The following is a 144,179-nucleotide window of genomic DNA, read 5'->3' on the forward strand; positions in this document are numbered from 1 at the left end:
CTTAAGGGGCAAATCATCTTCAAATCATCTACAAAATCTGATCTTTCGCGAAAATATTTTAACATAAGAATACATTTCAAATTTTGAAATGGAAATATAAAGAAAAAACTGCACTAAAATGCAAATAATGTAACACAGATTTAGAATTCCTAAATGGTCACAAGGAATGAGATATTTATATATATTATATATACCAATATATACCATATAAAGCTTAAGACTCTACTGCAAGATAAAGGGGCTTTGAAAATAAACTCATCAGGCATAACACATTATAGAAGTTAACCTGCGTACATCACAAACGTAACTAATCTCTGAAATCAACAAAATTCATTTAATTCAAGCTGGTTTCTTCAAAAGAAGAAGGGTTTATAAAGGATCTATATTTATAAACATTTGTTGTCGTAATAACAGCGAATGAAGTTAACAAATTTAGATTCGATATCAGTTATTCCATACACACACACGTTTACAATTTTAATTAACTTTCAAATTTAAATGGTGGAAAAACATATTAAGTGGTAAAGAAATGCTAGTATGCAATGTTAAGGTTTAATTTATCTTTTTCTACATGAACAGAACGTTTGGATAAGGTATATTTGGAAGAGGAAAAAATCTCAGCATGGAAGACCATATCCAACAATGTGAGACTCAGTCGGATGCATTGAATCAAAAGAGAAAAGTTAGACTTTTACATTCGGCGCCTTGTAACCATAAGGGAAACAGAAAACGCGAGACTAGATCAAATAGCATTATTAACAGAGATCCGAGAGTTGACAGATATCTGAGATCATACACCCCTACTGTAGCGCCGACGCTGAAAGAAACTAGAAAAGAAACCGCCCATAGCAGACCCCACAGTGTTATGTCGGGCAAAACTTCATCATCCGATGTTTGGTCGTCAAACAATGATTCCGTTTCTCTGTATATCAGTAAACCTGGATTGGCTAAACTTACAACTGTTCCAAATCATTACGGACTTTCTAGATCACTGACATGCAATTCAAAAGATTGTTGTCATTGGGGAAGTACTACAGTGACAGAACAACTGAGAGAAAAATATCATCAGAGAAAACTGAAGAAAAGAGATCAACCAGGATCAGAACGACAGAGATCCAAAGGCGGAGTTTTCACACCTCTGGAAGACGAGAAGGAGACAAAACAGATTGAAGTACCGGGGCAGGTGAATATACGTATAGAAAAACATTTAAGTTTAGAACATATTCCTGAATTCTTAAATCCTCATCCTATATACACAAAAACTTGATACGCAAAAAAATAACTAGAGATACACAATTCGAGACGAACATAAGACGTTTGATATATATCATCGAGACAGCAGCCCAACGGCGAAAGTAACATAATTATATCTTATGAGCAACATATTTATACAGCTTTCAAACATTGACAGGTTTCAAGATGAAAATCGCACAGATTCTGAAGAAATAATAAATGAATACATACATACAGGTTTTTTTCTGCCCTTTTTGTCGGGTTGTAGTCTCTTTGACACATTCCCCATTTCCATTCTCAATTTCACAGACGTAAAAGCGCTGCTCATTCACGATAGGTGAAGTTAATCTAAAAAATTATATTTTTAGGCTATAAAAAGTTACATTTTTAGGCTTTAAAAAAACGTTATATTTTTACGTTATATTTTTAGGCTATAAAACGTTTCCGAACGGCTGTGATTGTAGTTAAACTTGTAATAAGATGGTTTGAGGCGATTACAGAAAACAGCTATACAAAGACACCACGAACGGCAGCAGAACACCAATATTATACTTTATATACAAGTTTGGAGGCTCAAAAACTAGCATTTAACAAGAACTTGTTTGTTCGTGAACAAGTAAGTTGTTGCTTACATTAAATTAGAATTTCTCGTAAATTATCAAACAAACAGTAATACTCCCAAGCTTCAACCCTGCCTCTTACCCGGTACAGTGGATACCAGTACATTATAAGAACACACAGATCGATACAAAGCATAAAAAAAAACCTTAACAAAAACACAAAATACCTAGGGGTATAGAGTTTATTGTCTTTTAGACTACTATTTCATTTTTTGCCATTGCGTTGTCAGTTTATTTTTGACTAATAATAATGAATGCCCTCTTTGCATTGGTAATCTTTAAGAACAAGTTTCATTTAAGGGATAAGTTTACCCGGATCTTCTCATAAGTTAAGGACTCAATAAACAACATCGCCGTCCTTTACAATTTCCGTTTTTTAAGGGGGGGTAGGGACAAACCAATTTTCTTCTATTAAAAATCAATAAAGTTGAAATCAACAAATATAAGACAAGATCACCGTTAACCAGATCAAACCTTTTTATGTTCATTTGATAACACAGTCCTACCTACCGTAAACATTATTATCGTCTATAAGATTTCACTATTTAACAGGCATAACCGTGTATTTTCCCGCTACCATTTATGTATGGGTTAAGCTTCTACTTTTACTACATGAATGCAACTATGTTTCATTATAATTTATTGAAATATGTTAAAGGCGTTTGCGCGAGTACCAAAATGGGCGTCACACATCCTAGGAACAGAACCACAGGAGAGGTCAGATAGTGATTGTCGACGTATCCATGCTTTGCTTCGTGGATTAAAGAGCTTCGACAAATTCACAGAACAAATTCAACTGTCGATGTGCAAGAGCTTCAGCTACCAAAGGTAAGGTGGTCAAACAGAACAAATTCAACTGTCGATGTGCAAGAGCTTCAGCTACCAAAGGTAAGGTGGACAAACGGAACAAATTCAATTGTCGATGTGCAAGAGCTTCAGCTACCAAAGGTAATGTGATCAAACGGAACAAATTCAACTGTCTATGTGCAAGAGTTTCAGCTACCAAAGGTAAGGTGGTCAAACAGAACAAATCCAACTGTCTATGTGCAAGAGCTTCAGCTACCAAAGGTAAGGTGGTCAAACAGAACAAATCCAACTGTCTATGTGCAAGAGTTTCAGCTACCAAAGATAAGGTGGTCAAACGGAACAAATCCAACTGTCGATGTGCAAGAGTTTCAGCTACCAAAGGTAAGGTGGTCAAACGGAACAAATTCAACTGTCGATGTGCAAGAGTTTCAGTTACCAAAGGTAAGGTGGTCAAATAGAACAAATCCAACTGTCTATGTGCAAGAGTTTCAGCTACCAAAGGTAAGGTGGTCAAACGGAACAAATCCAACTGTCGATGTGCAAGAGTTTCAGCTACCAAAGGTAAGGTGGTCAAACGGAACAAATCCAACTGTCTATGTGCAAGAGTTTCAGCTACCAAAGGTAAGGTGGTCAAACGGAACAAATTCAACTGTCGATGTGCAAGAGTTTCAGCTACCAAAGGTAAGGTAGTCAAACAGAACAAATCCAACTGTCGATATGCAAGAGTTTCAGCTACCAAAGATAAGGTGGTCAAACGGAACAAATCCAACTGTCTATGTGCAAGAGCTTCAGCTACCAAAGGTAAGGTGGTCAAACAGAACAAATCAAACTGTCTATGTGCAAAAGTTTCAGCTACCAAAGGTAAGGTGATCAAACGGAACAAATCCAACTGTTTATGTGCAAGAGCTTCAGCTACCAAAGGTTAGGTGGTCAAACGGAACAAATCCAACTGTCGATGTGCAAGAGCTTCAGTTACCAAAGGTAAGGTGGTCAAATAGAACAAATCCAACTGTCTATGTGCAAGAGTTTCAGCTACCAAAGGTAAGGTGGTCAAACGGAACAAATCCAACTGTCGATGTGCAAGAGTTTCAGCTACCAAAGGTAAGGTGGTCAAACGGAACAAATCCAACTGTCTATGTGCAAGAGTTTCAGCTACCAAAGGTAAGGTGGTCAAACGGAACAAATTCAACTGTCGATGTGCAAGAGTTTCAGCTACCAAAGGTAAGGTGGTCAAACAGAACAAATCCAACTGTCGATATGCAAGAGTTTCAGCTACCAAAGATAAGGTGGTCAAACGGAACAAATCCAACTGTCTATGTGCAAGAGTTTCAGCTACCAAAGGTAAGGTGATCAAACGGAACAAATTCAACTGTCTATGTGCAAGAGTTTCAGCTACCAATGGTAAGGTGGTCAAACAGAACAAATCCAACTGTCTATGTGCAAGAGTTTCAGCTACCAAAGGTAAGGTGGTCAAACGGAACAAATTCAACTGTCTATGTGCAAGAGCTTCAGCTACCGAAGGTAAGGTAGTCAAACAAAACAAATTCAACTGTCTATGTGCAAGAGTTTCAGCTACCAAAGGTAAGGTGATCAAACGGAACAAATTCAACTGTCGATGTGCAAGAGTTTCAGTTACCAAAGGTAAGGTGGTCAAACGGAACAAATTCAACTGTCTATGTGCAAGAGTTTCAGCTACCAAAGGTAAGGTGATCAAACGGAACAAATTCAACTGTCTATGTGCAAGAGTTTCAGCTACCAATGGTAAGGTGGTCAAACAGAACAAATCCAACTGTCTATGTGCAAGAGTTTCAGCTACCAAAGGTAAGGTGGTCAAACGGAACAAATTCAACTGTCTATGTGCAAGAGTTTCAGCTACCGAAGGTAAGGTAGTCAAACAAAACAAATTCAACTGTCTATGTGCAAGAGTTTCAGCTACCAAAGGTAAGATGGTCAAACGGAACAAATCAAACTGTCTATGTGCAAAAGTTTCAGCTACCAAAGGTAAGGTGATCAAACGGAACAAATCCAACTGTTTATGTACAAGAGCTTCAGCTACAAAAGGTAAGGTGGTCAAACGGAACAAATCCAACTGTCGATATGCAAGAGTTTCAGCTACCAAAGATAAGGTGGTCAAACGGAACAAATCCAACTGTCTATGTGCAAGAGCTTCAGCTACCAAAGGTAAGGTGGTCAAACAGAACAAATCAAACTGTCTATGTGCAAAAGTTTCAGCTACCAAAGGTAAGGTGATCAAACGGAACAAATCCAACTGTTTATGTGCAAGAGCTTCAGCTACCAAAGGTTAGGTGGTCAAACGGAACAAATCCAACTGTCGATGTGCAAGAGCTTCAGTTACCAAAGGTAAGGTGGTCAAATAGAACAAATCCAACTGTCTATGTGCAAGAGTTTCAGCTACCAAAGGTAAGGTGGTCAAACGGAACAAATCCAACTGTCGATGTGCAAGAGTTTCAGCTACCAAAGGTAAGGTGGTCAAACGGAACAAATCCAACTGTCTATGTGCAAGAGTTTCAGCTACCAAAGGTAAGGTGGTCAAACGGAACAAATTCAACTGTCGATGTGCAAGAGTTTCAGCTACCAAAGGTAAGGTGGTCAAACAGAACAAATCCAACTGTCGATATGCAAGAGTTTCAGCTACCAAAGATAAGGTGGTCAAACGGAACAAATCCAACTGTCTATGTGCAAGAGTTTCAGCTACCAAAGGTAAGGTGATCAAACGGAACAAATTCAACTGTCTATGTGCAAGAGTTTCAGCTACCAATGGTAAGGTGGTCAAACAGAACAAATCCAACTGTCTATGTGCAAGAGTTTCAGCTACCAAAGGTAAGGTGGTCAAACGGAACAAATTCAACTGTCTATGTGCAAGAGTTTCAGCTACCGAAGGTAAGGTAGTCAAACAAAACAAATTCAACTGTCTATGTGCAAGAGTTTCAGCTACCAAAGGTAAGGTGATCAAACGGAACAAATTCAACTGTCTATGTGCAAGAGTTTCAGCTACCAAAGGTAAGGTGATCAAACGGAACAAATTCAACTGTCTATGTGCAAGAGTTTCAGCTACCAATGGTAAGGTGGTCAAACAGAACAAATCCAACTGTCTATGTGCAAGAGTTTCAGCTACCAAAGGTAAGGTGGTCAAACGGAACAAATTCAACTGTCTATGTGCAAGAGTTTCAGCTACCGAAGGTAAGGTAGTCAAACAAAACAAATTCAACTGTCTATGTGCAAGAGTTTCAGCTACCAAAGGTAAGATGGTCAAACGGAACAAATCAAACTGTCTATGTGCAAAAGTTTCAGCTACCAAAGGTAAGGTGATCAAACGGAACAAATCCAACTGTTTATGTACAAGAGCTTCAGCTACAAAAGGTAAGGTGGTCAAACGGAACAAATCCAACTGTCGATGTGCAAGAGTTTCAGCTACCAAAGGTAAGGTGGTCAAACGGAACAAATTCAACTGTCGATGTGCAAGAGTTTCAGTTACCAAAGGTAAGGTGGTCAAACGGAACAAATTCAACTGTCTATGTGCAAGAGTTTCAGCTACCAAAGGTAAGGTGGTCAAACGGAACAAATTCAACTTTCTATGTGCAAGAGTTTCAGCTACCAAAGGTAAGGTAGTCAAACGGAACAAATTCAACTGTCTATGTGCAAGAGTTTTAGCTACCAAAAGTAAGGTGGTCAAACGGAACAAATTAAACTGTCTATGTGCAAAAGTTTCAGCTACCAAAGGTAAGGTGATCAAACGGAACAAATCCAACTGTTTATGTGCAAGAGCTTCAGCTACCAAAGGTTAGGTGGTCAAACGGAACAAATCCAACTGTCGATGTGCAAGAGCTTCAGTTACCAAAGGTAAGGTGGTCAAATAGAACAAATCCAACTGTCTATGTGCAAGAGTTTCAGCTACCAAAGGTAAGGTGGTCAAACGGAACAAATCCAACTGTCGATGTGCAAGAGTTTCAGCTACCAAAGGTAAGGTGGTCAAACGGAACAAATCCAACTGTCTATGTGCAAGAGTTTCAGCTACCAAAGGTAAGGTGGTCAAACGGAACAAATTCAACTGTCGATGTGCAAGAGTTTCAGCTACCAAAGGTAAGGTGGTCAAACAGAACAAATCCAACTGTCGATATGCAAGAGTTTCAGCTACCAAAGATAAGGTGGTCAAACGGAACAAATCCAACTGTCTATGTGCAAGAGTTTCAGCTACCAAAGGTAAGGTGATCAAACGGAACAAATTCAACTGTCTATGTGCAAGAGTTTCAGCTACCAATGGTAAGGTGGTCAAACAGAACAAATCCAACTGTCTATGTGCAAGAGTTTCAGCTACCAAAGGTAGGGTGGTCAAACGGAACAAATTCAACTGTCTATGTGCAAGAGTTTCAGCTACCGAAGGTAAGGTAGTCAAACAAAACAAATTCAACTGTCTATGTGCAAGAGTTTCAGCTACCAAAGGTAAGGTGATCAAACGGAACAAATTCAACTGTCTATGTGCAAGAGTTTCAGCTACCAAAGGTAAGGTGATCAAACGGAACAAATTCAACTGTCTATGTGCAAGAGTTTCAGCTACCAATGGTAAGGTGGTCAAACAGAACAAATCCAACTGTCTATGTGCAAGAGTTTCAGCTACCAAAGGTAAGGTGGTCAAACGGAACAAATTCAACTGTCTATGTGCAAGAGTTTCAGCTACCGAAGGTAAGGTAGTCAAACAAAACAAATTCAACTGTCTATGTGCAAGAGTTTCAGCTACCAAAGGTAAGATGGTCAAACGGAACAAATCAAACTGTCTATGTGCAAAAGTTTCAGCTACCAAAGGTAAGGTGATCAAACGGAACAAATCCAACTGTTTATGTACAAGAGCTTCAGCTACAAAAGGTAAGTTGGTCAAACGGAACAAATCCAACTGTCGATGTGCAAGAGTTTCAGCTTCCAAAGGTAAGGTGGTCAAACGGAACAAATTCAATTGTCGATGTGCAAGAGTTTCAGTTACCAAAGGTAAGGTGGTCAAACGGAACAAATTCAACTGTCTATGTGCAAGAGTTTCAGCTACCAAAGGTAAGGTGGTCAAACGGAACAAATTCAACTGTCTATGTGCAAGAGTTTCAGCTACCAAAGGTAAGGTAGTCAAACGGAACAAATTCAACTGTCTATGTGCAAGAGTTTTAGCTACCAAAAGTAAGGTGGTCAAACGGAACAAATTAAACTGTCTATGTGCAAAAGTTTCAGCTACCAAAGGTAAGGTGATCAAACGGAACAAATCCAACTGTTTATGTGCAAGAGCTTCAGCTACCAAAGGTAAGGTGGTCAAACGGAACAAATCCAACTGTCGATGTGCAAGAGTTTCAGCTACCAAAGGTAAGGTGGTCAAACGGAACAAATCCAACTGTCTATGTGCAAGAGTTTCAGCTACCAAAGGTAAGGTGGTCAAACGGAACAAATCCAACTGTCGATTTGCAAGAGTTTCAGCTACCAAAGGTAGGGTGGTAAAACGGAACAAATTCAACTGTCAATGTGCACGAGCTTCAGCTACCAAAGGTAAGGTGGTCAAACGGAACAAATTCAACTGCCTATGTGCAAGAGTTTCAACTACCAAAGGTAAGGTGGTCAAACGGAACAAATCCAACTGTCGATGTGCAAGAGCTTCAGCTACCAAAGGTAAGGTGGTCAAACGGAACAAATCCAACTGTCTATGTGCAAGAGTTTCAGCTACCAAAGGTAAGGTGATCAAACGGAACAAATTCAACTGTCGATGTGCAAGAGCTTCAGCTACCAAAGGTAAGGTGGTCAAACGGAACAAATTCAACTGTCTATGTGCAAGAGTTTCATCTACCAAAGGTAAGGTGGTCAAACGGAACAAATCCAACTGTCGATGTGCAAGAGCTTTAGTTATCAAAGGTAAGGTGGTCAAACGGAACAAATCCAACTGTCTATGTGCAAGAGTTTCAGTTACCAAAGGTAAGGTGGTCAAACGGAACAAATCCAACTGTCTATGTGCAAGAGTTTCAGTTACCAAAGGTAAGGTGGTCAAACGGAACAAATCCAACTGTCGATGTGCAAGAGCTTCAGTTACCAAAGGTAAGGTGGTCAAACGGAACAAATCCAACTGTCGATGTGCAAGAGCTTCAGCTACCAAAGGTAAGGTGGTCAAACGGAACAAATTCAACTGTCAATGTGCAAGAGCTTCAGTTACCAAAGGTAAGGTGGTCAAACGGAACAAATTCAACTGTCTATGTGCAAGAGTTTCAGCTACCAAAAGTAAGGTGGTCAAACGGAACAAATTCAACTGTCTATGTGCAAGAGCTTCAGCTACCAAAGATAAGGTGGTCAAACGGAACAAATCCAACTGTCTATGTGCAAGAGCTTCAGCTACCAAAGGTAAGGTGGTCAAACAGAACAAATCAAACTGTCTATGTGCAAGAGCTTCAGCTACCAAAGGTAAGGTGGTCAAACGGAACAAATTCAACTGTCAATGTGCAAGAGCTTCAGTTACCAAAGGTAAGGTGGTCAAACGGAACAAATTCAACTGTCGATGTGCAAGAGTTTCAGCTACCAAAGGTAAGGTAGTCAAACAGAACAAATCCAACTGTCGATATGCAAGAGTTTCAGCTACCAAAGATAAGGTGGTCAAACGGAACAAATCCAACTGTCTATGTGCAAGAGCTTCAGCTACCAAAGGTAAGGTGGTCAAACAGAACAAATCAAACTGTCTATGTGCAAAAGTTTCAGCTACCAAAGGTAAGGTGATCAAACGGAACAAATCCAACTGTTTATGTGCAAGAGCTTCAGCTACCAAAGATTAGGTGGTCAAACGGAACAAATCCAACTGTCGATGTGCAAGAGCTTCAGTTACCAAAGGTAAGGTGGTCAAATAGAACAAATCCAACTGTCGATGTGCAAGAGTTTCAGCTACCAAAGGTAAGGTGGTCAAACGGAACAAATCCAACTGTCGATGTGCAAGAGTTTCAGCTACCAAAGGTAAGGTGGTCAAACGGAACAAATCCAACTGTCTATGTGCAAGAGTTTCAGCTACCAAAGGTAAGGTGGTCAAACGGAACAAATTCAACTGTCGATGTGCAAGAGTTTCAGCTACCAAAGGTAAGGTGGTCAAACAGAACAAATCCAACTGTCGATATGCAAGAGTTTCAGCTACCAAAGATAAGGTGGTCAAACGGAACAAATCCAACTGTCTATGTGCAAGAGTTTCAGCTACCAAAGGTAAGGTGGTCAAACGGAACAAATTCAACTGTCGATGTGCAAGAGTTTCAGCTACCAAAGGTAAGGTGGTCAAACGGAACAAATTCAACTGTCGATGTGCAAGAGTTTCAGTTACCAAAGGTAAGGTGGTCAAACGGAACAAATTCAACTGTCTATGTGCAAGAGTTTCAGCTACCAAAGGTAAGGTGATCAAACGGAACAAATTCAACTGTCTATGTGCAAGAGTTTCAGCTACCAATGGTAAGGTGGTCAAACAGAACAAATCCAACTGTCTATGTGCAAGAGTTTCAGCTACCAAAGGTAAGGTGGTCAAACGGAACAAATTCAAATGTCTATGTGCAAGAGTTTCAGCTACCGAAGGTAAGGTAGTCAAACAAAACAAATTCAACTGTCTATGTGCAAGAGTTTCAGCTACCAAAGGTAAGATGGTCAAACGGAACAAATCAAACTGTCTATGTGCAAAAGTTTCAGCTACCAAAGGTAAGGTGATCAAACGGAACAAATCCAACTGTTTATGTGCAAGAGCTTCAGCTACAAAAGGTAAGGTGGTCAAACGGAACAAATCCAACTGTCGATGTGCAAGAGTTTCAGCTACCAAAGGTAAGGTGGTCAAACGGAACAAATTCAACTGTCGATGTGCAAGAGTTTCAGTTACCAAAGGTAAGGTGGTCAAACGGAACAAATTCAACTGTCTATGTGCAAGAGTTTCAGCTACCAAAGGTAAGGTGGTCAAACGGAACAAATTCAACTGTCCATGTGCAAGAGTTTCAGCTACCAAAGGTAAGGTGGTCAAACGGAACAAATTCAACTGTCTATGTGCAAGAGTTTCAACTACCAAAGGTAGGGTGGTCAAACGGAACAAATTCAACTGTCAATGTGCACGAGCTTCAGCTACCAAAGGTAAGGTGGTCAAACGGAACAAATTCAACTGTCTATGTGCAAGAGTATCAACTACCAAAGGTAAGGTGGTCAAACGGAACAAATCCAACTGTCGATGTGCAAGAGCTTCAGCTACCAAAGGTAAGGTGGTCAAACGGAACAAATCCAACTGTCTATGTGCAAGAGTTTCAGCTACCAAAGGTAAGGTGATCAAACGGAACAAATTCAACTGTCGATGTGCAAGAGCTTCAGCTACCAAAGGTAAGGTGGTCAAACGGAACAAATTCAACTGTCTATGTGCAAGAGCTTCATCTACCAAAGGTAAGGTGGTCAAACGGAACAAATCCAACTGTCGATGTGCAAGAGCTTTAGTTATCAAAGGTAAGGTGGTCAAATGGATCAAATCCAACTGTCTATGTGCAAGAGTTTCAGTTACCAAAGGTAAGGTGGTCAAACGGAACAAATCCAACTGTCTATGTGCAAGAGTTTCAGTTACCAAAGGTAAGGTGGTCAAACGGAACAAATCCAACTGTCGATGTGCAAGAGCTTCAGTTACCAAAGGTAAGGTGGTCAAACGGAACAAATCCAACTGTCGATGTGCAAGAGCTTCAGCTACCAAAGGTAAGGTGGTCAAACGGAACAAATTCAACTGTCAATGTGCAAGAGCTTCAGTTACCAAAGGTAAGGTGGTCAAACGGAACAAATTCAACTGTCTATGTGCAAGAGTTTCAGCTACCAAAAGTAAGGTGGTCAAACGGAACAAATTCAACTGTCTATGTGCAAGAGCTTCAGCTACCAAAGATAAGGTGGTCAAACGGAACAAATTCAACTGCCGATGTGCAAGAGCTTCAGCTACCAAAGGTAAGGTGGTCAAACGGAACAAATCCAACTGTCTATGTGCAAGAGTTTCAGCTACCAAAAGTAAGGTGGTCAAACGGAACAAATTCAACTGTCGATGTGCAAGAGTTTCAGTTACCAAAGGTAAGGTGATCAAACGGAACAAATTCAACTGTCGATGTGCAAGAACTTCAGTTACCAAAGGTAAGGTGGTCAAACGGAACAAATTCAACTGTCTATGTGCAAGAGTTTCAGCTACCAACGGTAAGGTGGTCAAACGGAACAAATTCAACTGTCGATGTGCAAGAGTTTCAGCTACCAAAGGTAAGGTGGTCAAACGGAACAAATTCAACTGTCTATGTGCAAGAGTTTCAGCTACCAAAGGTAAGGTGATCAAACGGAACAAATCTAACTATCTATGTGCAAGAGCTTCAGCTACCAAAGGTAAGGTGGTCAAACGGAACAAATTCAACTGTCGATGTGCAAGAGTTTCAGCTACCAAAGGTAAGGTGGTCAAACGGAACAAATTCAACTGTCGATGTGCAAGAGCTTCAGCTACCAAAGGTAAGGTGGTCAAACAGAACAAATCCAACTGTCTATGTGCAAGAGTTTCAGTTACCAAAGGTAAGGTGGTCAAACGGAACAAATTCAACTGTCGATGTGGAAGAGCTTCAGTTACCAAAGGTAAGGTGATAAAACGGAACAAATTCAACTGTCGATGTGCAAGAGCTTCAGCTACCGAAGGTAAGGTGATAAAACGGAACAAATTCAACTGCCAATGTGCACGAGCTTCAGCTACCAAAGGTAAAGTGGTCAAACGGAACAAATTCAACTGTCAGTGTGCAAGAATTTCAGATACCAAAGGTAAGGTGATCAAGTGCAATCAAAATTCAGAAAAATATGCCACCAGTGGCTAAGGAAAAATAATAAGCATTTCAACTTCATATAATCGATGCGTTGTGAAATTAAAAATAATAGATTATTGCAAAACCATGTTGTTCACGAATGAAAATAAATTCTGTTCTCAAATAATATCTAGACTTTATCCATTTTATTTCCAGGGTAAAATCCGGTCGAGTGATACTTCGCCGAGGACATGTCGGGTTTAATTATTACTTTATCTATTCTGGATCTGTGTTTGTCAACATAGAAGACGTAAACATAGATGGAAATAAGTTTGACAGGACAGTATCGGTTCTTGTCAGAGGAGATGCTTTTGGTGTGAGTGTAATTACTTGTGTCAGTTATATTTGTATAATAAGTGAATATATGCAGATTAATTTAAAGTCTAAATATATAAATATAAACAAGTCCATATTGAAAACAAAGTACGATCAGACCTATGATTGTGTTAGATAAAACCGCAATTTTTATACGTGTGCTTATAAAACAAATGTTATTGTTTCCAAAAGACCAAAAACAGTTTAAAAAAAAGTATATTTTAACAATATGCATTTGACTAACAGGTCGAACAACTGGTGTTCTTAAAACCTGCTGACTGCTGACTGCCATTGACGATTGCCAAATAAAGTTGATCACACGATGTAACAAAATGAATCTTTATATTCATTTGATACCAAACAGAAAGCAATAAATTTGCGGCTCAAGTCTCAAGTCTATGATTAAGTTGGATAAGAACCGCAATTTTTATACGTGTGCATGTATTTTTTTTTTATTGTAGAGGGGTCTAATACAGCATATAAATGCAAAAATATATAGTAAAATGTGTTTCAAAAAATCTTAACTGGGATAAAGACAAGTATGGTTAATTTGTTGAATTTGGCGGTAGACTTTTGATCTAATTGTCGGCAGTCCTATTGAAACGAACAGTGCGCCTCTCATTGTCAATCTCTTCTTATTTTCATGTGAATCGGAGTTCCTCCATACACGTGCCAAAAAACAAGAAGATCCAAGAAGCCATTAAGAGATATTGATAATGTTCTTTACATTACAAACTTGAATATATTCTGATTTGGTTCTCTTGATATATCCTCCAGAACTAGAATTTAAAGAAACAACTGACTCGGCTTCATCCGCCTCATTTTAAGACATTTTTCTCGAATTCGACATGCGCGGTCATATCAGAATCTTTGACAAACGAGCCCATTTTTATTTTGAAATTATCAATGTCCCAGTCGTTGTAACAATAAACCAACTTCACCTGCATCTTCGATATACATTTCCCAACTCATTCGGTAGTCAAGAACTTGAAACTGCTACTCCGACTTTATAAAATGTCATCAGTTTCGAGCAGTAAGTTGACGAACCATAGTTATACCAAAGAACGTCTTTTTCTAAAACTCGACAGCACAAGGTATCGTGAATTCACAATTTGTAGAGGTTAACTGTTGAAATTTATATTACAGGAACTGGCTCTGTTGCAGAATATAAGGAGAACAGCATCAATAACATGTCGGGAAAACTGTGAATTGCTGTATGTTGACAAGGAAACATTTGCCAAAGTTTGTCCGCAAATATTTGAAAAAGAAATGGAAGAAAAAGAACAATTTCTGATGTATGCTATTGATATTTAGATTTTGATTTAGTAACTAAGTTTTGCCAGTTGATATAATATTTCAGAGCTTTCTTATTGAAAATTTGGTATTCTTGCCAAATTTTGTCAATATAACGATCCTATTCACTACTGTCAAACAAGGTTGAGCTAGCTATAAAACCACGCTCAACCCACCATTTCTTCTTGATTGCTAGCGTTTGATTTTGTCAATTATATTTCACAGATATATTCAAAATCCAATCATCTCCTCCACGAATGTGACCCACCGACGTAGATTAATCACCGGATTTGTACTTACATGAGCAACATAATGGGTAGAGCAGAATCTGCTTACCATTCTCAGAAGCACATGAAATCACCACGAGTTTTGGTTTTGATTGTGTTGCTCATAGTCTAGTTTTCTATGTTGTATTTTGTGTAATACTTTTTTCGTTTTTATCCATGATATTGTTAATTTGTTTTCAACTTATAAGTTTGAATATACATTTGAAAAATTTCGGCTATTTTTATACTGAGTAGTTAATATTTTTGGTATGTTTATATGCTTGTATGCATACTCTTAGTGTTCCATAAGACTTCTTGGCTGACTGATTTAGTATACTATTGCTGATGTATTGAAATGTAATTTTAATGATATATTATGTCATCACTGAGAAAGAAATTTTAGACCAGTTAAAAATTTTGAATGTTAATAAACCAGCTGGACGTGATGGTATCAGTCCTAGAATTTTAAAAGAGGTTGCTAGCTTTATTTCTAAACCATTGACTAAGTTATTTAATATGTCTCTATCAGTTAAACAGGTTCCACTGTTATGGAAAATTGCACATGTTAATCCTATCTTTAAAGGAAAAGGTAGTCCACATTCAGCTCTAAACTATCGTCCAATATCTGTTACTAGTATTGTTTGTAAGATTATGGAAAAAGTTTTATTTAAACATTTGTATAATTATATGAGGAGTAATAACCTTTTGTCAAAGTTTCAATCTGGTTTCCAACCAGGTGATTCTACTGTTAATCAGTTAATCGAAATATATCATAAGATTATTAGTAATATGGATAGTGGTAGGGATGTAAGGTTTGTATTTTGTGATGTATCTAGAGCTTTCGATAAAGTTTGGCATAAAGGACTTTTATTTAAACTGAAACAATCTGGCTTAAATGACCAGCTCTTATCTTGGATAGAAAGTTATCTTTCGGATCGTCAACAAAAGGTAGTTTCAGAAGGCTTTTCGTCAACTCTAAGAAGTGTACATGCAGGTGTCCTCCAGGGATCAGTTTTGGGACCCTTTCTGTTTCTTATTTATATAAATGATATAGTAAATGACATTGCTAATGATATTAGACTTTTTGCAGATGACACCTCTTTATTTGTCATAGTAGATGATGATCATGATGTAGCAGCCGCTTCTTTAACTAATGACTTAGATGTTATCTCAAATTGGGCAACATCATGGACTGTTCAATTTAACTCTAAGAAAACTAAAAATATTGTATTTACTAGAAGGGAAAGGGAGCATCCACCTGTATTTTTTGGGATAAATGGTGAAGAGGTTGAGAAAACAAATATTCACTGTCATCTTGGGATAACATTTCAGTCATCAGCTTCATGGCATACACATATTGATATTGTTTATAAAAAAGCATGCTCTCGTCTTTCTGTGCTTCGCCAAGTTAAGCACTTATTAGATAGGTGTTCACTTATCCGTATTTATTATGCTTTTATTAGACCTATATTAGAATATGGTGATGTTATTTGGGACAATTGTTCCCAGCATGAGACCGAGCTCCTTGAAAATATTCAGATAGAAGCTGCTAGAATTATTACAGGATTACGACGTAATTCCTCCAGACAAAAACTATATATTGAATTAGGTTTAGAAACTCTGGAGAATAGACGTAATAAACATAAGCTTATACTATTCTATAAAATATTAAATGGGATGACACCTGCATACTTATATGAGTTAATCCAGCCATATCTTCCCAGACAAACCCCTTATACTTTGAGAAATGAAAATAACACTCTTCACCCGCCTCTTGCTAGAACTAACTCTTATTTTAATAGTTTCATTCCTTCCACTATAAGACTTTGTAATAGTCTTCCTTTGAGTTTACAAAAGTCACCAAGTTTGGGTATATTTAGAAGTGGGCTGGATAAGTTTTATAGGACTGATGATATATTTAAACCTTTCAACTATGGGATAAGGAAACTTAATATAAGTCATTGTCAACTCAGAAATAATGCTAGCAACCTTAAATCTCATTTATTTAATCAGTTCTTAGGTGAGAACACTTTTTGCACAAACTGTTACCATCCTGTTGAGGATAACAAACATTTCTTTTTTATTTGCCCTAAGTATAATGATGTAAGACAGATCCTTCTTGATTCCATTTACTCCATTGTTGATAATGTTGACATAAATATTGAATTACTACTTTTTGGAAACAGATTATTATCATATGATATGAATATTGCTATTTTTAAATCTGTTCAGAAATATATTAGTGACACTCAACGTTTTGTTTGAAACTTACTTAATTTTTGTTTCATCTAGTTTTATTTTTCATTTTTTTTTCTACACTCCAACGTTAATTCATTTATTCCACTAAGCAAGCTTAGTATCTCATTCAAGCCATATATATATTTCTAATGACTTATAAAGGAATGTTTCAAGGTAATTTAAATAACTGATGATTAATTGCCTATATATTTATATATACTTTGCATTTATTAAGTAACACTGTTAACATATTTTGCTCGTGTGTGCTTACAAGTAGCATGCATGTTCCACTAAATTGCATTATTTTAAATACAGTTGTTGTAATTGAATCATACCTTGTACATGTATTATGGAGAGAGCTTTTATAGGCTGTGCCTGTTGCTCAATCCTTTCATATCTTAATGAATAAAGTATGTTTAAAATCAAAATATATTATGTATATTGTATCAGGATGAATTTAGATTTAATAAATGTTAATTGCCAGTTGATATAATTAAGTTTATATTTAATGCGTTTCCCTCGGTTTTAGTTAGTTACCCCGATTTTGTTTTTTGTCCATGGATTTATTTATGAGTTTTGAACAGCGGTATACTACTGTTGCCTTTGTTAAATCTAATCTGTATTTAAACAATTCTTGTAGGAGTTTACGTGTATTTAGGAACGAAATTTGGAATAAGGAAATGTTAAAAGGACTGTGTGCTGATGCTCAGATCCAACAAGTAAGTGCAGATAGTTTAAACAGTTTTATTTTGTATATATTAAACTGTGGGTTATTTCAAATTTTATCTAGTTACTAAGGTTTAAATTTAGTAAAAAAAAGTCTGAGTAAACCTCATCATTGATACAAGGTTTGAAATTTTGCATTTGCGCCAGACGTCCGTCGCGTCTACAAAGGACTCATCAATAACGCTCAAATCAAAATAAGTTAAAACGGCAAAATGAATACGAAGTTGAAGAGCATTGAGGACCCAAATGCTTTGCAAAATCCTGAAGTAGAAAAGCCTTAGTTTTAAAAAAAAAATCAAAGTTTTGTAAACAGTTAATTATTATTATGACCATATCATTGCTAGTTCATGTCAACACACAGAAGTACTAACTAATGTGCTAGTGATACACTCGCGGAATACAAATACTATAGTGATTACAGGTATGAATGACTAATTGTTTATATTTTATTCTGGTAACAGTACAAAACCAACAAAGTGGTATCAATAGACAGTGAAGATGAGGAATGGATTTACATCTGTATGGAGGTAGGATGTTTGAACATTACATTGGCCGTTAAGTGGCTGCGAACATCAAAACCACACATAACCAACCAGTTGTCCTTTTGGTTTAAAAAACAAACAAGAACGGGATACTTAAAAATTATTTTTAGTATCTTAATCATTGACGTCTTTTATTGAAGTTATTAAAGAATGACTGCAGAGTTGGGGAAACTATAAGCAGTATCATTTATGATGCTTGCGTATAAAGCTGAATAAAGGCAACAGTAGTATACCGCTGTTCAACAGTCTTAAATCAAATCCGGAAACACATCAACTATAAGAGGGAAACAACGAAACAACAGAAGCAATGAAGTGCAACAAAAAACAAATGAAAATGAAAATGAAAATGCAACATAAAAAGAAACGAACTATTAGATAACAACGGTCATATTCCTGATTTGGTACAGGACAGTTTACGAACAAAATAGTGGGTTATCAGTTCTTATCTGCACATGCAGCTACTGTACTCGTAAACACAAAAACAGATGTTTTTATCCTCATTGTTTTCGGCACTTAAAATAACCAAGTTTATAAATTTATGTGATTGACACCTTGTAATGGGTCCTCGACAACTCTTAACTGCAGCAAGATGGCAGATTATCAGCATGAGAGAAGCAGGGATTGCACTGTAACAACTGCACGTATTGTTGGTCATCACCATTCCACTATAAGTCGTTTTGAGAATACAAATCAGACAATAAACGATGTTAAAGACCTTTCGAGGCCAAGAAGACCCTCTATAACATCTGCTAGGGAAAACCAAGCATACTGAAGATTGGCTAGAAGGAAACCAATGGCAAACAATACAATCCTAAAAAGAGAGTGATAACCATACAGGAGCCTTTAAACAAGAACTGTTCGAGATCGGCTCATCGCTACTGGATATCGTGTGCGATAATACCATTTCGGTGACCTTTGCATACGAACAGAAACACATATGCCCGTATCCAATAGAGTGCAGTGCTCGCCAAAGAAGGAAATTAGCGTCGTGGAGGAAGATCCATTGTTCCCATGGACTTCGGTTTATCGTGCTTGGCCCAATTGTAGCCTGAATTTGAACCATATCGAGCATATATGGGACACTATTGGGAGTAAAAAGCCCGAAAGGACACCCAAGTTCAAACACGTCATGAAATAAACAATACTCTGCATCAAGAATGATTGCTGCTACCTTAGCAACAAATAAGTCGTCTTATGGCAGGATTCAAAAGACGTTAAGATGCGGTTATCCGTTTGAATGGAGGCTGCGCACAAATTACTTATTCTGTGGCGTATAACGATCAACCATGATGTGAACAATCATCTAAAGATTAAATTTTGAAATGACTGACATTGTTAAGTTCGACTACAGTGAAAGTTGTAAAATGCATTTTTTTTGTACAAAAAAGACTTCATTACCACTGTTATAAAATATCAAAAAATAACACAAAATGACAAATACCAAATAATATAGTAAGATACAGATATAAATGATAAAATAATGACAAGAATAAAAATACCATCTTATAGAAATAAGTATATATTATCATCATTTGATCAACAGGGTAAATGTTCAGTAATTAGACGATTGGAGTTAGATAAGACACATCATCACAGAAAGAAGGAAAGACATTCAACACCAGTTTTGTCAGATGAAATTATAAATATTATAACCAATATCAATAAAATCAACGAAGACGAAGGTTTGTATATGTCAAAAACTATGTGATGATATTTTTATTTGAAACTAAAGTAACGTGGGGGTGTATTTTGTAAGAGACAGCATCTTCTTTTATTCTTTTCAAAATGAACACTAGTACTCAAAATACGAGGACTTGTGATGGAAGTTTTTTTTATCCAAGATGGCGACTCCAACACCTTACTATCAGTTCAATAGAGTCTCACTTTGCCAAATGAACAGATGAAAATACCAAAAGCACAATAATAAGAATTTAAATGAAAAAAGACAAATATTAAACAACTCAGAAAATAACTCATCATAGATACCAGGATTAAAATTTTATATTTACGCCAGATGCGCGTTTCGTCTACAAAAGTCTCATCAGTGACGTTCGAATTAAAAAAAAACCTGTCAACATTGTACAAAGGTCTAATAATACTAAGAATTTAAACACAAATGACACAATGAAAAAGCTACCATTGAATATAAGGAGAGATGATTTTAAATGTGATAGATCAAATATTTGAATCTGAAATGACATATTTACTAAAAGATGCTTTTAAGTATTCCCCTTTTTATATTATACGGACTGATGATTCTGTATGTTTCATAAGAAGAAGAGGAAGAAGAGGAGGACTCATCTGATGAAGAGGCAACAAAAGAAAGAATGTTAGAATCAATGGCATTAGACTACAGGCGTGATGGAAAGGTGACTTATTATGTATATGCCAATTGTCTGACTTCGGGAATTTTAAACTACAAGTATAAGTAAACATTAATATACAAAAACGAAAAAAAAATGATGTGTCGTATAAAAATGTAAACTCTCCAAAATAGACTACAAAAATGAGCAAAACCCATATCGTATGAACTACAAAAAGCAAAGAAATGATAAATATGAAATAATTCTAACAAGAAAACTTGCTGCCTCATTGTTTATAAAACGACAAACGAAGAACAAAATGATATACAGCAGGAAATAAATCCAATGAATATCAGGCGTTTGAGTTTGTACTGTATTACTGTCACGTAATGTGGTCAATTTAGCGGTATTATTTTTACATTGCCATATTAGCAGGTGGTTTGGCTAGCCACAAAACCAGGTTTGATATTTTTTTTTATTTAAAAAAATGTCCTATACCAAGACAGAAAAACGGCAGTTTTATCAAATAGTCTGTTTCTCTATGTATATTGCATTGTTTGGTACAGGCACATGCATAATGCTGTTATGCTACATATTTAGTGATTTTTGTAATAGGTTATTATTCAATTTCAATAAATATATTAAAATAATATATCTATATTTCGTTTTTCATTTTGTAACACCATGTTTTGTCACTTCCAGCGTAAAAAAATGGAAGAAAAAGCTGACGACAATAAAGAAGTAGAAAAGAAGAAGTTGATGTCCTTGACAGGTCCTACAACTCTGACATCATTAATGACACAAGATAAGAAAAGCAAGGATGGAAAGGATTATATTTATGTTCATATAGGTGAACTAAAGAAAAAAGAAATATTTGTAAGTTATTCCATAAAGCTCATTTTCTTAGAAAACGACGTTATGAAAAACGCAATATTTGTAAGTTATCTGATGAAGCTCATTTTATAAGAACACGACGTTATGAAAATTATACAATCAATAATTTTGAAAGCAACAACAAATTGTGTCTTCAGTTTTCTTTATTGTGTTTTGTTTTCAATTGTTTGTCTGTTTTTTTTCTTTCTTCATTTTTATGAGTTTGAATGTCACTCTTGTATATTTCGCCTCCCTATTATACTAAGAAACAACAGATGTTTAGCTCATAATTTAATTTAAGAAGATATAAATCAAATTAAAAAAAACATCAAATGTGGAAATTGATATGTAAGCATCAAATGCTTTGCTAATCGACACTCAGTCAAAATGTCACAATGGACAATCCACACTCAGTCAAAATGTCACAATGGACAATCCACACTCAGTCAAAATGTCACAATGGATAATATGACATAATCGCTAATTTACAGATTATACAAGCAATTCGTAAAATGGACTGAAAATTATATGTAATGTCGGTTTCATTCGTTTTTCCCAATTACTCCTGTCGAAAGAGTGTGTTGTATCAGTAACACAACCCTATTATAAAGTCCGTATAGTACTTACAAGATCGAAACGTATTAATCATATCACCTTGCGATAGGGCAAGGATACTGATGCAAAAGGTGAGATCGTATGTCATAAATTCTGCTCACTGAAATGTCCATTTCTTATCATAAAATCCAAGAAGCTATTTTGTAGTTGAGGTTCTGTATGCATTCTACTTCATAAAAGTCGGACATTAGGAATGCACCATTGCATCTCTTGAAATACCAACTACATGTTGAAATATCAAATGAAAAATATTTTATCATTAAATATCTAGCAATTTTATGGTATCATCTTCTTTGTATAACATGTCGGAATCAGTGTGGTTCTCAACAATGCAAGATTGAAAGAATATATGTTTTACACTGTTGATAAAACATAAAAAATTCCCTTCATACGAATACTGGAAAAATCCAGATTTGAACGACATTCTTAATGGTCTCATTGCCTCGTTTTAGAATATTTCCAACTATTATCACCAATTCAAATTTGTGTCTACATTAAATACCCCCACAAAAACGGGCGATATCTTTTTGCGCCATAATGAACTCATTCGCGCTACAATTATTTGCACCAATGCTACTTTTGCGCATCTCCATGCTACTGTGATATCGTGACAACAAATCGCCTGCACTGCAGCCGTCCCGCTAGACCACACGACCACCTGGGCTCTCGTGGTCGTGTGGTCTAGCGGGACGGCTGCAGTGCAGGCGATTTGGTGTCACGATATCACAGTAGCATGGGTTCGAATTCCGACGAGGGAAGAACCAAAAATTTGCGAAAGCAAATTTACAGATCTAACATTGTTGGGTTGATGTTTAGACGAGTTGTATATTTATTTTTAATTATACAGTTATATATACCAACTAAATAATTGATTCCCCCCTCGATCGCTCCAACTCTTTCTGTTATTATTTTTTTTAATGTTCTCCATCAAGTTTGAAGAGCTCTGAATTAATTTGTTTAGAAGGTATCTCAGATAACATATCAGTTGCTTTTCATTTGCAAGCTGCTCTTTAAATCTGTCTTTCTATTTTCTGAGTATTCTAATGAAATTTAAATGCCTACAATGAAGTACAATGTGACTTATTGTGCATCTCTATCTAATTTCTCCATTTCTCTCAAACAAAAGCCTTACATTATTTGTGTACTTCGACAACGATGACATGTTTTGCTTGATCCAACTCTATTTCTCCAACGATACATCACACATCTTTACATGTAAATTACTATTCTGTTAATGATATTTTTCTTACTTTTGATGAGCAGGATTCAGTCTTATCTAAAGTTGATAGGTCAATTATAGTACATGTAACATGAATGGTAAAAAATATACAGGTAATTGTGGCGCAATTTGATTCCATTTATTGGTGCAATTAATACCATCAAAAAATAAAGAGTGGCGCAATTAATCAGTTAATACCTTTTCAAAGCTTTAATTGGCGCAAATTCATTCTGACGCAAAATTCTTAGTCTGTTCGTTTTTAAAGTGATAAAGATTATAACTCAATGTTTCAATTTTTGACATTTTTACCTAGTGTGTCTGTTTGCCATCTTCACATATAATTGTCAATATATTGTTGTGGTTTTTTTTTCCCATATCAAAATTGTTCGTAAGAGTTGTCTTTCATTAATATTCTCAAATATGTTGTATAATACTTTCAGATTTATGTTTTATTTATATTTATATTTAAAACAAAAAAAAAGCGTTTCTGTGTGAGCTGCATTTGAAAATCCCTGTACCAAGTCAGGAATATAGCAGTTGTTGTCCATTCGTTTGATGTGTTTTATCATCTGATTTTGCCAATTGATTATGGACTTTCCGTTTTGAATTTTTCTCGGAGCTCAGTATTTTTGTGATTTTACTTTTTACATTGTCGTTTTTTTGTGTTGCACTTTAGTATTTCTGTTGTTTCGTTGTTTTCTTCTTATAGTCGATGTATTTCCCTCGGATTGAGTTTGTAACCTGTATTTATTTTTCTCTCAACCGATTAAAATGACTTTCGAACAGCGGTAAAATACTGTTGCATTTTTTCTTCAACTGAGTCGGTTCATATACATCACTACCTTCAAAAATTGAGCTTTGAACGTTCCTGCTATTCCAGAAAAACGCGACAGATGCATGACGTTTATCAAATGATGTTTTCGTACGACTGTCATACAAGTGAGAGGTAAAGCAAGATATAAAACGTTTTATGCACCATCAAGAAAACAATGCATGTACCAAGTCAGGAATATGAATATTGCAGTTGGTATCCATTCGTTTGATGGGTTTGAACTTTGATTTTGCCGTTTAATTAGGGCGTTTTGAATTTTCCTTAGAGTTTGTTTTTTGTTGGGGGAATTTACTATTCGGATACATATCTCTTCAACTGTGTCGGTTCATATACATAATTTGCCTTCAAAAGTAAGGCTTTGAACGTTCCTGCTGAAGGTTATTCCAGAAAAGCGCTTCGGATGCATGAAGTTTATCAAATGTTGTTTTATTGTTTTTAGTCGTATTGCAGTTTTGGAAAGAAAACATGATGCAAACACAGATATGCGAATAAGATGACATTTGACATCTTTGTGGGATATAAGTTATTTGGTTTATATTTTATATATTTCAGAACTTTTACGCTATTTTATATCCATCGAGAGCCCCTCCTCACAGCTCGGTGATTTTAGTCAGCACCGGCTCAACGTTAATGCGGATTAGGAGAAAAGTGTTCTTTAAAATTGCCACAAGAGAAGCTAAAGCGTTAGCCAACAATGTTGCAAAACTTGAAAGGTATTTTATAATTTACTACCTCAAGTTAGTTTATAAGAAGTTTGAAAATTCATACAATGATTAAAAGAAATTACAAATCAAGGTAACAAAATTTGAGGGAATGCACGAATTTCATAAATGAGCAAGATTGAAAACGTCTAAAAAGATTTAAAACATGTCGTCATAAGCAAATGCCTTTACCAAGTGAGGAATATGTCAGTTGTTATCCATTCGTTTGATGCGTGAAGCTTTTGATTTTGCCATTTGATTAGGAACTTTCCGGGTTTTTTTCTCTGAGTTCAGTTTTTTTTTATGTTACTTTTTCAGAAAGTTTCAGTTAACATCATTCCAAATATAATATCTTTTCAGTAAAGATAAGGTTAAAACCTAATGTACAGGTACTTTTTAGCTGGTTATAATTTCTGGATATTGCCTCTTTTGCAAATTTCCTGTATTTTACATAGACATCGTGAAAAAATATAATCTTTTAAAAAATTCAAATTCATATGATGAAGACATTATCTTTCAATCAGTTTAATTGAAGTCTGGAGCTGGCATGTTAGTTTATAACTGCTAGTAGTCTGATGGTATGTAAGGTTCATTGTCATTTTGTTTATTTTCTTTGGTTACATCTTCTGACATCAGACTCGGACTTCTCTTGAACTGAATTTTAATGTGCGTATTGTTATGCGTTTACCTTTCTGCATTGGCTAGTGATATAGGGGGAGGATTGAGATCTCATAAACATGTTCAAACCCGCCTCATTTTTGAGTCTGTCGCAAGTCAGGAGTCTCTGGCCTTTGTTAGTCTTGTATTATTTTTAATTTTAGTTTCATGAGTACAATTTGGAGTTTAGTATGGCGTTCATTATCACTAAACTAGTATATATATTTGTTTAGGGGTCAGCTGAAGGACGCCTCCGGGTGCGGGAATTTCTCACTTAATTTGAGACCTGTTGGTGACATTCTGCTGTTGTCTTCTCTATGGTCGGGTTGTTGTCTCTTTGACACATTCCCCATTTCCATTCTCAATTTTCAATTAAGATATTTGTATCATCTAGCTCAGTTTAAAAAATCTTGGGATCAAGATAAAAAAAAAGATGATCCACCAAAGACAATGAACGTACATTTAATAATTAATCATCAATATAAGAAGAGTGTTCTAATTTCAGAAGTACCCGTGTCTATTGATCAGTCCTTACCACGAGACCCTATATTTCAATTCATAAGTTTAACATTATTTGAATTACTTGATTCCCTTCCTGATACATTTGTTCCGTGTCACTTTTCATAATGTTCAATCGTCGTAAGAATGACAGATATTAGAAAATTTAGCCTTACACCTATTTTAACTAGCTTGATTTAAATTTATAGATTTGTGACTGACGAACAGCTACTTGAAGCATATAAAGAGATGGCCAGCTGGGATGAATTCAAGTATCGAGTTGTACAAGAATCTGTTGGTCCAAACAAAGAAAACTTGAGAAAGAAGTTAACCCATCATCAAATACGTTTAGTTCATGATCGACGGGAAAGGTCACACAAATTGTTAAAGACACTAGAGAAAAATAACAAAATCGCTAAAAAGATTGAAGAAACAGAAGATAGCGAAGAAAGAGAAAAAAGAAACAAAATGTTGGAAAATTTGAGACTAAAACAGAAGTCTGTGAGTGAACAACAGTTCCAACTGTGTAAAATTGTAAGGAAGGATAGAAACGACACTGTAATAGGGAGACGCACAGTGACGTCATCGATGACATCAGCACAACCGGTTAATCCAGTGTTACAAGAAATCCGTGACGTTCGTGATGCACCTACATTAGATTGTTTACCGAAAAGGAGAATGTCAAGGAGATATTCACAAACAACATCTTTAGGTGCATGTTTACCGCTTCCATCCGACAAACCAATACCAAGCAACTTAGCATTAGACTATAAATGACAAAACTTCTCACAAATAAACACACACATTCAGATTTATTAAGTTTCAATACCAACTGCAGATAGTATTTCATATGTTAAACAAATTCAATGATTTGACAGTTGATTCAATGTTAATGTTAATATGTTCATAGTATTTTTAATATCTGTAACAAACTGTGTGTAAGTTATCTGAAATAAATGTCCACTACGTTTCGTGCAAGATTACTTCATCTGATCTAGCATTTTCAAGCCTTTGCGTTTTTCGTTTCTCATAATATTGGCTTTTTCTCTTATATTCGTTCACTTGTTCTCTCTTTTTCCGTTTGAAGAATCCAACCTTTAGGAAAGAAAAAAAACCTATTTTGTAGATATACTTTCGGTCAAATTTTTAGTTTGAATCATGTATACATATCCATCATTAAAATCATACAAAGAAGTATTGAATTATTCTTTGAAAGAGACAAAAAGATCAGAAATACAAACAAAACTAAATATATAAGAAGATACGGCAATGACAGAGCATCCCAATGACCTGCACAAATCACTTAAAGTCAGAAGAAGTTAATGTAGATTTATATTATTAGTGATAATATTATAATATATAAAAAAGAAGATGTGGTATGATTGCCAATGAGACAACTATCCACAAAAGACCAAAATGACACAAACATTAACAATTATAGGTCACCGTACGGCCTTCAACAATGAGCAAAGCCCATACCGCATATAGTCCGCTCTAAAAGGCCCCGATCAGACAATGTAGAACAATTCAAGCGAGAAAACTAACGGCCTTATCTATGTAAAAAATGAACGAAAAACAAAAATGTAACACATAAACAAACGACAACCACTGAATTACAGGCTCTTGACTTGGGACAGGCACATACATAAATAATGTGGCGGAGTTAAACATGTATATATAATCACAATTAGGATTTTCAAATAAATTATTAAGTTGAAATTACAACACAAGCAGTTGCATTATCATATTCACATACACAAATAAAGAACAATATTTGATTAACCTTTAAATTTGTATCAACAACAATCCTTAAAAATGCGTAAACCAAAAGGAGCATATAACCAGATTCAGAAACAAAGTATAAAACTTGGGAAAAAATTTTGAAAGATTTTTTTTTCTTTGTTTCTGGAATATCAGCGTGAACAGTGATGAATAAACATCACCTAGTTTAAGTGATCGTATCAACACGAATAAAAATGAATGTACAAACCTTCCACATAACTAAGCCAATGACGAGAAGTAAGATTATACCAGCTAAAATACCTCCGACAATAATCCACAAGTTAATAGATTGTACTTCACGCTCAGTTTGTGCAGGATATAATATACTACTGACCTATAAGATAAAATATATTATTTGATTCTGAATAAGAATGTACTTTTTAGTTGCAACCTAAGTTTTTCTTTTTACAAACAATGTCGCATATATTTCGTTACAAAATTCTGAAACTTATATCAAATTTAAGAATGTATCTCCCTCATGCAAAGCTCTGATTCCTTTCCTGGTAAGCTCTTCACATTTTTGATAAGCGTTCCATGCAGGGCTTTTATAAAGATGAGGCAGTAATCACAACATAAACACGATGTATTTTGAATACGTGATTGTTGTCTCATTGACGTATACCTAACATTTACTTACATAATAGACAATTTATGTATAGCATATTTATCATTTTCTTGGTAAAACAAATTCGTTATTGAGTAAGTAAGAGATTGACATAAAAAAGTGTTGTACAGCATTTTACTATATCATATCTAACATTCAAATCCACAAAAAGGTTATTCTTCCTCACTAAAAGTTTGTTTATTGAGTTTAATGTGAAGTTTATTTGAATGTTCATTCGTTTATTTTCGTCAGTCAAGTTGTTGTTTGTCCTTTTTTATGCCCCCTTTTTACTTTAGCTGTATTTTGGCAAATTGTTAAGGTTTTTATGGTCCTATGCTCTTTATTTTCGTATTTCGTATTTTATTTGGACTTTTTAACCTTTTTTGATTCCAGCGTCACTGATGAGTCTTTTGTAGAAGAAACGCGTGTCTGGTGCAAATACAAATTTTCAATCCTGGTGTCTATTATGAGTTTATATGTCTCTTTATACTATTCTATAAAGCACTGAAATAAAATAAAAACTTTATTCCTGTACCACTTAATTCTTTTATAGATACAGAATTTGGTTTGGAAGTTTTGATTTAGTTTCAGTTAGTCCAAAAGCTAATCAAATACCTTAAAATCTTTCATGTTTGTGTTGATCGGTGTAAGCATATATTTTCTAATCAATAAATTCTAATGTGTTCTAATTTTAAGTTTTAGTCTTAGATTCTTGTTTTTGTGTAAGTTGTTAAGGGTTTTAAACTATGTGTACTCTCAGATCTGAACATTAACATTGTGTCTCTAGATTTTTGTTTGTTTTTGTTCTCATGTTTTGCTGTTGAACTTCCTGTTCCATGTACGGGCAGGATTTTGCGCCCAAACGTGTTTGAATCCCACCACATTCTTGATGTGTCTGTCCTAATTTAGAAGTCTGTAATTCAATTCAATGGTTGTCGTTTGTTGATGTAAACCATATTTGTTTTATTCGTTTGTTGATATACACCATTTATTGTCGCTTATATCGTGTACATGAATCTGATTGTTAGTTTTCCCCTTTTAATTGTTTCACATTTGTTATATCAGGATCTTTGATAACTAGCTATGCAGTATTGGAATTGTTGAAGGACATACGGTGATCTACTGTTGCTTAATATATCATTTGTCATTCCATTTTCATAAACTTACATAGATATATACTGCACAGCTTTGATTGTTCCCTTTTAAATTTTCGTAGAACTAAAGACAAAACAATTAAAATAGATTCCATTTCGTCTCGCTATAAAACAAACCGTTCTGTCTATTAAAATGAATCACTTACCTTTGTTGTGTCATTACGGAGAAGTTCAAATGGAAAATCTGTTTCAGTCGGGAACACATATGCTGTTGTAGTGAAATACACAGATTTCTCCTTTAAAATTGTAATAAAAAAAATATACAGTAATAAATTTATTAAAAAAAAACTTCCAACATTCAACAGACTGAATTCTTTGTATTCTTTGTTCTATCTTCATTTCCGAACATTTTTTTTCTATTTCTGAAGGTTATATTATTAAAAGCTGAATATTAAAGCAACATTAAGCATATTGCAATGAATCAGAAAAAACACACAATGTTTGATACACATTATTTGCACAGTAAAACACGTTCCGTCTACACGACACATTAGTGGCACTGGATTCAAAACAGTTATAACATAAAATACAAAGTTAAACAGCATTGAAAACCAAAATATTCAAAAAAGTTTACCAGATAAAAGAGTTTGTATTTCTAATCATTAGTATACTTTGCTAATATGAAGATATTAAGATGAAAAACGCAAATAACCAATGAAGCCAGAAATCGGGAGCTGAGAGATTGGTTTTTGATTAGATTATTATTTGATTTACCTGTATAAAACTAAACTTAGTTGAATCTAATTCAAACGATACAGTTATTCTGGTAGATCTGTCTACAGCCAGCCGTTGTAAAAAACATCTGATAAGGAGACAACTCGTATCGTATATGTCATCACATACCTGTAGTGTAAATGATATCTCGTAAAAGTTGTGCTGACAATTAATATATACTATTATAGTGTGGTCTGATGTTGTTTATATCACACCAGTAGCATAATTTCTTTAACTTTACAAATGTGAAGTCAGCACAACTAAAGTGCCAATCTGCCAAAGAATCAGACAGCTGTGAAAAAATGGTAAGCAAAAAAATCGCTAAACTCTACAATGATTTAAATCCAGAATGTATACAGGTGCACGAATATGACATTTGTTTCTTGCCCCTTTTAGTATTTCAAGATGTTTTTGGTGAATTTGACAGTTTAGGGAAGTTAACTCCATAAAGTGTTCTTTAATTTTTTTTATGAAAGTTACCATTATCTGTCGAATTACCATATACGCACAAATCGTAGGTAGTCGTAACGCTTGGATATGATAGTAACGTATTGAGGTAATGCAATCATAACGATTCAACTTGAGCAAAAAATTGTGATACTAATGATCACAATCTGGAATATTACAATTTTCTTATAAAAACTATTAGTAGTGGAACTGCTTTTTAATGGACCTGGCAATTTTCATTGACTTATCGACCATTAAAAGTCATTCTATATGACCTAATAAGTTCATTTAATGAAAACAAATCAAATAATTTACTATATCCTTGACTGGTGTTACTGTAGAAGCTGTAGAACTAGGTGTTGTAATAACATTTCCACCATTCATATTTGGGTTTATTGTTGAGTTGTTTATCGACATAAGTGTACAGTCAGTGGTATTACTGCTAGTACCAACCTACAATATAACACAAGTTTAAAAAAAACTGGGAAATATAGAAAGAAAAAAGATTTGACCAATAACAACATATTTTGAAAAAATAACACCTTTTACTCCTCAAAATTTGCAGGTGTTAGAAATATTTTAATTTTTTGATTATTTTATCCAACAGCACAAAAACAAAATGTGTAACACATACCTTTAATATAAAAAAGAAGATGTGGTATGATTGCCAATGAGATAACTATCCACAAAAGACCAAAATGACACAAACATTAACAATTATAGGTCACCGTATGGCCTTCAACAATGAGCAAAGCCCATACCGGATATAGTCAGCTATAAAAGGCCCCGATAAGACAATGTAAAACAATTCAGGCGAGAAAACTAACGGCCTTATTTGTATAAAAAAAATGAACGAAAAACAAATATGTAACACATAAACAAACGACAACCACTGAATTACAGGCTCCTGACTTGGGACAGGCACATACATAAACAATGTGGAGGGGTTAAACATGTTAGCGGGATCACAAAACTCCCCCTAACCTGTGACAGTGGTATAACAGTACAACATAAGAACGAAGTTTACATGTTTAAGTTTACATGATTTTACAATGTTCATAAGTATATATTATTTTTACAATTTACCCTAGAAGATATGTTGTAAAACATGATATGGAGGATAATGAAAAATGATGAATTACAATGGCTATTTTGTAACTACTTCTCACTTTTATGGAGGATCCATACAAAACCCTCTCTTGGTTCTTGTATTGTGGTAGTGTTATAAAGACTTCTGATGAAATCATTGGGCTAGGTCCTGTATTATATACATCATAAGTATGAATGAACGGTAGATTTTTAGATGAAATGGAAACAAATCCTTGTTCTGGTTGACTTTTTCTGAAAATTTAAAAACAATATGAAGTTAAATTGTATAACATGCATAAAGGCAACTGTGGTATACCGCTGAGCAATAGTCACGAATCGATTACGCGAAATCGAATCAGAGTTACAAGTCAAAATAGTCATCAAAGGAAACAAGGTTTAAACCGAGGGAAACACATCAAATATAATAGAAAAACAACGGTACAACATAAACACTGAACTGCAACATAAACAAACACTAGTAAACATTGAAGCAGACTATTTTAAAATAACATCTGCTTTATTCCTGATTTGAACATTTTAAAAAACAAAATGGTGAGTTGAAGCAAGTTTTATGGCTTAGGACATAGAAGTACATAAATAGATAAAACAATTCACTACTTGACGTTAAAAATAAGGATATCAAAAGGAAGCAATTTAAACTTTACTTTTACGTAAAAGGACGGATGATAAAACTATCGTTACACGAGAAAAAAAATACCCAATCAAGTTTATATAGTTGGGCGTTTGGTTTTGTAATTTTGATTTATCTTTGCGTTCGATAATTATGTTTTTAAATCTAAGGGGTAATAATGTTTAGATATTTTTTAGGCCAATTTTTCCAATATTAATATAAAGATAAGATCGCAAATCAGACAACTTTCTACTGGAGACCAAATGACAAAGAAGTAAATAACTAAATTCAAAAGGGTACGTTATCCTTACCCTGTTACTTGTACTAATGAATGAAACTCGATGGGTACAATCAGCTGAGCTGCATTATTACCAATATTATTGTCCACGCCTGCAGGAACACGAGCTATAGCATTGAGTTCAACATTAAGAAGAATGTCTGTAGCATTTAAATCTCCTTGGTGCAAAGACTCAACCGAAACCTCAAATATGAGATGAAATATAGCTTTCTGTTGTTGAAATAAAACGTTTCCGCAGTCACAGCTGATAGTTGTATTATCCATGCCCTCCTCACAAACCACCGGCACAGATCCTCTTTGAAGTAGTGCTCGATGAGCAACATATTTAGTGTTATTACTATGTTTGACAACGACATTTGGAGCAAAAGCCGGTTCATCTCTGTTTTCTAATACAACTGTTATAACCAATTGTCTTGTTTGACCATGAACAATGTTATGCTGTTGTGTTTGTAGGTTGATAACCAAATCAGGATTACATTGCCCCTGGCAGCCAGTTTGAAAGTTTGCCTAAATCAAAGAAGATACCAGCGTAGTGTCACATGGAGAATTTAAAATACATTGCGTTAAATCTCTTATTATTATTCATGAGAAATAAATGCATGCTTGTATATTTGTCTGATGCGCATGCAATGTGTTTATCTAAATGATTTGACATTTCAAAGTATGTTGATGAGTACTTTTATGAATTATATCAGTTGAGCAGAACAGCGAAGGATAGAAAAACCTTAACCTAATATTTCGAAATAATAAAAGAAACCTTCAATAATAAATTGTTTTGAGTATTGAAATTATCAAATAAAAGATATATATACTGTTGAATTATTTATCCCTTCCACAAAAAAAAAAACCCAAAATTATTGTCATTTGAAACAATCATTAGAAATTTACCAACACAGATTTGTCCGAAAATTTTGTTTTCACTTGCCTTTTATTTGTGCACAAAGAATGTGCAAATTAATAATTTTAATAATTTTAAATTGTATAAACTGTACAATACAATTTTTAAACTGTATGTCTGAATCTGTTAGTAAAGAAGTCACGTTTAAACCAAATCATTTTTGATTTGTTTTTGAAGAGATGACTTAGATTTTATCGTTCAGACTAATTTTTCCAATAGTTTACCTTCTCATAAGCAGCCATAAATAATGAAAGAAATAACGCATCAAAAACGAAAACGCATAGAGTATCGCATCAACGATAGATATAAATGTGTTTAACAGTAAGATACCGTTACGTGTTTATACCTTGTCAGATACACTAGTTTTTGAAATAGGATTAAGGACTGGTAAAACTTGTCCAGATATTGAGTCTTCTTGTAAACTGTAGTTCATTTTGACCACCATGTCATCCTCTAAAGACGCAAAAAATTGTCTGTCAGCTGCCTACCAATCAGATGGAAAATAAACTATGTATAATTGGTTTAACATATAAAATAAATATAATTGACCGAAATGGTCATATTTATATAAATGTTCGAAAATATAAAGTCAGTGGATTTGTTTTTATCTTATTTCATTTTAGGTCATCGACTGAGAGTATTTTCTGATATAAACCATTTTGTTAACGTTAAAATGCGGTTCTATGCACATATTCTTTTATCAGCGATAACAATATTAACTTTAATATATTAACTTTTGCTTTTAGTTCGATTATTTTGATAAACGACTCAAAAATAAACTGTTCAATATAGATATGAGTACGTACTGTAACTCGAATATAAACTATATCACAAACTTGTCGACCTTTTGTGATGATTAATTTTTGTCTGTATAATTCTCTTACTGTCGTTGAGTTATAAACAATATGAACTCTGCTAGATTTCCTTTGTTTTGTTCTGTCTGTATCAGCATACAGATGGTAGTTTACTTCTGTAATTGTATATTAATAAATAACGATTAAATTAAGTATAAGCAGTCCATCTCCTCCAAGCACCTGCAACCATGACTACTGCGTATAATCCTTAATTTTCTTTATATAAAAGGCAATAGTTTACCTCATTCTTGAATTTTATCACCTAGCTTTAACTTGAACAAAATCTGTCTGACATAAATATATGTCTGTCATTTTTCATGATTTAATTAAATATTCTAGCACTGTGTCAATACTATTTTTATTGGATTAGAGGTCTCTAATGATGCCAATACTATTTCTACTGGACTATAAGTCTCTGATGATATCATCAGCCGAGTAGCCAGTGCTTTAGTACTGCCATGATTTGAACAATATTTCTTAGTTCTCCTGTGATATATTCAGAAATAATCTCAAACTTAAGGATCTAAATCCTGTATGTAAATTTGAATCATTTGACTATTATTTCAAGTCTCTTTCGGTACTTATTCATCTTTGGTTTATAATGTATTTGTTTTGAACGTTTCTGATTGAGGTACATCAAGAAAAATGCGCCGAACACCAAACATTTATAAATTATGACAATAGTACTTTGAGAATTTTTCAGAGCAAATAATGAGTTGTTCTTATTGCTTATATAATACGACAATTGAGGGTTAAATTTTTCGTTTTAGACCACACATATTCATCAATATACCTGTTTACTAAACAATTTATACCCTATGTATTAAGCTTACCTGTTAACTTCATAAATACATACATACCTATACTGTTAACCGAATCCAATTTATTTCCATTGAACGAAAAACATATGTTTACAGTTGTACACGGTTCCGTGCTACTCCCATCAGAACAATCGAGTGCACTAGAATTTAGAGGAATTGGAGAGGGTAATATCTGCATACGGGGCATGACCACTACAACTGGTCTAGACCGGAATAACATCATTTTATTGTCAATTGGTGAACCTATTGTAAAATCTGTTAATAAAATGACAAACAAAGTTACATTCGATAGTTACATCACCAAAATTGTAACCAGCCATAGGCAACACCACAGATGCCAGTAGTTAAGCATGAAATGCTTACCATTACTTCTATCCCCCCAAGTTTGGGTATTTTTGGAAGTATCAGCGCTGCTTAGTTTAACGTTTGTTTTCTATTCATTAATTTGTGAACTTGTTTGTCGGTTCTCGTTTTTTTTTTACCTGTCATAACTTTTGTATTCCGCCTTTTTTAAATTTTAATTTGATATTAATTTTAGATTGTCTGTCTGAAACTGTTTTACGTGTAAATTTGCAGTTAAGTTATTGAAACAGTTGGTTTCAACATATTTATTCATTATAGTGGATTGGGGAATAAGTTATTACAACTGCTACTAATCCCTTCCCACTTTGCAGTTGTTTCATTTATTTGTAAATATAATATAATAAGGTGTCAAGATATTATATCAAATATCACAACTTACCTGAATATAAATTTAAATCCATGTCATGAGATTGGCTTATAAACAAACCAAAATTCTTTATTCCGGAATCAATTTTTTGTCCATATATTTTCTGTGAATATTTCATGTTGACTTCACCAGATTTCCCGTTGTAAATGTAGACTACACCGGTACCCTCAAATGGAGCTGATATTGCTATGTCTGTTTAATACAAGAAAACAAATATACATAAAATATTCCTGTTTGAATTTTTAAAAGGCACTGCTTTCCTTCTATAAAGGTTTTTATTCTTTCAAGAGCGCTGTTTTTGAATTAAATTTTAATGAAGTTCACAATGCCCTTTTTTTTTGCTGGATTTCGTTGATTTGATTAGTTTCGGAATAGTAGTTTTCCAATGAATTATTGACAGGAAAAATTTCTTCTATTCAAGTCAAGTTTCATACGTTATACTCATCAATTGATTGCAGTAATCTTGTTGAATGTGATGTTTAAAACAGTAACCGAAGTAAAATGTTGTTTTTCAATCATAACCTACCATCCACACCATCTGCATTTATATCACCAAGATTGACCATGGAAGTTCCAAATCTACCACCAGGGCTATTGTCACCAGACAGTGTGGCATTTATTGGATTCAAAATGTCAATCTGAAAGTAATTCATTAAAATTTTCAATCATTTTGCATTTAGCTAATGCAGGTATTGACATTTACGGTATCAGCAAACAGCTAACATCTTAAATTCAGAAACAATCTTAACATTTCGATAGTCTTCTAAAAGAGAAGCCAACATTTAATCAAATAAAAACAATGATAGATTTAGGAACTTGGGACTAATGAAACCTCCTCTAAAATGACCATTTGTTCCTCCTGTTTAGTTTTAATATATGGCCATATCTAGGGTGTTCATATTATATCCTTGTAGTATTGTTTAAATCGCCTTCATTCTACTTCGTAATAATCGAAGATGTATGAAAGCAATTCCGTCTATATAATGAGTATACCCACTTACATTTCCAGTTCCAAGGAAGATATACACCGCTCCAGTGTCGGTAGTACCTACAGGATTCCGTTCTAAATACATGAATGGTGCTGCCACCATTATGTCATCCTTTCCATCTCCATTATAATCACAGACAATAACATTGTATCCAAACCCTGAACCAATCTGTCAATAAAAACCACATATAATAACATTGTATCCAAACCCTGAACCAATCTATCAATTATAATCACATATAATAACATTGTATCCAAACCCTGAACTAATTTGACAATTATAATCACAGACAATGACATTGTATCCAAACCCTGAACCAATCTGTCAATTATAATCACATATAATAACATTGCATCCAAAACCTGAACCAATATGTCAATCATAATCACAGGCAATAACATTGTATTCAAACCGACCTGTCAAATATAATCACACACAATAACTTTGTATCCAAACCCCGAACCAATCTGTGTATTATAATTACAGACAATAACATTGTATCCAAACCCTGAAGCGATCTGTCAATTATAAGCACAGACAATAACATTGTATCCAAACCAATCTGTTAATTATAATCACAGAAAATTATTCAAACCCAGATCAAAACTGTCAATAATAATCACCGAATGACCAATAAAAGAACAAAAATAGTGCAAATAGTTATCAAAGGTACCAGGATTATAAGTTAATAATATATTTATTAACTTATAATCCACTCATTACTTCGATTGTTTCATAACTTTTCTTATGGTTGATGTATTTATGAGATGGAAACCCCAAAGTTTACATATTTGTGAGTATGTGAGTATCTATATTCGTTTTATTTTTGGTCAGAAAAAGTCGCCACAACTAGCTGATTTACAAAGTAATTTAAACTAACAAAACTTCTTCTATATACAATGTATTGTTAAAACATATTTATTATAAAAATACAATAACAGCATGCACAAAAATAATTACGGTGTGCAATTATTTTGTTCAATCAGTACGTTGCACGGACATATATATTTTTTATGGCATTTAATACAATCTGCCCTCTATTTTTAACTTAAAGTTTACCTGGTTCCCAGAGAATTGCTTAGAAATGACCATGTTCTGGTTAAATCCACAAACTAACACTACCTGAAATGTTCAAACTTAATATTTGTAATTATCTTAATATTTTCCCTCTTTATTATTCTATTTGTGTTTGTTTGGTTTGTGTGCTTTGCGTTTATAATATTTTTGTGTTAATTTGTTGCATGTATGATTTTAGTTTTTCATTGATTAAGATTTTACCACAATGTTGACTTTTGTTCTCCTATTTTGACACTTTTACCTATTATGTGATGTTTTTTATGCAATTGTCATACAAATGAGAGGTTTAGCAAGCTTTGAAACCAGGTTTAATCGACCATTTTCTACGTAAGAAAACACCTGTAACAAGTCTAGAATATGACAGTTGGTATCGAATTGTTCGATGTGATAAAAAAATATCGTCATTTGATTAGGGATTTTCCGTTTTTTATTTTCCTCGGATTTCGTTATTAGGTGATTTTATTTGTTATATATGAGAAATTCCACATGTCTTTGAAACACCGAACTGTATAAAAAACATATTTTTTTTTATATGTAAATCATTTCGAGTTCTACAGTTGACGCAAACAGAGCAAACGTATTTTTTCACATGCTGATTGTTTTGCCGTAAACGATAAGTTTACATATAAAAGCAAACAATATAAAACAAATTCTTTCAGATCGTTGTCTTTTCAATTCGACATGTTGGAGTTGATATCTATCCGCTGATTGACAACATCATGTTTTCTGCTCTGTTTATGGTGAGTCTGTTATCATTTTCTTTTTCGGTATGGCATCTACTGGGACAGTTAACGATATTATAGTGTAGGTGGCATGGCTTCATTTCAGACTATCTACTTCTCTGTCTAGTGTAATGTCTATTCAATGCGTTGTAGGATTTGTTTATTTTTATGGTTTGTTGTAGCTGATTGACCTACCGTAATGTTACTGTAGTGGATGAGTTTAATTATGTCTATTTTAAAAAAAGGGAATTGTGATGTGCTAGTTTTACAATACATTTGAAACTATTTAAGTTATATCTGTAAGTGACTTTGTGGCCTTATATAAATATAAGAAGATGTGGTATAAGTGCAAATCAGACAACTATCCATCTAATTCACAATTTGTAAAAAAAAACCCGTATAGTCTTAAACACAGAGCATTGGCTCACATCGAACCATTCATACAGAAACCAACGGTTTAATCTCTATATAAAAAGAGAAACGAAAAACACTTAGGGACCACATTAACAAACGACAACCACAGAACATCAAGTTCCTGACTTAGGATAAAAGACACAAGATTAATGCGGAAGCTAGTTGTATTTATAATCATAACCTATCCTGGACAAGGCTTTCTAACAATTACCAACTCATCCTGCTCTTTGATATGATCAGCTTGTATCGACCGAACTCACATGACTATATGTACCACTGAAAAAACCTGGCATGATCATCAATAGATGCTACAATAATACCTACCGAGCCCACATGACCATCTCTACTTGCAAACCTTGGCATTCCCATCAATATGTGATCATTATTACAACTGAATCCAGAAAAATGACCTACAGCTATTGTATACCCTGAAATTATCATATTTATAATTGGACAAAAAAGCAATTTGTATTCACTTTAAAAAGAAACACAATTATTTTTCGTAAATACCATATTTAATTAACTATTAACCAATGAAACATAATAATGTATAACAGACTAAATTTTGGAACTTACGTTTTAAAAATAAGATTTTCATATTTAGAACTTTACTTTGTCTTGCAATTTAAATGCAAAAATACACAAAACTAACTTTGCCCATCATTGTCAATTGTGTAAAGCAGTTTACATAATAATGTTGTGTCATGTGTACTATTGTTTGTCAGTTTGTCTTATTCATATTTAGCCATGGTGTTGTCGGTTTATTTTCGATTTATGAATTTGACTATCCCTCTTGTATCTCTCGTACCTCTTTTACATTGATTGAAATAAGTTCGTTTATATATAAATACCCATATATGACTGGGGTTTGAAAAATTTGGTGTCTTCGCCATCCTCTGCTTTGTAGATGTGATACCCAAACTGGCTAACATTATAACTCACATATCCACCTTAAAAAAAAGTAACTGATAATACAAATATTTCATAGGATTTCATTTACCAAGATGAATTTTAAACAGAATTCAAATCAAAAGTATGTTAATTAGTAAGTTTAACAAAATGTCCGTTTGCCGCTTTAAACATGCAAATAGAAGACAAGGTTATATTTTTATAGAAATAACAAGAACACATGGTAACTCGAAATAAAAATTATAAATTTCACAGGATAATTTGTTTGTTTCAAGGAATTTCTTCTCTTATCTTCATTTTTTGTGCCCTAATGATAATTGTTTTAGTTATTTTTCTATAAAGGGTGTAACTGGAGTGGATGACATAAGAAGAAAATTATATTGTCTTCTTCGGAATATGGGTTTCAGTTTTCTGCGCTCTAACCGACTGAGTAATTGTAGTCCCTCCCTTTGCCAAATCGCTAACAGTTAGCCAGGTATTTAACACTGAAACAAGCAATCCCGTCACACTTCTCTCACATCAACAGTCATTATATCAGCATAACTCCAAAAACTATACATCCTAGTTAGAAATCCATTCTAAGTACCGTGGTTCTTTATGTTGGTTGTAGAATGTTATAGAAGAGGTTAGTAAACAATAAAATACCGAACTTCGAGAAATTCAAATTATCAAATGTCAAATCAAAAGCTCAAGCACATCAATCAAATGGAAAATAACTGTTCTAAGAGTTCCTTCGAAACCTGATGGATAGTTATCTTATGACAAGTATACCGCATCATATAAAGTTTATTTTTTACCCTTTTCACTTTTCTGTCAGTACAAAACTAACATTTAAATGAGCGCACGCATCTCATTTATAAAAGTGATTTTCAGATAGAGGATTCATTCAAAAAGAGCGGTCTGCTTCATATCTTTATGGTTCCACAATATCGAACAAATATGAACGACTTCAATCTCAATGTATAAATAATAAAGGCAACAGCAGTAAACCGGTGTTCAAAAGTCATAAATCGATTAAGAAAAAAAAATATGATAAGAGGAAAACAAAGAAACAACAGGGACAACAGGGACAGCGAAATTAAACAAAACCAAACGACAACACACATAGAAACGAGCTATTTGATAACATCTGCCATATCCCTGACATGATGCAGGACATTTTAAGAATAAATGATGGGTTGAACCTGGTTTATTGGAATGCCCAACCTCCAGCGCCATGTCAAGTTTGAAAAATATTGTTGAAACACTATTTAACAGAAATACAGTACAAACACACGCCAGAACATTTATAACAGAGAAAGTAAAACAAATAGTTTAATATTCGACATGCAAGCCGCAGAACAACGATGAACACATCAGAACAACGATGAACACCACAGAACAACGATGAACACCATAGAACAACGATGAACACATCAGAATTTCGAATACAGTGACGCGCTTATCGCAGGTATATATATATGTATTTTGCAGTTTTTGGCACATCTCTTTGAAATATTTGATTCTCAATGCTCTTCGACTTAGTATATGTTTGGAGATTTGATATTATTGAATTAAAATAGAAAGGTGATGATTAAGTGATAATCGGTTCGTAGCAACTAAATAATAGGAATTTCCCAAAAACCACAAGTTTATAAATATTCCAACATATAAGTGCCTATACTCTGGAAAGGTTTTATCAATAATGAAGCAATACATGTAATTGTTTTAATAAGGGTTCTTACCTTTTACATTCATTCCTGGAGCACCCAAGATAGCCACAGGACTATTCTGAAATATTCAATGAACTATGTTGTTTCATATCATTATTCACACTTGTGAGTATTAAATAGTTTCCTATATTATACAAGTATGTTATTTCTTGGCATATAATAACGCGTTCTTTCCATTTGAGCAATATACTGGAGTTTATCTAATTGCATTAAAAAATCGGAATGTTTATGATTGTACCAAGTAAAGAGCATGACGGTTTTTTTTCGTTTGATGTGTTTTTGCTTTTGATTTTCCCATTTCTTAAAGGACTTTCCGTTTTGAAGTTTTCATTGAGTTCGGTATTTTTGTTATTTTACTTTAGAGTAAACTCCTTGTATTACACGATTTTTGATTTTTTTTTACCGTAGTACGCCTTGCATTAGAAAAACCCTGCTTCAATGGTGAAACATTGATACAGACATACTAATTACTGTTATTTTTACAATTTCTGTCCTTATTACTAATAACTATGACTTGTCAAAAAGTCTATACATCGACTACACACGAGTTTTATTAACAATCGTTGAATACTTTTGCTCTGCTATCAATATAATAATGCATATGTATATATGATATAAAGTAATGTAAACTAACCTTAGATCTGGCAATACTGAATCCAATCATACCATATGCAGTTATAAAGCCATTTGAATCATATAAATCATCCGTAGTGAATGGGAATCTCCGATTGATATCCACGTTTGTTTTGGTGATCACGTGACAACGACCAACAGTATAATCGAAAAAGCCGGGAAATTTCCATAGATGAGCACATACCTGAAATATTGATTTTAAATATCAGTAATAATATCAATGTCTGTCGGATCGGGACGTCAAAACCGATGCACCGTGTTCAGAGAGTACAACCTTCTATGAATATTAAAGGTCATTCGCCATAAGCTTTTTTTTAGTGATCCATTACTGACCGGTTGTTTGGCAAAATAATTGCATACTGGTTTTGGCTTTGATATATTTTCTGTGGTTTATAATTTAACGATTTGGTGATTTAGTTTTCATGGTTTAAATTTTGTCTGTAAAAGAGGTACGAAAGATACCAAAGGGACAGTCAAACTGACAACTCCATGGCTAAAAAAGAAAAAGACAAACAGACAAACAAAAGTACACATGACACAACATAGAAAACCAAAGAATAAACAACACGAACCCCATCAAAAACTAGGGGTTATCTCAGGTGCTCCGGAAGGGTGAGTAGATCCTGTGGCACCTGTAAGTATTCATATTTTGGTGAGTTGAGAATTTAATTTTCATTCCCTTTTGGGGATTTTGGACCCTCAATGCTCTTCAACTTCGTACTTGTTTGGCTTTATAAATATTTTGATATGAGCGTCACTGATGAGTCTTATGTAGACGAAAAGCACGTCTGGTGTACTTAATTATAATCCTGGTACCTTTGATAACTATTTACACCACTGGGTCGATGCCACTGCTGGTGGACGTTTCGTCCCCGAGGGTATTACCACCCCAGTAGTCAGCACTTCGGTGTCACTGATGAGTCTTGTGTAGACGAAACGCGCGTCTGGCGTATAAAATTATAATCCTGGTACTTTTGATAACTTTTGACATGGATATCAATTATGTGGTCATTTTTATAAATTTCCTGTTTTCAAAACTTTTAATTTATCAAAAAACTAAGGATTTTCTTAACCCAGGAAAAATGACCTTAGCCGTATTGGCACAACTTTTTGGAATTGTGGACCCTCAGTACTCTTCAGCTTCGTCCTTGTTTGGCTTTATAAATATTTTCATATGAGCGTCACTGATGAGTCTTATGTAAACGAAACGCGCGTCTGGCGTACTAAATTATAATCCTGGTACCTTTGATAACTATTTAACAGTGTCTCCTTTAATTTTGTATTTTAACACAACTGTCTCAGGGTGCATGTTGGTGTCAGATAAAAAGTTCACATCAGCTGCATTTGTTTGCATCTGTCCTTAGTCAGGAAAGAGGGACGAAAGATACCAGAGGGACAGTCAAACTCATACATCGAAAATAAACTGACAAAGACATGGCTAAAAATGAAAAAGACAAACAAACAGGAACCTGATGTTCAGTGGTTGTCGTTTGCTGGTGTGGGTCGTAAGTGTTACTAGTTTCTTGTTTTCATATGTATTAGAGCTTTGGTTTTCCTGTTTGCATGGTTTTAAATTAGTAATTTTTGGGTCCCTTTATAGCTTGCTGTTCGGTGTGAGCAGGACTCCGTATTGAAGGCCGTATTTTGACCTTGTGAATTTGGTCGAGAGCTGTCTCATTGACACTCGCATCATATCTTCTTTATCTATGAAGAATTCATGCACATGTTTATCCTGGAATATTTTGTTAGGAAAGTATTTAAAATATCAAACAATGGGTTACTTTATAATAAGCTAAATAATTTGCCTGTAAAAATGATTTAAGTAAAAAAAAAATGTACATTATTATACGGTTTTAAAGTGAAGACTGTATCACTATGACACATGACTTATTTAGTTGATAACAACATCCAAGCAATTTCAAAAAAAATGTTCAATAGTCACCTCTTCAAATGATTGATATAGATACAGCATCAATTATCTAATTTAAATACCACTAACTACGCGTAACAAGTGTTCAATCTTAAATAAAACAGATATGACCGATGCTTTCACACATGTAATACAGTGGCGATGGTAGCAATCACAGCTGGTATTACCATCTGCGCATACAGATCGTACTTGATGCACTGCATGATGATATGGGCCATCCTGGCAAAGTTTAAACACAAAGTTTCCAGCCACAGAGTACATCCAATATCTTTGCGACGGATTTTCCTGTACCTGGCGCCAAAGAAAGTACAAGCAACACATGGGGCGAATTACGGTATGTTGCATCTGAAGTCATCCAAAAAATGATTCTTTTGGAGATGGAGTAAATCTGTATCTTTACTGTCATACCATCTTGATTTAACAGAATCTTCGAGTCTATTCCGTTGTTCGTCAGGAAAAAAAACCCGGGGAAGCTCTTCCATGATTTTTATTTATCGACCGTAGTAGATCACTCATACCATTCAAACCGATATAAAGTGCAATTTTCAATGCCATATGTCGCGTGGCTTGCACAAAAACAAAAATGTTTTACGGCAACACACTCTTGTTCTTTCATGATCGTTTGTCACTATATATATATCATCTATCGAACATGTATGGGATGAACTTGGAAAACTATCGCTAAAATCGTTTCTTTAGAAAAATGTAACAACATACCCAACTTTTATAATAAAATGAATAATTGGAACATGTAAAGCCGTAAATATAATGCGTCAAGAGGAGGTAATAAACACCCGATATCAGCTAGATACAACATAAGAAAATTACTTAATGGAAATTAATAAAATAAATAAACTCATCATTGATACCAGGATTAAATTATGTATTTACGCCAGACGGAACCGAAAGGTGCTTAGTACATCTTCAGATTTAAAACTTGTTTACATATGTTTTGGTTCTTACACGTCATTTGCTTTTAAAAATTTGGATTTGAGTGTTCTTGGTGAAGATAATTCCAGAAAGCGCTTCGTACGCCTCAAATGATATTTCAGTTCTCTTGTGTTTGTTAAATTGTTGGTGTTTATATTTTTTCTCAAGGTCGTTATATAGTTTGTTTTAACAAGTGTATATAAGGCAACTCGATTATGTCATTTCTGTTGATTTACAATGTTTTAAATGATAAAACTCACCACTATGTTTCCGTTAATATCAACCATACTTCCTCCGAGAAATTGATTGTCTTGAGAATGTGTTTCTGAATGAATAAAAACATCCTTAATAGCCTCTAATAGGCGAAAGATTGTATTTTTATGAAATTAGATGTGGTATGATTCCTTATTAGACGGTTATTCACCAGAAACCAAATGCCATATAGGTTATCAACTATAGGCCACCCTACGGCCTTCAACAATGATAAAGACTCATTGAAGATCAAATATGGACCTTAATCGCTGTCTGTGGTCTAGGAAAATGGTAACTATAAAATAGTTCAAACGAGAAGTCTATTAAAAGCCTAATTTATATACAAAACAACGAACAAAAAATAAATATGATACACAGCATCCAACGATAAAATCACAGAATTGCAGGCTACTGACATGAGACAGGAACATCCTGACTGTGGAGGGTTAAACGTGTTTGCGGACATCTAACCCTTCCCTAACATGTGACAGTAGTGTAACAGCACAACATATGAAAAACTTAAAAAATCAATTGAAAAGAGCTTTACTCGTTTGTCTTTACTCTTTGCATTTAATTGTGTGTTCAAATTAACCAACCAGATTGTGCAATGCATACATTTCAGTTTTTGGTGGGGTTCGTGTTGCTCAATCTTTAGTTTTCTATGTTGTGTCATGTGTACTATAATATTTCTGTTTGTCTATTTCTTTTTTAGACATGGTGTTTTCAGTTTATTTTCGAACTATGAGTTTTCATGTACCTCTGGTATCTTTCGACCCTCTTTTCAAAAATATATATGTTTCTCAAATTCAATTATCAGCAAACTATTTCCTTCTACTTCTTATCTTGGTTATATTATTTACATTTCAAAATGTCTGTTGTTATTTTTTGATGTTTTTGATGTTGTTTTTGTGGGTTTTTTTTAACCTGCTAGCATGATTATGTCTTTACCTTTTTAATGAAAAGTTGTTTTCTCAACCTTTTAGTTAAAATTGCCTGGTGAACTGGTAATAAGTACATTTGAAAACAGTGAGTACATTACCTGGTGTGCTAATGGGTAGTTGAGTACACTGTGGGACAGCGGATCCTTTAAAGTCGACAGGACATCTATACACGACTCCAGGAGAAACTAGGTTAGACGCACTGGTCAAATTATCTTTAGGGGCGCCAATTATCATCCTTCGACGAAAAAAAATGCTATATTACATTTTCATTTAATATAATTATGTTTTGGTATTAATTCATTTAAATGGTTGCACATGTTACTTTGAATCTTTGGATCGCGTGCATACAGAGTTCTCACAAGGTATTCAGACTGGAAGATATGAAGTTGGTTACATTGAGGGGTATTTGGGTTGTAGGTTATTTTTTTCTATTATTGTCTTTTGTCTTTTCTCAATGTTGTTATTCGACTTTATATACATATTTGTATATATTAGATAATTCATTTTGCATTTTTTGTTGTCCGTTCATCATATCATTTAAAAAAAAAAACATCTTTTTTAACAGAAAAATCATTTAGAAATTGGTTTCATATTTTTATGAATAATTAAGTAAGGGACAAAAGAAAAAAAAGTTGGTAATCATTAAATTGCATAAGGTATTTAACTTGATTTCAATTTTGTTTTTCCTTTAAAAACTATAGATTACCTTTCATCTTGATTTCTTAAAAACTGCACCTTTTTTTCTTTTGACGACTCACTTTATTTCAAAGTACACACATTGTTTAATCGAATTATATGTAATTTAGCCGTGTAGTATTTCTGACTATATAATTTTGAAAATTCCGACTTTGATCACCTATTATTCAAACATGTAAATGTACCCTTATATATCTTCTCTCTCGTGCTATCATTGCTATTATAACACTCAACACACGGTCAAGGAACAAAAGTAAAAAATGACAAAACTTTCCTCAATATTATCCTACAACTCACAAATTATCCTGTAATATTCCACTATATCCAAATAACTCACCAATTATCCTGTAATATTCCACTATATCCAAATAACTCACCAATTATCCTGTAATATTCCACTATATCCAAATAACTCACCAATTATCCTGTAATATTCCACTATATCCGAAATAAGACTTCTCAGGACCAGAAAATGTTAACGTATTTCGAACATCAACATTAAAACTATTTACAGCTGCAATTATAGAGAGCCAAAAGAGTCCTTCAATATTCATTTTTCTTCCCTGTTCTATGTAAGACGAGACGTTATAACCTTTTATGTATCACCATAAAACCTATCCGTGATGAAATCGTTTAGCACATATTGATTGATAGCACGATATATCGATTGGCAACTTGTCAAGTTGTGTCATTATTCATTGTTTTCTAATTTAATAATATGTTTTACTCATTTAAAAACTGCTTCCTTCAAAGTGACGATTTTCATCCGTAAAGAAATTCGTCCAAATCACGATAAAGGATATGGTTTTGCTCGTCCCAAACTTATACAATCTATATAATACAATATGTACATGGAGCATTTGCAATCTGCACACCATATGAGGATTATACCATCAATAGGGCAATACTCATACAAGTGTCTACGGTCCCCGTTAATCAGGGGTTTACATGATGGAAAAATAAACCAACTGTTATTCATATAGACAACTTATTTTATTTTATTTTATTTTGAATGCAAACATGTATTACTTGGTCAGGAATAAAATTGAAAGCTTTATTAAGAAATAGTACAAATTTTGAAAAATAATTATAAAAATCTATCAATATGTGGTAAGATAATCAAGCTGTTTTTTTTAATAAAAGAACAAACAATATCAAGATTTTACAACAAACTTGTAAAAATCGGACATGGTATCAAGTAAAAATTGGATTTAGTAGTGGTTTTATTATGAAAACCAAAATGGTAAATGTTATAAATTTGGTAAATTGCACCTCCTGTTGTTAGTGAAGCTCAAGAGTTTCATAATGGAATTCCTTTGATGAACATTATTCTATTATTTTGACCCGAAAAGCCTAATCGTGATATCAATAAAACTAATTTACAATAAGACATGACTAAAAATATTTTAGATCGATGACTTGATATGGTTATACTTTACGGAAATAAAATCTGATTCACTTGTTTTATGTTGACGTTTGTCATGTTTAACACCCGAATACTGTAATTTTATACACATTTGTCGTTTTAGTAAAGTGTATAAATTATATGGTCAAATCGATTTGATTGAACTGACTTCCCGTTCTGTACCTTTAATTTAATTATTCTCTAGAAACTGTCTGAAGGTTTTTGTCATTTTCGTGCTACACAATTCCAATATTTTTTTTTTTTTTAATTGATTGTTTGATTGCTGACTGCCATTCATAGCTTAAACTGTCATCTTATAATGGCGTTGTCAGTTTGTTTTAGATTTATGAGTTTGACTGTCCCTTTGGTATCTTTCGTCCCTCTCTTATAAATTAGTAGGTTCACTAACTAGAAAAAATGGCCCTACCCTTAAAATTGATTGTATAGTAAAATAATTGGTGTTCCTGATACCTGTGATACAAACACACATCATATTGCCTTATAAATCATCACATCTTCATTTGGGGTAACAAAATGAAGAAAAAACCAAGAAAAAAATACTGATTCCTGGAAAATATTTTTAATTGCTCTAAAAGAGGGGCGAAATATACCAGGCAGAGGGACAGTCAAACTCATAAATAAAGGCAACAGTAGTATACCGCTATTCAAAACTCATAAATCCATGGACAAAAAACAAAATCGGGGTAACAAACTAAAACCGAGGGAAACGCATTAAATATAAGAGGAGAACAACGACACAACACCGAAACGCAACACACACAGAAACGGAACAAGCAACAGACAAAACACCACGAGAATAACAAATATAACATCAAAACCAAATACATGAATTATGGATAGACAAGTACCGTGCCACGTCTTATCTCAATATCTCAAAAATAAGAGAAAACACAAACGACTCAAAAATCGGAAATAAACTGACAATGCAATGGCCAAACATGAAAAAGACCAACGGTAGTACACATAACATAACATAGAAAACTAGAGAATAAGCAATACGAACCCCACCAAAAACTGGGGTATTGAATCTATTGTTACTACTTTAAGTCAGCATTACCAAAATGTATCCTGCCCTCAGATAACAGTCTCACGAAAATGTTTTACATCTATTGTGTTGGATGTAAGGATTTTATGTTAAGTCAACATTACAACCAAATGCCAAACCTCAAGAAAAGAAGTATACATCACACATTTGGAAAATTGAAAATGAAAATGGAAAAATCAATAAAAATCCTTTAATTTTTTTTCAAATTTTTAATTTCTTTTGTATTGATAAAAACCTGAATAAATATAGTGGGTTTCCTTCAGTAAGACAAACAAGTGAAACTGCGAGCTACTGCTCACTGATGATACCCCCGCCGCAAGTGGATAATATTAATAGTGTAAAAATATGCAAGTGTTCGGTAAACAGGAAGTTGTCGAGTGAAGAATCTGAAAACGCATCACACGGTATAGCTGGCTTATATAAATCCTGAAACCAAATTTCAGAAATCCTTGTATTGTAGTTCCTGAGAAAAATGTGACGAAAATTTTCAACTTGGCTATCATGTGAAAAATCGTACAAGTGTTCGGTAAACAGGAAGTTGTCGAGTGAAGAATCTGAAAACGCATCACACGGTATAGCTGGCTTATATAAATCCTGAAACCAAATTTCAGAAGTCCTTGTATTGTAGTTCCTGAGAAAAATGTGACGAAAATTTTCAACTTGGCTATCATGTGTAAAATCATACAAGTGTTCGGTAAACAGGAAGTTGTCAAGTGATGAATCTGAAAACGCATCACACGTACGGTATGGCTGACATATATAAATGTTGATACCAAATTACAGAAAGGGTGGATGTGTAGTTCCTGAGAAAAATGTGACGAAAGTTTTGTGGGACGGACTGACTGACGGACGGACAGACAGAGGTAAAACAGTATACCCCCCTTTTTTAAAGCGGGGGTATAACAAAACAATAACACCATTGTGCTATTGAAACATGGTCTTATAAGCGTGAAGTTCAAACCCACCAATTCTTTTCTTAAAATTTCCTGTACCAAGTCTGAAATATGGTAGTTGTCTTCAAACTATCCGTTTCTATGAAGGTTGACGTTTGCCTTTGTCGCAGTTCAGTTTTTCTGTTGTTCCGTTGTTTTCACAGTTTATGTGTTTCTCTCAGTTTTTGGTTTTTGTCCCGAATGTTTTTAGTTATGATGTGTCTTTTGTAAGTTTGCTTGGACATTATATTATGTCGTTTGTAGTTTGTAGTTTGTATTCATTTTTTTTTATGAACATGAAATACCGACATGGTCAGAAAATAAATTACAAAAACACTTTCATTTTGATATATTTGTCATAGTTAGAAAAATACATAAAACAGTACCATTACAAATTTAATCCCAATTTGATATTCTATATTAAGAAAGGATATAATAAAACTTCACGTTTTGTGGCGTTGATACATTCGTGTGATGCACATTTTATAATTCTATTTTGGTAAAACGTTTTGATTCTGTGGTTTACATGTTGTAATGAACTATTTTATAATTCATTTATGTATTTCTCTATCCTGGGTTTTCTTTCGTTTATTTGTACGTTTGCGGTATTTTTATCATTGTCATATAAGCTCGATGTTTGGTTAGCGATAAAACAAGGTCCATCCCACCATATTTTTATAAAATTTCCTGTACCAATTCAGGAATATGGTAGATGTCATTAAATAAGCCGTTTCTATTCATATGTTGCCGTTTGTTTTTGTTGCCGTTCAGTTTTTCTGTTGTTTGTTTCACCCGGGTTTTGTGTGAGACTCGAATATTTTCGCTTAATCGATTTATGACTATTGAACAGCAGTATACTATTGTTGTCTTTATTTAAGGATTAAACCCTTTTAACTCATTTGAGTCTGCACAGAAAGTTGGTGAACGGGGTATGTCAAGGAACGTCTCGTTCTTTTTTTTTTAAAGAAATTCATTGGAAGATACCAGGACCTGTTGATAAATATTAAACTTCAAGCAAAGCAATGCATGTGCTTTTTAAAGTTGATAGATGATGTTTGTGCTTTTAGTTCTATATTTGTTTGATTTGTGACACAATGATGACTGCTGTGCCTATATTATGACTATTTTACCTATCATGTCTGTTTTGTTCACACATCGTTGTAAATATAATGGAATTTGATGCAACTGTCATACTAGGGGAGTTTTAGCGCTATAAATCAAGGTGTTGTTCACCATTTTCTACATTTGAAAATGCCTGTATTAGGTCGGGAACGTGAAAGTTGTTGTCAAGTTGTTTGATGTGTTTTATCGTTTGATTTTGGCGTTGATTAGGGACTTCCCGTTTTGAGTTTTCCTCGGAGTTTAGTATTTTAGTGATTTTACTTTTCACAAATAATACACGATGGTTTTGAAGTATAGCTTCTGGGTACTGATATTGTTAATCATCTTAATGACGTGTTATAGCATTATTTTACTACTCTTTATGAATATAACTTTCAACGATTAGATATAGGAAGATGTGGTGTGAGTGCCAATGAGACAACTCTCCATCCAAATAACAATTTAAAAAGTAAACCATTATAGGTTAAAGTACGGCCTTCAACACGGAGCCTTGGCTCACACCGAACAACAAGCTATAAAGGGCCCCAAAATTACTAGTGTAAAACCATTCAAACGGAAAACCAACGGTCTAATCTATATAAACAAAACGAGAAACGAGAAACACGTATATATTACACAAACAAACTACTGTACATCAGATTCCTGACTTAGGACAGAAGCAAACATTTGCAGCGGGATTAAACGTTTTAATGGATCCAAACCTTCTCCCTTTTTCTGAAACAATAGCAAAACATCACAACATAGAAAAACATACGATAAAATATCAATTGGCAGACTTAACTCAATAAAAAAACGTATGATTACACAATGAACGAATAAATTTGATCTGCGATATCTGAATACAAATGCACAGTTAATTAATTGATTGGTCTGTTTATGGTGGTATCCACTTGCCATAGCTCTGTTATTAAACATCATTTTTCAATAATTTTTGTATTCTTATCTTTCATTTTTGCTAATATGCTTTGTGTGAATGCCTTTTTGTGTTTCTTTGTTACATATGAAGTGGCACTTTACTTATGCATCGAGTCATCGTGTTTTGTTCTATTATATTTTTGTATTTTTGTATTTTTGTCTTTCATTTTTGCTACTAAATAATATTCTTTGTCACACATGACGTAACTCTGTTCTTATACGCCCCGACATTGTGTTATTGTACCAAGGTAAATGTGTGTTTACATGTTTGTTTATTTTATAGTGATTAAGATAATAACACAATATTGACTGCTGTATCCCTATTTAAGACATGTTTACGTATTATGCCTGTTTGTTTTGTACACACATTGTGTTCAATATAATGGAATTGTATGCGCCTGTCAAACAAGTGAGAGGTTAAGCCAGCTATAAAACCAGGTTTAACCCACCATTTACAAAAAAATCCTGTGCCAATTCCGTAATATGTCGGTTGTTTTCTTTTTGATTGATGTGTTTGGGCTTTTGAATTTGCCATTTGATTAGGAACTTTCCGTTTTTAATTTCTCTCGGAGATCTGTATAATGGTGATTTTACTTTTGGGGTTTGTTTTGTGGGATGAAAAGGTGATATCAGTCTTGTGCTGTAAGGGGTATATTTATACTGAGCAATGTCCAATCGGGAGTATATGTGTGCATTATTGTAAGTATTTCTTATAATAACAAAAAACACTGTTTGAGTGATTTATTCTTAAGCCTCGTATAACAAACACATACACATTCTTATGGTAAATAAGAATGACTTACAACATTGCACTACCCGGGTAATAGTTCAACAGCATATGTATTACATCACAACTCTTAATGGACATTTGAAAACTTAAAGCTTTAAAAGTCTGTGTTGTTTACTGGGTTCTTTGCACTACTACTTTGAATTAAAAAGATTCATATGTTCCAAACCATTGATAAGAAGGGTACATGTTAACATAATTGAACAGCAGCTATAGATTTAAAGAATGGTGCTTGTTTAATGCCCACCAATTATTATTTGGGGGATTTAAAAGAAATTACTAGTGATTTATTATTTTATGATAATTTAGAAGCTATTTGTTGGTTACTTTTATCAAAATTCAATTTGTTCATGTTGGTCAATTGGAAGGGTACATCATAAATATAAAGGAATGTAAATAAACATGTAATATAAGGTTACTTTGAAATTTCAGAGATTGATTGATTGTTGATCGCTTAACATCCAGTAGATTCAGGGAAGATGTTTGAATAAGTTTGCATAGAGAAACATAACATATGAACAACATATTACAAGGTATATATTAACACTGACTTTCTGAACGCTATTACATTCTACATTTTTCACCAGTTTTGTAGAATTAAAATTACATATATAAATTGCATGAAAGTTTACTAAGTTACAAATATGAATATACATTGGAATGTGAAAAAAAACTGGTTATATCCTATCAAATTATAAAACATCACAACAATACAGTCATCTATAGTTTGCCTATTTTTTGGCAACATAAGTTAAATCTCATTTCAAGTTCTAGTTTTGAATCATGTTATGTTTTATGTTAAATCTCTTATCAGCTAGAAAGGACAAAAACATAAGTATATTCTAATTTTTCTAGTAAAAGATATAAATTAATTACAAAAAAAATGTATACCAAAAACATTGATCATTACATAACATTCATTAATATTATAAAACATGATATTGTGAAATAATCATCAGCACGCTTAGAGCACATACACATTTATTGCAAGACATCATATAACATTTAAATATCTAAAAGTTTCTACTTTATCTATCCAATCTTATAGAAATTCAGTTCAATATTACACATATGTTTGAATATTTGTGACACTTTCTTACAGCTATTTTCATCAAAGTTTTGTAAGATTTCCATCATATCCTCAACACATTTATCTTCTAATTCTTTTAGATTTTGTGAAATCATTAATCCCATAGGATTCTCTGTAGTCAACAACTTGACAAAGTTTTCATGTCCTTTGTAAAGGGCATGTCTCCTATCAACAGTTTTACTAAAACGAGGCTGCATAATTAATGGGTCATCGGCACCAAACTTAGGAGAAACCGTTAGATCACCAAGGTCAACATCAGGACAGAAGATAAAAGGTTTGTAGATGCTTACATTGGGATTGGGTGTGGCTGTAAACCAATGTAGCGGTGGGGAAAGGGATGCAGCGGTTGGGATAACCGATATTTGACTTCCTGTTGACAGACTCAAACCTCCGCCACCGAGACGACATATTTCATTTTTCTCATCACGTAGAATCTTCGCCATATCTCTCATTCCAAATTTACCTGTAATACGTGAAGATGAAGAAGTTGTAGGGTAAGACTGTAATAAAGTTGATTTTAGTTCTTTAATTGTAAAACTTCAACTATAATGTCATATTTTTTAAATTTTGCTAATGTGACACAATGAAAAGAGGTGACCATTCCTGACGCCGATGGAATGTAGAAACCCTATGTCTCGCTTTTCCGACTAAAGTCGAAGGCTCAACAAAAAGAGACTAGTTAATCTTCACCACATATCAAACAGCTTTTCAAATGCAAGAAAACTTGGCAGCATTTATCGTTTTTTCAATCTTTGAAATTTCTTATAGTCTTAATATTCTTATATGAGGCCACGTTAAACCACTCACCTTCTTTAGAATATTCCTCTAAAAGTCTTTTACCATTAACAAATCTGTTGACAGGGGTAGTATCTTTAGCAAACACGACAGAGAAGTTAAAATCTCCATCAGATTCCTTGTACAGTCCCGATGATTTAGCCTCCTCTATAAGATTAGGTGACATCATGTCTATTTTTGTACCAATGGTCAGCTGGTTGGAAATATTTCTAACTCCCTCTGAATTGGAAATAAAAATGCAAATAAAAATTTCTGCATTTTCTTTTATTTTTATTCCCATAACAGTATACACTGTGAACCAAGTGATTATTGTAATATTTGTAATTTATATTTAAAATTTATTCGAAATAATGTCTTTGCAAGGTCTCACTTTCAACCCGTTTCTTGGAGTGGATCCTCAATGCTCTTCAACTTTTTGAGAAATTGTAAAGTTATCTTATATAGATGTCAACTAGACAATATGGAATATTTCAACTCAGTTTGGTTACATTGGTATCCTCTAATCCTCATTTGTGTCTTCAGTATTGTTGTAACAACAAAAATTAACTTGTAATCAATTAAATTAAGTCAACAGCAAGTGCACCATACTGATTCTTGAAAAAGATCTAATTTATTCATATAGAATCAGTTCCATACCCTATATAATGCAGCTAAAGGCAGAACATAAAATAGAAATAGGAAGTATTAAAATCTCAACTTCTCACAAAAATAAACCAAACATTATCTCATAATCTTCAAAACTGCATAAGTGGTCTGGTGGTTATGTGTGTTCTCCTGGAGTTCTAGTTATAGAGAGTGTGAGTTTGCTCTCTGGATTGTTCTAATAAAAGATTGAAAATTGGAATTACTACTCTGCAAATTACACAGCATTTTGGGGTCAAGATTGGTAAGCTCAGAATTCAGAGAATGTGTCTGGATAGGGTGACATGTATTCCTGCAAACTATAACGTTGTGAACTATCATGTTAAAAATCAAGCTCATTTGTCAACATAATACATATCAAGGTTCTCAAGTTTAAATCTCATTAACATTTTCTTGTTCAGGAATGCATGCAATAATTGCCACTACATGTTTCATACACCTAAAAATTGGTCAACCTAGAAAGAAACTCACGTTGATTTTTCATCAATCATCATGGAATTGTGAACTAGATATCTTGAACATCTCAGTTTTTGTTTTTATTGCTCAGTCTTTAGTTTTTCTGTTTAGCAGTTTGTGACTGTTGTCTGCTTTCCTTTTTTTGTCTGTCATGTTGTCTACCTTTCTTAAATTAACACTTTTTATTGCTTCCTTTGCATTAGTTTACCAGTACCTTGCAAATTCACAAATGAAACAATGATGGGGTGATGTAAGGTTCCTATGCCTCACAATGAATCTCTTAACATCTAAAAAGACAGAACACTAAGCACGCTCAGAAGGGACTGGCAATTTCAATGTTATATATTGATCTCTCTCTGTCAACAGACGACCCAGGCAAATAAAAAAAACCCGGTTAAAAATGAGAGCCATCTAGGACTTATATATCTTATCAATATGGCAACAGCTTACAGTGTCCCCTGAGCCAGGTGAGGTTAAATGAAATCTGAGTCAATTACTATATTAGTAAAAACAATTTCTCGTTTTAAATTTTTAATGATGAATCAAAATATATTTCCAAAGAAAAATAAACAACTTTAACCATTAAATGGTAAACATAAATTATATTACAACTTAAACAATCAACATCAAGAACAATAGTATCATTTTCATATTGTAACAAATTACACTGAAATTTGATAAAAGTTTAATTTTGATGTATATTTCTTTACATCTGAAACAAAATTAATGCATCATATCATCAATCATATGCATATAAGAAAAATACCATGTCCACAGCATTGGGCTGGTCTACAGCATTCACAACTAACTAGTTGGCCGAATTAAAAGAGAAATTTTATAAAAAAAAAAAATAACAATAGGTTGTAATTTACTCATTTTGTCTTCTAAATATAAAATATTGTCTTACAGAAATGTTCTGGATTTTGCTAATTATATTTTCCATTTAAGTGTTGACATTGGATCAGGTCATAGAAGTATTGTTTAACACAATAAATCTTATAAGGACTTCATAACTTAAACATATTTTTAGACTAAATAGCTAGTATATATGTTTATGTAATTGTGTAAGTCAAGTTAGATAAAGTTCATATAAATAATATTCATGATTATGTCAGTAGGTTATTAGATAATACATCATGAATATGAATGATGGATGTTATATTATGCAGAAATATTTTTATACAATGTATGGTATTATATACAATTTGAAAAAAAAAATGCATTTGACTAAACTATATTGAACAAGAATGTGTCCCAAGTACATAGATGCCCCACTCAAACTATCTTTTTCTATGTTCAGTGGATCGTGAAATTGGGATAAAAACTCTAATTTGGCATTAAATTAGAAAGATCATATCATGGGGGACATGTGTACTAAGCTTCAAGTTGATTGGACTTCATCTTCTTTATAAACTACCTTGACCAAAAACTTTAACCTGAAGAGGGAATAAGGATGGACGGACGAACAAACAGACGGACAGACCCACAAACCAGAAAACATAATGCCCCTCTACTATCATAGGTGGGGCATAAAGATGTACATGTATACATAAACCACCATGACAAAATTTTGTGTAAAAAATGCACTTCTTAAAATTTCAATTAAATCCGTAGTACAGGTCACCAACACACCAAAGGTACAATCAACAAATTGGAAGTTCTCATAGAAAAGTCAAGCTTGATTTCAGTATTTACATCCATAGCCATTTTCTAACATGATTCCAAAACAGTGGACAATAACGTTTTGCTAAAAAAAACTATGATCAGCATAAAGTGAAAAAGAAAACAAAATTTTTGTGCACAACATATCTACCCAATTTCTCTGTAGAAATCTAATTCACAAGTACACATATGTTTAAAGATTTCTGAAGATTTTTTCTTTTTTTCGTCATTATAATTCTCCATTATTTCTGTCACATCCTGAATGAATTTCTTCTCCAGATCTTTCAATTTTGTTGCCACAGATTGTTTTCTAGAGGCCACAAAACTACCGTGTGCTTTATATAGTTTATGCCTTCTATCCACTTCTTTGCTGAATCTAGGTTTCATCTTAATTGGATCATCTGCACCATATTTTGGTGAGACAGTGAGGTCATCAATGTCTACCCCAGTACAGAAGAAAAATGGTTTATATATACTGAGCTTAGGGTTAGGTGTAGCAGTGAACCAGTGTACTGCTGGCTTGTTGGAGGCACCAGTGGGGATCACAGATATCTGACTTCCTGTTGATGTATAGCCACCAGTCATACATATGCCACTGCTTTCATCTCGTAAAATATTGGCCATATCCGTCATTCCAAATTTGCCTGAAAAAGTAAAATTTAAGTACAATTTAATCAATTTCAATAACTAGTTATATAGTTCCATCTTTTTCCATTGCTTTTACCTTATTATATCAATATCTGGTCTGTTTAAACAAATCTACAGTATATATCAATCTATAATCTTATGGATTCTAAATGCTGTAACTCCAAAGTTTTTTAAATTGTTTTATTTTCTTTCTAATTAACACTTTATGTACATAATAAAAACAATTATTGGTTGTTTTTCATAATAACAATTCATGTTCAATAAAATGTCAAAACAAAAGTAAAAGAAATGGTTAACCTCTTATCATGTACCATTCTAAAAGTATTAGTTATTATATAAATAGTCTTAAAAAAATATCCATGTGTAAATTTCTTATTGAATTGTAATTTCTTTGCTATATTATGTTTGCTTTTGTCACATTCTCATTATGTTTATATGACAATAACATTTTGATTCATAATTTTCAATTCATTGTTGATGTGTCAATGAATTAACTATCCAACAAAGTCCAAATGACATAAATTTATGAAATTTACAACCTTTAACAATGAGAAAATCACCATCCTATAGTCAGCTGTAAAAGTGTCCCAAACACAAAAAATTGAGAAACAGTTCTAACAAAAAACCAACTTCCTGACAGCTAAATTTGGGAATGTATAATCCATGGTCTTTTACTTCAAAAATTACCAGGCTGGAGTGCTGATTTACTGAAAGCAAGCTATAACAGGTCCCAAAAAATTAATAGTGTAAAACCATTCAAAAGAGAAAACCAATGGTCTAATCTTTATAAAAACAAGAATCTGTCCATAGTACACATATGCCCCACTCACACCATCATTTGCTATATTCAGTGGACTGCGAAATTGGGGTAATTTTTTTTATTTGGCATTGAAATTAGAAAATTCATATCAGAGGGAACATGTGTACTAAGTTTCAAGTTGATTGGACTTCAACCTCATTAAAAACTACCTTGATAAAAAAAAAATTAACCTGAAGGGGGACAGATGTACACGAACAAACAGACTAACAGATGCACAGACCAGAAAACATAATGCCCATAAATTTGGCATAAAAACAAGAATGAGAAACACTTATGAACCACACCAACAAAAGAAATCTACTGAACATCAGATTCCCGACTTAGGACAGGTGCAAACAATTGCAGCAGGTCTAAACAGTTTTATGGTACCAAACCTTCACCCTTATATGAAACAATAGTGTAACATCACAACATAGAAAGACACACTATTAAATATCAATTGGAATGACTTAACTCAAAAGACGTATGAATATACACATGTTTGTGAGTGCTGAACCATCCCTTAACCTGGGAAAGATCTGATGACTTAAATACCTTCTTTAGAATATTCTTGTAACATTCGTCTTCCATGTTTGTATCTCCCTTCAAGACAGTAGTCATCAGAGAAAACTTTACTAAAATGAAAGGCGCCTTTTTCTTTACTGTAAAACCCCAGCGCTGTTGCTTCCTGTATAAGATCAGGTGACATCATGTCTATTTGTGTACCAATAGTCAGCTGATTAGAAATATTTCTTACTCCTTCTGTAAATAAATAAATAAAAAATAGCATAATAGATTGTACTGTCATACAGTACAGGATAGTGCTCATGACATCATGGACATACTTATAACTATTGTCAAGAAAATATATAAAAGGTATGTAAGGTAATACATTATTTATCCAAGATAAAATGCCATAGAAATCTACTTCAAAGTACAACTATTGAAAATCACTTGCACGATAATAAGGAGATATGTGAATTGTTTATGCTGAAGTATTGTTTTCATATCTTTTACATTTGTATTACCAAATAACAATGTGTATAAACTTTTTTGTTGAACTCACCTTTCCTGAGTCTTTTGTGTGTTAGGATTCCAGAAATTCCATGATGTCTTTAAACACTGCCATACTATTTGTTTACTTCATGCTTCATTATTAATTCTTTTTATGAAGGAACCAGATGCTCCAAAGGGCACAGCTTTATACAACCGCAGATGTTGAACCCTGAACGTTTGGGGCTAGTATGGACACAACATTCAAGCTGGATAAAAATAGTTGACACAGCATAGGTTTCTGACACAGAATGAATTAACTATTTTAGTATAATACTAAAGTTATTATCCGGAAACCATCCATCTTCGGACAACTCTGACGATGACGCTGACGATGTGATACCAATATACAATGCAAAAATTTTTGTGGTCGTATAAAAATGTCAAGCACATATGAATCTACATAAAATGATTATTTTTGGGGAAAGAAGGCTAAGACATCTTTATACCCTGCCAAATGAATCTTTGTAATGACAAATACTAACTTATGTTTGAATGTCCAAGATCCATTTATTGAACACTAAATGATGGTGCGAAAGATTGTAAAAATTCATATACCTAAGGCCTATTAACAAATAAAGCATGTATTGTTTAATTTTCATGAATATGTACATAATTTTGACTACTGCTCCTGAGAGATTTCAACAAAAAGGGATATTTTTTTTTCAGGTTAAATGGTCAATAATGATTTCAATATATTGAAGAATTTTTTTGGTAAGCAGTGCAGTAAAATAACTATACATTATACTTGGGTTTCCAAAATCTAACCTTGTCTGTTATTATACCAAAACCTGGGCAACCATTCTAATATAAATATAAAGATGTGGTATGAGTGCCAATGAGACAACTCTCCATCCAAGTCACAATGTATACAAAGTTAACAATTATAGGTAAAAGTATGGCTTTCTACACAGAGCCTTCTATCAATTATTTTATTCAAAATAAAAAAATGGCTTACTAATTATGGAATAGGTTTTAGACTAAATTCGTGTAGATTGCCAAATGTCTTAAATTGAGCGGTTTCCAAATTTATTTATTTTTATTCTGTCTAAGCCTTTAATATTGTTCAATGCATTTCCCAAACAATGTGGAATGAGATGATGTTGTCAAACATGTAAATATAAGATTACCTTTAATTAGTTCAGCTGCCCAGAATTTGCCGGCTGTCTCTAGGACCCAGGCTTCCGTTCTATCTGCTAACAGAAAACTGTTGTGGTAAGCTGACCTTTGTGTGGACTCGTAACAGGATCCCCCTTGTCCATACTTGGCTAATAATTCTCCTATCAGTTCAACACCTTCTTTTGACGTCTTCACTCTTTCCAGAACAAGTCTAATAACAGAAAACAAAATAATTTATTAACAACAAGTATTTATCATAAATTCAATCAATATGTGACATAATCACTGCATGTGTAACGGTTTATTTCTTCCTCTGTGATATTTTATCCTGAGGATAATTTGTCTCGGTAATTTTTTTCCAGGCATGGTATTTCACAGGTAGAATTTTTCCAGAGGAGTGAAAATCTATCTGTGTTATGCTGATAGTATGTACCGGTTTATATTTGCCGTATCATATTTCACAGAACCTTGTGAAATATAGTCCCATTAATTAGTATGTTAGTAACTCAGAATCAATATATGCCTGACTTTAATTATAAAATGTTTCACAAAGGTAAAACAAATTTGCATAATTTATCAAAGGGAGGTAATCATGAGCAATTCATATTTTAAAGATATTACAATGTAATATAATATATTCTTGAATCTTTTACATAGTGAAATTTTTCCTTGAATCATATTTTTTATATATTTATTTATATAACAAGATGACTTACAACATGTTTAATAAGACAGACAAAATTTCACAGGTAAATACTATCCAGCTGTTAAAATTGCTTTAGTTCCATTATAATATTGTTATGCTGTAATTTATCTGATTTCCATATAATCAACAACAACATCTTTAACCCAGATTATTTTAAAAATAGTTAAAAAAATTCTCATAATCAAATTCTTCCATTACTGTTAACAGTATAGTAATGCAACTATATTTCTATCTTTACGTTTTAATTTATATTTGTACTGAGATCTGACAACAACTCACTTTTACATGTATTTCACTTATCTTATTTATTAATCATGATATTGTTTCACAATTACAATCTCTGAAATTATTTCTCACGGGTTTTCTTTCTTATGTTTAATGATAATTTTCTTTTTAAAAGAACGATATTTACTTGATTTTTTTCAGGATTTTTTTTCAATGATAATTGTGAAATAATTCCCATTATAGTACATTTTTTATGCAAAATAGGTTTAATTCAAGTACACTATTATTATTTAATAGTATTTGTAAAGGATAAGTTTTTTTCTAATAACTATTCAATAAGTTAACTACCCAGATAGAATTTCACGGCAAAGGAAAAAGTATCCCAGGGAAATATTTTCCTCCGGATAAAAAAATAACAACAACTTCTGTGACATTTTTTCCTCCGGATCAAATTTCACCCGGATATAATTTTGCTTTACACATGCCCATGTCTTCCTTACAACAGGAATTCAAATATAACAATGTAAATAAGGTCATGGACAGAAGAACCTTGTATAAAAATTGTACTATATAATTTTTATCCCACACACATTACCCATTAATATAATTGACCTTTTATCACCTGAGAAAGAGACCAAATCATGAAAACTTATCCTTTACCTATGTACCATGCAAATTAGGTCAGAATCAGATGAACTTGTTAGGAGGCCATGACACCCTAAAATCATTTTAAGATGATTGACCCTTGAAAATTATGTCAAGGAAAACAGCCATAAGCAGACAAAAACCTCACATCATCATCATGATATAAAAGAAATGATTTACTCAGCTGTTCTACCTTCTGAAAAGTGAAGATTTATACAAAGACATTGCAATGCATCCCATGGATTAGCTTCTCTGTCTCATATTATGTGACAGACAAGACAATATCATCAGACATGATAATTGATAAAACAAGTGTCTCAATTTCCTGATGGTTCAAGTACTTTATAATAATTACACTGTCTGAAATGACTATTAGTTTTATAAGTTCATGTTGTATACTATTGTTTATTGTTTAACTCAGGAAACCACAAAGATGAAGTAGAAGATTATCAAGGAAAAGTACATGTAGATTGTTAAAGGTCTATGTATATTTATTTATTAAAAAGTTATCTCATTTTGATAAAATTAAAAGATGCATGCACTGAAAAACATTTCCTGATTGTTGTATTAACTCTTAAAATAAAATATAATTGTGAATAATTTTATGAATCTTCTTGGAAAAAACTTGGATTATATATCAATCAAAATAAATCAGCAGAATGGGTTAAGCTTTATGATTCTATCAAAGCGAAAGCAAATTAAACTAGAGACTCTCAAGAGCCTGTATCGCTCACCTGATTCTACTTGGGTTTTTGAAATCATATAAAAAAATATAAAATTTGGCTAAAAGTAACAACACAACCTCATAAGGAAAGGAACATTCAGGCTATGTTTGATTTCATTCAATTCAGTGGTTCTCTAAAAGAAGACTTTTGTATGCATTTCCCATAGGGTCCTATGTTAAACTTAGTCCCCCCACTGGCAGCCATCTTGGATGATGGATCAGCTACAAAGTAACAACACTTGGTCAGCACCTTATAAGGAACATTCATGTCATGTCTGGTTTCATTCCATTCAGTGATTCTCTAAAAGAAGTCATTTGTATGCATTTCACATAGGGTCCTGTGTTAAACTAAGTCCCCCCTTGGCGGCCATCTTGGATGATGGATCGGCTACAAAGTAACAACACTTGGTCAGCACCTCATAAGAAACATTCATGCCATGTTTGGTTTCTTTCCATTCAGTGGTTCTCTAAAAGAAGTCATTTGTATGCATTTCCCATAGGGTCCTATGTTAAACTAAGTCCCCCGCTGGCGGCCATCTTGGATGATGGATTGGCTACAAAGTAACAACACTTGGTCAGCACCTCATAAGGAACATTCATGGTATGTTTGGTTTCATTCCATTCAGTGGTTCTCTAACAGAAGTCATTTGAGTGCATTTCCCAGAGGGTCCTATGTTAAACTAAGTCCCCCGCTGGCGTCCATCTTGGATGATGGATCAGCTACAAAGTAACAACAATTGGTCAGCACCTTATAAGGAACATTCATGTCATGTTTGGTTTCATTCCATTTAGTGGTTCTCTAAAAGAAGTCATTTGTATGCATTTCCCATAGGGTACTATGTTAAACTAAGTCCCCCGCTGGCGTCCATCTTGGATGATGGATCAGCTACAAAGTAACAACAATTGGTCAGCACCTCATAAGGAGTATTCATGCCATGTTTGGTTTCATTTCATTCAGTGATTCTCTAAAAGAAGTCATTTGTATGCATTTCCCATAGGGTCCTATGTTAAACTAAGTCCCCTGCTGGCGGCCATCTTGGATGACGGATCGGCTACAAAGTAACAACACTTGGTCAGCACCTCATAAGGAACATTCATGCCATGTTTTGTTTCAGTCCATTCAGTGGTTCTCTAAAAAAAGTTCAAAATGTAAAAAGTTAACGACGACGACGGACGACAACGACCATGACTATGGACGATGATGGACGACAGACGCCAAGTGGTGAGAAAAGCTCACTTGGCCCTTCAGGCCAGGTGAGCTAACAAAAATGTATATCCTCCAGAATCAATACTTTAAGATTACATGAAATTTTAACTCAAACTGTTCATCTTTATAAACCTTTTTAAGGGCAATCTTATCTAGATCTGCTTTACATTAAAAAATTAGAAGATTTGGTATAATTGTCAATGAAACAACTATCCACTAGAGTCCAATGATTTGGAAGTAAGCAATTGACTGTGTGGTCTTCAATAAGTTAGATTCAGCATATCAATTAACAAAATACGGATTGTTTGTGTTAAAATTTGCTGTTACAAAATATTAGAAATTATTTTAAATTAAGGAATGTATCTCCCTCATGCAAAGCTCTGATTCCTTTCACTGATTTGGCTATACTTTTTGGACCTTTTGGATTATAACTCTTCATCTTTTATATAAGCTTTGGATTTCAAATATTTTGGCCACGAGCATCACTGAAGAGACATGTATTGTGGAAATGCCCATCTGGTGCAAGAAAATTGGTACCGTTAATTTTATTAACTCCAAGAATCTTTTTTTTTTATGAAATCTAATAAATTTAATTTTGGACCAATTTTATTATGGGGCTCAAAATCCCAAATCTTGATACATGGTTAGATTCAGCATATCAAACATGTCAAAGAACCCCAAGAATTTAATTTTTGTTAAAATAAAGCAAAGCTTAGTTTTTGGAACCTTATTTATTATCCTAAAACAAGATAAAAGCTTTGTTTTTGGCCCTTAATTCCTAAAAGCTAGGACAATACCTACAAAATCAATCCAAATTTTGTGGTATGAAACCAATTTTATAGAAACCCATATACTTATACTCAAGTTAATGTCTGAAAACCAGTTGTCTTTGGACAATGACAATGACAACGACATAAAATTAACATATAAAAAGAAAAAGAAAAGTTCAAAAGTGTTATTAACCCCCAAAAATCTGATCACCTGTCTGATTATCAGACATACCTTACTATATCCATCCCAAGCAGCCTCTCTGTCAAATCATCATCACTATTTAACTTAGTCCACACTGCTTCATTTCCAATACAGACCCCATGTTCATTGGATCCCATCTCTGCTCCCCACATCCAGGAGGGTTTACTCAGGATTACAGCATTTGTCTTTGGTACTTGGTCTATCTCAATGTATGTACACTAGAAGCACAATGAAAATAAATAATTAGTAGTTATATTGTATATGGTTTCATTAAACAGGTCGAGAACTCTAGATTTTCTGACGTCAGAATATATTTGCATAGTAATTTCCAAAACACAAGACCAATATGGCCTTGAAAAACTGACCAATAGACTCAATGAACTACAATGCATTGTGGGCTACTACGACTAAACTACTACTTAATACACGTGGAATAAGTGGGAAAACAGTCAACTAATATATTGTCTAGGACTCTTATTACCAAAGTTTTTATTCTGCAAATATATTTAATGTAAAATATATATTGTAATCTTCAATTTGCATGCTCAGATTAAAAAAATATTGTTTATTGGCTTCACGATTCGATTTTCTTTTTCGCCTCGCAAAAGTAGTTGAACCGGTTTTGTGCATTGTTATGAATTGAACCTGCATTAATTTCACGACATGACGCAGTGAAATATCCAATGAAGTGACCACTGTCCAGTAAGAAAATCATTTGAGCTCTTTTAAACCTGTATAATGTCATTCCAAAATCCTTTCTGCCTAGAAAAACACGAAAACTTTCATTGAAACACTTCTTTCTGTACTGAATGTGTATTTTTCTTTATCCGGACCTGAACTAATAATAAGAACATCATAATATTCAGTATGCTAAAAAAAAGTGTTATGAAAGCGGCAGGGGCGGATCCTGCCATTTTAAAAAGGGGGATCCTTACCCTTGACAAAAGGAGAGGAGGTTCCAATTACATGTCCCCATCGAAATGCACCGATCGTCCAAAAAATGGGGGTCCATCCACCGGAACCCCCGCCCCCTGGATCCGCCACTGAGCGGGTACGGTATATAGCTCAATACATTTTTTTGTTTGTTTCATCCATCGATAATATCCGTTTGTTGCTAATTTTATCACAAAATATACATCAGAGGTTTTTTATCGTTTGGCTGCTGTCCTGTTGACATATGTAAAATATCTCCAATATTAAAAGTTTCTGGATCATAGTGGGTGCTATATTACCTATTTTTTTTCTTTCTAAAACCTGCTTTGCATATAGAAATAAGAAGATAAGGTATGCATGCCAAATGAGACATCTTTCCAACAAAAACATAATTTAGGAAAGTAAGCAGTCATAGGTTCAATGCTGAAAAGTAAGCTATTAATGACCCAAAATATTACTTTTGCAAAACAACCCAAGCAAAATAAAACAACAAAAAAAACCCGGCCAGATTAAATTTATAAAAGAACAAGAAATCTATCCCATCAAAAAAAAATGCATTGTATAGGAGCCTGTATTTCAGTGGTTGTCGTTTGTTTATGTGTTACATATTTGTTTTTCGTTCATTTTTTTTATATAAATAAGGCCGTTTGTTTTCTCGTTTGAATTGTTTTACATTGTCATATCGGGGCCATTTTTAGCTGACTATGCGGTATTGGCTTTGCTCATTGTTGAAGGCCATACGATGGTCTATAAATGTTAATTTCTGTGTCATTTTGGTCCCTTGTGGACAGATGTCTCATTGGAAATCATACCACATCTTTTTTATTATATATCCGACGCAGCAATTTTCACAAAACATATAAAATTTTCCACCTTGTCGCACATACATATGGATTAAATCATTACAGCTAATTATTTCCTAATGCATGTAGAGCAAAACTTTGGTTAGCTTGCTTGCTTTGTTTGTATATTGTACAAAATATAAAATATACAAGTTAAACTATGCCTATATATACATATATATACTGTTTAAAGATGTCAATCATATTTTCAAAGCTTGTATAAACAACTATACAAACAAAGCAAGCAAGCCAACCAAAGTTTTACTTTACAGGATTAAGAAATCAGCTGTAATGATTTTATTCAGTTTGGCAAATGTCCGAGCCCGTTAAAAAACGAACAAACTGAAACTACAGTTGCTGAATTCACTACTTTCAAAACAATGGGAACAGTTTGGAAGTCCCATATACTGAAATGTGACCAAAAAAAAATACTTATAGATTTTGTTAACACTGCCATGTATGTAAATACTTCTTCGCCTTTTTTACGAACACAAAATTCAAGGATCCCACATTTGCCTTTAATTATCTATACGAACATTGCTGTACTCGTGAATATCAGCACCGGCTGTTATCGACGGCTGATTTTACACTAGTAAGTTTGTCTCATAGGTAATTGTGTTTCCGCTTCGCTGTTGTTTCGTTGCTGTCTGGTGGATAAATACATGAAACCTCTGTACCCACATCAAACGGGTTAATGGCTATATATTGGGTAGTTAAAACCCTTTTTTCTTCGCATAGAAACAACTCTTCGTTAATCTGAGCATGGAAGTAATACTTTTTATCATGAACTATAATAGAGGATAGCCAAAATGAAAAACTAAGCGAAATTGTGAATCCCGCATTGCACGAAAAAATGTGTTATATTTCAGTAAATAACACGTGTTCTTGGTTGATTGTAAACGCGTAGTAGTCCATCATGCATTGTGACTCATTTAGTGGATTGGTCAAAAACCTAGGTAAAAATAAATTGCGTCACATGTAAATAAACAATTACATGTGCGAGAACATAAGTATGCTAATTTATGCATTTCCATATAAGGTAGTGGTCCTGACCTGTTAAAATAAAGAGAAGTGATATAATTGTCAATGTGAAAGCATGTACATCTGTATTCCTAAAGACTAAAGAACAATTGCAAAGATGCGAGCATTTACAGGTCACCATCGATTAGTAAAACCCATATTTTATAACTCTGTTAGCTACAATCTATAAAAGTTCTAAGTATGATAGAGTGTAAATGATAAAAACTTTTATAATGCAGCAAAGAATGAGAAAGTTATAGCAGACATCACAAACAACAATTGGATAACACATTCAACTGGCTTTGGACAGACACTGTCAAACTTGAGATGAAGATTGTTGCATGGTCTAATTATGTCTGTGCGTGCTCAACCCTCCCCTTATCTGGAACATTGGTGCAGCAACACATCATAAGAACACAGCTTTATTCAGTTGGAAAATGATTGACTCATCACATTTGTACTAAGCACAAAAAAATATAAACAAAAGACATGAAGTATCAACTCTACTCACAGTTACTGCTATCTTTAAGGTCAAAACAATCAATACAATTCATATTATCTAACTATCTCAGCATTTATAAATACCTACCATAACTTTAGATCCTGGCTGGTGTTCCTTACTAGAATAATATTCAACTTCCTGTACTTCTTCATCAGGTCTGTCTGAATTCTTTCCAAATATAACACACCCATCAGCAGTGGACGGTGGAAGAGCAACAAATGTGTCACAAGACTGAGGTTTAGCCATCTTCAATTCAAATTCTGAAAAAGAAATACATTTTTTTTAAATCAAATAGGCATATCAAGTGAGAATGACTTCATTTTATATATAACAAGAATGTGTCCATAGTACACGGATGCCCCACTCGCACTATCATTTTACATGTTCACTGGACCGTGAAATTGGGGTCAATATTTTAATTTGGCATTAAAATTAGAAAGATTATATCATAGATAACATGTGTACTAAGTTTCAAGTTGATTGGACTTCAACTTCATCAAAAACTACCTTGACCAAAAACTTTAACCTGAGCTTCACACTATCTTTTTCTTTGTTCAGTGGACCATGAAATTGGGGTCAACACTTTAATTTGACATTAAAATTAGAAAGATCATATCATAGAAAACATGTGTACTAAGTTTCAAATTGATTGGACTTCAACTTCATTAAAAACTACCTCGACCAAAAACTTTAACCTGAAGCGGGACGAACGAACGTACAAATGGACAAACAAACGAACGGACGAACGGAGGCACAGACCAGAAAACATAATGCCCCTCTACTATCGTAGGTGGGGCATTAAAACAAATGTAAATCCATTGCTTAAATTATAATTAACAATTACCATTAAATCAACTGTATGTAGCTATAGATCATACCATACATGTAGTAGTTCTCCAGTGACCTGTATGTAGCTATAGATCATACCATACATGTAGTAGTTCTCCAATGACCTGTATGTAGCTATAGATCATACCATACATGTAGTAGTTCTCCAGTGACCTGTATGTAGCTATAGATCATACCATACATGTAGTAGTTCTCCAGTGACCTGTATGTAGCTATAGATCATACCATACATGTAGTAGTTCTCCAATGACCTGTATGTAGCTTTAGATCATACCATACATGTAGTAGTTCTCCAATGACCTGTATGTAGCTTTAGATCATACCATACATGTAGTAGTTCTCCAATGACCTGTATGTAGCTATAGATCATACCATACATGTAGTAGTTCTCCAGTGACCTGTATGTAGCTATAGATCATACCATACATGTATGTAGTAGTTCTCCAATGACCTGTATGTAGCTATAGATCATACCATACATGTAGTAGTTCTCCAGTGACCTGTATGTAGCTTTAGATCATACCATACATGTAGTAGTTCTCCAATGACCTGTATGTAGCTTTAGATCATACCATACATGTAGTAGTTCTCCAATGACCTGTATGTAGCTTTAGATCATACCATACATGTAGTAGTTCTCCAATGACCTGTATGTAGCTATAGATCATACCATACATGTAGTAGTTCTCCAGTGACCTGTATGTAGCTATAGATCATACCATACATGTAGTAGTTCTCCAGTGACCTGTATGTAGCTATAGATCATACCATACATGTAGTAGTTCTCCAATGACCTGTATGTAGCTATAGATCATACCATACATGTAGTAGTTCTCCAATGACCTGTATGTAGCTATAGATCATACCATACATGTAGTAGTTCTCCAATGACCTGTATGTAGCTATAGATCATACCATACATGTAGTAGTTCTCCAATGACCTGTATGTAGCAATAGATCATACCATACATGTAGTAGTTCTCCAGTGACCTGTATGTAGCTATAGATCATACCATACATGTAGTAGTTCTCCAGTGACTGTTTAAATAGGAGTAAAATGTATTTGTCCTGGATAGAAATTGATAACTACATTCTGATTACACTTCACATTCTCCTAAACAATTACAAAACTATTGAACTGCATGATGTCATGGATAATAAAAGTTTGTGATAACACTTCATATACATATTGTCATGTATAATTACAATGTGATTACACTTCATAATGTCATGTATAATTACAATGTTATTACACTGCATAATGTCATGTATAATTACAATGTGATTACACTGCATAATGTCATGTATAATTACAATGTTATTACACTGCATAATGTCATGTATAATTACAATGTGATTACACTGCATAATGTCATGTATAATTACAATGTGATTACACTGCATAATGTCATGTATAATTACAATGTGATTACACTGCATAATGTCAATAATAATTACAATGTAATTACACTACACAAGTTCATGTATAATTACAATGTGATTACACTGCATAAAGTCATGTATAAATTACAATGTGATTACACTGCATAATGTCGTGTATAATTACAATGTGATTACACTGCATAATGTCATGTATAATTACAATGTGATTATACTACATAAGGTCATGTATAGTTACAATGTGATTACACTGCAAAATGTCATGTATAATTACATTGTGATTACACTGCATAATGTCATGTATAATTACAATGTAATTGCACTGCATAATGTTATGTATAATTACAAAGTTATTGAACAGCATAATGTCATGTATATTTACAATGTGATTACACTACAAAAGGTCAAGTTTAATTACAATGTGATAACACTGCACAATGTCATGTATAATTACAATGTGATTACACTGCATAATGTCATGTATAATTTCAATGTTATCACACTGCATAATGTCATATATAATTACAATGTGATTACACTGCATAAAGTCATGTATAATTACAATGTTATTACACTGCATAATGTCATGTATTATTTCAATGTGATTACACTGTATAATGTCATGTATAATTACAATGTGATTACACTACACAAGGTCATGTTTAATTACAATGTGATTACACTTCATAATGTCATGTATAATTACAATGTGATTACACTGCATAATGTCATGTAAAATTTCAATGTTATTACACTGCATAATGTCATGTTTAATTACAATGTTATTACACTGCATAATGTCATGTATCATTACAATGTGATTACACTGCATAATGTCATGTATAATTACAATGTGATTACACTGCATAATGTCATGTATAATTACAATGTGATTACACTTCATAATGTCATGTATAATTACAATGTGATTACACTACACAAGTTCATGTTTAATAACAATGTAATTGCACTGCATAATGTCATGTATAATTACAATGTTATTACACTGCATAATTTCATGTATAATTACAATATGGATACACTGCATAATGTCATGTATAATAACAATGTGATAACACTGCATAATGTCATGTATAATTACAATGTAATTGCACTGCATAATGTCATATATAATTACAATGTTATTACACTTCATAAAGTCATGTATATTCACCATAAGATTACACTGCATAATGTCATGTATAATTACAATGTTATTACACTTCATAAAGGCATGTATATTCACCATATTAAGATTACACTGAATAATGTCATCTATATATTCACAATGTGATTACACTGCTTAATGTTATGTACATTTGTATATTTACAATACAACTTATTGCTATTTGTCTGCCATTAATGGAAATCAGAAAAGTTCCTGTAAAATGTTGATGTCATATTACAAAATATCTGACACCACAATGGAAAAGTGATTTTTTTATGAAGTCAATAGTTCAAGCAGGACAGATTCTCTGGGCAACAGGGACAGATTTCTTTTGATAGCTATAAGGTGCATGTGTTAACACTGCATAATGTCATGTACATTTACAATGTGATTACACTTCATAATGTCTTGGGCAAAATTAATAACAAATTATGTGATAACTCAAGGTATATTGACAAAGATATAATTATTTTTTTCATAATGTTATTACAAGATGTAAGTTATTATGGATACCGGCTCGATCAGTATAAGCATCATACCCATAACATTGCAAAGAACCAGCACAGACATAGATCTGATATATTGAAACACATGCAAAGCACCACTAAAGAACACAGGCACTTGTTTCTATCCATTGGAAGAACCACTATCAACGTATATTGTAGTGGTTCTTCCAATGGATAGAAACAAGTGCCTGTGCTAAAGAAACTAAAACTGAGGCACTAACAGACTAATTCAAAGCACAACTTTTTTAAAACAGTAATATTGACTAAACAAATGGGGTTGGTGAACGATTTTGTATAACAATTAAATAACATACCTAAGGCCAATATCTCATTAAAAATTACAATGCACAGACAGTCATCTGATGAATTGATTCTGACATAAACTGATACAGATGCATATTAACCAACGGAAAGATGCGAAATATGAACTGGAACCCAGTCTAATACTAAATAGCAAAATTTACCGGTATAGCCTTGAACAATTTCCGAAAATATTAATTATACCCGCTTTTGTCAGATCAAGGATTTGTATAGTTACCTTCTAACTATACAAATCCTTGGTCAGATATTCAAATATTTTATTTTAGACACCTTCGATAACCATTTTCACTTTAACTTCATAGATAGTATTATTTATTTTATAAAAAAGAAAATGCAATTTATTTCGCAGACCGTTTATCCATTCGTTTGATGTGTTTCAGCTTCTGATTTTGCCATTTTATTAGAGAAACTTCTTTTTTGAATTTTTCTCGGAGTTAAGTGGTTTTTTTTTACGTCTTTACACTAATTCCGTTGAATTTTGGCTAGCTGAAAGACAATTACGAAGTTAAAACCTCTCTCAACAATCATAGTTTTTATATCAAAACTAAGGAATATATATATGCTTAAAATGTCACAGTACATAATATTTTTTATATACTTTGTGTAAATTTAGATGCGGAAATCATCGTTTGCCAGTGGAGACAGGAAGGTGGCAAACTATTCCGAGATCCGAAAGGTCTTGTAATCTCTGTAGCTCTAAAGATATTGGCGATGAATTTCACTACATTATGTCATGCAATTGTTTTAACATAGAAAGAGAAAAATATTTACCACACTATTGTAACAAAAATGCAAACATTATTAAATTTAAAAATGTATTCTCATCTGAAAATGTTGTAGAACTAGAAAAATTGTGTAGATTTATACGATATATATCATTGAAAGTCTGTCCTCCTGGTTAGAGGAACTGTAATATTATTATAATGTTATTATTTTCACACATGCGAAACAAAGATATGTATTATATATGAACTGTTATTATCTCTGTAGCTATGTACTAGTTTATGAGAATAAAATCATTCATTCATTCATAAACATTATCTAATTATTTGAACCGAACCCTATTTCAAAATTTCAATGGAAAAAGTTAGTTAAATCAAATTTTATACTTTTAAAACCAAACATTATTGATGAATCCAAATGACCCATACATATAACATTGGACCTGCACAAATTTAGAAATGGCAGTCAGTGCAAACCTAGAAAATGTTAGCATCTCAAATATTCCCCATTTTCCAACTCTCTCTAGGAGATATTGTCCATAAATGAACCTTCTTTTTGAATTCCTGTTTTTGTAATGAATTGTGAGTTTGGTCTTACTATATCTGGAATTATAATTTTGTTTCCAAACATTACTAACAAAAAATGTGAGGGAATCACATGAACTCATAAATAAGAAGATGCATCGACAAGGTAGACCGGCAGACCTTCTAATTTTGGTTGCATCCTAAATATCAAGTTCAACACTCAATGATTGTCGGTTGTTAAATGACAGGACATCATTAATATATATGAAAACTTTGCAAGTTTATTCATTTTCTTCGAGAAGGTTCTGTATGCCTTTGCTTCATATTAGTACAAAAACAATCAATATACATTGCAATACTGACTGTCTCTTGGAATATCAAATTAACCAAACCTAGCAAACATGATGTTGATCACAAGGTATAGATTATATCATCTACGGTGTATTTGTTTTTGGAGTCCTATACAAAGAAAGGATTTGTCCTGACAGAAAGTTTTTGTCTATAACAAATGTGTTGAATAAGACGATATAATCGAGGATTTTGAGGTAGAATGTAAATTTTGTGTAAACGCTGCAGTCTCACATAGTTTATAATTGTATTTCATATCAGCAAATTTTACAGTAATTTGTGATATACCCACACTTTTAAAAACGAAGAAGACGATTTAAAATGATTTTGTTGTACCGTTTATTTAATGATTGATTTGTTATCATTAAATACAAACATTTCGTTTTAAAACCAAAGTTTTCTAATGCATTTATAGCTTTACTTGGGACTCGAGTACAATGTAGTACTTGAAATATTCTTTGATGTTTTGTCGCTTTTTTCAAATAAGTGCATGCACGTGTTATCTATATACTTTAAAAAATGAACATATAATGGAATATTCATTTTTTTCTGTACAATATAATATCAAAGAACGTGTCGACCCGGCAGAACTGACCTACATTTGCCGCTAATCGGTCTGTTTAAAGACTTAGATAGGACACACAAATGCTTTTAGGTTTTCGTATTTAATTTATTGTTTGAAGAAAAAATGCAGTATCCAAAGAGTCTCTATCAATCACCTGGCATTTTTCAATCAAAATACTTGATCGAGTTTCCTATCATCTATCTTATGTTTTATAGTTTTTAATTTCTCTGTCATTTTGGTCTCTTGTGAAGAGTTTCCACATTTTCTTTTTTATAAAATAGAAGAAGCGTGTTGAAACTTTGATTAAATTTGCGGCATAAATTGATGAAAAGTCATTTTTAATATGGACAATAACTTCAATATGAATTTATCAAACAACCCGGAAGGACAAAATGGACAGAAGTTGATTTTGATGCTCTGAAAATTTCTGCCTAGTCAGATACCCACTATAAAGGGTTTCAAGAAACTGGACAATACTTTCATTTTATCTCGTTCCATTTTAAGCCTTGGTGCATGTTATTTATACCGGTTTTGTACTATAATGAGCAATACGACAGGTGCATCATGTGGAGCAGAATCTGCTTATTGTTCAGAAGCACATAAGATCCCTGCCATTATGTTGGTGGCTTTCGTGTTGCTCAGTCTTTGGTTTCCTATGTTGTGTTTTGTGTACTGTTGTTTGGCTGTTGATTTATGTTTTTCTTTTGGCATTGTCAGTTTATTTTCGACTTATGAGTTTGAATGTCCCTCTGGTATCTCTCGCCTCTCTTTTTTAAGAAATTAAAGCATTTATAACCTAGTTATATGTCCAGAAATACGATAAAATATTGTGGCTTTAACACCCCCACCTCCCCCCTTTCCCCCAAAATGAAAACAGAAAAAAAAACAGAAATAACATATATAGTCATCATGGGAACGTTAACAGGCAAAAGTTTAACAGAAAATATGAAATATACGCAATAAAAAAGATGACATTTATTTTATTTTTGTGATCTTTAAATTTCAGTTATATGTAAGGCAACATTACAGCAGAGCATAAAAATGGGACATTTGTAACCTAGACAAAGTATCGGTTTCATTCACAGAGGCAAAACCAGAAAGATTTTAAAAACCTTGTTAAAAACCTTTAGAAATTACAAAAAAGTAATATTGTTGTGCAATCATAATCTAAATCCTATGGTAATTAATAGCTTTTTTTTTGTTATCTATATTGGATTTAAAGTTTTCTTTTGATTAATAAATGCTTAAGATTTATTTATCCGTTTATGGTTTTATACATTTTATATTTAATATCTTCTAAATAGATCGAAAAAACATATCGTCATACGAAGTTAAAACCTTTAAAATGTAATTTCATACTTTTATTATTAACAAATTTTGAAGAAACTTGGAGGTTGTTATTTACATTATTAAAATTTTGAAGTTTTAAATTTGACGCTAGATTATAAAAAAAATACACATATTAAAAAAAACATGTTCATTTATCAGCGACTGATTTATCGGGGAAATGACTGATAATAAAGAGATAATGAATTTAAAACCCACAGACTTTAATTTCTTTACATGCCATTTTAACATATAAGCCAGTTCTAACGATCCATATGAATGGCTGGGCATTGTCAATGTTATATAAATAAAAGATTTTAGCCTGTAAGTACAAGTTCCAACTGATCACACCTTTTAACTAACGGTCTATTACAAGGAATTTAGGTACGACAGGTTTCTATTGACACGAACCTATTCAATATCGAATTTAAGAAAAACGAATGGAGACAAATTATTTTTATTGTTGATAAACTTATTACAACTCAGAATTTATTGATTTCTGACAAATAAACCGTTATCTGAGAGTTAGATTAGTCTAATATAACTCACGAGTTGTGATTTCTTACATGTGCAGATAATTGACAACTCTTTTACAGAACAAGTATTTGTTTAGAACGAAGGATTAAATAAGAGATGGATTAAGCACGTCTTATTTTATTGATAAACTTTCGTCGAAAACAAACATTCGCTAGTTATTGTAGTGTTTAAACTGGTAAATGAAAATGTAATAAAGAGTAATTGTGAATAGAATTTAGGATTTAAATACCACAACAAGATGCTGACCAACCAAGTATCTCATGATATAGACATGCTTCTCGAGGTAAGAAGTATAAATATATATATAACATTTACTGGCTCGACCAAAATTTACTGCTTAGTCTTTCAAATCGAATAATTTATATTTTAGCATATATTATGGTCGTGTGTTTGTCAGTTATTGTGCTTAGTGATCGTTGTTTACGGATGTCCAGTGGCAAATATATCATGCACGTTCTGGAATATCAAAATAAATTTGTATCGTGTACTCAAAAATAAATATTATATTAATGTTGGCATATAAAGGCTTATTTTATGTGAACAAAAGGAGATTGACGGGATACCTTAATGAAACAACAACCCAACTACAAAATAACAAAAAAGACACCTAAAGTAAAACATACAGTCTTCAACTAAAGACATGCACCGAGAATAATGTCAAGCTCAATACAAGTCAAGAGATACAGTAACAGGTTTGCCTTTCACAGATAATTTTCCAAATTACGAAAAACATTATGATATACATATGCCAGCTTCTGATGGCGGTTCCTGGTTTGGTAAACGCAAATAGACATAAGGCGGGTTATCCTAGTTTTATTGGCATTGTTGGGATGTAAACTTGTTGCTGTATGTCCTAATTAGTTTCATACATTTACGGTTCTGCTCTTTAACACTTTTTAATTATGATTTATGTTTTATGTTTCTTTACAAGAAAAAAATATACGATTCAATATGTGGACTTTATCTTTAGTATTCTTTGGAATTTAGCCCATTACTTTACTATATGTTTAACATGGCCTACATTGATATGTGTAAAGAATTTGAATAGAAAAAATGTAATATACAATACAATACATATGTCAATGTAAAAAAAAAATACCACTACTGATTTCTTCATATCTTTTTCTGGCTCTTCCTTCATATACGACACGTGCCAGTGGCTGATCAAAAAATTTCCATAAGTGGGGACACACTGATTGACCTAAGAGGGGGCCCGCTCCATTCACGCTTTCGTGATTCCCTATATAAGCAACCAATGTTTTTCCAAAAAAGGGGGGCCGCCCCCCCCCCCCTACATCCGCCTCTGCTTGCATTCACTTTTGAAATTCAATACAAACATCAGAACTATCTACTTAACACCCAATGACGTAGACGAATAGGTTGATAACGTACGGCCTTCAACTTAGTACAGTTTCCACATTATACTGTTTTTGTGGTTTTGTTTTATATCGTTAGAAATTTAATTACTTTACGTTAGCCCCTATTATAACCTTTTTCCATTGATTTTCCCCGTGCTGTTACATCATGTTAGACGAGATAGACCCGTTTAACCTTCTGTTTATTGGACTACATTGTTTTCTAATACTCTTATATAGATTCTTTTATTGAACATGAAAGAATAATAATAATTATGAAATCTAATTAACTCAAGCAGCACCTAAACTCTGCAAGTTTGATAATAAAATCACATCAATCTGATTATCAATTATTTATAAATGTTACTGTGACGCACAGACTTGCTTACATATATAAGTTTGCTATTCCTTTGTCGGGTTTATTGTTTATTCTAGACTCTGAAATTGTATTTGAAAAAGTTATAAGGCAAAATTTCGTCAAGGCTTTCAAAAAGTGTGACAGTTTGGTTAATTTAAAACCTTTTCACTTCGGCAAACAAAGTAATACGTTGATAAAAGTTTATGGTTGCATTTATTTAGATTAGATATTAATATACTGGGAAAACAAACTTTATTTAAGATATCAATATTTACTAACAATTAATAGGAGTTTCCTTTGAAAATAATTAAATTTATACCGTAAAACTCGGATCAAATTCTCTATGGTTTCAAGTAGAAATGTTAACGTCTAGGGATCGCTGAGATGGTTTTGTTGGTTGTAAGCGGTTAAGGGGGTGGGATGGGTGTGTGGGTGCACAATGCAAGATGTCAGCTTGTATATAGCAAAGATGTGTTAATATGAACCTTGGATAAAGTAAGAGGAACACTATTTCCCAATCACAAACACATTGACCGACGTAGGACTGTTATTCTTAAAAACCTTTTACCATGAATTTTAAAAACAAATATGATGAAGTGCAACCAACTGGAAAACAAGTTACAGACTTTGCAATATCATACACCATATGTTAGCGCTGTGGACAAAAAGTAAAATCACAAAAATACTGAACTTAGAGTAAAATCAATTCGGAAAGTCCATAATCACATGGCAAAATCAAATAACAAAACGTATCAAAAACGAATGTACAAGAACTGTCATATTCCTGACTTGGTACAGGCATTTTCAAATGTAGAAAATGGTGTATTAAACCTGGTTCAAAATAGAGTTTATTATATTTTGTAAATTTTAAACTCTAGGAATCAACAATATATAACATACACATTTTGGTGTGAAAATTCTCCTTAAAAAACGAGACATTTTTTTATTTGGATAACCCAATCGTGTATTCAAAGAGTCTGTGTTTCAATTGTCATGTCCAATTATATGAAGAAAATGAAAGAAAAATGAAATCACAATCAGTCTTTCATTGCAATATTTCTTTATGTTTACAAAATAGCTCCCCGTGTGGTTGAAGTAAGTTACACGTATTACAATTTAATACATCATGAAAATAAATGAAAAGATCGATTTGAAAAGCTGAGAACAAGTTTTAAATAGTATGTAATAATAATGATTGATATCTATATTATATTTGTATAATATTTTTGTATGAATAAAAGTGATATGCGGTATATGTCATTTTATATTATACTTTTGTAAAGAATACATGTAAACTGGTTTAATATGCTGTATCATAGTTCGTCTACTCACATATTGAGTCAACAATCTAGAAAACAGAATTGAGAATTGTTGTACAAGATAAAAAAAAAAGATAATACAACTGGGCTTTTCACATACTAAATGATTGTACTTTGATTCATAACTAGAAACAATCAAACTTGCATTGTTTCCTTCAAAACAACTTTTTAAAGAACAATTTGTTTAGGTAAAAAATACGATGTAGAACGATTTGAATTAACAATTGATAAATAAAACTTGATTACTCGATGGATAATTAAAATATGGCATAAATACATAAAAATGGAATAAGATCATTTTAGTAACTGAAAACAAACCTTTGTAAAACGATCTATAGCTATTGAAACAATCAGTCCTGCATTGTTGCTTTAAAACTATAACATTACAAACGAATTCGATTTATGTATTGAAAACTGCTTTAACGATTTTATTTAATAATTTACAAGAACAAAATGATACTGTACTCTTCAGTGAATACCAATGAAAAATTAATATAGTGTTCAAACGGAATATTCTGTTAACATCGTGGTAAGTGATAAAATAGCCACATGTTTCCGTCAGTGATAACCTAGCCTCGTGCATCCGTCAGTGATAACCTAGTCTCATGCATCCGTCAGTGATAACTTAACCCCATACATACGTCAGTGATAACCTAGCCACACGTATACGTCAGTGGTAAAACCTTGCGCCACGTATCCGTCAATGGTAAACCTTGCGCCACGTACGTATACGTCAGTGATGTACCTTGCGCCACGTATAAGTCAGTGGTAAACCTTGCGCCACGTTTCCGTCAGTGGTAAACATTGCGCCACGTATCCGTCAGTGATAAACCTTGCGCCACGTATCCGTCAGTGGTAAACCTTGTGCCACGTATCCGTCAATGGTAAACCTTGCGCCACGTACGTATACGTCAGTGATGTACCTTGCGCCACGTATAAGTCAGTGGTAAACCTTGCGCCACGTTTACGTCAGTGGTAAACCTTGCGCCACATATCCGTCAGTGATAAACCTTGTGCCACGTATCCGTCAGTGGTAAACCTTGCGCCACGTATCCGTCAGTGTACCTTGCTCCACGCATCCGTCAGTGGTAAACCTTGCGCCACCTTCTACAGTATAGCCTAGGCATTAAAACGAACTCAAGTTCGTTCTGTTGGTTTATACGAACCACACATAAGCATCAACAATAAATTCCATTTAATAAACGTCCAACATGTCAACGGAATTACAATAGATAATTGTTAAACAACGTGGTGTGATCTTACAGATATACAATATATATTCATAGTGGACAATGGCAGCTAAACGTTTTACGTAAATAGTGATTGAAATCTTAATAACAACATTTCGGTACAGTTTGACCTTCACAGGTCAAGAACACATCCAGAACTGCCAAATTTCTCACAATGCTAAAAATCATAATTAAAATGTAATAAAAAAAAATAATAATGTACGAGTGCGCAAAGGTTCTCTGAAAAAGAGAACTTGCATTTAACACTGGCTGTAGGGGGAAGCCAAATTGTTCATGTGGGAGTTCTATTAAAATTGTAAAATCTAGTATGACTGTATACATCATGTGGGGAAATTATATGTTTTGTTTGTTTCGTGTGATCCTCCAAGGGGACAGCACACTCCAAATTCAGTTGTAGTGTTGTATATAAATTAATTCCATTCAATGTAGCCGATTTTTACTGTTATGTGTGGAATGAATAAGACTGCGAATATCATCGTTTGAAATATATGGTTTTCTTGTTGTAAAGTAATAGAATGAAGTTTTACTTAACTATGAAAGAAGGTTATTTTCAGTGATAGCACCTGGGTTAAAGAAATTGTTCAACCTATTTTACTTATAAATTCACTTACTTGATATTTAGTTACTTATAAATTCACTTACTTGATATTTAGTTACTTATAAATTCACTTACTTGATATTTAGTTACACGTAGTTATAATAGTGGTTACTCTTTATCACACTTTCAATAACATTAAACATGGACAGAACATATTTTTTCATGATAAATTCAGGAAAAAAACAATTAAAGGAAAATTTATATTTTTTTTTCTTTTTTCCATTTTTTTTGTGGTTTATGTTGTTTTAAGATATCAATACATTTGTCAATAAATAGCATCTTGTTGGTGTATTTCAAGAATAAATTGATTAGTTGTTTTAGTTAACATTCAGATACAGTCATGGGTTTTTAGGTATAAAAAAAAACCATAAATATTTTTTTTCAAACCATCATAGAATTTCATGAAACTTTTTAATTTGGATTCTTACCTCCATTCACTCGTATTTAACCAATAAACTGTACGCGTTTTTTTTTTGTCATTGTTGAAGGTAATTGGTTGTACACTATTTGTTTACATCCTCGTACTTTGGTCTCTGTTTCATAGTTGTTTATTGTCATTTACACTTCATTTTCTTATTCTTAAATTAAAAGTCCTGAACGTGACGTCTAGTATATACATGTACTAGTATATTGATATGAAATTCATGGTGGTGTAGAAATAGAAGTTTTTATAATACAAAAATACTTATTTAATTATATATTTTCAGACACCAGGTCTTATTGGAGGGGACATGAGCTCCAGTATCGAGGGTCCTGACAGAATACCCAAACAATTAATGGCATTCGAGAAATTACTAAGACATGCCATTTCACGATTTTCTAAGGATAATCTCTATGACATGCTGCTGACTTTAAATTCTGAAATGGACACTCCAAGGTCACGGGGTGGTCAACGAGTTAACACAAGTGATCCAAACAGAAAAATTCAGTCTATGAGACAAGTCCGCCAGTTGATTAAATCTATAGAGGAAGCAGCTATTAAAGGAAGGGCTTCCGATCACGAGTTGAGATGTCTCAAAAGTTTTGAAACTTTCGACCGCGATGTTAGATATTTAAGAGATCTGAAAGCCTATTTTGATAGTAACATTTTGAAAAGTTTAAATGATGAGTATTACGATCCTGTTGATTTTCCGAATGCTTCGGCTGTACCTCAACTTAAAGGACTGGCCACTCCAGAGTCGTCTCGTTCGAGGAAACCCACTTCAAAAGCATCAAAGGAGACACGTGACCACGCGCGGCTACCTTCCGTCGTAGTAGAACTCAAGGAATTAAGTGGAGTATGGGGCGAACTACTCAGTGATGGCAATCTAGACATTTCTATTTTTGATCCAGATAGTCATCATGAACTTCTACAATTTGAAAACTACCATTCATTTGAACCCATTTTGCGTCTGGTTCCAGATGTATTTGTTAAATCTTACAAAGGAATCGATTTAGGAAGAGAATGGCTTGCTCTTGCTGTCAGAATCTACGGAGAACGTCTTCCACTTAGGAAAGCTAAGCCTAAAACACATTCACCTCCTCCTCCGCCACCGGAAGTGCTAAAAACACCGACTGCAAGAAGTAGAGTTCCATCTGCCGAGGTCGACAAGAGGGTAAGCGAAGTCAAACAGCATATAAGCATTATAAATAAAGATATAACAGAAAAACAGGAGATTATAGTCAGTCTAGCAAAAGATGAAAAGAAATTGTCAAAAAGAGAAAAGAGATCCGACGCGCTAACGAATAATTTTGAAAAAGTCGATAATAAAATGCAAAGAGCACAGCGAGATTTTCAAAGAGCGGTAGCAGATCTTGACCGAATGAATGATCAGATCAAATTCCTTCCAAACAATAGCCCTAAATACACAGAGTTATTCAAACGGTGTAAAAATATTGAAATTGATATTGAGAACAAACAGAACACCCTACAGATGTTGGAATACGAAAAATCAGTGGTTCAGGAAGATTACCTCTTAGAACTAGAAATGAGACCACATTTTATTCATTACATCGGAGACATACAGCATAAGATAGAAACGTTGAAAACGGAAGTAAAAGAAAAACAAAATGCAAAGAAAGAACTCGAAAAACAAATTGTTTTAATAAAAACATCGAAATCCGCTAGTGTTAATAAATCTATGCAGAAATATTTGAATGGTGAGCTAGCATATGATCTCGAGGCTGTTACTCATCGGTTGGAAATGGCTCAATCACAAGACGACGAAAGGAGTATAAAAAGTGCTGCGTCGGGAACGACGTATACCGACTCTGATGTTGATCTGGCTGAATACCTCGTCGACGAAGGTCGACAACAATCGGAATCAGACTTGCAATTTTTCTATGATGCTGATGGAGAAAAGGCAGGAATAACGAAACCACACATGCGCAAAGATATCATAGGAAAACCACGAATAGCTGAAAGTGTTTTAGCACCAACTCAGAACCGACAGAAACCTCGAGCAAAAGTTTCATAGCAAATTCAGTTTATACATGTGAATAATAGAGCTTAATCAAATCTTGTTGGTTTAATTGTTCAGTAGTTGCAATTTATTAGAGAATCACAATTTTCACTGCATACATAGTGCATATTATTAATATACAACTGCCGTTTCGGCCAGAAATTTACTAACCGAAAAAGTTAGAAATATGCACCGAGCAGAAATTAAGTCGGTTATGGTAACTTTTGCACATAGAATAGCATGTGGATTTTGCAATACAATCAATGTTTGTATTTGTACTGTTTAATATGAAACATGTGTGATGTTTATTCAAGAAATAGAGATTTTATTTATAAATGTTTGGTAGTTGTAATAGTTCTGCATGCAGTAATGCCAAGAGCACAATATTACGTCTGTTTACTATGAAAATTTGTATTGACACCGATGAACTGTAAAGTTCAAGGTAATAAAGAATTTGAATTGGTAATGGGAATGCAAATGACAATCAAGAGCAATTAAACTATATAGATACACGTCTCTTGTGTATTTCAAATAAAGTTTGAAGAAAGTATGCAAAAATGTTTAAGAAATTCAAAACCCAAACAGACACCTTAGTAAAACCTTTTTAATACATACTTGTCTAAATACGTTATCATACTGTCACATACAATGTTAACTTAACATTTTCAACAAATTAACTTTTAACGAGTGTTTTACTTGAAATGAGCAGGAGGACGAAACTTAATTCAGGAGGAATTCTTAATACTAATTCCTACCAACAGCAGTTTTTTTATAGAGAGACATGGCGTGTGTTCGTCCTATTTTATTAAAGGTTCATGTTGCTCAATCTTCAGGTGGCACACAGTGAGTTTATCATGGTTTTAACTTTTATAAGGTTCTTGCTGCTCAGTCTACTGGTTAACAACTTGTAAATTACAAGTTGAGTTTATCCGGGTTTTAAAAGGTTCTTGTTGCTCAGTCATCCTGGATTCTCGGCGTGTTTTCATCAAGGTTTTTATAGGGTTCTTGTAGCTCAGTCTATCGGGGTTATCGGTGTATTTTCGTCATTGTTTTTTATAGGATTACTGTAGTTCAGTCTATCGGGGTTATCGGTGTATTTTCGTCATTGTTTTTTTATAGGATTACTGTAGTTCAGTCTATCGGGGTTATCGGTGTATTTTCGTCATTGTTTTTTATAGGATTACTGTAGCTCAGTCTATCGGGGTTATCGGTGTATTTTCGTCATTGTTTTTTTTATAGGATTACTGTAGCTCAGTCTATCGGGGTTATCGGTGTATTTTCGTCATTGTTTTTTTTATAGGATTACTGTAGCTCAGTCTATCGGGGTTATCGGTGTATTTTTGTCATTGTTTTTATAGGATTACTGTAGTTCAGTCTATCGGGGTTATCGGTGTATTTTCGTCATTGTTTTTTATAGGATTACTGTAGCTCAGTCTATCGGGGTTATCGGTGTATTTTCGTCATTGTTTTTTTTATAGGATTACTGTAGCTCAGTCTATCGGGGTTATCGGTGTATTTTCGTCATTGTTTTTTTTATAGGATTACTGTAGTTCAGTCTATCGGGGTTATCGGTGTATTTTCGTCATTGTTTTTTATAGGATTACTGTAGCTCAGTCTATCGGGGTTATCGGTGTATTTTCGTCATTGTTTTTTATAGGATTACTGTAGCTCAGTCTATCGGGGTTATCGGTGTATTTTCGTCATTGTTTTTTTTATAGGATTACTGTAGCTCAGTCTATCGGGGTTATCGGTGTATTTTCGTCATTGTTTTTTTTATAGGATTACTGTAGCTCAGTCTATCGGGGTTATCGGTGTATTTTTGTCATTGTTTTTATAGGATTACTGTAGTTCAGTCTATCGGGGTTATCGGTGTATTTTCGTCATTTTTTTATAGGGTTATTGTAGCTTAGTCTATCGGGGTTATCGGTGTATTTTCGTCATTGTTTTTTATAGGGTTCTTGAAGCTCAGTCTATCGGGGTTATCGGTGTATTTTCGTCATTGTTTTTTTATAGGGTTACTGTAGCTCAGTCTATCGGGGTTATCGGTGTATTTTCGTCATTGTTTTTATAGGGTAAATGTAGCTCAGTCTATCGGGGTTATCGGTGTATTTTCGTCATTGTTTTTTATCGGGCTCTTGTAGCTCAGTCTATCGGGGCTATCGGTGTATTTTCGTCATTGTTTTTATAGGGTTACTGTAGCTCAGTCTATCGGAGTTATCGTTATATTTTCGTTATTGTTTTTTATAGGGTTATTGTAGCTTAGTTAAACGGGTTAAACGGTGAGTTTATCCTGGTTTTATAGGGTTCTGGTTGCTCAGTCATCCTGGGTTCTCGGCATGTTTTCATTATGGGTCTTATAGGGTTCTTGTTGTTCTTTCTTCCGGGTACACGGTGAGTTTATCATGGTTTCACAGGGTTCTTGTTGCTCAGTCTTCCTGGGTTCTTGGCGTGTTTTCATCATAATTTTTATAAGGTTCTTATTGCTAAGTCTACCGGGGTACACGATGAGTTTATCTTGATTTCATAAGGTTCTTGTTGATCAGTCCTCCTGGGTTCTTGGCGTGTTTTGATTATGGTTCCTATAGGATTTTGGTTGCTCAGTCGTCTGGTTGCACACCGTTAGTTTATCATGGTTTTATAGGGTTCTTGTTGGACGTTTTTGCTGGTCAGTTTTCCTGGGTTCTTGGCGTGTTTTCATTATGGTTCCTATATAATTCTTGTTGCTCAGTCTCCTGGTGTTCACGATGTGTGTTCATCATGGTTTTATAGGGTTCTTGTTGGTAAGTCACCTGGTTGCACACCGTTAATTTATCATGGTTTTATAGGGTTCTTGATGCTCAGTATCCTGGGGTTCACGATGAGTATATCACGGTTTTATAGGGTTCTTGATGCTCAATTTCCTGGGGTTCACGATGAGTTTATCATGGTGTTATAGGATTCATGTTGCTCAGTCTCCTGGGGCTCACGATGAGTTTATCCTGGTTTTATAGGATTCTTGTTGCTCAGTCTCCTGGGGTTCACGATAAGTTTATCATGGTTTTATAGGGTTATAGTTGCTCAGTCTCCTGGGGTTCACGATGAGTTTATCATGGTTTTATATCTAATGGTTCTTGATACGCAGTCTTCCTGGGTTCTCGATGTGTGTTCATCCTGGTTTTTATAGGGTTCTTGTTGCTCAGTCGCCTGGTTGCACAACGTTAGTTTATCATGGTTTTATAGGGTTCTTGTTGGTCAGTTTTCCTGGGTTCTTGGCGTGTTTTCATCATGGTTTTATAAGGTTCTTGTTGTGCAGTCTCCCGGAGTACGCGATAAGTTTATCATAGTTTCATAGGGTTTTTGTCGCATAGTCTTCCTGGGTTATTTCGTCATGGTTTTCAAAGGGTTCTTGTGCTTAGTCTTCCTGGTTTAACGGTGAGATTATCATGGTTTTAAAGGGTTCTTGTTGCTTAGTCATCCTGGATTCTCGACGTGTTTTCATCATGGTATTAATAGGGTTCTTGTAGCTAAGTCTATCGGGGTTATCGGTGTATTTTCGTCATTGTTTTTATAGGGTTCTTGTAGCTTAGTCTATCGGGGTTATCGGTGTATTTTCGTCATTGTTTTTTATAGGGTTACTCAGCGTAGCTTAGTCTATCGGGGTAATCGGTGTATTTTCGTCATTGTTTTTATAGGGTTCTTGTAGCTCAGTCTATCGGGGTTATCGGTGTATTTTCGTGATTGTTTTTTATAGGGTTCGTGTAGCTTAGTCTTTCGGGGTTATCGGTGTATTTTCGTCATTGTTTTTATAGGGTTCTTGTAGCTTAGGTAGCACTCCACAGTTAGGTGTGTAGTTGCGCATTTTAGCCCCTGAGGATTTTTCAAATATGAGAGCTAGTGTGCAATACAATTCATTTTTGGATAGCTGAGTATTAAAATAGCCTTTGTATTGGGTTTATATGAACATCAAGGTTATGTAATGTATGTAATATATGCTGTTTTCTGTATGACAGTCCGTATTTGCATGTCTATACCATACATTGGTCCGGCAATTATTGCAATGTTTTTTTCCAACTTTTTATCGCACGAACTTTGTGATTGGATTTTACGAAAAATGAGGCGAAAGACACCCAATTTTTATTTGATCATAAGGAAGATTTAAGAAAACAGTTTCTAAAAAGGTATCACTCAAAGGCATTGAAATTCTAGTTTGATCCAAATTTTGGGGGGATATATGACATGTTCACCCCCCTTTTTGCAATATTATATGGTAAATAAATGCAGAATGTTGCCATGGATACACATGAAAGGAATTAACTTTCATCCTTTTAACTTTTGAAAATTGAATCTATGGAAGATACTGATTACATACATATGCACATGTACAACACAAACAGTTAGGTTAATGTATTAGAAATCAAGGAATAGGAGATGATAAAACATTTTGCGGCTCATTTTTAACTTTATTTTCTAACTGTGGAGTGCTACCTTATGGCACATCAGAAAGCACAGAAATGCACTTTTTAAGATAAGATTGACCACAAATCTTTAGTCTTTTATGTTCTTGTTTTAGTTCTGAAGGTAAAAAAACTGCTAGGAATGCAATTTATGTTAATTTTATTGTTTACCGTCCTTAGCAACCAAGTATACACATTTTGACACTTAGACATGTTGCGGTCTTAAATTTTTACTCCGTAAGCTTTGCCCTTGTAACCAAAGATTGCGCTTTATATGATAATCTCAGAATGTATCGCTTTATATTTTTTAATGCGAATAAGTCAAATAAACATTTTTAGCAGGATTTTATATTATAATTTGGCATTAATTAAATTTAATGATGCCAGTACTGTTAGAAATTTATACCCTGCTTGAGAGCTTCTAAACCAAGGTTATGTATGCTATTCACAGCAAAAATTATCTATAAGTGCTTTCAAACACCTAAAATTTGTACAATTTGTCCTCTTATAAGGTAACTTTATAATTTCAAATAAAAAAAAGGGGAAAGTTTTAGAAATTTACCCCAAAAATGAGACAGACTTGGGGTTTTTCACTATGATCCAGCATTTATTTTTAAATCACTTTTTGTCGCGTTTCAACATCAACTGCTAACCTTCATAAAATCTTTATTACTGAACCAATTTTAAAAACTAAGGTACCACTTTCATCGTAACAGCTAGTAGAACACAGAAAATATAAAAAATGTTGATGCAGAAGGGGAAAAATTTCACCTTAAGGTAGCACTCCACAGTTAGGTGTGTAGTTTCGCATTTTGGCCCCTGAGGATTTTTCAAATATGAGAGCTAGTGTGCAATACAATTCATATTTGGATAGCTGAGTATTAAAATAGCCTTTGTATTGGGTTTATATGAACATCAAGGTTATGTAATGTATGTAATATAGGCTGTTTTCTGTATGACAGTCCGTATTTGCATGTCCATACCATACATTGGTCCGGCAATTATTGCAATGTTTTTTTCCAACTTTTTATCGCACGAACTTTGTGATTGGATTTAACGAAAAAATGAGGCGAAAGACACCCAATTTTTATTTGATCATAAGGAAGATTTAAGAAAACAGTTTCTAAAAAGGTATCACTCAAAGGCATTGAAATTCTAGTTTGATCCAAATTTTGGGGGGATATATGACATGTTCACCCCCCTTTTTGCAATATTCTATGGTAAATAAATGCAGAATGTTGCCATGGATACACATGAAAGGAATTAACTTTCATCCTTTTAACTTTTGAAAATTGAATCTATGGAAGATACTGATTACATACATATGCACATGTACAACACAAACAGTTAGGTTAATGTATTAGAAATCAAGGAATAGGAGATGATAAAACATTTTGCGGCTCATTTTTAACTTTATTTTCTAACTGTGGAGTGCTATCTTAGTTTATCGGGGTTATCGGTGTATTTTCGTCATTGTTTTTATAGGGTTACTGTAGCTCAGTCTATCGGGGTTATCGGTATATTTTCGTCATAGTTTTTTATAGGGTTACTGTGAGCTCAGTCTATCGGGGTTATCGGTGTATTTTCGTCATTGTTTTTATAGGGTTGTTGTAGCTTAGTTAAACGGGTTTAACGGTGAGTTTATCCTGGTTTTAAAGGGTTCAGGTTACTCAGTCATCCTGGGTTCTCGGCATGTTTTCATTATGGGTCTTATAGGGTTCTTGTTCTTTCTTCCGGGTACACGACGAGTTTATCATGGTGTTATAGGATTCATGTTGCTCAGTCTCCTGGGGCTCACGGTGAGTTCATCATGGTTTTATAGGATTCTTGTTGCTCAGTCTCCTGGGGTTCACGATAAGTTTATCATGGTTTTATAGGGTTATTGTTGCTCAGTCTCCTGGGGTTCACGATGAGTTTATCATGGTTTTATATCTAATGGTTCTTGACACGCAGTCTTCCTGGGTTCTCGATGTTTGTTCATCCTGGTTTTTATAGGTTTCTTGTTGCTCAGTCGCCTGGTTGCACACCGTTAGTTTATCATGGTTTTATAGGGTTCTTGTTGCTAAGTCATCCTGGATTCTCGGCGTGTTTTCATCATGGTATTAATAGGGTTCTTGTAGCTGAGTCTATCGGGTTTATCCGTGTATTTTCGTCATTGTTTTTTATCGGGCTCTTGTAGCTCAGTCTATCGGGGCTATCGGTGTATTTTCGTCATTGTTTTTATAGGGTTACTGTAGCTCAGTCTATCGGAGTTATCGTTATATTTTCGTTATTGTTTTTTATAGGGTTATTGTAGCTTAGTTAAACGGGTTAAACGGTGAGTTTATCCTGGTTTTATAGGGTTCTTGTTGCTCAGTCATCCTGGGTTTTCGGCATGTTTTCATTATGGGTCTTATAGGGTTCTTGTTGTTCTTTCTTCCGGGGTACACGGTGAGTTTATCATGGTTTCATAGGGTTCTTGTTGCTCAGTCTTCCTGGGTTCTTTGCGTGTTTCCATCATGATTTTTATAAGGTCCTTATTGCTAAGTCTACCGGGGTATACGATGAGTTTATCTTGATTTCATAGGGTTTGTTGCTCAGTCTTCCTGAGTTCTCTGCGTGTTTTCATTATGGTTTTAATGGTACTTTCTCCATCAGTCCAGATGTAGTAGGTAAACGTTAGATCTTTGTCTTTGCTACATATTAATGTATTGCTGGAATTGCATCCATCCAAAACGCCGAGAGTGAAGATTTTAATGGAAGACAAAAGTGGATAGATACATTTGAAAATAACCCAACACTTTATATTCAAATGGCTTCATCAATTTCCTTCTTATTACATAACAAAATAAGGCAGTCGAAACATATATACACAAATAATTGTCAACTACAAGGAAAAGGGAACTAACTCATCATTTCGACTAGAGACCAACAAAAAAGTTAAACATTGCGTTGACAAATAAATGTTTAGAGGATTTGAATTCAATGGATGCACTTGTTTTATTGATTTTAACTCGTCAGTTACCGGATTTTTTTTATTGCAAATGCACTAACCCGAAAACATGACCGTATATGAACGCTTTATACAGTTTTCCTGTGAGAAAGGAAAGACAAAGACGTTTCCGTTAATAAAAAAATACCAAGAAAAATAATTTAAAATAAAAAACCAAAGAGCAGAATAATCGTTTTTTGGAGCAGGATGTTCCGACTCATCTATGCAGACACTGATATCGTCCTCGATTTTTTTTATGAGGTCTGACTCAGTATTCTATGTTATATTTTGTAAAAAGGTGTTTGTCTTTTGGCCTTTTATGGGTTTTGTTTTTTGCCATGTCTTTGTCAGTTATTTTCGACCTATTAGTATGCATGCTCTTTAGGTATATATCGCCTTCTTTGATGTATTAATTCCTGTGTTATCCGTTGGCTTTGGTGTATTTGTTTGAGAGGATCATTTTGTTCCAATCAGATATTCTGTTAACTATTTTGCTTGCACTCTGTAAATACAGCTGATTCATCAACCACGCCTTTTTTGGGTGAGATTATATATTCATAGATATTTTGTTTTGTTAACCTCTATACTTGTTCCATGATATGATCTCAATGTTTCATCTCAAAGAGACACACTTTATGAATTTAACCAGCAAACATACTGTTGGATAGTGGACAAATTGAATTCCCGGGAAGACTCGAGGCAAAGAGGGGGTATAGAATTATAGTGAACGTTTAAACTCTAAGAAGGTCAAGGGGATCTCCTTTCTCAAGGCAAAGACATATATATTTATACTACATGGGTGCAATCTTTGTGATAAATTGAACCAACTACTATCGTCAAATGCAAATTAACTGACTGAAATATTTAAATGATTTATTTGTGCATGTTCTTCTATAAAATATATAATCTGTCTTATCTCCATATTTCTATCGGATTCCAAAATCATTATTATAGTCATTATATACCGATCTAATTACATAAATGCTTTTCTTTTACACCACAACAAACGGATATGCCATGATGTTATCCGATGTTGTTCTCGTCAGTTATTACACAAACATAATTCAGTTAACATTTTCATATCGAACGTGAGTGAAAGCAGACGTGTCTATGTACAATGAATGGCAAAATCAAACTAATGTCATAAATTCCTTTTTTGAAATCTGGCCATCTCCATCTTTGTCAATACTTTTAATCATGTCCTCTATTTCTGCGTCACTGCAACCACATTGCCGGCAGGCAGTGGTTACTTCAGCACGTGACAAAGTGCCATCTCCATTTTTATCCATTTCTTTGAACGCCTTATCAAATGCTTCACTGAAAAAGAAAAAGAAATTTCATGAAAACGTGATAACATTTTGAACATAACAATTAGCTATTTCATCTATAAAGAGTTACATTTCCTCTTTTATGGACATCTTAGTTTCCATTATCGAGTTTGATTCCGAAATAAAACACCTTTAAATATGTCGAAACCCCTTGGTATTTAGACCACGGCTGTAAGTAGACGACGATGCAGCTGGTCTCCAAGTGCAGTCAATGGCCCTTTCTGGATAAAACCTTTGAACTTGTATAAATCAGAACACTCTTTATGCATCTCTAGTTCACATCCAGATAGACGTTTTTTTTAAGAATATATTAGAAACAGATTTGAATCCGCTACCAACTTAGTAAACTCGTCATACCAGAATTGATAATTCGTATTTGCGCCAGATGCTCGTTATCTAAAAAGAAACATCCGTAACGCTCGAAAAAATATATGTAAAAAGGAAGTTGAATAGCATTGAGGCCCAAAAAGTTCCTTAAAATTTCCTCAGCTCAGAAAATTCGAAGTTTTTCCTTGTATTCAAGCATCTGGTTCATATGTCATACGCAATCAGTCTTTAACTTTTCAGAAAACATGAATACATTTGTGTCTTTGATTATTCGATATGTCTTTGATCATCCACTCTGGTTACATTGGCAGTAAAATTGGATCATCGTTAATTACAGGAAATCATTCCACGCAAATTGAAAGTATGATAATATTACTAAAAAGAGCACCTTTTTAAAAGTACAAACACTGCTGTTTTGATGGAATTTTTCCACGTTCATTTATCGCAATCAAAGAAATGAACACTTTCTATTTCATATACTGGAACTGGAAGTGAACTATATGTTTTTTTGCTGCATACATTTTTTTTCTCAACGATAGTAACGTTATTTCAAACAAATGTCGATCGAATTCAATGCTGGAAGTTTGATATATGCGTTGCTGTGAAGTATAAATCAATTCACTAAGAATTGAGTATGCCATATATAAAAATGTATATTATTCTGTAAGAAGATTAAACCATAAATCCATCAAATTAAGGCTACAGTTCGTAATAATACGCTTTGTTGGATAGTTGTCTCGTTGGCATTCATACCACATCTTAGTTTTATATTGTCTATCAATCCTTGGCTAGCGAAGATGATCAATACATGTATTTTGGGATTATAATTGGCATACTTTACTAAAATCCGGTATTAAAAAAGATACTTCGGGAGTGAATACATATCCTTGATAAGTCGCACATCTGTGAATGGTGTAGAAACCTTCTATTAACGAATTAAATTATTTGAGATTTTAAAAATGTAGGTCACAATAAAAAGGTAAAATATGGTGATTCAAATTTAAATTTCCTTTTTTTTAAGACCACAATCAATCATGGTACACATTTAATAATATTTGATAAAATCAGAGAAAAAACCCTCTTTAAAGTACATTAAAACACGACACTAAAAAAATCAATAAGCTGACTAAATTATTAGGTTGATAAATACCGTCTATTTAACTTCCTGCATAACTGGTTCAGAAATTCATCTCTAGTTATTTTATCATCTTTGTTGTCATCCAAACCCATAAAGATATCCTAAAAATCAAAAATTATAGATACAATCATATCATCCAAACCCATAAAGATATCCTAAACTCCAAAATTATTGACACAGTCATTTCATACTTTGAAACTTTATGGACATTACTGAAGGGCGTTAACCCTGGCTATTTTATTGAAACTACAATTTAAGTGTTACACTGGAAAGTGTAAAACATAAATGTCCATTTATAACTTTCGGTTAGCATATCGGGAATTAAAAGAGGTTCTGTCAACTTTTTAAATATTTATAATATAATATCATATCTTTTATTAATTGTACTTCGTGTGTTGATAGGGTAAGGGGAACAACTCGTCAATTCTAGAGTTTTTGTCAAACAAAATTAAAATGCTTTATTGCCAATTTGGATGTTAGGTTGAAACCTTACTGAATAACAGGACAATGGTCAACATATCGTAGCTGATTTAAGTGAAAAGTGAATAATAAATTGTATATGTAGTGAACGATTATCAGTGTAGAGATTTTGATAGTATCAATGACTCTGAAATCAACTGTCCTTGATGAACAAACTGTAAAAAGCGATTCAACAACTTTCAAGCAATAGTCAATAGTAAAATGAGTTACATGCTTATAAAATAATTAACATGTTTGTAAAATAAAACTTACAGTTGCAGTCTCCACTGAAATGCTTTTCTGGAAATAGCTTGTAAGTCCCTTCAACAACTCCAGTTTCGTTACGTTGCCATCTTTGTTGGCATCACAGACATCAAAGATCTTGTTGGCTTCAGACTCACTGATAGGCATTGTGTACTTTGGGGAAGGTTCAGCGAAAAATAGGACGACTTTCTTATTACGCGTTACAAACTTTTAAATGAATGAAATGTTTTTACCTGGTCGGTTTATTACCTGTGTTGACACATATTTGTACGATGAAACCGTTCATACGTATAATATTTTAAATGCCTTCTCGGAGGGTTTATAATGTTAGGATATATAACTCTTCCTTGAAAAAGTCATTGGTCATTAATGACTTAATACCAGGAAATTCAGCCCAAAATAATCTACGTTGAAATAAGTAAAATATTACGATGTAAAAATGCGTGTCATGTGACAAATAAAAATAACTATTGCTCTTATGAACCAACTATTTTACTGTATGTTTAGGTCAAGTACATTTGTCTGAACTGAACAATATTCCCCTAGAATGTATGTTTACTCTCCCTCAAGAAAATCAGGTGGCAACTCAATTCAAAGAGTATATTGCCTCGCTGCATTCCCCGAGTACCTGACTAATACCTACTAGCTGTTAGTTGGCATTCAGACAAGATCCCAAGATTTACTTTATTAAAAATAGACCACTTACTAACAGGAGATCTAGTTTATATGTCAATGATATTATAGCATTCAGTATGAGAGAAGTAAAAGCGACTATGAAGCCGTCAGACGATGCGATAGCCTTACATGCTAGACGTGCATGACATTGTACAGCCTTTAATGTTACGATAGCACATAATAAATGAGAGAACGACCAGCCTCATTACAGTCTCCAATGATGCTACTGTACAGCCTTTAATGTTACGATAGCACATAATAAATGAGAGAACGACCAACCTTATTACAGTCTCCAATGATGCTACTGTACAGCCTTTAATGTTACGATAGCCCATAATAAATGAGAGAACGACCAACCTCATTACAGTCTCCAATGATGCTACTGTACAGCCTTTAATGTTACGATAGCCCATAATAAATGAGAGAACGACCAACCTTATTACAGTCTCCAATGATGCTACTGTACAGCCTTTAATGTTACGATAGCCCATAATAAATGAGAGAACGACCAACCTCATTACAGTCTCCGATGATGCTACTGTACAGCCTTTAATGTTACGATAGCCCATAATAAATGAGAGAACGACCAACCTTATTACAGTCTCCAATGATGCTACTGTACAGCCTTTAATGTTACGATAGCCCATAATAAATGAGAGAACGACCAACCTTATTACAGTCTCCAATGATGCTACTGTACAGCCTTTAATGTTACGATAGGCCATAATAAATGAGAGAACGACCTGCCTCATTACAGTCTCCAATGATGCTACTGTACAGCCTTTAATGTTACGATAGGCCATAATAAATGAGAGAACGACCAACCTTATTACAGTCTCCAATGATGCTACTGTACAGCCTTTAATGTTACGATAGCCCATAATAAATGAGAGAACGACCAGCCTCATTACAGTCTCCAATGATGCTACTGTACAGCCTATAATGTTACGATAGCCCATAATAAATGAGAGAACGACCAGCCTCATTACAGTCTCCAATGATGCTACTGTACAGCCTTTAATTTTACGATAGCCCATAATAAATGAGAGAACGACCAACCTCATTAAAGTCTCCAATGATGCTACTGTACAGCCTTTAATGTCACGATAGGCCATAATAAATGAGAGAACGACCAACCTCATTACAGTCTCCAATGATGCTACTGTACAGCCTTTAAAGATGTACTAGTAAAGATCGAGAAAACACAAGCCACTGATACGATAGCATTTAAATGAGAATAGAAATAAAAGTCATGTTTATACGTATAGCCTGATACGATATTCAAAATTGAGGGAACTAAAAGCCAATGCACAGCCATCAATGATATGATAGTTTTCAAATGAAAAGAGACTTAAAAGCCGACCCAGGTTACAGCTTTCAATGATACGACAGCCTTCAAATGAGTAGAGTAGTAAAGCTATTATAGAGCCTTTGGTGATATCATAGTCTGTAAATGGAAGAGAAACAAAAGCATTGTCAGCCTTTAATAGAACCAACAGCCACTACATTGCCGTCACGTATAAGATTGCCTTTAAACAAGAGCAGTAAAAGCCACTATACAGCCTTCAATTATACGATAGCCTTCAAATGAGAGAAACAACAAGCCACTGTTCAGCCTTCGGATCTACATGGTGATCCATTGAATACAATTATCACGTCATGTCTAATCTGAATCATCATCACATGTTCATACCCAGAAGCTAAACAGATGACAAATATAACCCGATACACATGTATAGATACAAGATTAGTGTAGTGATGGGTAATGGGTAAACCATGTAAAATTAGTAGAAATTTATGTTGTAAGAAAGTTTACATGTGTCATAACATAAAAATATAAGTTTATATAACAGGTGCTTGAGGACAGGTACTGTCAGTTGGTCAAACGACTGAATCATTAGAATTATATGCTATATAAATGATCCAACGACAAAATCATGGGACATCGAAGCAAATGTGCTACAGGTTAATTCGTTAAAGAGACAATACAAAACCAGCATCTTTGTGTCTCACCACTAAAAGAATAAAATTGTATGCATAGGAGGCGAGCTAAAACCAAGTAATGTCTTCTCTTGACAAGGAACACTTAAACTGAAACTTAGGCAATAATATTCCCACAGAAATATATATGTTTGGTGTTTGCAATGTGCCAGTTAAAGACTCAACTGTTTAGGCAGCAATTCAATTGAAACTGAGGCAATTCATAATCCAAAAGGAAAAATTAAAGCAGACTTTGATTCCAATGTATTATTTCTACTGAGTCCATTAGATCTTAAATTTTCAATCTGTTCAGTAGTATATACGTGATGTCATTGTAATGCTAACGCCCGTTAAATACCCTATCAATGTAATGTTATGTTCTGTTATGAATTAAATATCTAATTATTGTACTAATACCTACTTTCGTCTTCTTATCAAAGAATTATCTATGTACTAATATGTAATACTTCTTTCTTATTTGATCTTTGACATAAAAGCGGATTAAGCGATTGATGCCCTTTGCTAAATCTCTTCAGACTGTTTATTATTATCGCTATATCAATACTAAAACTAAAATACTAGTAAGCTGATGATAACTATAAAATTGAGAAAGGAAATGGGTAATGTGTCAAAGCGACAATACCCCGACCATAGAGCAGACAACAGCCAAAGGCCACCAATAGGTCTTCAATGTAGCTAGAAACTCTCGCACCCGTAGGTGTTTTTCAGCTGAGCTCTTAAAAATATGTATACTAGTTCAGTGATAACAGACGTCATACTAAACTCCGAATTATACACAAGAAACTTAAATCAAAAAGCATACAAGACTAACAAAGGCCAGAGGCTCCTGACTTGGGACAAGCGCAAAATTGAGGCGGCGTTAAACATGTTTATGAGATCCCAACCCTCCCCCTATACCTCTAGCCAATGTAGAAAAGTAAACGTATAACAATACGTTCATTAAAATTCAGTTCGAGAGAAGTCAAAGTCTGATGTCATAAGATGTAACAAAAGAAAATAAATAAAATGACAATAATACATAAATAACAACAGTACACTCATATGGCCACGTTTGCCATACCTTACTACTTACTATCATATGTCTATTTTATCAGTCTTGCGTAGACATGTATATTGATTTGTTTTTAATAAGGTTTGGTTGCTGAAAACCTCAAATGGACATTTTCATCACTATAACATTTGTAATGTCCAAAAAATTCTTATGATTTAGAGACAAAATAAAAGACTAATGAAAAACTCCGCAGACAAAAAATTTTTTCCTTTTTTTCATATATTAAATGTATTTTTTTTTATGGAGTTTACGTTTTTACATCTTCGCTATCCAAGGTTACGATCGTAACCCTTGGCTAGCGAAGATGACGTTTTTAAGACATCAATAACTTTGACAAACCTTTAGATTTGAAAATTTGCCAGAAACTTCTGCAAAATCGAGAAGAAGAAAAAATCCCCGCATTTTCACACGTCTGTTAAATATATTTTTCTATAGAAGTCAACAACTAAACATTACATTTTTACCCTGACGGCAATAATAGCGGTTGATACGCAAGTTTCCGATAAACCTTTTAAGATATGTTTATTATTCATTTTAATATTATTTTCATGATTTAGTCTCATTTGTAAAACTCATTCTCAGTCTCGTGTTCATTATGTGTCATTAACTGTGCATGAACACTTAAACTGAAACTTAGGCAATAATATTCCCACAGAAATATATATGTTTGGTGTTTGCAATGTGCCAGTTAAAGACTCAACTGTTTAGGCAGCAATTCAATTGAAACTGAGGCAATTCATAATCCAAAAGGAAAAATTAAAGCAGACTTTGATTCCAATGTATTATTTCTACTGAGTCCATTAGATCTTAAATTTTCAATCTGTTCAGTAGTATATACGTGATGTCATTGTAATGCTAACGCCCGTTAAATACCCTATCAATGTAATGTTATGTTCTGTTATGAATTAAATATCTAATTATTGTACTAATACCTACTTTCGTCTTCTTATCAAAGAATTATCTATGTACTAATATGTAATACTTCTTTCTTATTTGATCTTTGACATAAAAGCGGATTAAGCGATTGATGCCCTTTGCTAAATCTCTTCAGACTGTTTATTATTATCGCTATATCAATACTAAAACTAAAATACTAGTAAGCTGATGATAACTCTAAAATTGAGAAAGGAAATGGGTAATGTGTCAAAGCGACAATACCCCGACCATAGAGCAGACAACAGCCAAAGGCCACCAATAGGTCTTCAATGTAGCGAGAAACTCGCTCCCGTAGGTGTTTTTCAGCTGGGCTCTTAAAAATATGTATACTAGTTCAGTGATAACGGAATTCATACTAAACTCCGAATTAAACACAAAAAACTAAAATTAAAAAGCATACAAGACTAACAAAGATCAGAGGCTCCTGACTTGGGACAAGCACAAAATTGCAGCGGCGTTAAACATGTTTATGAGATCCCAACCCTCCCCCTATACCTCTAGCCAATGTAGAAAAGTAAACGTATAACAATACGTTCATTAAAATTCAGTTCGAGAGAAGTCAAAGTCTGATGTCATAAGATGTAACAAAAGAAAATAAATAAAATGACAATAATACATAAATAACAACAGTACACTCATATGGCCACGTTTGCCATTCCTTACTACTTACTATCATATGTATGGCACGCCTGAACCACTTTTATTAATTAATCTAAGATTATCTCAGATAAACTAGGTTTATCTGAGATAATCCCGGTTTATCTCAGATAAACTAAGATTATCTCAGCTTAATTTAAATTTGAAAAAATCCTAGTTTATCTCAGAAAATACATAAAATTCATTATCTGGAGAAAATCCCGGTTTATTTTAAAGTATTAAGAAAAGCTAGGTTTATCTAAACGATTTTCAGATAATCCTAATTTATCTCCAGATAATTGATTATCTGAATTTCAGATAATTCATTATCTCATTTTCCAGATAATTCAGTTTTAAATATACCAAAGAACAATGCAACGAGTGTTCTGATTGGACGAAAATCGTTTGCCAGATTATATATAAAAATACCGTCAGATAATTCATTATCTCAGGGCGCAAGTTCCACAGCAGGAAAGTCGCCTCCCAAAACATCAATAATAATAATAATAATCATTATCTCATTTTCCAGATAATTAAGGTTTATTACGGATTCTAAATATACAAAAGAACAATGTAACGAGTGTTATAATTGGACGACAATCGTTTGCAAGATTCTATATGAAAAATAGTTTTTATACCGTCCTTTTTTAGAGGAGGGGCGACATTCTGCACACGGCACGCAATTAACAAACTACTCATGGTGTGGACATCACCTTTATTGACACCTGGACATGCGAAATTTGTTGAATAAAAAAAACAAAAAAACAGCTGATTAGATATAATATACATCATATACATTAAACATACTTAATAAACAAATTTGTTAGCTCTCTCTTTGACGCTAACTGACTGTTTATTACTGACGGATAATTTCGACATCGCCGATAATAATTGAACTCTCATATTCATTTAATCAGTCGATTTTAATCTTTTGATACTGACTACGGTTTTGTTAAATATTTTAATTTAACTATTTCGTCAGGTGTCAGCAAACAAAATAGAGATGAAAATCAAGTAATCTAATACACAAGTGATGCACGATTCAATTATGGAAAAACAATTATTTCATCAAGGTTATTGATAAGACATATTTTTCATTTTGCTTTCAAAATAATTAAAAACATAAGTCAGAGTTTACATACCTTAAACCTTAAAGAGCCAGCTTTAAATTTTAGGATATAAACAATACATGTACATTGTTGGAAATACTAAATGTTTGCTTATTCGCTAAGAAACAGGAGAAACCTCTCTTCATTCTGTTTTTATATCTGGATCCAAAAAGGGAATTTTTTACATGTAAATGTAATTACGGGTGACATGCAAGTGTGTCAAACCCCTGCCTGTTATATGGTTAATAAATATACAACTTCCCCCAATAAATGTTGACATAACAGGAAAAAAGTAATAAAAGTTTCTTTTAAGACTGCTCAAAACAAAACAAAAAATAACTCATGCACAAAAAAGATAGTTTGAAAGATTAATATTCCTAAGGTTTCTGTTTGTATGTCTATCAACACTGTGTATATCTATAAACCCTCTGAATATCTATCACCAATATTTACATCTATCACCACTCTGTATATATATCACCACTCTGTATGTCTATCACCACTCTGTATATCTATCATCCCTCTGTATGCCTATCACCACTGTGTATATCTATAACCCCTCTGACTGTCTATCACCACTGTGTATATCTATTACCCCTCTGAATGTCTATCTTCCCTCTGAATAACTATCTCTCCTCTTAATTTCTATCACCACTTTGTGTATCTATCACCACTCTGTACATTTATCACCACTATGTATATATATCACCTACTGTATGTATATCACCACCATGTACACATATCACCACTCTGTATATCTATCGACCCTCTGATTACCTAAAACCCCTTGGAATATCTTACAGCACTCTGTATATCTATCACCACTCTGTATATATCACCACTATGAATATTTATCGACCCTCTGAGTATCTATCACCACTCTGTATATCTATCACCAATCTGAATATCTAACACCACTCTGTATATCTATCACCATTCTGTATATCTATCACCACTCTGTATATCTATCATCCCTCTGTATGTCTATCACCACTGTGTATATCTATAACCCCTCTGACTGACTATCACCACATTGTATATATATCACCACTCTGTATATCTATCACCCCTAGGTGTGTCCATCACCACTGTGTATATCTATTACCCCTCTGAATGTCTATCACCCCTCTGAATAACTATCACCCCTCTGAATATCTATCACCACTTTGTATATCTATCACCACTCTGTACATGTATCACCACTATGAACACCTATCACCACTCTGTACATCTATCACCACTCTGTATATCTATCACAACTCTGTATGTCTATCCCCACTGTGTATATCTATCACCCCTCTGACTGTCTATCACCACTCTGTTTATATATCATTACTATGTGTGTCCATCACCACTGTGTATATATATTACCCCTCTGAATAACTATCACTCCTCTTAATTTATATCACCACTTTGTATATCTATCACCACTCTATACATATATCACCACTATGTATATATATCACCTACTGTATATATATATCACCACCATGTACACATATCTCCACTCTGTATATCTATCGACCCTCTGAATACCTATAACCCCTCGGAATATCTTACAACACTCTGTATATCTATCACCACTCTGTATATATCACCACTCTGTATATCTAACACCTTTCTGTTCATCTATCACCACTGTGTATATCTATCACCATATGTATGTCTATCAACACTGTGTATATCTATCAATCCTCTGAATATCTATCACCAATCTGTACATCTATCACCAATCTGTATATATATCACCACTCTGTATGTCTATCACCACTCTGTATATCTATCATCCCTCTGTATGTCTATCACCACTCTGTATATCTATAACCCCTCTGATTGTCTATCACCACTGTGTATATATATTACCCCTCTGAATGTTTATCTTCCCTCTGAATAACTATCACTTCTCTTAATTTCTATCACCACTTTGTGTATCTATCACCACTATGTACATATATCACCACTATGTATATATATCACCTCCTGTATATCTATCACCACCATGTACACATATCACAACACTGTATATCTATCGACCCTCTGAATACCTAGAACCCCTTGGAATATCTTACAGCACTCTGTATGTCTATCACCACTGTGTATATCTATCACCACTATGTATATATATCGACCCTCTGAGTATCTATCATCACTCTGTATATCTCTCACCAATCTGAATATCTATCACCACTCTGTACATCTATCACCACTCTGTATATCTATCGCCACTTTGTATGTCTATCACCACTCTGTATATCTATCATCCCTCTGTATGTCTATCACCACTCTGTATATCTATCACCACTCTGTATGTCTATCACCACTCTGTACATCTATCACCACTATGTATATCAATCGACCCTCTGAGTATATATCACTTCTCTGTATATATTTATCACCAAACTGAATATCTATCTTCAATCTGTACATCTATCACCACTCTGTATATCTATCACCATCTGTATGTCTATCACCACTGTGTATATTTATCACCCCTCTGTATATCTATCACCACTCTGTACATCTATCACCACTCTGTATGTCTATCACCATTCTGTATATCTATCATCACTCTGTATGTATATCACCACTGTGTATATCTATCACCCCTCTGATTGTCTATCACCACCCTGTATATCTATCATCACTATGTGTGTCCATCACCACTGTGTATATTACCCCTCTGAATGTCTATCACCCCTCTGAATAAATATCTACCCTCTGAATATCTATCACCACTTTGTATATCTATCACCACTCTGCAAATCTACCACCACTCTGTATATCTATCTCCACTCTGTATATTTATCACCACTATGAACACCTATCACCACTATGTATATATATCACCACTCTGAATATCTAACACCACTCTGTATATCTATCACCACTCTATACATCTATCATCACTCTGTACATCTATCACCACTATGTATATCAATCGACCCTCGGAGTATCTATCACTACTCTGTATATCTATCACCAAACTGAATATCTATCACCAATCTGTACATCTATCACCACTCTGTATATCTATCACCATCTGTATGTCTATCACCACTGTGTATATTTATCACCCCTCTGTATATCTATCACCACTCTGTACATCTATCACCACTCTGTATATCTATCACCACTCTGTATGTCTATCACCACTCTGTTTATCTATCATCACTCTGTATGTCTATAACCACTGTGTATATCTATCACCCCTCTGATTGTCTATCACCACCCTGTATATCTATCATCACTATGTGTGTCCATCACCACTGTGTATATATATTACCCCTCTGAATGTCTATCAACCCTGTGAATGTCTATCACCCCTCTGAATAACTATCACCACTCTGTATATCTATCACCACTCTGTATATTTATCACCACTATGAACACCTATCACCACTCTGTATATCTATCACCACTCTAAATATCTAACACCACTCTGTATATATATCACCGCTCTGTACATCTATCATCACTCTGTACATATATCACCACTATGTATACTCGAATTCGCATGAATTTATTATTTACGCCAAGTTATTAATCAGCCTTATTTTTTTGTCTGTTCAAATTCTGTAACATCTATGAATCTGTCATGTGTTGCAATGCAGCTGGTTAAATTTCATGCGTTTTCTTTTGAATACTAAGGCTTTTCTACCTCAGGAATAGAATACCTTATTCCGGCGTCACACATTAGCGGATAGACCGGCGTGCACCAAACGTACAGAGAAAACTGACAAAGTCGGTATACGTTAGTTGCACGCCATAAGAACGCTTAGCAATCGTTCAAAGCGCGTTGCATAAGTTTGAAGTACATCGAAATACAAAGGTAAAATTGAGAAAGGAAATGGGGAAAGTGTCAAAGCGACAACAACCCGACCATAGAACAGGCAACAGACAAAGGCCACCAATGGGTCTTCAATGTTGAGAAAAACTCAAGCACCCGTAGGCGTCCTTCAGCTGGCCCATTAAAAATATGTATACTAGTACAGTGATAATGGACGGCATAATAAACTCCGAATTATACACAAGAAACTAAAAATCATATAAGACTAACAAAGGCAAGAGGCTCCTGACTTGGGACAGGCGCAAAATTGCGGAGGGGATAAACATGTTTATAAGATATCAACCCTCCCCCTATACCTCTAGCCACTGAAGGAAAGTAAATACGCTTGATAAACGCTACAACCCGAGGAAATTTTTATGCAGCATAAAAAACACACAGCATACGCCAACATACGTTTCTTGAATGCCGGATAAACGCTTAGCCTTAGGTACGCTTCTCGTACGCCAATGAATGATTTTTAACACGCCGGAGCTATACGCCGATGTGTGACGCCGACATTAGTTGCATTTCCTCAATGCTTTTCAACTTTGTTTTTGGCCTTTTAAACATTTTTTTCGAGCGTCACTGATGATTTTTTCGTAGACGAAACGCGTGTCTGGCGTAAATATAAGGCGCACATATCAAATTTCAATCCTGGTATCTATGAGGAGTTTATTTCCGGTATGTATTTTCCTTTGTACCGAGTCATCATTCTCATTTTCTGCCGCCAAAGGAAATGTCTGTACCAATTAAGTTCTAAACCGTGGTTCTAAACAAGAAATAGACATTAGTAAGTTTTTTTTTTATATTAGTGTTGGGTGCCGATTTAATGTGTAACAACAAGACAATTTTACATTCCTGTAAATCACAATAAATGTATAAATTTATTTTTCGAGTAATGATGTATTCCTATGATATCGTAAGTCATTTAGCCGACTCGCAGTCCGCAAACGTGCTTGTTTTTCTATCGAGTGACATTCAATGTTGTGTAGAGAAAGGTTGATGTTGAACGGTTTGTTTATATTTGTTTGCATTATAAACATATTTCAGTTCATTTGATAAAAAAAAAATCAAAACATTACGAAATTTATCTCTGATTTATGTACTTGTCAACTATGTAAATGACAAATTAGTGCCATTCATATCAATGAAACAGAATCCACATGATATATGCGACCATTCTTTGATGAAATTAATATTACTTTGATTTTACACTTTTTAAAATCATTTCTATCAATTTTCAGATTCCATTGTCTAAACTTATGTTTCATTGTTCATGTTCTGTTTCCATATATTCTAGCCACTTATCTTGAGCCTATCCCTTTATTCAGAAAACACCCCATATAGCAATTAAATTATATTAGTAATGTCATTCATAACTCTTTACAGTCCAATTAACAGACCGAGTTTTATACATCCGACCCATTAACAGACTATATTTTCTATCAAAAATTGATTTATGTCACCAAAATACAGTTTTTCGTGTAGATTTTTCACATATTGTTTATTGAAGCTAGAAAAAAAAGAATTACACCACTGGATTCAGTACTCCAAATCATTTTGTCAGACATGAATAGTTTTTATGATATAAATATAATTAGAAAGTTATACAATGAAACATAATGACCTTGCACTGATTTTCACGATAACACCTGATTTTAGCCAACCCGATTAACAGACCCACCGCCGATATAGCCGCATACTCAATATAGATTAACCGATCTATCTCTCGGTTAGCCGAGTGTCGGCCATGAGTACAGTTTAAGAAAGTTATTAAAATTTCAAAAACTTTAACCACAGAGTGAATATTTGTGGACGCCGCCGCCGCCGACGACGACGACGGAATATAGGATCACTTAGTCTCGCTTTTTCGACAAAAGTCGAAGGCTCGACAAAAAGTAGTAAAGACAGTCCTCGTAAATATTTTTACAACCTAAACATATTAGTATATGTAACAAATAAAATATATTATTTTTTCTCTTTTAATGTATAACCGATGTTTGCAGGTTGCAATATCCATTTTTATGTAATTTATTTTAAAAGCTTATTAAAACAATGAAACGTGAAGAGATTGCTAATCGGACAGCTATACACCAGAGTTCAAATAAGGTGGATGTAAGCAATTATATAGTCCTTTACCTTTTACAGCTTGCTGTTCGGTGTGAGCCAATGCTCCGTATTAAAGACCGTATTTTGACCTATGGTGGGTTTCTTTTATGTGACTTGGATGGAGAATTGTCTCATTGGCACTCATTCCACATTTTCTTATATCTATAGGGAACTGTACGTCCTTCAACAAGGAATTATTGAGCAATTAAAGGTCACGACATGAAACATATCAAATAATTATTATTCAACCAAAAACTAACTTCAAAACAAAAAAATTCTGAACAACAAATATTCAAGACATAAATTAACGACAACCACTATACTACAGGCACATAAAATATTTGGCTGGGTTTAACATGTTTGTGAGCGCTTAATCTTCCTGTAATCTTAGACAGTGGTGTAACAGCACAACATAAAAACATAATGCCAATTTATTTTGTATATTTTTCACTCCAGGTGTAAAACAAATGAATTGTTGACAAACTTCTTACAGAGTCCAAATTATAATACTCTAACAGTTGGGATTTATACTTCTTTATTTTGTCTATTGTTGAAGACTGAGTGTTGCCCTAAATATACATGTATATGTCGTTTAGTTTTCTTTGTCGTTCGGTTCTTATTTAAGTATACTCGCATGCCATTTATCAATATGCATTTACATGTATAAGTGTAAGTGAAGCAATTTGTTATTCTATTATTCATTGATATTGGACATCGGTAAGAGAAGACTACTATAGATACTATAAAGGTAATCGGACGTCGTTTTGGCAATACATGACGGCACATTGTCATTGGGCGTGGATTTGAGTATTAAAACAATTGGACGTCGAATTAAGAATTTAATCACAACTCTGTATATCTACAATCACTCTGTTTATCTTTCACCACGCTATACCCCGTGACACCCCTAATTATTTTTCTGAAGAGGCTTTGAAAAAAAATTCCCTTTTCTCATTTTTTTTTTAACACAGTGCCACTCGATAACTTGCGCAAAAGATGCACCTGTTTCTCCTCTACAAGACCTATAGTTATACCCGGTGACTCCCCTCATTGTTTTTCCATAGAAGCCATCAAATATGCCAATCCTACTTTTTTCCGTTTTTTATTTTTATTTTTAGCCTTATAGTTTCAATTTTTTTAACATAGCGCCACTCGATTTCTTGTGCAAAAGTTTTGTTCAATAGTCTAATATGAAGTTGGGCTTCTATTGGAAGTATTCCGTTTATAGGATGATGATTGTTACATCTGCTACATAAGCCTAGAGGTAGTTTTTTCTAAAAAATTTCGATTTATTCTAGTGAATTTGTTTTTGGTAGTGTTAGCTCTTATCCATAGATAAGTGCTAGAGATACGTAACACGAATGATTGAATAACACATGAAATGACCCAAGGACACATGCAATTTTAATCTTTTTTTTACAAGATTAAGTATAATTTACAATGTTATATGAAGTTTTAATCTTAATTAGCATATATTGGTGACTTTTAAACACTGATTTATAAATAGTATTACATTAAAAGTGTATTAAAAATGATTTATTAAAGCAGGAAAGTTCATAAAATTTATTATAGTTTTGCGTATACATCTGGGGCCTGTTTATCGAAAATATCATAAGTTCCGTCCTAAGAATTTCTTAGGACAGGTTTTAGGATAAAGTTAGGACCGACTTAGGACACGTCTGAGCATGCACATCGAAGCTATCTTAGGAATATCTTAGCTAGGACGTTCTTACCGATGTCCTAAGTATTGGCGGAAAAGAAAAAAAATACAAATGAAAAATGAAAAAATAAGATATGATATCATATTTAATCAATATTTTGTGTTTGTTTAAATATGGTTAATTAGAAACTTATTATTAGTTTTAAATTAAAGGTAATATATATTTGTGTAAATTAATTGTACATTTAAACTGTATAAAACAAAACATAAGACACAAATAATATTGAACTACATATTATATAAAAATTTAACAAACTAACTGTAATCTAGATATAGTCGGTAAAAATCATTCCATGTTTTTGAGTGAGTTGAATTCGAAGTGTCACGGATCTATTCTTTCGAAGGCAAATCTCGTGCATTTTTCATATAAATACGGAGAATTTCAACTATATTACTACTGCTTGAAAAAAGTGTGAAAATGAATAAAATACGAAATTCGAATATATCCTAAAGTTAGGACCATCCTAAGACCATCTTAAGACACCTAATTTGATATCCTAAGAATAGGACAATTCCTAGGATTTTCCTAAATTGTGACATGTTTGATAAACCCACTTAGGACTAAGATGTATCCTAAGTTGGTCTTAGGACATGTCCTAATCCTAAGAGAGCTTCGATAAACAGGCCCCTAGCTGTTCCTTATTGCATATATACGATTGCCCAATGTGTTCAATTTGGACTACCAAAGTTGGGCTCTCATTTGTATAATAAATTAAAACTCACTGACACTCCATGAATTTACATGTATTTTATTTAACAGTCAAACAAATATTTTAAGTAATAATTTTCCAGAAAGTCTGAAAACCGTCCAGGACCTCCTGATTGCACTGAGTACGAAATGTTTTCTTAGAACAAAAATAAAGATACAAGTTGCAAAAAATTTAGATCTAATTCAATGCAAAATGTGGCGATCAAACACCCGTATTAAGGTAGCACAATACAAAGATTTTATAACTCCAACTCCTAAGTTTTAAAATGCTGTAACTTTCTCAATAATGCTTGAAAATTTATAAAAGTGGTAGCTTTGGATAGCTAACAGATAATTCTTTCAAATTAAGGCAATATTAGTATTATCAGAGACATATAATACAATAAATTAGTTAATTCATGCTCCAACTTTACCATTTCTTCGAGTACCTTTAATACTTTGATAAAGACTCTTCTAACCACAGAAATCTCGCGAGATTTAAATCTGGCCGAGTGAAATCCCGGGATTTCGCCGAGTTGCCAATCTCTTGTATTATATGTCTCTGGTATTATGCTACAATTATATAACCAATTATAATGTTAAATGTGTCTAAAATATTGTTCACCAAATTTCCACTTTCGAATGAAATTAGCTTCTGCATAGGTATCCCTAGAGGGTTGATTTTATTATATGTTGTTCCTATAGCCATTATCTTCAAAAGGGTGTCTCAGATTTCAGATAGAATGTATAGAACAAATTTTACACATAATTAACATTATCTTCTTGTATGTGGTTAGAATGTTTACACTAATTAGAGATGTAGGAGAGAATGGAATACCATAGAGACAATCTGAGACTCCCTTTTGAAGCCCATGATGTGTTGATTAAGATTTCGTTAAAATTTTCTGTATAGTTAAAGAGATGATAGAGCTAAATTCGTTCAAGTGAACTTACCCAGATTTTGCCACTAATTACATAATAATTGATTACATAATGATAGCATAATAAAAATATTGCATTCATTTAAAAGATTAATCTTTTATCTATCTGTATATACCTCTTTTGTTATTTTCTATGCATTCATAAGAAAGTTACAGCATTTCAAAGGTTAGTGATTGGAAGTAAAAAAATCTTTGTATTGTGCTACCTTAACAGCGTTTGTAATGGTTAACATTGCACTGGGCAGTCGCACGTGTCGTTAAATAACAAACCAATAAACAATATAATAAAGTTGTAAGGTAATAAATATTTCAGGTATTGGGCATTTGCCATCATCATGATTAGATTATTTAATTGACAAAAAACACTTAAAATTTTTAATTTCAATTTACTAAACACAAAATGTAAGTACTAAAATGTATATTTAAGCAATAAAATGTATGAAACCATATTTCACTGTTTTAATAGAGAAAATTACGGAAAGAAAAAAGAAAATGGAGCGTGGTATCTTTTTTAATAAAGATTATAACTTTCTAAAAGGAAACTCTTTATGACTTCTAAATGGTGTATTTCAACTGTGCTAAACTTATTTCAACATTAAAGTTATTTGTCCTAGTTAATTGATCTTAATTGTGCGGATGTCAGATTTATGTAATACATTTCACTATCTTCATAAAGAAAAAGAAAAAACGGATATTACATTCAAATTCTCTTAAAAGAAACTCTCAAGACAACTTCCCTCTGATCTTCATTAATATCGATACACTTATTTTAAAATACATGTACATCCTGAATAAATCATTTGTTATTTTTTATAAGATTTAGAAAAAATATACATTCTAAAACGTTTCCCGAAAGAGCCTTATCTTTCATTGTTCTGTCTGTATATATTATCCCTTATAACAATGAAATTTTCTTCAAATGTGTCGTGACTTTCTATTGGCTCATTTTTTTTTCAGATAATCAATTTTCTCAGAATTTTTAGATAATCAATTTTCTCAGAATTTTCAGATAATCCCGGATTTTCTCAGATAATCCCGGTTTATCTCAGATAAACTAAGATTATCTCAGCTTAATTCAAATTCGAAAAAATTCTAGTTTATCTGAGAAAATATAGAAAACTCATTATCTGGAGAAAATCCCGGTTTATCTGAAAATTCTGAGATAAACCGGCATTATCTGGGAAAAATCGAGATAATCCCGGTTTATCTGAGCTTAATGTAAAAAAATGAGATAATCCTAATTTATCTGAGAAAATCCTGGTTTATCTGAGATAATTTAGGATTATCTATAAAAGTGGTTCAGGCGTGCCATACATATGTCTATTTTATCAGTCTTGCGTAGACATGTATATTGATTTGTTTTTAATAAGGTTTGGTTGCTGAAAACCTCAAATGGACATTTTCATTACTATAACATTTGTAATGTCCAAAGATTTCTTATGATTTAGAGACAAAATAAAAGACTAATGAAAAACTCCGCAGACAAAAAATGTTATCCTTTTTTTCATATATTAAATGTAATTTTTTTTATGGAGTTTACGTTTTTACATCTTCGCTACCCAAGGTTACGATCGTAACCTTTGGCTAGCGAAGATGACGTTTTTAAAACATCAATAACTTTGACAAACCTTTAGATTTAAAAATTTGCCAGAAACTTCTGCAAAATCGAGAAGAAAAAAAAATCCCCGCATTTTCACACTGATAAATATATTTTTTCATAGAAGTCAACAACTTAACATTACATTTTTACCCTAACGGCATTAATAGCGGTTGATACGCAAGTTTCCGATAAACCTTTTAAGATATGTTTATTATTCATTTTAATATTATTTTCATGATTTAGTCTCATTTGTAATACTCATTCTCAGTCTGTGTTCATTATGTGTCATTAACTGTGCATGTGTATTATTATGTATTGACAGTGCAAATTCCTGTCCTCCCTTTAAGTTTGTAATTTAACTTTTCGTCTTTCTTCAAATATGACCTCGTTTTGCCTCGTCTTATATTCTTTTATTCTGTTTATAAATGTTAAATTCATTACAATATATTATACTCTTATTGCATTTCAGTTAAGAAAAATACTGATGAAAATTATAACAATAAACTTCAAAATCGTTCATGTAAAAAAAAATTGTGATTGTGTTTTAATTTACTGTAAAGATATGTCCCGTAAGCTACTATTATATTCTTCTAACTAACAAAAATAAAACAAAATGATTGTCTCCGTGAACTATTCCCTATTTGTCTTGGCCCCATATTGATTGGTATTCTCTTACAGCGTCTTTCAGTTTCTGAACGCCTCGTTTTAATTTCTCATCATCACAGAAGCTAATGGACAATCGGATACAGTTTTTATAACTTTCTGTTGGTGATGTGCTGAAACATAAAAGAAAAAAACAATTTTCTTCAAGTAAAGTTACTAGTACAATTAACATTTATGAGTATCTATGATGATTCCTGTCAATTATGAAAACAGTCTAGATAGTGTTTTAGTTTAAATCCGATATTAATACAATGACCTACAATGTACTTATAAAAAGAAGATTTGGTGTGAATACCAATGAGAAAACTCTTCACAAGAGACCAAATGACACAGAAATCAACAATTAGGTCACCGTAGGGCCTTCAACAGTGAGCAAAGTCCATACCGCATAGTCAGCTATAAAAGGCCCCAAAATTACAAGTGAAAGACAGTTTCAAAGGTGAAAACTAACAGCATAATCTGTGCACAAAAAATAAACGAAAATCAAATATGTAACTCATCAACAAACGACAACCACTGAATTTCAGGCTCCTGACTTGACTCAAGCATATACAGAATGTGGCGGGATTAACCATCTTAGCGGGATCCCAACCCTATCCCTTACATAGGACAGCGGTGTAACAGTAAAACATAAGAATAAACTATAAAAATCAGTTGGAAAGGGCTAGCTGATAAGATTGATACTAAATACATCTAACATAAACAAATCTAGTGAACATGGCTGGGTACTTGCACATCCCAACAAAAACAAAGACAACAAGTACAGATCTGAGAGCACATGTTGTTACTAACAGCTAGTTCAAAGCCACAAACAACTAATAAAAAATCCAAAAACAATACATGCATCTAAGACTAAATTATCAATCAGTAAACATCAAACATCCGGCAATGGATTTAGTGTTGAGGCGTCATAAACAGTCAAAGAAAAGCATGACCTTATACAATGGCAGGACAGAGGTATCGAATGATTGTAGATCCATAAATGTGATATAACTTTACAATGGTTGAACCGGTGATGCTCCATACGTTCACAATAGCTGAATTGGTGGTGCTCCATATGTCCACAATAGCTGAACTGGTGTTGCTCCATACGTCCACAATACTAGTAGCTGAACTGGAGGTGCTCACTACGTCCACAAGAGCTGAACTGACGAAGCTCTATACATCCACAATAACTGAACTGATGTTGCTCCATACGTCCACAATATAATTACTGGTAGTGCTCCACTTGGTCCATTTGGATGGTTGAACTTGTACTTCTCTTACAGTATCAATTAAATAAAACCCCAAGTGAAAAAAATATCAAAATTAAACAGATAAAAATAACCTTGATCTTATAATTAAAACTATACTACTTATGTTTACCTTGATCCAATAATAAAATTGACACCATGCTTTTCTATCCCAATCTGAAGAAGTAATTTGGAATCCAACGACGAGGGTAATTCTGCCCACAAGAAAAATCCTCCCTAAAATGCAATGAAACTGTTGAAGTCATTGATAAATAAAGAGTTAAAAAAAAGAAAATAAATATCAAAATGTCATCTTATTATACTAGTATTCCTCGATAAAAATAAGATATAATTGAACAATTGAAACGAAGATAGGTGTGTATTGGCATTACCCTGAAAACTAAAAAAAAGACAATGAAATTCTTATAAAGTTTGAAGTTTTAACGTGGGAATCGCCGCCCATTTTATTGTTTTGTATTGTTGTTGTTGGTTTTTTTTATTTGGGAGGATGCTTTCTCTATACCACCTCCAAATCCACTCTAAAGAATGGCTTTCTGACCAACAACGCATCACTCAGTATAAACAAGTTTCCATTAACAACATATATATTTTTACCTTTGGTTTTTCGCAAACAATAGGTACAGGGAAATCTTCACACAACAAATCATACAACAAATTCATTCTCCGCTGAAATTATACTTCATAATTAGCATTATATTTCTCGAAGTAATCAAAAGAGTAAACGAACAAAAATAACGTGTGTCGAATTAAAAAAAAAACAACAGCATATACAAGAAATTAAAATAAGGGTATTTTTCCTTGTCTACACGCACGATTCTTAATAAAAATGGTTGTGATTTCATAATCTATATTGGTTATATCGGAACAAGCAGTCTTCAAGAAAATGATACTTCATGATACAGGTTTTGTTTGAAGTTCTTTTTTCATTGGATAAATTAATGTTCAAAACACTATTAAATCCTATGCAAGTTAAGGTTATCTTGTGAAACTGATAGTGTTGTTATACATATCGCACGTATATATATATTCCTTATTGTATGTAAAAGTTCTGCATAATTTATAGTGTTTACCGCATGTATACTCCTAATTTCATATTGATATTTTATTTAATTTAAATAAGTGTTTTTAACCGCATATAGACTCCTTATTACTTTCATGCAGATGTGTTGAATAATTAATAGTGTTTTTATCGCATATATACTCCTGATTTTATGTAACTTATAGTGTTTCACCGCATATATACTCCTGATTTTATGTAATTAATAGTGTTTTTACCGCATATATACTAATTAATAGTGGGGTTTTTTTCCGCATATATACTCCGATTTTATGTAATTAATAGTGTTTTTACCGCATATATACTCCTGATTTTATGTTATTAACAGGGTGTTACCGCATATATACTCCTGATTTTATGTTATTAACAGGGTTTTACCGCATATATACTCCTGATTTTATGTAATTAATAGTGTTTTTACCGCATATATACTCCTGATTTTATTTAATTAATAGGGTTTTACCGCATATATACTCCTGATTTTATGTAATAAAAAGGGTTTTACCGCATATATACTCCTGATTTTATGTAGATGTTTAGTGAGCATCCCTTGTTGTAGTGCTGTTGTCATTAGTCTTGAAGCGTAGTGGTTAAAACATCCGCCGCTCCATGATGTGTTACTGTAAGCATAATCAAGTGCTAATTTTCTTTAAAATTATAGGAAACGAAAAAACAGCGAATTATGTTTATTACTATGTTTGGACACAACGCAAACATGCTCATTTCACATGTTGACACATTTAATTAATTTCTAGCACTCATGCAAGTTCGTAAGCGTTCCACAGAACCAGGTGATTCGCCTGCTTTACTGTTGTGTGTATCTAAAAATGTTACTAAAAACAAATATTACACAAAACTGTTCGACATGATGACGACGGAGGGACGTCCTGTGAACTAAAAACAATATATTGTCGTATTTTGTTTTCAATTTCCCCATTGTGTACCAGTTATATTTTTACCCGAATATTTGGAAAACTGCATTCAGCTGACCAAAATTATACAACTGAGAATTAACTTGCGGTAACTATTAATCCACTGAAAATCCTACAGTATGATTTACTTACCATTTAGCAACAAGGTCTAGAATTCTCTCTGAAGCTTCTATCCATCCTAGTCTAATTCCTGGTGCTAGGATTTTAGAGAAAGTTCCGTTTGATAATACATTACCTTTGAAATCGTCATCATTCCTAAATAGAAAATTCTACTTATAGAGTTTGGAAGTCTGAATCAGATCTGAATCAGCATTGATGAGGGAACACAATAATAAATCGTTGTCCTTTTCAGACCACTGAATATTATGTTTGAAAACTTATTCAATTTCAACTTCAGATTTTAAAATCATTTACAACTAACGTAGCACTTATTTAAAAATATTTCAATTCAAGTTTAAAACGAAAATTCATTTTTGAGAGGCTTCTCATGGAACACAAACATGTGTTTACAGACAGACTTCTCGCTTACTTGTCATCGTAGAACATGAGTCGAGGTGGAGGACATGTCCCTGTGTAGGACAATAAATTATACACATCTTCTGTGAACAATAACATATCATATTTCCTGGCAAGGTGTACTAGTCTACGACATCTTTCTGAAAAATATCAATAATAGTAATTCTCATTATTTCTCTTCTTTTTTCCAGATCCCATATTGTTACCTCCCACGCCCACTATACAACACTTAACCTTCTTTACCCTCTATATCTCTCAGCCCCACTTCCCCACTTTGGTAACCCCTATATTCCAAAAGGCGTGACATCCCCCTCGAATGTATATATATATATAGACATTACAACAATGTCAAACACTTAACAGTACGAGTTTTAAAGGTTAACATACATATTTAACTCGCATGCCCTCAGTTGCTTGGATGTCTTCTAGTCTTTTTTTTTTTTTATAAATTATAAAGGGATTATATATATTAGAAGTTGTGTAGATGTAAAATTTGTACTAGATTATGTAAAATTTGTTCTAGATTACAAAAAAAAATATGTTTTTAAAATTAGTGTTTTTCTTATTCAAAGACTTTTTTTTCTAAAAAAAAATGTATGTTGACCTTTTTGTCCTGCGACTTTTTGTCCTGTGACTTTCTACATTCGTTTTAAATACATTCAAACAGAGTCTCAGAGAATTATCAACTTCCTTAGTTTACTATTGTCATGTCAATTGACTGTCTGAAAAAAATGAATAATTAAAACTTGAAGAATGAAATTTAAAAAAACATGTTATTTATTTACCTTAAAAAGAAACAAAGTGAAAGTGAGATTTTTTCCTACAAGAATCTTGACTTTTAATCTTTAAATGAGTGCCTAAGTTGTTATAAATTATCTTGTCTTGTCGGTAAACTGACAGAAAGTCACAGAACAAAAAGTCACAGGACATAAAGTCACAAATTTGATAGGACAAAAAGCCACAGGACAAAAAGTCACAAGATGCTTTTTGTGCCTTTGTGTCTGAGGTTCATATGATGAAATCATAATCTTTCAGTCAGTTTAATTGAAGTCTGGAGCTGGCATGTCAGTTAACTGCTAGTAGTCTGTTGTTATTTATGTATTATTGTCATTTTGTTTATTTTCTTTGGTTACATCTTCTGACATCAGACTCGGACTTCTCTTGAACTGAATTTTAATGTGCGTATTGTTATGCGTTTATTTTTCTACATTGGTGAGAGGTATAGGGGGAGGGTTGAGATCTCACAAACATGTTTAACCCCGCCGCATTTTTGCGCCTGTCCCAAGTCAGGAGCCTCTTGCCTTTGTTAGTCTTGTATTATTTTTATATTAGTTTCTTGTGTACAATTTGGAAATTAGTATGGCGTTCACTGAACTAGTATATATTTGTTTAGGGGCCAGCTGAAGGACGCCTCCGGGTGCGGGAATTTCTCGCTACATTGAAGACCTGTTGGTGACCTTCTGCTGTTGTTTTTTATTTTGGTCGGGTTGTTGTCTCTTTGACATATTCCCCATTTCCATTCTCAAATTTACAAATATTTTTTTGACAATTGTTCAAATATATTTTGAAATATTTTCTTTCAATTTTTATTACATACAGCCCGTAACAGAGAAGTGATCGAACTCGCGTTTCTTTACAGTCAGAATAAGTTACGTTATCGACAAACTTATTTCCGAAGTGACATAATTTAATTTTCTTCATCGACAAAACATTTCGTGTCCAACGTGTAAGTTTTCATTGTTCAAGTCGAAGTTTTTTTAACACAGTAAAACATTTTTGATAATCTGAACCTCTGCCATTGGCATTTTCATTTTAACGGTAAAGTTAATGTTGCTCAATGTAGATATTATATACTGCTTGCACTGTGAATATTTATGGGATTCAACACTAATAGTTTTTCTTTCGTCTGATACAGAATACCCCATATCTTTTCTTTTTCTGTCTATCTGTTTATTATGTCCCCGGGATTATGTCAATCATACATTGTTGCAATACCGACATGCTTTTTAAGTTAAGAAAATAGCTCAAAAACTTGATAATTGAAGAGGTATCACATTTTAATCATGAAATATTTATATTGGCAAAATAAAGCCATTTAGGTTCCAAGTCACTTTGACATTTTATTTTCATAACAATTACTTGATCGTTATTGATGTTTAATGAGAAGATTTTTATAACAAAGTTGCTTGAAACATAAAACTTCAAGAAAAATGTGAAAAAAATATTTTCAAAATAAATGTGTTCTTGTTCAAACAAAAGTAATCTCAAAACTAAATTGTGACTTTTTGTTCTGTGACTTTTTGTCTGTGACTTTTTGTCCTGTGACTTTCTGTCATACATTCGCCTTGTCTTACCAGTTTGATGAATTTATCTTGCCTTGCCAATTTTATGAATTTATTTATTTTTACTTATAAATCGACTAAATAATTGAATTTGCTCCTCCATTATTCATGCTTAGGACCAGCATTTTACAACTTGGTAGAGTTATTTTAATTCTGTACAAAATATGCTGAAACACCTGTGTTTGTTACAACACCGAGACAATACCAATATCATCAAGAGGTATGTGAAATTCAGATGGATTTTTGGTTGAACTGGATGAAGTTCCCTTCTTTTTTTACACGGATTGACGAACACGTTTTAGATTTCTTTTCTTTCTTTTCAATTGACGAACACATTTTAGATTTCGTTTCTTTCTTTTCTATATGTTCTTCGTCAATTTTAAAGAGCTCTGAATTAATTATTATAGAAGGATATTTCCTGTGAGAAGGATCTAATTCAAGAAAAAAAAATCATATCACTGGATTGTGATTTTGTGTCTTGAGTGTTAAAATATGCTAGTTTTCGAGTCAGAAGTGATAATTTAATTTAGAATAAAAGATAAAAAAACCCATATAAAACAGAAACCTTAGGAATGTTAATCTTTCAAAATATATTTTTCGTGCATGAGTTATTTTTTGTTTTGTTTTGAGCAGTCTTAAAAGAAACCTTTATTACTTTTTCCTGTTATGTCAACATTTATGGGGGGAAATTGTATATTTATTACCCATATAACAGGCAGAGGTTTGACAATCAATGCATGTGTGTCACCCGTCATTACATTTACATGTAAAAATTTCCCTTTTTGGATCCAGATTTAAAAACAGAATGAAGAGGGTTTCTCCTGTTTCTTAGCGAGTAAGCAAACATTTAGTATTTCCGACAATGTACATGTATTGTTTATATCCTACAATTTAAATCTGGCTCTTTAAGGTTTAAGGTATTTAAACTCTGACTTATGTATTTAATTATTTTGAAAGCAAAATGAAAAGTATGTCTTATCAATAATCATGATGAAATAATTGTTTTTCCATAATTGAATCGTGCATTATTTGTGTATTGGATTACTCGATTTTCATCTCTATTTTGTTTACTGACACATGACGAAATAGTTAAATTTAAATATTTTACAAAACCGTTGTCATTATCAAAAGATTAAAATCGACTGATTAAATGAATATGAGAGTTCAATTATTATCGGCGATGTCGAAATTAGCCGTCAGTAATAAACAGTCAGTTAGCGTAAAAACAGCTAACAAATGTGTTTATTAAGTATGTTGTATATTGTATCTAATCAGCCCTTCTGTATTTCACTGTTGTTTTTTCTAATTTATTCAACAAATTTCGCTTGTCCAGGTGTCAATAACGGTGATGTCAACACCATAAGTAGTTTGTTAATTGCGTGCCGTGTGCAGAATGTCGCCCCTCCTCTAAAAAAGGACGGTATAAAAACTATTTTTCATATAAAAACTTGCAAACGATTGTCGTCCAATTATAAAACTAGTTACATTGTTCTTTGGTATATTTAGAATCCGTAATAAACCTTAATTATCTGGAAAATGAGATAATGAATTATCTGACGGTATTTTTTAAGGCAGTGTCTGCGCGTACCCGCATGCGGGTACGAATAGTCAAATTGCCGTTCTAGGCTGCACGTACCCACATCCGCTTTTCTAATAAAATGCCAACGAATCGGGAATGAAACGTGAAATATATACGAAAATTATCGATAATATGGAGATTTCGTGTAGAACGAGTGAAGAATCTGAAAAAAAATTAAATATTTTCAAACTGTTTTTATTAAATAATGATACATAATAAACATTGCAAAATTAAATGCACAATGATGGAAAATGAAACTGTACAGTCCCTGAAAACAAAAAGGTAAAATAAAACTACTAAAATTAAAGCTTGAAATTATAAAAATTAAAGAAGCAAGTAATAATATCAATTTAAACCAATTATAAAAGATTCATGTACCTTATTAAGATTTGGATCACATATTACATTGTTTTGACACGGATTTCAACCGGCTGCACATTTCAAATGTTGCCAGCCTACGTTCACGTTTCATTAATCATTATTACTTGCTTCTTTAAATTTTAATTTTTATAAACCCAAACTTTAATTTTAGTAGTTTAATATATTCTAAATTTTTAGTTTCTGTGTTTTACATTTTACTAAAAGATATCATATGGGTATACTTTTAATTTATAAAAATTGTATTCTTTAAATTTGCATTAAAGTTTTATAATAGTATTAATTTCTATCAAGTTTTTCTTTTATAGGGACTGAACAGTTTCATTTTCCATCATTGTGCATTTAATTTTGTAATGTTTTATGAATCATTATTTGATAAATACAATTTGAAAATAATCTTTTCTCATATTCTTCACTCGTTCCACACGAAATCCCCATATTATCAATAATTTTCGTATATATTTCACGTTTCATTCCCGATTCGATAGCATTTTATTAGAAAACCGGATGTGGGTACGCGCAGCCTAGAACGACAATTTGACTATTCGTACCCGCATGCGGGTACGCGCAGACACTGCCATTTTTTAAATATAATCTGGCAAACGATTGTCGTCCAATCAGAACACTCGTTACATTGTTCTTTGGTATATTTAAAACTAAATTATCTATAAAAATGAGATAATGAATTATCTGAAATTCAGATAATAAATTGTCTGGAGATAAATTAGGATTATCTGAAAATCGTTCAGATAAACCTAGCTTTTCTTAATATTTTCAAATAAACCGGGATTTTCTCCAGATAATGAATTTTCTGTATTATCTGAGATAAACTAGGATTTTTTCGAATTTTAATTAAGCTGAGATAATCTTAGTTTATCTGAGATAAACCGGGATTATCTCAAATAAACCTAATTTATCTGAGATAATCTAACATTAATTAATAAAAGTGGTTAGGGCGTGCCATACAGTACGTTTTTTTTTTCCTTTTTTTATATTTTTAGTCAAAATCAAATAAATACTTACCTGGAGACGTTGAAATTCCTCGAGGGTTTGAGAAAGTGGTCATTAGATACACCATTCCTTTAAAGGGTGTTTTCGTTTCAGAACCAGGTTTAACGTTTTCTTTTATAGCTGTTTCTAATGCTTCAGGAATTATACCATCCCCGTCAGTAGGCACTGAAAATGAAAATGTTCATATCAAGGATTGAAAGTACTTTAATCTAAAAACAGGCTGGTAATTTGTATGCTACATAATGGTTTTCAATTATTAAAACTCATAAAATAAAATGCTCAGCACAGCCTGATACGATTGCAGTGGTCGAATCCTGAACAGATAGTGCAAGTTTGGACACAACATTCAAGCTTGGTACTGTCTGAATTTGGATTGGGATCACATTTTTGACATAATATAGGTTTCTGACACAAAATAAATGTGGTGAAAGATCTTAAAAATTTGAAATGGGTAGAAATTTTTGTATTAATTTTTTGTTCAAGATTTCTTGATATTGCGCAATACTGTGCAATTAAAGATTTCTTGCTTTGATGCACAATACTGTAAAATTGAAGATTTCTTGCTGTTGCTCGATACTGTGCATTTGAAGATTTCTTGCTAATGCGCATTACTGTGCTATAGCACAATACTTTGCAACTGAAGGTTTCCTGCTATTGCACAATACTTTATATAATAATTTACACATCATATTTGGTGTGTATCTCCTGTCGTATCAGTATTTTTTGCTTCACTATACTAATAAGAATATATTAACCTGGTATGATATTCATTCCTAGATCTTCCCTCAGTATTTTTATGGCTATGAAATATGTTGGGTCTTCAACAAATACTGGAGTGCTCCTATCAAACATTACACTCGCTGTCAGATGGAGGCCTTGTGTGGCACCAGCTGTGGCCATCAAATTGTCGCTGGAATTAAATAAAGTTCCCATTGCAAAAAATATTCTTAAAAGAAACTTTAATCTGCAAAGTGGATACACATGATAGACGGTTGAAAATTTAAGCTGCCACTGGAAAATGTAAGGATAAGTATTTTCCCTTGCAATATGTCACCTACTGACCACTTTTAAATTACTAGTAGTTGTTGCAAATGTTATAACGTGCAGATAGGTTGGTTAGGCATCGAATGTTACGCCTATTTTGAATGTAAATGGCTGAATAATTATATATTGCTCTCATTCAAATGAAACTCTTCCTTTTTAATTCTGATAGATATGATAAGTTTACCGACAGATTGAAGTGACACTATTGCTATATGTCATCCAGTCCGTTTGTTTCACTATAAACTAAGTAATTTTATTGTTTCATTATTTTATTCTTGAGTGAACACCTGCTTGTTTACCTCATACGTGTATTCGAATAATAGAAACATCGTCTTTCGTTTTGTATTCGTGGCGTTTTTTAAGATTTTATTCGTGGTGTTTTTGAAGACTGTTGTGTTTTGTTTTTCATTCGTGGTGATTTTGAAGACTGTACATAGTGTTTCGTTTTTGTTCGTGGTATTTTAGAAGACTAGTACTTTTTATTCATTCGTGGTGTTTTTGAAGACTGTAGTGTTTTGTTTTCCAATAGTGGTGTTATGGAAGACTGCAGTGTTCTGTTTTTCATTCGTTGTGTTTTTGAAGACTATTGTTTTGTTTTTCATACGTGATGTTTTTAAAGACTTGTATAAATAGTGTTTTGTTTTTCATACGTGATGTTTTTGAAGACAGTAGTGTTTTGTTTTTCAATGGTGGTGTTTTTGAATACTAGTGGGTTTTTTTTTCAATTCGTGTTTTTTTAAGACTATAGTGTTACGTTTTTCATTCGTTGTTTTTTGGAGACTGTAATGTTTCGTTTTTTGCCATGATTTTGTAGTCTCACTTCGACTTAAGAGTTTATTCCTCTCATATGATATCATAATCTTCTTTTTATTGATTAAAACAGTTTTGATCGCTTTTCGTTGGACCGCACAATTCTACATGCAATTACCTGTCGACGTCATTCCCGTATTCTGATGATAGAAACCTAGCTAACTCGTCCAAAAAATCTGGATCCCCTTTCATAGGACCGTACTGGAATATGTATTTCTCCTCTTCATTTGTCTACAAATTATAAACATACTGATAAATTCAGAAAACATCCTATGTGAATTTACATATGACCAGTCTTTGCTCCTAATCTGAAATGATGAACAGTAGCAGGTATCGGTATTGCAATGAGTTAAAGTCAGCTAGTTACAGTTTTAAAAAATGTTGCATTCATTCTGTAAGAATGAATGTGGCATTCATTCTTACAGAATTCCAAATCTTAGTCTGTTCTGTCTATTTCGAAGTTTGTAAACTGATCTCTGTGTGTCTTTTGTTGTTGTTGTTGTTGTTGTTGTTGTTACTGTTGTAGGATGGTTGTTGCAATGATGTATCATGAATTATAAATACAGTAAACCCGTTATAAACTTGTGTCAGTTATACTAAAAATTAATGTAATCCTTTTAACGTTTAATTATGGTGGCCGGATGCGGCCATTTCGCCTTTTCGAGTTTTCGCGTTTTCTCCTTTCACTTTCAAGCGAAATCGAGAAATCGAGAATCGAAATATCGAGAAAGTGAAATCGGGAAATCGGGAAATTGAGAAATCGAGAAAGCGAAAACGCGAAATCGAGAAATTAAGAAAGCAAAAAACGCGAAAACGGGAAATGAAATAGATTCTCGATTTCGAGTTTCGCGTTTTCGCTTTCTCGATTTCCCGATTTCTCGATTTCTCGATTTCGCTTTCTCAATTTCTCGATTTCCCGATTTCCGAATTTCTCGATTTCGCGTGAAAGTGAAAGGAGAAAACGCGAAAAGGCGAAAAGGCGAAATGGCCGCATCCGGCCACCATAATTAAACGTTAAAAGGATTACATTAATTTTTAGTCAAATGATAACTGACACAAGTGGCCACCATATTTAATGCTACATCCATTGTCTTACAGAGTTAAAGGCAATACTAATTGTCTCATGTGTGGATATGCCTATAACACTAACTGATCTTCATTTAAGCTAGGTGATTTGGATTTTGAAGTAGTAGATAATTATAATTGGTCTAGGTCTTTAATGAAATGTGCAAATTTCGAGAGTAGTACGTAAGTCACGTGTAAGAATTTTCATGTTTATATAGAAAATTACATGTTTTATCTTATTTACAGCAGTCAGCTGTATATTTTCAACAACTAAAAAGCAATATTTTTTTGTTTGATTCGGGTGTTTTTCTTCAACTTTAAAATATAAGGTAAGATAACTCAGATTGAAGATAAGATGAGCAAATTTATTTTAAGTCGGGTTTAAACATGAAATACTACAAACATAAGCTCTGTAGAGCTTTTTGCCGACATTAATAACAATAACAATTAAAACACATTGCAGCGTTGTCGTTTGTGTATGTATGGAACGCCATAGCTGTCTTATGTGTCTTTTTTATTGCTTTTCTATTATAAGATGGTGCTTTTCTATTATAAGATGGTGGTTTTCTATTATAAGATGATGGTTTTCTATTATAAGATGGTGCTTTTCTATTATAAGATGATGGTTTTCTATTATAAGATGGTGCTTTTCTATTATAAGATGGTGGTTTTCTATTATAAGATGGTGCTTTTCTATTATAAGATGGTGCTTTTCTATTATAAGATGATGGTTTTCTATTATAAGATGGTGCTTTTCTATTATAAGATGGTGGTTTTCAATTATAAGGTGCTTTTCTATTATAAGGTGCTTTTCTATTATAAGGTGCTTTTTTATTATAAGGTGCTTTTCTATTATAAGGTGGTTTTCTATTATAAGGTGCTTTTCTATTATAAGGTGCTTTTCTATTATAAGGTGCTTTTCTATTATAAGGTGCTTTTTTATTATAAGGTGCTTTTCTATTATAAGGGGCTTTTTTATTATGTGATGGTGGTTCCCGTGATTAACCGGGAGTGTGGGGAACCACTAATGACAAGACGATTGTCCGGATAGTGACAAGACGGTTTACCGGACGAGATATAAATAGTCATAACTTTTTTGTTATTCGGTAGATTGGTTTAATATTTGTAGACCTTAAAGATATTAACATATATTTTATGAAAATCAAAAAAAATAAGTGAAAAAAAAATATTTTTGAGCAAATAAAGTTGACCGGACGGTATTCACACTCGTCGTTATACGCTGTACATATATTCAACTTGTCGACAACAAGTGTTAATATCTTTGACAATAATTGTCCAAGTAATTCAGGAATCTGTGAGATTTAAAAACAAATTATACGAAAATATAAATTTATAGTAAAAACAAATATGTTTCTGCTAAAAAAGTTGACCGGACTGAATTCACATTCGCCGATGTGTTTAACAGAGACATATATGATACATGAAGAGATTCGCACATCTATAATTGTATTTTAGGTCTTTGGTTTTAAATATATTAACAGGATTTTCTTTCTTCACAGAAGGTTGACTGTCAGTTAGAAGTATCTGATGATCTTGACCGTCATTATCAGCATACCTCAATCTTAGTAGATTTCGGTGTTTATACAACCTTTCTGTGTTGACTGAGGTATTTTTTAACTTGGCTGGTGTTTTCAACTTGGCTGATGTCTTTAACCTGGCTGGTGTTTTGTTGTTTTTGGAGACTGAGGTTCCAAGGGAAAGGACACTCAAATAATGTGCCTCCTAAGAGTCCGAGAAGCTCTCGGGATGCACGATTTTGCGTATTTTTTTCAAGGCTTCTGGGGGTCTTGAGCGACCGCCAGACCCCTCACCGAATGGTGAATATATTTTGCCTCAATTTTAAATTTAAATATAGTGACAGACTAGTTAGTGACAGTGCAGTATTATACAAAAGTAACTTTGTGTTCGATGCCCGTCCTTTATTTTCTATTGTAAAGTGTCTGAACACGACTGAATGCAAGTTTACTTCTTCGATGTTAAAGGTCATATTGGAATACATTGTTGTTGTTTTTTCAAATGATTTGATACCGGCAGATTGGTTTTCTCACTTTAATTTAATCCATGTCAGCTATCTAGTTTTATCTTTAAAAAAAAAGAGAGAGCCAGTTTTGGCATTCTTTAATAAAAAGTTCAATTCACTGTAATCTTTGTTTGGATTCTGATTGCCATCTGATTATATAAGTTAATTCAATTAAATGTATTTGATGTCTCAGGTGTGAAAACTTAAATGACATGATTATTTGCTTGATTAGTGATTACGACAGGTGTCAAAATTAGATAGTAATCTAATTAAATACATGTAATAAATATTTTATATATCAGGTCTTCTAGTGTGCTGGTGAACTTACTCAAGTCAATATTTTGAGCTCAAAGTTTTTATTAATTTATTTTATTTATTTATTTATTAATGAAATGCACATTTATACCCCTGGGGGTTAATAAAAAAGCACCTTATAATAGAAAAGCACCTTATAATAAAAAAGCACCTTATAATAGAAAAGCACCTTATAATAGAAAAGCACCTTATAATAGAAAACCACCTTATAATAAAAAAGCACCTTATAATAGAAAAGCACCTTATAATAGAAAAGCACCATCTTATAATAGAAAAGCACCATCTTATAATAGAAAACCATCATCTTATAATAGAAAAGCACCATATTATAATAGAAAAGCACCATCTTATAATAGAAAACCATCATCTTATAATAGAAAAGCACCATCTTATAATAGAAAACCATCATCTTATAATAGAAAAGCACCATCTTATAATAGAAAAGCACCATCTTATAATAGAAAACCATCATCTTATAATAGAAAAGCACCATCTTATAATAGAAAACCATCATCTTATAACAGAAAACCACCATCTTATAATAGAAAAGCACCATCTTATAATAGAAAAGCAATAAAAAAGACACATAAGACAGCTATGGCGTTCCATATGTATGGATTCGCCACACATTGTAGCGTTGTCGTTTGTGTATGGATTCGCCAAATGGCTCAAAGAAAACAAACCACAACACAAAGTTTCAATTCATATCACTATGTAATCTGTTAAATGTACACGTATATTATCAGTTTAACATAATAAAACAGCTGAACAATAATCCTGTCTGATCTTACTAACACAATATAATCTCAATTCTTATTTAACCCGAATTTTATAATAAAAAGATTTGTTACATAATAATAAATTATGCTGTCAAACTAAAATCGCTACAACATATAATATTAAGACATATAGGACATATACAGCACACACAATAGACAATATTAAGACAGCTGTATTGCACAACTTAAGCAAAAGTTCATATAAAAGCAAGCACAAGCAAGCACAGAGGTTGAGATAACGCAGAATAAAGTATTCTTTATAATAACATAGAGTGTTTGTGAATTTACCTATTTCAATATGAACTTTCTTATCTGAAAGCATTTTATAAGAGCTTTTTATCTTAAAATCATATGGTGTAGTTTTCTTTTTATCGCCATGCATGATCATGCATAATCTATACAAAATCGGACAATTTTGCACAACCAATATAGCGTGAAAAAAAGTCTGGTGACCCATACTTTTTTTTATTATATTTTAGAAAAAAGATCAAGTATTATGCAAACTGGGTATTATGCAAACTGGGTCAGATACCTATAAGTAAATTATATGCTATTTTTCTTGAGTGTGATAAAATTTCTTTTTTTAGCCCATTTTATGAATACACCCGTATTATTACAGCCTTTTGTCATCACAGGCTTTTTCCTATTATTGATAAACCTGAAAATCGTAAACGACATTTTCTCAAATTAAAATATATAAATAGAGGTATTGATTTTATTAATTTATCTAGCATATTCAATGACTCTTCTGTCTATAGCTTAATACCTCCATATTTTGATAATATAGAACAACCCATTATTTCGTATTCTTATAAAAAACCGAGCAGAAATTTGATTTTCAATGATACGTCAATTACAACAGACGTCAATATAGAAAATAATGTTCCTTCCACTTGAGATTGCGAAACAACTAGTTTTAAATATGTTCCCTATGGTCATGTTATCACAGGAGACCTCAACATAGTCGATGACCGTGAAGTCATAACTTTTCTAAAGAAAGGACCGAAATACCGTCCTCCATCTACAATAGATTGGAAACAGTGTCGTCAGGTCATTAAAGACGCTCTGTCTGCCTATTGTAAAAATTGGTGCAAACGTGAAAAATCCGATAAAAAATCTTTAGACAGTTATTTGAATAAAATTATGAATACTGTTGATATTAGAATATCTCATTTAGAAAACAATTCTGAAATTAATAATAGGAACCATGATATACCCATTTCTAGAATAAAAAACAAACTCAAGGTACTCGCAGAGCGGTTTGTGTTCGTACCGGCAGACATTGCAGCAAATAATGTAGCGGTGGTGTGACGCATATACTACACGAAAGTTCGTCAAAACGAAATTATCAATTCCTCTACATTCAGGTCAGTGCGCACCACAGAGAGTCAAATCGTTAACAAGCATACCACTGCCACTGCCCAGCTTAAAGCATCTTCCGAACATTTGAAAGTCCCTACCATGTACTGGTTACCGAAATTACACAAAAAAACATTTAAATTCCGTTTCATCTCCGCTTCGAGTAAGTGTTCTACTACTAATCTATCAGTGCTTCTAACCACCTCCCTTACTACTATCAAAGAACTGGTTATTAACTTTTGTAATAAAGCTTATGAAAATAATGGTATTAATTATTTTTGGAGTGTTAAAAATTCTTTAGAGGTTTTAGATAAAATACATGCTTTCAATGGTCCTTACAATTCTGTTGACAGTTATGATTTTTCTACTCTGTACACTACACTTCCACACAATCTTATAAAGAAAAAGTTTTTGTATTTGATAAAATGGTCTTTCGAAAAATCTCATTGTAATTTTATTTGCTGTAACTCGTTTAAGGCCTTTTTCTGTAACGAAAAAGGAAAGTATGCTAGATACACTTACTGGAAATGTGAGGATACGATTGAAGCTTTAAACTTTCTGCTTGATAACATTTATGTACGTTTCGGCGATAAAGTGTATCGTCAGGTAGTAGGTATTCATATGGGCACCAACTGTGCCCCTTTAAAAGCAGATTTATTTCTATATTGATATGAATCTCAGTTTATGACCAAACTCAGTAAAGACCCATCATTGTTACATTTGGTTGATACATTCAAAAATACCTACCGTTATCTGGATGATATTTTTTCGTTGAATAATCCAGAGTTCTCTAAATATACTTCAGAAATTTACCCAAACGAACTTACTTTAACTAAATCTAACATAAACAGCAGCAGTTGTCCTTTTCTAGATTTAGACATTTCAATTTCAAACGGGAAACTTCACACTAAAATTTACGACAAAAGAGACGATTTTTCATTTCCTATTGTTAATTTTCCATTTTTAGACGGCGATGTGCCTTTGGCTCCATCATACGGTGTTTATATATCGCAACTCGTTCGGTTTGCCCGTGTGTGTTCTGATGTCATAGATTTTAACGAACGTAATCAATGCATCACCGGTAAATTGTTGTGTCAGGGATTTCGAAACCATAAATTACTTAAAACTTTTACTAAATTCTTTCATAGATACAAAGATTTGATTAGTAAATTTGGCTATACCTGTAGAAAGCTTATCAAAAATGGTATTTCTCATCCTAAATTTTATGGTAATATTGTACTTAAAGCGAGGAAATCACTATGTGATCCTTGTAAACTCATCGAACCTTTAAACAAACTTATAAGTAAGGGTTATCGTACCAATATTGTAATTAGATCTTTGAATATAGTTCGCATTGGCACTAATATTGATTTTGTCATTAGCAAATTAAAACATAACTAAATTTCATTATCTTTTGAGGCGAGATGTATAGGGGACACAGCCACGTTAACTTTTATTTCTATAGAAGTCGCTCTTCACTATACTTATACCTGTCGATACATTTATTTTTGGCATTGCACAAGTCACGTCTTCTTTGACTATAAATGACGTTAAAATACTAAATCCCTGTGATGTGTTTTAGTCGATTTTAGTCTCTGATGCATGATTTTTTACTATTAATTGGTTTTGGCTTTTAACTAGCTGTCAGTAACTGCGAGTACTCTCAAATCGTATTTTCTTGTTAATTCGACCTGTTGATACTGTTTATAATGCTTTTTTGTCATTTTTTATTTATATGGATCTTGTCTGTATACCAGCTTGGATTATTTGTAATATCTTCAATTTTTCACTTATTTTTACAACATTTGTATAAACTTCAAGATTATAAAAAAACGTTTTTTTTCTAAAGTGAACATTGATTGGTTAAATATTTCTCAGTGTGTTTGAATTTGTTTGTTAGCCTTTTGGTCATGAATGTTTGTCTCTAATATTTAATTAACTGTGCATTTGTATTCAGATATCGCAGATCAAATTTATTCTTTCATTGTGTAATCATACGTTTTTTGATTGAGTTAAGTCTGCCAATTGATATTTTATCGTATGTTTTTCTATGTTGTGATGTTATGCTATTGTTTCAGAAAAAGGGAGAAGGTTTGGGCCCATTAAAACGTTTAATCCCGCTGCAAATGTTTGCACCTGTCCTAAGTCAGGAATCTGATGTACAGTAGTTGTCGTTTGTTTATGTAATATATACGTGAATCTCGTTTCTCGTTTTGTTTATATAGATTAGACCGTTGGTTTTCCCGATTGAATGGTTTTACACTAGTGGCCCTTTATAGCTTGTTGTTCGGTATGAGCCAAGGCTCCGTGTTGAAGGCCGTACTTTAACCTATAATGGTTTAATTTTTAAATTGTTATTTGGATGGAGAGTTGTCTCATTGGCACTCACACCACATCTTCCTATATCTATGATGAGAACAACATTTGACAAATTATTAAAAATTCTATTGATTTGAATTCAGACACCCCATCCACCTTATTGTCTCGAAACAAAATCAACTTTAAATTATTCATGCAAAAATGCTTCTTGTAATCAAAAGAAACATCAACACTTCAATCCAATTTAACACATAAACAGGGAGATAACTCGTGCTATTTTTACATACCAGTGTTATCCTTGTCGATTCCAGTAAGATCTCTTTACAACCAGAGATTGTGTCTGTCCCTGGAGCACCCATGGCGAGTGGAATAACAGGATTATCTTCTTTCTCATTGTACAGTTCTAAGTCCTCAAATAAATCTCTTTTAGACTGTTTCGCCATCTCAATGTTTACCGGTAGAAAATATAATGTATGGAGAACAGTAAAGGACACATTGGTTTACTGATAAGTTTAACATTGAATAAAACATTACGTTAACTACTCAGATATAAAATTTACTGTAGGTGCTTTGTGATATTTTATGCCTGATTGCTTTGTGATATTTTATGCCTGCCTGATTACTTTGTGGTATTTTATGCCTGATTGCTTTGTGATATTTTATGCCTGATTGCTTTGTGATATTTTATGTCTGATAGCTTTGTGATATTTTATGTCTGGTAGCTTTGTGATATCGATTTTATGCCTGCATGATTACTTTGTGAAATTTTATGCCTGCATGATAATTTGTGATATTTAATGCCTGATTACTTTGTGATATTTTATGCCTGATTAAATTAACTTCAGGTTGTCTATTTTAAAAGAAAATTAAACTTTAAAAACGAAACAAATCAAGCAAACAAAAATAGAATGAACCACACACATTCTCAAAATAACATGGTGTTATACGTTACAGATATCGTTTAATGTCTTTTATCAAATCCTTGATAATAAGTTCTATTTCAAATTATCGATTTGCCGTTCATTCCGTTTTAGTTTGATCATGAAATTTCAGTGATTTCAACGATTTTCAGTACGATTTCTGTGTAAAATCAAGTAGATCTAGCAACAAATTATCTCCCCTGCAAAAAGTTGTCAAAGGTACCAGGATTATAATTTAGTACGCCAGACGCGCGTTTCGTCTACATAAGACTCATCAGTGACGCTCATATCAAAATATTTATAAAGCCAAACAAGTACAAAGTTGAAGAGCATTGAGGATCTAAAATTACAAAAACCTGTGCCAAATACGGCTAAGGAAATCTATGCCTGGGATAAGGAAATCCTTAGTTTTTCAAAAAAATCAAAATTTTGTAAACAGGAAATTTAAAAAAAAAATATTTGTTACGTTTGGAGGACGTTTTTTTAAGACTGTCGGAATTCCAATGGGAAACAATTGTTCCCGACTTGTTTCTTTATTATTATGAGGCTGACTTCATACAGGAACCTCTTAGGAAGAAAGACAAGACGTTAGCAATATCCTTCTACTTTACGTTCCGCTAAATAGATGATGTGCTCTCACTAAATAATTCATAAATTGGTGACTTAGCTGAAAGAATCTATCCCATCGAACTAGAGATACAAAAAAATACTACAGATACAGTTAAGTCTGCATCATATCTTGACTAAAATCTAGAAATTGACAATGTGGGTCGATTGAAAACAAAACTTTACGACAAAAGAGATATCAGCTTCCCAATTTTGAGCTTTCCATCTCTATGTAGCAACACTACAGCAGCGCCTGCATACGAAATATATATCTATTAATTGATACGATATTCCCGGGCTTGTATTTCCTATCATGATTTCATTGATAGCGGGTTGCTGCTCACAAGCAGACTATTAAACCAAGAGTTCCAAATGGTGAAGTTGAAATCACTCCTTCGTAATTTTACGGACACCATCACGAGTTGGTTGACCGTTATGGAATAACCGTTTCACAGATTATATCGGATATGTTTCTTATGTTGTAACTACAATATCCGACCCTTTTCACGAATGTGACCTATACCGAATTAGACTATTTACCGGATTTGTATTAATATGAGAAACACACACGACGGGTGCCACATGTGGAGCAGGGTGTGCTTTCCCTTTCAGAGCACCTGCGATCACCCATAGTTTTTGGTGGGATTCGCTTCGCTTCAGTTAAGTCTTTAGTTTTCGATGCTATGTATTGTGTACTTTTTTTTGTCTGTTAGTCTTTTAGTTTATTTTTTAGCCCTGGTCAGTTCATTTTTGAACTATGAGATTAGATATCCCTCTTGTATCTTTCGCCCCTCTTTTACAGTATCGCCAATATCATTCCATGTAGTTTTGCTCTTGATGAGTCCGTATTGCTATGCCCGTCCTACGATAGTAGAGGGGCGTTATGTTTTCTGGTCTGTGCGTTTGTTCTTTCGCCCGTCTGTCCCGCTTCAGTTTAAAGTTTATAGTCAAAGACGTTTTTGGTGAAGTGGAAGTCCAATCAACTTGAAACTGATGTCACATGTTCCCTATGATATCATCTTTCAAATGTTATTGCCAATTTAGATTTTGAGCCACTTTCACGGTCAGCAACACATAGAAAATGACAATGCAAGTGGGGCATGAGTGTAATATGGACACATTTTTGTTTATTCTGTAATGAGATTTAGAGGATATTCTTATTTGATTACAGTAAATGGTACAAATATACATGTATCACAACTTCGGGCTTGCAATTCCATTTTCTACTTCTTTTGTTAATTTAAGACAATATAGGTTCCTTTGTTCTGATTTTCTTTTTTTATTTGTTAATTTAAAACTGTAAAATTTATCAGGAAAGATTTGAAGTCACCTGTTTATAACCGCATAAAGCATTATGAACACGGCGACAAGGGGTTGGGAACTAAAGCGCCAAACTAAAGTGATAAACATGATGCAAAAACTGTGGAATACAACTTTTGCATTCACAAAATAATTGATAATACAACAAAAATGGTTATAATATAAGCTCCATCTTAAATAGATATAGGAAGATGTGATGTGAGTGCCAATGAGACAACTCTCCATCCAAATAAAAATTTATAAAGTAAACCATTATAGGTCAATATATGGCCTTCAACACAGAGCCTTGGCTCACACCGAACAAAAAGCTATAAAGGGCCCGAAAATAACTAATGTAAAACCTATATTCCAGACGAAGATGTATTGGGCCAGAAAACTAAATGCAACTGATTTGTTGTGATAATACAAGGTAGATTGCAAAATTGTTTTAAGTTAGACAATATGCAACTTTATTTCAAACAGAAAATGGTGGATCAAACCTGATTTTACAGCCAGCCAAATCTCCCGTAATGGGTCAAGGAACACCACCAAAAGTACGGGAACCTATAGAAAATGCTAGTATATAAAGATGAGTGGCGTAAAAACGTTAAAACGAAATCAAAGTCTTCTGAACAAGTTTTGTTTAAATAACCTCCAATAAAAATCAGTTGTGTTTACAACCATTGCAATATTAGGAAATGTATATCAAGTTAAAGATTTGTTTTATATTTGTTAGAGTATCGGGAAAATATTCGGTGGTGTATTTCTTTCGGAATAATTCTATATTTATCTGAAGATGTCAATAAAAAATGTAGCCAAGGACGTTTTGATTTGTCGGAAAACAGTTCATTTGCATACGATTTTTTTTTATCATAAATGCAGCAACAAATGCGCAGTAAAAGTGTTCTTTCAGAAGCAGATCCTGCTCTCTAGCACATTATTTAACTCTTGAAAAAAATATTTATTATGATGTTTTGGGGATTTACATCACAAACTAAGAATTTAAAAGCACAAACTTTAAATGTGTAGTCAAACAATCGGAAATGGGTACAAATATTGCCGTGAAGTTTGTATCAACATTTTGAAACAGTAATCAAAGGTACCAGGATTATAATTTAGTTCTCCAGACGCGCGTTTCGTCTACGTAAGACTCATTAGTGACGCTCATATCAAAATATTTATACAGCCAAACAATTACAAAGTTGAAGATCATTGCGGATCCAAAATTCCAAAAAAGTTGTGCCAAATAAGGTTAAGGTAATCTATTCCTGGGATAAGAAACCCTTAGATTTTGGGAAAATATAAAGTTTGGGAACAGAAAATTTGTAAAAATTACCACATTATTGATATTCATGACAACACCAAAATGTTGACTACTGTGCTGGTGAAACCCTCGAGGACAAAACGTCCACCAGCAGTGGCATCGACCCAGTGGTGTAAATAGTTATCAAAGGTACCAGGATTATAATTTAGTACGCCAGACGCGCGTTTCGTCTACATAAGACTCATTAGTGACGCTCATATCAAAATTGCCAAAAAGCCAAACAAGTACAAAGTTGAAGAGCATTGAGGATCCAACATTCCTAAAAGTTGTGCCAAATACGGTTAAGGTAACATATGCCTGGGATAAGAAAAAGAGATAATAAAAAAACAGAAGAAACGCTCTAGCTTAATATTTTGAAATATATATATATATATATTTGATCCCTAACATCACTGAAGAGACATATATTGTCGAAATCTAGATCTGGTGTACTAAAGAAATATTGACACCGAATGTTTGTGGCACAACATCGTAGCCACAAGTTAACAATTTTTTTTTCTGTGACGTATTAAATTTATATTCAGATCCATTTTGTTACATCTTGTGATCAATTTTATTTGGCAATCGTCAATGGCAGTCAGCAGGGTTAAAGAACATCAGTTGTTCGACCTGTTAGTCAAATGCGTTTTGTTTAAATATACTTTTTCACTTTTTTGGTCTTTTGGAAAATGTTGTTTGTGCTGTTTTAGACCCTTCTACAACGAAATTTGTTTGACATGCACACGTATAAAAATTGCGGTTTTTATCCAACGCAATCATAGGTTTGAACGTAGTTTTCAATTTAGACTCGTGTATATATATATATAAAAGTCTATAAAAAAGGACCAACCAGCAAATTTACTATGTACCGGATCGTCTAGAATAGGCAATACTATGCAGATAAGGAAAAAATATCAGTCTAAAGATTTGCACAACGGTAATGATATAAGGTGTTATTAAACGAAAATGTTGTTATTAAATCGTGTCAATATTAAACGAAAATGTTGTTATTAAATCGTGTTGACACGATTTAATAACAACATTTTCGTTTAATAACACCTTATACATGTTATATCAGTACCGTTGTGCAAATCTTCAGACTGATATTATATATTTTTCACAGGGATTTGAGTAAATCTTGTTCACTGAGAATCAGGAGCACAAACAAAATCCACTGAAATATCTAGGGGTAACCTAAAAAATATTACCAAAATACGCAACGGTAAAATTCTTACTATAGTCAAAATTGTGTACGAATAAAATATAGAATCGACTGTGACGATCCATTTCTTGCATTTGTAAACCTTTTTTTAAAAGTAAAAAACCTAAAGGAACTAAAATGAAATTGTTAACGACGGAAATTATCACCATCAGCGATTGCGAATCTCGTCCTGCTAATAAAATAAACCAAGAGTACTGCACAAAATTATAACATTTAAAACAGATTTTCTCTGAATAATCTAAGCCTTAATCAATAACATCGTGCAACAAAATTAGTACCGTTGATTTTATTACTACCACTGGGTCGATGCCTCTGCTGGTGGACTATTAGTACCCGAGGGTATCACCAGCCCAGTAGCCAGTACCGAAGTACTTCGGTACTGGCATGAAAATACAGATTTTTTGTGTAATTAAAATTTGCTGTTACAAAATATTAGAAATTATTATAAATTAAGGAATGTATCTCCCTCATGCAAAGCTCTGATTCCTTTCACGAATTTGGCTAGACTTTTTGGACCTTTTGGATTATAGCTCTTCATCTTTTATATAAGCTTTGGATTTCAAATATTTTGGCCACGAGCATCACTGAAGGGACATGTATTGTCGAAATGCGCATCTGGTGCAACAAAATTGGTACCGTTGATTTTATTATATCCGTTATCAAAATCGACAACAAAAAACTGCTTCCTGAATCTTTTTCGTCAACTTTAACTTGACGGCACATACTTCTTTACAAAGGAAACGGTTCAAAATAATCGAAATACGACTTAAAATACATGGATATTCAAATTTTGAACTAATGAAAACTTTTTTAATCCTGATTGACACAAACATCCAATCACGCTTTTTTTGATGAAAAATGTTTAGTTTTTTTTTAAATTTGAATGCTGTGTGTGTCACCCCTCAGATATGTGAGGTTCGTGTTGCCCAGTCTGTATTTTTATGTTACTTTTGTTGGTCTGTTTATCTGTTTGTCTGTTTATGTGTTTGTCTGTTTGTCTGTTTGTCTTTTTCTTTTTTATTCATTTCTTTAAGAAATAGTTCATGACAGCCATATATTATTGGAAAGGTACACATGGCGTGGGCCGTGATATATGCGAATTTTATCCTGAGCGAAAGGAAAGGGTTTGCAAATAGGTTCCAATACATGTGGATTTACGTGGGAAGTATATTGTAACAGCCATTAGTATGTATATCTCTGAGTATGAGCTAAATATAGATATTGTAACGTGATCAAGGGGAGGTCAACACCGACACAGACGGACGGACATATCCATATATGGCACAACAATATATCCTGTGGTAAATCCCCAGTAACTAAATAATAAGGTGAATGGATTCGCATTTTAAAGATTCTGATCCCTTTGAAATAAACTAATCATAGATACCAGGACCAAATTTTGTATAAACGGCAGACGCGAGTTTCGTCTGCAAAAGACTCATCAGTGACGCTCGAATCCAAAAAAGTTCAATAGGCCAAATAAAGTACGAAGTTGAAGAGCATTATTGACCAAAATCCCTAAAAGTTTTGCCAAGTACAGCTAAGTTAATCTGTGCCTGAGGTAAAAAAGCCTTAGATTTTCAAAAATTCAAAACTTTGTAAACAGTTAATTTATATATATAACCATATCAGTGATAATTCATGTCAGCACAAAAGGTGCTGACTACTGGGCTGGTGATACCCTCGGGGAAATATATCTCCACCAGCAGTGGCATCGACCCAGTGGTTGTAAATAAACTCATCATAGATACCAGGACCAAATTTTGAATATACACCTGACCAGACGCGCGTTTCGTCTACAAAAGACTCATCAGTGACGCTCGAATCCAAAAAAGTTCAAAAGGAAAAACTTCATGTTAAATTTATCAAAGACATAATAGGGGTTCACTGTAAGCTTAAGGCATCTAATGATGGATGTCGAGCCAAACTTAATAGAATTCCCTTGAAAAATAAAATATTATATTCAATATTCAACTACCTGAACCAATTAGTTTCTTCGGAAAATTCTTTGGCGAATGATATATTCGCTAAATCTGTAGATTCAAACCCTTGGGTCATAAAGGTCAAGAGTATTTTGAATGGACTTGGAATGTATTATATCATCAATAACTTTATTTAAGGTAATTTAAATTATATTAAACAAAGAATTAATTGCCATTGGTTGAAAGCTCAAAATGCAAATGTATATTTGAATAAAAAAAGTTAGACTTTTTCAAGAGTGTCTACATAATGGGTAGAAGACCACCCTATGTTGATATATTGAAAAACAGAAGTTTCAGAGCTGCAATATGTAAGATTCGTATAAGCGCTCATATACTGATGATTGAAAGAGCTAGACATCTAAATATTCCCAGAAATGAGAGATACTGCTCTGTATGCAATTCTGGTCAAATTGAAAATGAAAAACGTTTTCTTTTACATTGTGAAAAATACTCAAATAAAAGGGCCATATTTTACCAAAAAAGTTTCAAATATAATCGTTGATCCTAAAAAATTTCAAAAACATGAAAATAATATAATCTTTTTATTTAATAATAATTCATACACAATCCTAAATTTGACCTCCTCTTTCATTTCAGACAGTTGGAACCTGCGTAAAGCAGAACAAACTCTATAAAATTGTCAATATGTCTAATTCATAATCTTTTTTTGTAATACTTATTATGTTTGACCAACTATGTAATTGATATACCATGAGCCTTTACCATCTATTGTTGATGAGTTTGTGCTAAAACAATATTTGTATATTTGTATTGTATTTGTATTTGTATTTTGTATTATATACAAGTTTATTAACAAATGTACATTTCTGCAGGCATATTGACAAAGTCAGCTACAAAGTTTAAACATATCAACTTTAAATACAAGTCCCCCAGAATCGAGGTGATTCAAGACTTCAAGGAACACACATCCTTACAGTATCACAGCTGATACACCATATCCCAGTATCACAGCTGATACACCATCTCCCAGTATCACAGCTGATACACCATCTCCCAGTATCACAGCTGATACACCATCTCCCAGTATCACAGCTGATACACCATCTCCCAGTCTCTTGACCAACTGACCTTCTGGTAGAGTTAAATGACTTAATCTCTATACAAACAAATAGGCATAACTAACTGTATTACCCTACACACAAAGACATCGTTTCTGATCTTAATCACATCTGACATTTCAACTTTAACTGCAGATAATAAAACTAGCCACTTGTCAAATTAACCTTGCGTCATAAATTTTCTCTGTACACAAATAAACAGTTATAAAGCCAAACTAACTAGAGGTCAATATTTATAAAACATGAAAATATAAAAATATATCAATAATGTTATCACGGTGTGGTTTACAAAGCGAAAGAAGCACGTCATATTCAAATTGCTATAACTAAATAATTTGAAACCGAAATCATTAATCGCATGCTAAAACACATCTTTTTATCAAAGTTCCTTAATATTTATAAAAAAAAAATCAAATAACATATTTGTTAAAAAAACCAGGCATTAGCTTATGAAATAAGTTTGTGAACCGGAATTTTTTTAAGTAAAAATTTCTCTTAACTTGTTTCATTTCATTAATTTCTTTGGGGCTAATTTAGTTCACGTGTATTACCAAATCCTTCCAATATTTAAAGATTTACTCGTCATCAACATCATTTAAATCAACAGCATTGACATCTAGAGAAATTCCTGTTTTTGATTCCTGTTCCGTATCTTCGATTGTTTCCTCATCCTCGCATGCGTGTTCTTTTATAGTTTTTTTTTTAGATTCACATTTTTCATTATCTAAACTCCGCTTTCTTTTTTCCGATCTGATTCTATTCGCTTGTAAGGTTTTACTTTCCATCATATTACGTAAAAAATCTAAAAACCTACCGACCTCTCCAGATGATAATAACAGTTTCTTGGCTAACACAGCAATATCTCCGTCACTCTTTTCAACTAAATTATGTTTCCAGGTCTTGAAATTCTTTTTTAAAATCGGTATTTCAAGACTTTCCTTGATTGCTGAAGACATACCATTTGCAACTGTATTGATTACCTTTTCCAATGCCCCTTCTATCCAAATAAATGTACTAATCTCGTCACATGCGGATGTAAATCTTCGGACAGCGTCTGAATTCGTTATAAAAGCAGTATTGTCTTTGAATTCCTCATCGAACTTGCTGTATTGAACTCTTAGTTTATTTTTCTTGTCTGCTCCTTTCTTTGGTGACTTTTTAGCTTCGTCGAAATCATAGACAATGCAACATTCTCGTTTTAATTTATTACAGAAATCCATTTTTTTAGTTCCACTTCCTTTTCCGTCCACAAGTTCTGCGATATGAATAGTTGATAAGTATTTTCTAAACTCTTCATTATTGATTGTCTTGTTTTTACCAAGAATTTGATCGTTCATTTCACTATCATTTATCAGGACATCGAAAATTGCCTCCATGAAGATTTTATCGGTAAATCCTTCCACAAATAAAATGCGTTCACAAAATAAAAGGTTTTTCATTTCCTCCATTCTTCCGTATTTTCTATATCCAGCAGGGAATTTCAAGACAGAGTGAGAAATGTTTCCACTTTGGATACTTTTTGAGCATATATATGTTCTGTCAATGACTGCATGATCCAAAATGGACGGATTGTGGGAAATAACAAGAACGGTCTTATTCTTCACTTTCTTTAAAACCCAGTCTCGCATTTTTGTAATCATTTGTGGGTGCATTCCTCTGTCTGGCTCTTCTAGTGTAATCGTTAACAGATTGCTTTGTGATAGCAGAAGTATGAGCTGTTCAGCCTCTATAATGCCTTCTGGCGTTTTTAAGAGGGGTTTTTTAATTGTAGTTGCTCCTTCTTCGTTGTACATAAAAACAAGGCCTTCCTCTTTTTTAAATCTATATGGAGCAACTAGCCTCTTGTGATATTCCTTGAGTTGATCCTTGTCAGTTTGATCACTGTCGAGGAGATCATTTATGATTTCTGCATTTTTACTTGCGATTTCGTAGTTGTCCTTTCTCTTTATATGACAATTGTTTTTACTTCTGGTCCACTGTAAAGGACCTATGGACCGCATTGGCATTACGCCAACATATCCATCTTCAAGGCTTTTGAATATCTTGTCAACTATTTTTTTATTACAATGGTTTTCATCGGAGCAAGATTTTTGCTTAATTTCTTCGAACAGCGACTCGATACTGTTATTATAGGTATTATGGTTGTCTTCTCTCATCACATCTTTAATAGACCCTGATGTTCCATCTTTGCTTAAATACAAATAAATTGGGGATAGAAGTTCATCTGGATTACATGAATTCAACCCTTCAAATTTAGTTATTAATATGTCAACGTTATTTGATTCATTTATCAATACTAAAACTTTATAATAATAATAATAATAATAAGGACGTTGGAGTTCGTCGCTTTCGCTTGCTTTCTCCACAAAGAGACCAGAGATGATATCGATTGGATTGCAAAGAAAATGTTGCTTCTTATCATCTGGGATTTTGAAATGACAGACGGAATACGCAATACTTAAATCAACAGTGAAGGAGGATGAAGTTGTGTTGATATCATTTGACAAACTTCTACGTATCAGTTCAAAAATGGCTGATTTACCAGTCGAGTTTCCACCAACTACATAATTGGTACCATCTTTAAACTCCAACCTTTGTGGCTCGATGAAATGTATGAAATTGTGTGTGGATATCGATCGAAGCATTTTCCTGAAAAGAAATTGTCATCTTTAAATTGCTGCATATGGATAAGAAAATGAAACAATCATTTATCTGACCGAACAATAAATAGTCTAACAAATTGACAGTAAACCGTATTATCTTTATCTTTAAGTTGAAAGTGAGAAGGCAACTAGTATGAATGCAAGTTTGGCTTTACACGTTAGGTGTGAGCATGTCCAGACGTAGAGTGACAACGTCCAATCTATCAAGGACCGCATATCATGAACAGCTAAAGTTAAAATAGTCAATGCTAAACTTGACCTCCATTTTGTCATCAGTAACAAGATGTTAAAGTTTGAAACCCATTAGTTAAATGGTTCATAAGTTATTTTTATTTTTCAATATATCAAGAGCAATGGCCTCTGAATGCTAACAATAAAAATCGTTTCATAAGCATTGACTGCACGCTTAATTAATTATCGCACGGAATAAACAGCTATTGTATTTGTCCAATCTATCAAGGATAATGACTTATAAACAACTAAAGTTACATTGTCCCTATCGAGCTTGGTGAACGCTTCGTCCACGAGGGTATCACCAACCCAGTAGTTAGCACTTCGGTGTTGACATGAATAACAACTATATGGTATTTTTTATGATTTAACTGTTTGCATAAGTATGAAATATTCGAAATATAACGAATTTTCTTATCCCATGCATAGATTATTGTTCGTTTCTGTGTGTGTGTTGCATTTTAACGTTGAGTCGTTTCTGTTTTCTCTTATTTTTGAGATAAGACGTGGCACGGTACTTGTCTATCCCATATTCA

General features: G+C 33.4%; 6 protein-coding genes across 9 annotated transcripts; 2 read left to right on the forward strand and 4 right to left on the reverse strand.

The window, feature by feature from the left end:
* The first annotated feature begins 827 nt into the window (after nucleotides 1-827).
* LOC134706264 (cyclic nucleotide-binding domain-containing protein 2-like) lies at nucleotides 828-26,677 on the forward strand. 2 transcript variants are annotated; one of them, XM_063565032.1, is made up of 12 exons: nucleotides 828-1,183; nucleotides 1,664-1,849; nucleotides 2,512-2,681; nucleotides 12,659-12,818; nucleotides 13,964-14,112; nucleotides 17,255-17,333; nucleotides 17,802-17,867; nucleotides 19,426-19,564; nucleotides 20,157-20,251; nucleotides 20,888-21,061; nucleotides 24,277-24,437; nucleotides 25,790-26,677. In XM_063565032.1, exons 1-12 carry the CDS (start codon nucleotides 866-868, stop codon nucleotides 26,355-26,357), a joined length of 2,265 nt encoding a protein of 754 aa, XP_063421102.1. In that variant the 5' UTR covers nucleotides 828-865; the 3' UTR covers nucleotides 26,358-26,677. The 2 variants fall into 2 exon arrangements, with proteins under 2 accessions (XP_063421102.1, XP_063421104.1); XM_063565034.1 differs by having other exon boundaries at nucleotides 20,160-20,251.
* On the reverse strand, nucleotides 26,374-47,607 carry LOC134706263 (integrin alpha-8-like). Its single transcript, XM_063565031.1, has 21 exons — nucleotides 47,225-47,607; nucleotides 46,210-46,346; nucleotides 45,179-45,243; nucleotides 42,060-42,242; nucleotides 41,438-41,483; nucleotides 39,656-39,754; nucleotides 39,125-39,232; nucleotides 37,651-37,709; nucleotides 36,604-36,759; nucleotides 36,129-36,240; nucleotides 35,615-35,794; nucleotides 34,912-35,127; nucleotides 34,004-34,167; nucleotides 33,544-33,681; nucleotides 32,313-32,806; nucleotides 31,451-31,622; nucleotides 30,597-30,734; nucleotides 29,835-29,963; nucleotides 29,267-29,356; nucleotides 27,571-27,696; nucleotides 26,374-26,675 (listed from the first exon to the last, which is right to left on the reverse strand). Exons 1-21 carry the CDS (start codon nucleotides 47,359-47,361, stop codon nucleotides 26,544-26,546), a joined length of 3,081 nt encoding a protein of 1,026 aa, XP_063421101.1. The 5' UTR covers nucleotides 47,362-47,607; the 3' UTR covers nucleotides 26,374-26,543.
* A 5,366-nt stretch (nucleotides 47,608-52,973) lies between these two features.
* Nucleotides 52,974-73,430, reverse strand: LOC134706265 (secernin-3-like). 2 transcript variants are annotated; one of them, XM_063565035.1, is made up of 6 exons: nucleotides 73,313-73,430; nucleotides 69,162-69,334; nucleotides 65,808-65,995; nucleotides 61,310-61,509; nucleotides 54,932-55,138; nucleotides 52,974-54,587 (listed from the first exon to the last, which is right to left on the reverse strand). In XM_063565035.1, the coding sequence occupies exons 2-6, from the start codon at nucleotides 69,318-69,320 to the stop codon at nucleotides 54,067-54,069; spliced, it is 1,275 nt and encodes a 424-aa protein (XP_063421105.1). In that variant the 5' UTR covers nucleotides 69,321-69,334; nucleotides 73,313-73,430; the 3' UTR covers nucleotides 52,974-54,066. The 2 variants fall into 2 exon arrangements, with proteins under 2 accessions (XP_063421105.1, XP_063421106.1); XM_063565036.1 differs by lacking the exons at nucleotides 52,974-54,587; nucleotides 54,932-55,138 and adding exons at nucleotides 56,544-58,323; nucleotides 59,682-59,888.
* Nucleotides 73,431-77,076: 3,646 nt separating this feature from the next.
* LOC134706266 (uncharacterized) lies at nucleotides 77,077-85,001 on the forward strand. 2 transcript variants are annotated; one of them, XM_063565038.1, is made up of 2 exons: nucleotides 77,077-77,129; nucleotides 82,930-85,001. In XM_063565038.1, the coding sequence occupies exon 2, from the start codon at nucleotides 82,954-82,956 to the stop codon at nucleotides 84,676-84,678; it is 1,725 nt and encodes a 574-aa protein (XP_063421108.1). In that variant the 5' UTR covers nucleotides 77,077-77,129; nucleotides 82,930-82,953; the 3' UTR covers nucleotides 84,679-85,001. The 2 variants fall into 2 exon arrangements, with proteins under 2 accessions (XP_063421108.1, XP_063421107.1); XM_063565037.1 differs by lacking the exon at nucleotides 77,077-77,129 and adding an exon at nucleotides 77,136-77,625.
* A 7,922-nt stretch (nucleotides 85,002-92,923) lies between these two features.
* On the reverse strand, nucleotides 92,924-95,905 carry LOC134706267 (uncharacterized). Its single transcript, XM_063565039.1, has 3 exons — nucleotides 95,593-95,905; nucleotides 94,873-94,961; nucleotides 92,924-93,384 (listed from the first exon to the last, which is right to left on the reverse strand). Exons 1-3 carry the CDS (start codon nucleotides 95,728-95,730, stop codon nucleotides 93,198-93,200), a joined length of 414 nt encoding a protein of 137 aa, XP_063421109.1. The 5' UTR covers nucleotides 95,731-95,905; the 3' UTR covers nucleotides 92,924-93,197.
* A 17,501-nt stretch (nucleotides 95,906-113,406) lies between these two features.
* On the reverse strand, nucleotides 113,407-132,879 carry LOC134706268 (uncharacterized HTH-type transcriptional regulator YjiR-like). The gene is made up of 10 exons (XM_063565040.1): nucleotides 132,626-132,879; nucleotides 124,579-124,691; nucleotides 123,362-123,516; nucleotides 122,619-122,771; nucleotides 117,310-117,436; nucleotides 116,913-117,035; nucleotides 116,354-116,468; nucleotides 115,386-115,457; nucleotides 114,904-115,007; nucleotides 113,407-113,651 (listed from the first exon to the last, which is right to left on the reverse strand). The coding sequence occupies exons 1-10, from the start codon at nucleotides 132,779-132,781 to the stop codon at nucleotides 113,513-113,515; spliced, it is 1,257 nt and encodes a 418-aa protein (XP_063421110.1). The 5' UTR covers nucleotides 132,782-132,879; the 3' UTR covers nucleotides 113,407-113,512.
* Between the last annotated feature and the right edge of the window lie 11,300 nt (nucleotides 132,880-144,179).

Source organism: Mytilus trossulus, chromosome 2 (genome assembly GCF_036588685.1).
Source record: "Mytilus trossulus isolate FHL-02 chromosome 2, PNRI_Mtr1.1.1.hap1, whole genome shotgun sequence".
Lineage (NCBI taxonomy): Eukaryota > Metazoa > Mollusca > Bivalvia > Mytilida > Mytilidae > Mytilus > Mytilus trossulus.

Excerpts from the sequence above, each read along its gene's own strand:
- LOC134706268 (XM_063565040.1), bottom strand. The coding sequence starts at position 132,781 with ATGGCGAAACAGTCTAAAAGAGATTTATTTGAGGACTTAGAACTGTAC. Across the intron at positions 122,772-123,361 it reads AGGAATGAATATCATACCAG|TGCCTACTGACGGGGATGGT; the intron begins GTTAATATATTC and ends TTTCATTTTCAG. Across the intron at positions 117,036-117,309 it reads CTCATGTTCTACGATGACAA|GAATGATGACGATTTCAAAG; the intron begins GTAAGCGAGAAG and ends TTTTCTATTTAG.
- LOC134706267 (XM_063565039.1), bottom strand. The coding sequence starts at position 95,730 with ATGCCTATCAGTGAGTCTGAAGCCAACAAGATCTTTGATGTCTGTGAT. Across the intron at positions 94,962-95,592 it reads TTTCAGTGGAGACTGCAACT|GATATCTTTATGGGTTTGGA; the intron begins GTAAGTTTTATT and ends TTTGATTTTTAG. Across the intron at positions 93,385-94,872 it reads TGCAGGAAGTTAAATAGACG|TGAAGCATTTGATAAGGCGT; the intron begins GTATTTATCAAC and ends TTTCTTTTTCAG.
- LOC134706266 (XM_063565037.1), top strand. The coding sequence starts at position 77,581 with ATGCTGACCAACCAAGTATCTCATGATATAGACATGCTTCTCGAG. Across the intron at positions 77,626-82,929 it reads ATATAGACATGCTTCTCGAG|ACACCAGGTCTTATTGGAGG; the intron begins GTAAGAAGTATA and ends ATATATTTTCAG.
- LOC134706264 (XM_063565032.1), top strand. The coding sequence starts at position 866 with ATGTCGGGCAAAACTTCATCATCCGATGTTTGGTCGTCAAACAATGAT. Across the intron at positions 1,184-1,663 it reads AGATTGAAGTACCGGGGCAG|GCTATAAAACGTTTCCGAAC; the intron begins GTGAATATACGT and ends TTATATTTTTAG. Across the intron at positions 21,062-24,276 it reads TAAAGAAAAAAGAAATATTT|AACTTTTACGCTATTTTATA; the intron begins GTAAGTTATTCC and ends TATATATTTCAG.
- LOC134706263 (XM_063565031.1), bottom strand. The coding sequence starts at position 47,361 with ATGAATATTGAAGGACTCTTTTGGCTCTCTATAATTGCAGCTGTAAAT. Across the intron at positions 41,484-42,059 it reads TCAGTATTGCCAGATCTAAG|AATAGTCCTGTGGCTATCTT; the intron begins GTTAGTTTACAT and ends TGAATATTTCAG. Across the intron at positions 39,755-41,437 it reads TCCAGGAATGAATGTAAAAG|GTGGATATGTGAGTTATAAT; the intron begins GTAAGAACCCTT and ends CTTTTTTTTAAG.
- LOC134706265 (XM_063565035.1), bottom strand. The coding sequence starts at position 69,320 with ATGGCTAAACCTCAGTCTTGTGACACATTTGTTGCTCTTCCACCGTCC. Across the intron at positions 65,996-69,161 it reads AGCCAGGATCTAAAGTTATG|TGTACATACATTGAGATAGA; the intron begins GTAGGTATTTAT and ends TTGTGCTTCTAG. Across the intron at positions 55,139-61,309 it reads GGCAGCTGAACTAATTAAAG|AGGGAGTTAGAAATATTTCC; the intron begins GTAATCTTATAT and ends TTTCCAATTCAG.